Consider the following 144179-nt stretch of genomic DNA (forward strand, 5'->3'; position numbering starts at 1 on the left):
TCCAGTTTTGAACGGAAGATATTTCCTTTTTCACCATAGCCCTCTATGGGCTTCCAAATATCCCTTTGCAAATTCCACAAGAACAGCCTTAGCGAAAGGCTTCTTGAAGGGAAAGATGTATCTCTGTGAGATGAATTAGCAGAACACAGAGCAGTTTCTCAGAAAGCTTCTTTCCAGTTTTGAACGGAAGATATTTCCTTTTTCACCATAGCCCTCTATGGGCTTCCAAATATCCCTTTCCCTATTCCGCAAGAACAGCCTTAGCGAAAGGTTTCTTGAAGGGAAAGATGTAGCTCCGTGAGATGAATTAACAGAACACAGAGCAGTTTTTCAGAAAGCTTCTTTCCAGTTTTGAACGGAAGATATTTCCTTTTTCACCATAGCCCTCTATGGGATTCCAAATATCCCTTTGCCAGTTCCAGAAGAACAGCCTTAGCGAAAGGCTTCTTGAAGGGAAAGATGTAACTCTGTGAGATGAACTAACAGAACACAGAACAGTTTCTTAGAAAGCTTCTTTCCAGTTTTGAACGGAAGATATTTCCTTTTTCACCATAGCCCACTATGGGTTTCCAAATATCACTTTGCAAATTCCACAAGAACAGCCTTAGCGAAAGGCTTCTTGAAGGGAAAGATGTAGCTCTGTGAGGTGAATTAACAGAACACAGAGCAGTTTCTCAGAAAGCTTCTTTCCAATTTTGAACGGAAGATATTTCCTTTTTCACCATAGCCCTCTATGGGCTTCCAAATATCCCTTTGCCAGTTCCGCAAGAACAGCCTTAGCTTAAGGCTTCTTGAAGAGAAAGATGTAACTCTGTGAGATAAATTCAGAGAAAACAGAGCAGTTTCTCAGGAAGCTTCTTTCCAATTTTGAACGGAAGATATTTCCTTTTCACCCTAGCCCTCCATGGGCTTCCAAATATCCCTTTGCCAGTTCCACAAGAACAGCCTTACCGAAAGGATTCTTGAAGGGAAAGATGTAACTCTGTGAGATGAATTCAGAGAACACAGAGCAGTTTCTCAGAAAGCTACTTTCCAGTTTTGAACGTAAGATATTTCCTTTTTCACCATAGCCCTCTATGGGCTTCCAAATATCCCTTTGCCAGTTCCAGAAGAACAGCTTTAGCGAAAGGCTTCTTGAAGGGAAATATGTAACTCTGTGAGATGAATTCAGAGAACACAGAGAAGTTTCTCAGAAAGCTTCTTTCCAGTTTTGAACGGAAGATATTTCCTTTTTCACCATAGCCCTCAATGGGTTTCCAAATATCCCTTTGCCAGTTCCACAAGAACAGCCTTAGCGAAAGGCTTCTTGACGGGAAAGATGTAACTCTGTGAGGTGAACTAACAGAACACAGAGCAGTTTCTCAGAAAGCTTCTTTCCAGTTTTGAACGGAAGATAATTCCTTTTTCACCATAGCCCTCTAAGGGCTTCCAAATATCCCTTTGCCAGTTACACAAGAACAGCCTTAGCGAAAGGCTTCTTGAAGGGAAAGATGTAACACTGTGAGATGAACTAACAGAACACAGAACAGTTTCTCAGAAAGCTTCTTTCCAGTTTTGAACGGAAGATATTTCTTTTTTCACCATAGCCCTCTATGGGCTTCCAAATATCACTTTCCCATTTCCACAAGAACAGCCTTAGCGAAAGGCTTCTTGAAGGGAAAGATGTAGCTCTGTGAGATGAATTAACAGAATACAGAGCAGTTTCTCAGAAAGCTTCTTTCCTGTTTTGAACGGAAGATATTTCCTTTTTCACCATAGCCCTCTATGGGCTTCCAAATATCCCTTTGCCAGTTCCATAAGAAGAGCCTTAGCGAAAGGCGTCTTGAAGGGAAAGATGTAACTCTGTGAGATGAATTCAGAGAACATAGAGCAGTTTCTCAGAAAGCTTCTTTCCAGTTTTGAAGGGAAGATATTTCCTTTTTCACCATAGCCCTCTATGGGCTTCCAAATATCCCTTTGCCAATTCCACAAGAACAGCCTTAGCGAAAGGCTTCTTGAACGGAAAGATGTATCTCTGTGAGATGAATTAACAGAACACAGAGCAGTTTCTCAGAAAGCATCTTTCCATTTTTGAACGGAAGATATTTCCTTTTTCACCACAGCCCTCTATGGGCTTCCAAATATCCCTTTGCCAATTCCACAGGAACAGCCTTAGCGAAAGGCTTCTTGAAGGGAAAGATGTAAATCTGTGCGATGAATTAACAGAACTCAGAACAGTTTCTCAGAAAGCTTCTTTCCAGTTTTGAACGGAAGATATTTCCTTTTTCACCATAGCCCTCTAGGGGCTTCCAAATATCACTTTGCCATTTCCACAAGAACAGCCTTAGCGAAAGGCTTCTTGAAGGGAAAGATGTAACTCTGTGAGATGAATTCAGAGAACACAGAGCAGTTTCTCAGAAAGCTTCTTTCCAATTTTGAACGGAAGATATTTCCTTTTCACTAGAGCCCTCTATGGGCTTCCAAATATCCCTTTGCCAGTTCCACAAGAACAGCCTTAGCGAAAGGCTTCTTGAAGGGAAAGATGTAACTCTGTGAGATGAATTCAGAGAACACAGAGCAGTTTCTCAGAAAGCTACTTTCCAGTTTTGAACGGAAGATATTTCCTTTTTCACCATAGCCCTCTATGGGCTTCCAAATATCACACTGCCAATTCCACAAGAACAGCGTTATCGAAAGGCTTCTTGAAGGGAAAGATGTAACTCTGTGAGATGAATTCAGAGAACACAGAGCAGGTTCTCAGAAAGCTTCTTTCTAGTTTTGAACGGAAGATATTTCCTTTTTCACCATAGTCCTCTAGGGGCTTCCAAATATCCCTTTGCCAATTCCACAAGAACAGCCTTAGCGAAAGGCTTCTTGAAGGGAAAGATGTAACTCTGTGAGATGAATTCAGAGAACACAGAGCAGTTTCTCAGAAAGCTTCTTTCCAGTTTTGAACGGAAGATATTTCCTTTTTCACCATAGCCCTCTATGGGCTTCCAAATATCCCTTTGCCAATTCCACAAGAACAGCCTTAGCGAAAGGCTTCTTGAAAGATGTAACTCTGTGAGATGAATTAACAGAACACAGAGCAGTTTCTCAGAAAGCATCTTTCCTGTTTTGAACGGAAGATATTTCCTTTTTCACCATAGCCCTCTAAGGGCTTCCAAATATCCCTTTGCCAATTCCACAGGAACAGCCTTAGCGAAAGGCTTCTTGAAGGGAAAGATGTAACTCTGTGAGATGAATTCAGAGAACACAGAGCAGTTTCTCAGAAAGCTACTTTCCAGTTTTGAACGGAAGATATTTCCTTTTTCACCATAGCCCTCTATGGGCTTCCAAATATCACACTGCCAATTCCACAAGAACAGCGTTATCGAAAGGCTTCTTGAAGGGAAAGATGTAACTCTGTGAGATGAATTCAGAGAACACAGAGCAGGTTCTCAGAAAGCTTCTTTCTAGTTTTGAACGGAAGATATTTCCTTTTTCACCATAGTCCTCTAGGGGCTTCCAAATATCCCTTTGCCAATTCCACAAGAACAGCCTTAGCGAAAGGCTTCTTGAAGGGAAAGATGTAACTCTGTGAGATGAATTCAGAGAACACAGAGCAGTTTCTCAGAAAGCTTCTTTCCAGTTTTGAACGGAAGACATTTCCTTTTTCACCATAGCCCTCTATGGGCTTCCAAATGTCCCTTTGCCAATTCCACAAGAACAGCCTTAGCGAACGGCTTCTTGAAGGGAAAGATGTAACTCTGTGAGATGAATTAACAGAACACAGAGCAGTTGCTCAGAAAGCTTCTTTCCAGTTTTGAACGGAAGATATCTCCTTTTTCACCGTAGCCCTCTAAGGGCTTCCAAATATCCCTTTGCCAATTCCACAAGAACAGCCTTAGCGAAAGGCTTCTTGAAGGGAAAGATGTAACTCTGTGAGATGAATTAACAGAACACAGAACATTTTCTCAGAATGCTTCTTTCCAGTTTTGAACGGAAGATGTTTCCTTTTTCACCATAGCCCTCTATGGGTTTCCAAATATCCCTTTGCCAATTCCACAAGAACAGCCTTAGCGAAAGGCTTCTTGAAGGGAAAGATGTAACTCTGTGAGATGAATTCAGAGAACACAGAGCAGTTTCTCAGAAAGCTTCTTTCCAGTTTTGAACGGAAGATATTTCCTTTTTCACCATAGCCCTCTATGGGCTTCCAAATATCCCTTTGCAAATTCCACAAGAACAGCCTTAGCGAAAGGCTTCTTGAAGGGAAAGATGTATCTCTGTGAGATGAATTAACAGAACACAGAGCAGTTTCTCAGAAAGCTTCTTTCCAGTTTTAAACGGAAGATATTTCCTTTTTCACCATAGCGCTCTATGGGCTTCCAAATATCCCTTTCCCTATTCCGCAAGAACAGCCTTAGCGAAAGGTTTCTTGAAGGGAAAGATGTAGCTCGGTGAGATGAATTAACAGAACACAGAGCAGTTTTTCAGAAAGCTTCTTTCCAGTTTTGAACGGAAGATATTTCCTTTTTCACCATAGCCCTCTATGGGATTCCAAATATCCCTTTGCCAGTTCCAGAAGAACAGCCTTAGCGAAAGGCTTCTTGAAGGGAAAGATGTAACTCTGTGAGATGAACTAACAGAACACAGAACAGTTTCTTAGAAAGCTTCTTTCCAATTTTGAACGGAAGATATTTCCTTTTTCACCATAGCCCACTATGGGTTTCCAAATATCACTTTGCAAATTCCACAAGAACAGCCTTAGCGAAAGGCTTCTTGAAGGGAAAGATGTAGCTCTCTGAGGTGAATTAACAGAACACAGAGCAGTTTCTCAGAAAGCTTCTTTCCAATTTTGAACGGAAGATATTTCCTTTTCACCCTAGCCCTCTATGGGCTTCCAAATATCCCTTTGCCAGTTCCACAAGAACAGCCTTAGCGAAAGGCTTCTTGAAGGGAAAGATGTAACTCTGTGAGATGAATGAACAGAACACAGAGCAGTTGCTCAGAAAGCTACTTTCCAGTTTTGAACGGAAGATATTTCCTTTTTCACCATAGCCCTCTATGGGCTTCCAAATATCCCTTTGCCAGTTCCAGAAGAACAGCCTTAGCGAAAGGCTTCATGAAGGGAAATATGTAACTCTGTGAGATGAATTCAGAGAACACAGAGCAGTTTCTCAGAAAGTTTCTTTCAATTTTTGGACGGAAGATATTTCCTTTTTCTCCATTGCCCTCTATGGGCTTCCAAATATCCCTTTGCCAGTTCCACAAGAACAGCCTTAGCGAAAGGCTTCTTGAAGGGAAAGATGTAACTCTGTGAGATGAACTATCAAAACACAGAGTAGTTTCTCAGAAAGCTTCTTTCCAGTTTTGAACGGAAGATATTTCCTTTTTCACCATAGCCCTCTATGGGCTTCCAAATATCCCTTTACCAATTCCAGAAGAACAGCCTTAGGAAAGGCTTCTTGAAGGAAAAGATGTAGCTCTGTGAGATGAATTAACAGAACACAGAGCAGTTTCTCAGAATGCTTCTTTCCAGTTTTGAACGGAAGATATTTCCTTTTTCACCATAGCCCTCTATGGGTTTCCAAATATCCCTTTGAAAATTCCACAAGAAAAACCTTAGCGAAAGGCTTCTTGAAGGGAAAGATGTAACTCTGTGAGATGAATTAACAGAACACGGAACAGTTTCTCAGAAAGCTTCTTTCCAGTTTTGAACGGAAGATATTTCCTTTTTCACAATAGCCCTCTAAGGGCTTCCATATATCACTTTCCCATTTCCACAAGACCAGCCTTAGCGAAAGGCTTCTTGAAGTGAAAGATGTAGCTCTGTGAGATGAATTAACAGAACACAGAGCAGTTTCTCAGAAAGCTTCCTTCCAGTTTTGAACGGAAGATATTTCCTTTTCACCATAGCCCTCTATGGGCTTTCAAATATCCCTTTGCCAGTTCCACAAGAACAGCCTTAGCGAAGGGCTTCTTGAACAGAAAGATGTAACTCTGTGAGATGAATTCAGAGAACGCAGAGCAGTTTCTCAGAAAGCTTCTTTCAGTTTTGAATGGATGATACTTCCTTTTTCACCATAGCCCTCTATGAGCTTCGAAATATCCCTTTGCCATTTCCACAAGAACAGCCTTAGCGAAAGGCTTCTTGGAGGGAAAGATGTAACTCTGTGAGATGAATTCAGAGAACACAGAGCAGTTTCTCAGAAAGCTTCTTTCCAGTTTTGAACGGAAGATATTTCCTTTTTCACCATAGCCCTCTAAGGGCTTCCAAATATCCCTTTGCTAATTCCACAAGAAGAGCCTTACCAAAAGGCTTCTTGAAGTGAAAGATGTAACTCTGTGAGATGAACTAACAGAACACAGAACAGTTTCTCAGAAAGCTTCTTTCCGGTTTGAAAGGAAGGTATTCCCTTTTTCACCATAGCCCTCTAAGGGCTTACAAATATCCCTTTGCTAATTCCACAAGAACAGCCTTACCCAAAGGCTTCTTGAAGGGAAAGATGTAACTCTGTGAGATGAACTAACAGAACACAGAACAGTTTCTCAGAAAGCTTCTTGCCAGTTTTGAACGGAAGATATTTCCTTTTTCACCATAGCCCTCTATGTGCTTCCAAATATCACTTTGCCAATTTCACAAGAAAAGCCTTAGCGAAAGGCTTCTTGACGGGAAAGATGTAGCTGTGTGATATGAATTAACAGAACACAGAGCAGTTTCTCAGAAAGCTTTTTTCCAGTTTGAACGGAAGATATTTCCTTTTTCACCATAGCCCTCTATGGGCTTCCAAATATACCTTTGCCATTTCCACAAGAACAGCCTTAGGAAAGGTTTCTTGAAGGAAAAGATGTAACTCTGTGAGATGAATTAACAGAACACAGAGCAGTTTCTCAGAATGCTTCTTTCCAGTTGTGAACGGAATATATTTCCTTTTTCACCATAGCCCTCTATGGTCTTCCAAATATTCCTTTGCCAATTCCACAAGAACAGCCTTAGCGAAAGGCTTCTTAAAGGGAAAGATGTAACTCTGTGAGATGAATTCAGAGAACACAGAGCAGTTTCTCAGAAAGCTTCTTTCTAGTTTTGAAGGGAAGATATTTCCTTTTTCACCATAGCCCTCTATGGGCTTCCAAATATCCCTTTGCCAATTCCACAGGAACAGCCTTAGCGAAAGGCTTCTTGAACGGAAAGATGTATCTCTGTGAGCTGAATTAACAGAACACATAGCAGTTTCTCAGAAAGCTTCTTTCCATTTTTGAACGGAAGATATTTCCTTTTTCACCACAGCCCTCTATGGGCTTCCAAATATCCCTTTGCCAATTCCACAGGAACAGCCTTAGCGAAAGGCTTCTTGAAGGGAAAGATGTAAATCTGTGCGATGAATTAACAGAACACAGAACAGCTTCTCAGAAAGCTTCTTTCCAGTTTTGAACGGAAGATATTTCCTTTTTCACCATAGCCCTCTATGGGCTTCCAAATATCCCTTTGCCAGTTCCACAAGAACAGCCTTAGCGAAAGGCTTCTTGAAGGGAAAGATGTAACTATGTGAGATGAACTAACAGAACACAGAACAGTTTCTTAGAAAGCTTCTTTCCAGTTTTGAACGGAAGCTATTTCCTTTTTCACCATAGCCCACTATGGGTTTCCAAATATCACTTTGCAAATTCCACAAGAACAGCCTTAGCGAAAGGCTTCTTGAAGGGAAAGATGTAACTCTGTGAGATGAATTCAGAGAACACAGAGCAGTTTCTCAGAAAGCTTCTTTCCAGTTTTGAACGGAAGACATTTCCTTTTTCACCATTGCCCTCTATGGGCTTCCAAATATCCCTTTGCCAGTTCCACAAGAACAGCCTTAGCGAAAGGCTTCTTGAAGGGAAAGATGTAACTCTGTGAGATGAACTATCAAAACACAGAGTAGTTTCTCAGAAAGCTTCTTTCCAGTTTTGAACGGAAGATATTTCCTTTTTCACCATAGCCCTCTATGGGCTTCCAAATATCCCTTTACCAATTCCAGAAGAACAGCCTTAGGAAAGGCTTCTTGAAGGAAAAGATGTAGCTCTGTGAGATGAATTAACAGAACACAGAGCAGTTTCTCAGAATGCTTCTTTCCAGTTTTGAACGGAAGATATTTCCTTTTTCACCATAGCCCTCTATGGGTTTCCAAATATCCCTTTGAAAATTCCACAAGAAAAACCTTAGCGAAAGGCTTCTTGAAGGGAAAGATGTAACTCTGTGAGATGAATTAACAGAACACAGAACAGTTTCTCAGAAAGCTTCTTTCCAGTTTTGAACGGAAGATATTTCCTTTTTCACAGTAGCCCTCTAAGGGCTTCCATATATCACTTTCCCATTTCCACAAGACCAGCCTTAGCGAAAGGCTTCTTGAAGTGAAAGATGTAGCTCTGTGAGATGTATTAACAGAACACAGAGCAGTTTCTCAGAAAGCTTCCTTCCAGTTTTGAACGGAAGATATTTCCTTTTCACCATAGCCCTCTATGGGCTTTCAAATATCCCTTTGCCAGTTCCACAAGAACAGCCTTAGCGAAGGGCTTCTTGAACAGAAAGATGTAACTCTGTGAGATGAATTCAGAGAACGCAGAGCAGTTTCTCAGAAAGCTTCTTTCAGTTTTGAATGGATGATACTTCCTTTTTCACCATAGCCCTCTATGAGCTTCGAAATATCCCTTTGCCATTTCCACAAGAACAGCCTTAGCGAAAGGCTTCTTGGAGGGAAAGATGTAACTCTGTGAGATGAATTCAGAGAACACAGAGCAGTTTCTCAGAAAGCTTCTTTCCAGTTTTGAACGGAAGATATTTCCTTTTTCACCATAGCCCTCTAAGGGCTCCCAAATATCCCTTTGCTAATTCCACAAGAAGAGCCTTACCAAAAGGCTTCTTGAAGTGAAAGATGTAACTCTGTGAGATGAACTAACAGAACACAGAACAGTTTCTCAGAAAGCTTCTTTCCGGTTTGAAAGGAAGGTATTCCCTTTTTCACCATAGCCCTCTAAGGGCTTACAAATATCCCTTTGCTAATTCCACAAGAACAGCCTTACCCAAAGGCTTCTTGAAGGGAAAGATGTAACTCTGTGAGATGAACTAACAGAACACAGAACAGTTTGTCAGAAAGCTTCTTGCCAGTTTTGAACGGAAGATATTTCCTTTTTCACCATAGCCCTCTATGTGCTTCCAAATATCACTTTGCCAATTTCACAAGAAAAGCCTTAGCGAAAGGCTTCTTGACGGGAAAGATGTAGCTGTGTGATATGAATTAACAGAACACAGAGTAGTTTCTCAGAAAGCTTTTTTCCAGTTTGAACGGAAGATATTTCCTTTTTCACCATAGCCCTCTATGGGCTTCCAAATATACCTTTGCCATTTCCACAAGAACAGCCTTAGGAAAGGTTTCTTGAAGGAAAAGATGTAACTCTGTGAGATGAATTAACAGAACACAGAGCAGTTTCTCAGAATGCTTCTTTCCAGTTGTGAACGGAATATATTTCCTTTTTCACCATAGCCCTCTATGGTCTTCCAAATATTCCTTTGCCAATTCCACAAGAACAGCCTTAGCGAAAGGCTTCTTGAAGGGAAAGATGTAACTCTGTGAGATGAATTCAGAGAACACAGAGCAGTTTCTCAGAAAGCTTCTTTCTAGTTTTGAAGGGAAGATATTTCCTTTTTCACCATAGCCCTCTATGGGCTTCCAAATATCCCTTTGCCAATTCCACAGGAACAGCCTTAGCGAAAGGCTTCTTGAACGGAAAGATGTATCTCTGTGAGCTGAATTAACAGAACACATAGCAGTTTCTCAGAAAGCTTCTTTCCATTTTTGAACGGAAGATATTTCCTTTTTCACCACAGCCCTCTATGGGCTTCCAAATATCCCTTTGCCAATTCCACAGGAACAGCCTTAGCGAAAGGCTTCTTGAAGGGAAAGATGTAAATCTGTGCGATGAATTAACAGAACACAGAACAGCTTCTCAGAAAGCTTCTTTCCAGTTTTGAACGGAAGATATTTCTTTTTTCACCATAGCCCTCTATGGGCTTCCAAATATCACTTTGCCATTTCCATAAGAACAGCCTTAGCGAAAGGATTCTTGTAGGGAATGATGTAACTCTGTGAGATAAATTCAGAAAACACTGAGCAGATTCTCAGAAAGCTTCTTTCCAGTTTTGAACTGAAGATATTTCCTTTTTCACCATAGCCCTCTATGGGCTTCGAAATATCCCTTTGCCAGTTCCACAAGAACAGCCTTAGCGAAAGGCTTCTTGAAGGGAAAGATGTAACTATGTGAGATGAACTAACAGAACACAGAACAGTTTCTTAGAAAGCTTCTTTCCAGTTTTGAACGGAAGCTATTTCCTTTTTCACCATAGCCCACTATGGGTTTCCAAATATCACTTTGCAAATTCCACAAGAACAGCCTTAGCGAAAGGCTTCTTGAAGGGAAAGATGTAGCTCTGTGAGGTGAATTTACAGAACACAGAGCAGTTTCTCAGAAAGCTTCTTTCCAATTTTGAACGGAAGATATTTCCTTTTTCACCATAGCCCTCTATGGGCTTCCAAATATCCCTTTGCCAGTTCCACAAGAACAGCCTTAGCGAATGGCTTCTTGAAGGGAAAGATGTAACTCTGTGAGATAAATTCAGAGAAAACAGAGCAGTTTCTCAGGAAGCTTCTTTCCAATTTTGAACGGAAGATATTTCCTTTTCACCCTAGCCCTCCATGGGCTTCCAAATATCCCTTTGCCAGTTCCACAAGAACAGCCTTACCGAAAGGCTTCTTGAAGGGAAAGATGTAACTCTGTGAGATGAATTCAGAGAACACAGAGCAGTTTCTCAGAAAGCTACTTTCCAGTTTTGAACGAAGATATTTCCTTTTTCACCATAGCCCTCTATGGGCTTCCAAATATCCCTTTGCCAGTTCCAGAAGAACAGCTTTAGCGAAAGGCTTCTTGAAGGGAAATATGTAACTCTGTGAGATGAATTCAGAGAACACAGAGAAGTTTCTCAGAAAGCTTCTTTCCAGTTTTGAACGGAAGATATTTCCTTTTTCACCATAGCCCTCAATGGGTTTCCAAATATCCCTTTGCCAGTTCCACAAGAACAGCCTTAGCGAAAGGCTTCTTGACGGGAAAGATGTAACTCTTTGAGGTGAACTAACAGAACACAGAGCAGTTTCTCAGAAAGTTTCTTTCCAGTTTTGAACGGAAGATAATTCCTTTTTCACCATAGCCATCTAAGGGCTTCCAAATATCCCTTTGCCAGTTACACAAGAACAGCCTTAGCGAAAGGCTTCTTGAAGGGAAAGATGTAACACTGTGAGATGAACTAACAGAACACAGAACAGTTTCTCAGAAAGCTTCTTTCCAGTTTTGAACGGAAGATATTTCCTTTTTCACCATAGCCCTCTATGGGCTTCAAAATATCCCTTTGGCAGTTCCACAAGAAGAGCCTTAGCGAAAGGCGTCTTGAAGGGAAAGATGTAACTCTGTGAGATGAATTCAGAGAACAAAGAGCAGTTTCTCAGAAAGCTTCTTTCCAGTTTTGAAGGGAAGATATTTCCTTTTTCACCATAGCCCTCTATGGGCTTCCAAATATCCCTTTGCCAATTCCACAAGAACAGCCTTAGCGAAAGGCTTCTTGAACGGAAAGATGTATCTCTGTGAGATGAATTAACAGAACACAGAGCAGTTTCTCAGAAAGCATCTTTCCATTTTTGAACGGAAGATATTTCCTTTTTCACAACAGCCCTCTATGGGCTTCCAAATATCCCTTTGCCAATTCCACAGGAACACCCTTAGCGAAAGGCTTCTTGAAGGGAAAGATGTAACTCTGTGAGATGAACTAACAGAACACAGGGCAGTTACTCAGAAAGCTTCTTTCCAGTTTTGAACGGAAGATATTTCCTTTTTCACCATAGCCCTCTATGTGCTTCCAAATATCACTTTGCCAATATCACAAGAACAGCCTTAGCGAAAGGCTTCTTGAAGGGAAAGATGTAGCTCTGTGAGATGAATTAACAGAACACAGAGCAGTTTCTCAGAAAGCTTCTTTCCACTTTTGAACGGGAGATATTTCCTTTTTCACCATAGCCCTCTATGGGCTTCAAAATATCCCTTTGCCAATATCACAAAAACAGCCATAGCGAAAGGCTTCTTGAAGGGAAAGATGTAACTCTGTGAGATGAATTCAGAGAACACAGAGCAGTTTCTCAGAAAGCTTCTTTACAGTTTAGAACGGGAGATATTTCCTTTTTCATCATAGCCCTCTATGGGCTTCCAAATATCCCTTTGCCAATTGCACAAGTACAGCGTTAGCGAAAGGTTTCTTGAAGGGAAAGATGTAACTGTGTCAGATGAATTCAGAGAACACTGAGCAGATTCTCAGAAAGCTTCTTTCCATTTTTGGACGGAAGATATTTCCTTTTTCTCCATTGCCCTCTAAGGGCGTCGAAATATCCCTTTGCCAGTTCCAGAAGAACAGCCTTAGCGAAAGGCTTCTAGAAGGGAAAGACGTAACTCTGTGAGATGAACTAACAAAACACAGAGTAGTTTCTCAGAAAGCTTCTTTCCAGTTTTGAACGGAAGATATTTCCTTTTTCACCATAGCCCTCTATGGGCTTCCAAATATCCCTTTGCCAATTCCACAAGAACAGCCTTAGGCAAGGCTTCTTGAAGGAAAAGATGTAACTCTGTGAGATGAATTAACAGAACACAGAGCAGTTTCTCAGAATGCTTCTTTCCAGTTTTGAACGGAAGATATTTCCTTTTTCACCATAGCCCTCTATGGGTTTCCAAATATCCCTTTGAAAATTCCATAAGAAAAGTCTTAGCGAAAGGCTTCTTGAAGGGAAAGATGTAACTCTGTGAGATGAATTAACAGAACAAAGAGCAGTTTCTCAGAAAGCTTCTTTCCAGTTTTGAACGGAAGATATTTCCTTTTTCACCATAGCCCTCTATGGGCTTCCAAATATCCCTTTGCCAATTCCACAAGAACAGCCTTAGCGAAAGGCTTCTTGAAGGGAAAGATGTAACTCTGTGAGATGAATTAACAGAACACCGAGCAGTTTCTCAGAAAGCTTCTTTCCAGTTTTGAACGGAAGATATTTCATTTTTCACCATAGCCCTCTCTGGGCTTCCAAATATCACTTTTCCCTTTCACCAAGAACATCCTTAGCGAAAGGCTTCTTGAAGGGAAAGATGTTGCTCTGTGAGATGAATGAACAGAACACAGAGGAGTTTCCCAGAAAGCTTCTTCCAAGTTTTGAACGGATGATATTTCCTTTTTCACCATAGCCATCTATGAGCTTCGAAATATCCCTTTGCGAGTTCCACAAGAACAGCCTTAGCGAAAGGCTTCTTGAAGGGAAAGATGTATCTCTGTGAGATGAATTCGGAGAACACAGAGCAGTTTCTCAGAAAGCTTCTTTCCAGTTTTGAAGGGAAGATATTTCCTTTTTCACCATAGCCCTCTATGGGCTTCCAAATATCCCTTTGCCAATTCCACAAGAACAGCCTTAGCGAAAGGCTTCTTGAACGGAAAGATGTATCTCTGTGAGATGAATTAACAGAACACAGAGCAGTTTCTCAGAAAGCTTCTTTCCACTTTTGAACGGAAGATATTTCCTTTTTCACCACAGCCCTCTAGGGGCTTCCAAATATCCCTTTGCCAATTCCACAAGAACAGCCTTAGCGAAAGGCTTCTTGAAGGGAAAGATGTAACTCTGTGCCATGAATTAACAGAACACAGAACAGTTTCTCAGAAAGCTTCTTTCCAGTTTTAAATGGAAGATATTTCCTTTTTCACCATAGCCCTCTATGGGCTTCCAAATATCACTTTGCCAATTCCACAAGAACAGCCTTAGCGAAAGGCTTCTTGAAGGGAAAGATGTAGCTCTGTGAGATGAATTCAGAGAACACAGAGCAGTTTCTCAGAAAGCTTCTTTCCAGTTTTGAACGGAAGATATTTCCTTTTTCACCATAGCCCTCTATGGGCTTCCAAATATCCCTTTGCCAGTTCCACAAGAACAGCCTTAGCGAAAGGCTTCTTGAAGGGAAAGATGCAACTGTGTGAGATGAATTCAGAGAACCCAGAGCAGTTTCTCAGAAAGCTTCTTTCCAGTTTTGAACGGAAGATATTTCCTTTTTCACCATAGCCCTCTAAGGGCTTACTAATATCCTTTGCCAGTTCTACAAGAACAGCCTTAGCGAAAGGCTTCTTGAAGGGAAAGATGTAACACTGTGAGATGAACTAACAGAACACAGAACAGTTTCTCAGAAAGCTTCTTTCCAGTTTTGAACGGAAGATAATTCCTTTTTCACCATAGCCCTCTATGGGCTTCCAAATATCACTTTGCCATTTCCACAAGAACAGCCTTAGCGAAAGGCTTCTTGAAGTGAAAGATGTAGCTCTGTGAGATGATTTATCAGAACACAGAGCAGTTTCTCAGAAAGCTTCTTTCAAGTTTTGAACGGAAGATATTTCCTTTTTCACCATAGCCCTCTATGGGCTTCCAAATATCCCTTTGCCAATTCCACAAGAACAGCCTTAGCGAAAGGCTTCTTGAAGGGAAAGACGTAACTCTGTGAGATGAATTCAGAGAACACAGAGCAGTTTCTCAGAAAGCTTCTTTCCAGTTTTGAACGGAAGATATTTCCTTTTTCACCATAGCCCTCTATGGGCTTCCAAATATCACTTTGCCAATTCCACAAGAACAGCCTTAGCGAAAGGCTTCTTGAAGGGAAAGATGTAACTCGGTAAGATGAATTTAGAGAACACAGAGCTGTTTCTCAGAAAGCTTCTTTCCAGTTTTGAACGGAAGATATTTCCTTTTTCACCATAGCCCTCTATGGGCTTACAAATATCCCTTTGTCAGTTCCACAAGTACAGCCTTAGCGAAAGGCTTCTTGACGGGAAAGATGTAACTCTGTGAGATGAATTCAGAGAACACAGAGCAGATTCTCAGAAAGCTTCTTTCCAGTTCTGAACGGAAGATATTTCCTTTTTTACCATAGCCCTCTATGGGTTTCCAAATATCCCTTTGCCAGTTCCACAACAACAGCCTTAGCGAAAGGCTTCTTGAACGGAAAGATGTAACTCTGTTAGAAGAATTCAGAGAACACAGAGCAGTTTCTCAGAAAGCTTCTTTCCAGTTTTGAACGGAAGATATTTCCTTTTTCACCATAGCCCTCTATTGGCTTCCAAATATGCCTTTGCCAATTCCACAAGAAGAGCCTTAGCGAAAGGCTTCTTGAAGGGAAAGATGTAGCTCTGTGAGATGAATTAACAGAACACAGAGCAGTTTCTCAGAAAGCTTCTTTCCAGTTTTGAACGGAAGTTATTTCCTTTTTCACCATAGCCCTCTATGGGCTTCCAAATATCCCTTTGCCAATTCCACAAGAACAGCCTTAGCGAAAGGCTTCTTCAAGGGAAAGATGTAACTCTGTGAGATGAAGTCAGAGAACACAGAGCAGTTTCTCAGAAAGCTTCTTTCCAGTGTTGAACGGAAGATATTTCCTTTTTCAACTTAGCCCTCTATGGGCTTCCAAATATCCCTTTGCCAGTTCCACAAGGACAGCCTTACCGAAAGGCTTCTTGAAGGGAAAGATGTAACTCTGTGAGATGAACTAACAGAACACAGAGCAGTTTCTCAGAAAGCTTCTTTCCAGTTTTGAACGGAAGATATTTCCTTTTTCACCTTAGCCCTCTATGGGCTTCCAAATATCCCTTTGCCAGTTCCAGAAGAACAGCCTTAGCGAAAGTCTTATTGAAGGGAAAGATGTAACTCTGTGAGATGAATTCAGAGAGCACAGAGCAGTTTCTCAGAAAGCTTCTTTCCAATTTTGAACGGAAGATATTTCCTTTTTCACCAGAGCCGCCTATGTGTTTCCAAATATCCCTTTGCCAGTTCCACAAGAACAGCCTTAGCGAAAGGCTTCTTGAAGGGAAAGATGTAACTCTGTTAGAAGAATTCAGAGAACACAGAGCAGTTTCTCAGAAAGCTTCTTTTCAGTTTTGAACGGAAGATATTTCCTTTTTCACCATAGCCCTCTATGGGCTTCAAAATATCCCTTTGCCAATTCCACAAGAACAGCCTTAGCGAAAGGCTTCTTGAAGGGAAAGATGTAACTCTGTGAGATGAATTAACAGAACACCGAGCAGTTTCTCAGAAAGATTCTTTCCAGTTTTGAACGGAAGATATTTCCTTTTTCACCGTAGCCCTCTATGGGCTTCCAAATATCACTTTGCCAATTCCACAAGAACAGCCTTAGCGAAAGGCTTCTTGAAGGGAAAGATGTAACTCTGTGAGATGAATTAACAGAACACAGAATATTTTCTCAGAAAGCTTCTTTCCAGTTTTGAACGCAATATATTTCCTTTTTCACCATAGCCCTCTATGGGCTTCCAAATATCCCTTTGCCAATTCCACAAGAACAGCCGTAGCGACAGGCTTGAAGGGAAAGATGTAGCTCTGTGAGATGAATTCAGACAACAAAGAGCAGTTTCTCAGAAAGCTTCTTTCCAGTTTTGAACGGAAGATATTTCCTTTTTCACCATAGCCCTCTAAGGGCTTCCAAATATCCCTTTGCCAATTCCACAAGAACAGCCTTAGCGAAAGGCCTCCTGAAGGGAAAGATGTAACTCTGTGAGATGAATTCAGAGAACACAGAGCAGTTTCTCAGAAAGCTTCTTTCCAATTTTGAACGGAAGATATTTCCTTTTCACCCTAGCCCTCTATGGGCTTCCAAATATCCCTTTGCCAGTTCCACAAGAACAGCCTTAGCGAAAGGCTTCTTGAAGGGAAAGATGTAACTCTGTGAGATGAATTCAGAGAACACAGAGCAGTTTCTCAGAAAGCTACTTTCCAGTTTTGAACGGAAGATATTTCCTTTTTCACCATAGTCCTCTATGGGCTTCCAAATATCACTCTGCCAATTCCACAAGAACAGCGTTAGCGAAAGGCTTCTTGAAGGGAAAGATGTGACTCTGTGAGATGAATTCAGAGAACACAGAGCAGTTTCTCAGAAAGCTTCTTTCCAGTTTTGAACGGAAGATATTTCCTTTTCACCCTAGCCCTCTATGGGCTTCCAAATATCAATTTGCCAGTTCCAGAAGAACAGCCTTAGCGAAAGGCTCCTTGAAGGGAAAGATGTAACGCTGTGCGATGAATTAACAGAACACAGAGCAGTTTCTCAGAAAGCTTCTTTCCTGTTTTGAACGGAAGATATTTCCTTTTTCACCATAGCCCTCTATGGGCTTCCAAATATCCCTTTCCCAATTCCACAAGAACAGCCTTAGCGAAAGGCTTCTTGAAGGGAAAGATGTAACTCTGTGAGATGAATTCAGAGAACACAGAGCAGTTTCTCAGAAAGCTTCTTTCCAGTTTTGAACGGAAGATATTTCCTTTTTCACCATAGCCCTCTATGGGCTTCCAAATATCCCTTTGCCAATTCCACAAGAACAGCCTTAGCGAAAGGCTTCTTGAAGGGAAAGATGTAACTCTGTGAGATGAATTAACAGAACACAGAGCAGTTTCTCAGAAAGCTTCTTTCCAGTTTTGAACGGAAGATATTTTCTTTTTCACCGTAGCCCTCTATGGGCTTCCAAATATCACTTTGCCAATTCCACAAGAACAGCAGTAGCGAAAGACTTCTTGAAGGGAAAGATGTAGCTCTGTGAGATGAATTAACAGAACACAGAGCAGTTTCTCAGAAAGCTTCTTTCCAGTTTTGAACGGAAGATATTTCCTTTTTCACCATAGCCCTCTATGGGCTTCCAAATATCCCTTTGCCAATTCCACAAGAACAGCCTTGGCGAAAGGCTTCTTGAAGGGCAAGATGTAACTCCGTGGGATGAACTAACAGAACACAGAGCAGTTTCTCAGAAAGCTTCTTTCCAGTTTTGACGGAAGTTATTTCCTTTTTCAGCATAGCCCTCTATGGGCTTCCAAATATCCCTTTGCCAATTCCACAAGAACAGCCTTAGCGAAAGGCTTCTTCAAGGGAAAGATGTAACTCTGTGAGATGAATTCAGAGAACACAGAGCAGTTTCTCAGAAAGCTTCTTTCCAGTTTTGAACGGAAGATATTTCCTTTTTCACCATAGCCCTCTATGGGCTTACAAATATCCTTTTGCCAGTTCCACAAGAACAGCCTTAGCGAAAGGCTTCTTGAAGGGAAAGATGTAACTCTGTGAGATGAATTCAGAGAACACAGAGCAGTTTCTCAGAAATCTTCTTTCCAGTTTTGAACGGAAGATATTTCGTTTTTCACCGTAGCCCTCTATGGGCTTCCAAATATCCCTTTGCCAATTCCACAAGAACAGCCTTAGCGAAAGGCTTCTTGAAGGGAAAGATGTAACTCTGTGAGATGAATTCAGAAAACACAGAGCAGGTTCTCAGAAACATTCTTTCCAGTTTTGAACGGAAGATATTTCCTTTTTCACTATAGCCCTCTATGGGCTTCCAAATATCCCTTTGCCAGTTCCAGAAGAACAGCCTTAGCGAAAGTCTTATTGAAGGGTAAGATGTAACTCTGTGAGATGTATTCAGAGAACACAGAGCAGTTTCTCAGAAAGCTTCTTTCCAGTTTTGAACGGAAGATATTTCTTTTTCACCATAGCCCTCTATGGGTTTCCAAATATCCCTTTGCCAGTTCCACAAGAACAGCCTTAGCGAAAGGCTTCTTGAAGGGAAAGATGTAACTCTGTGAGAAGAATTCAGAGAACACAGAACAGTTTCTCAGAAAGCTTCTTTCCAGTTTTGAACGGAAGATATTTCCTTTTTCACCATAGCCTTCTATGGGCTTCCAAATATCCCTTTGCCAATTCCACAAGAACAGCCTTAGCGAAAGGCTTCTTGAAGGGAAAGATGTAACTCTGTGAGATGAATTAACAGAACACAGAGCAGTTTCTCAGAAAGATTCTTTCCAGTTTTGAACGGAAGATATTTCCTTTTTCACCGTAGCCCTCTATGGGCTTCCAAATATCACTTTGCCAATTCCACAAGAACAGTCTTAGCGAAAGGCTTCTTGAAGGGAAAGATGTAACTCTGTGAGATGAATTAACAGAACACAGAACATTTTCTCAAAAGCTTCTTTCCAGTTTTGAACGGAAGATATTTCCTTTTTCACCATAGCCCTCTAAGGGCTTCCAAATATCCCTTTGCCAATTCCACAAGAACAGCCTTAGCGAAAGGCCTCTTGAAGGGAAAGATATAACTCTGTGAGATGAATTCAGAGAACACAGAGCAGTTTCTCAGAAAGCTTCTTTCCAATTTTGAACGGAAGATATTTCCTTTTCACCCTAGCCCTCTATGGGCTTCCAAATATCCCTTTGCCAGTGCCACAAGAACAGCCTTAGCGAAAGGCTTCTTGAAGGGAAAGATGTAACTCTGTGAGATGAATTCACAGAACACAGAGCAGTTTCTCAGAAAGCTACTTTCCAGTTTTGAACGGAAGATATTTCCTTTTTCACCATAGTCCTCTATGGGCTTCCAAATATCACTCTGCCAATTCCACAAGAACAGCGTTAGCGAAAGGCTTCTTGAAGGGAAAGATGTGACTCTGTGAGATGAATTCAGAGAACACAGAGCAGTTTCTCAGAAAGCTTCTTTCCAGTTTTGAACGGAAGATATTTCCTTTTTCACCATAGCCCTCTAAGGGCTTCCAAATATCCCTTTGCCAATTCCACAAGAACAGCCTTAGCGAAAGGCCTCTTGAAGGGAAAGATATAACTCTGTGAGATGAATTCAGAGAACACAGAGCAGTTTCTCAGAAAGCTTCTTTCCAATTTTGAACGGAAGATATTTCCTTTTCACCCTAGCCCTCTATGGGCTTCCAAATATCCCTTTGCCAGTGCCACAAGAACAGCCTTAGCGAAAGGCTTCTTGAAGGGAAAGATGTAACTCTGTGAGATGAATTAACAGAACACAGAGCAGTTTCTCAGAAAGATTCTTTCCAGTTTTGAACGGAAGATATTTCCTTTTTCACCGTAGCCCTCTATGGGCTTCCAAATATCACTTTGCCAATTCCACAAGAACAGCCTTAGCGAAAGGCTTCTTGAAGGGAAAGATGTAACTCTGTGAGATGAATTAACAGAACACAGAACATTTTCTCAAAAGCTTCTTTCCAGTTTTGAACGGAAGATATTTCCTTTTTCACCATAGCCCTCTAAGGGCTTCCAAATATCCCTTTGCCAATTCCACAAGAACAGCCTTAGCGAAAGGCCTCTTGAAGGGAAAGATATAACTCTGTGAGATGAATTCAGAGAACACAGAGCAGTTTCTCAGAAAGCTTCTTTCCAATTTTGAACGGAAGATATTTCCTTTTCACCCTAGCCCTCTATGGGCTTCCAAATATCCCTTTGCCAGTGCCACAAGAACAGCCTTAGCGAAAGGCTTCTTGAAGGGAAAGATGTAACTCTGTGAGATGAATTCACAGAACACAGAGCAGTTTCTCAGAAAGCTACTTTCCAGTTTTGAACGGAAGATATTTCCTTTTTCACCATAGTCCTCTATGGGCTTCCAAATATCACTCTGCCAATTCCACAAGAACAGCGTTAGCGAAAGGCTTCTTGAAGGGAAAGATGTGACTCTGTGAGATGAATTCAGAGAACACAGAGCAGTTTCTCAGAAAGCTTCTTTCCAGTTTTGAACGGAAGATATTTCCGTTTTCACCATAGCCCTCTAAGGGCTTCCAAATATCCCTTTGCCAATTCCACAAGAATAGCCTTAGCGAAAGGCTTCTTGAAGGGAAAGATGTAACTCTGTGAGATGAATTTAGAGAAAACAGAGCAGTTTCTCAGAAAGCTTCTTTCCAATTTTGAACGGAAGATATTTCCTTTTCACCCTAGCCCTCTGTGGGCTTCCAAATATCCCTTTGCCAGTTCCACAAGAACAGCCTTAGCGAAAGGCTTCTTGAAGGGAAAGATGTAACTCTGTGCGATGAATTAACAGAACACAGAGCAGTTTCTCAGAAAGCTTCTTTCCTGTTTTGAACGGAAGATATTTCCTTTTTCACCATAGAACTCTAAGGGTTTCCAAATATCCCTTTCCCAATTCCACAAGAACAGCCTTAGCGAAAGGCTTCTTGAAGGGAAAGATGTTACTCTGTGAGATGAATTCAGAGAACACAGGGCAGTTTCTCAGAAAGCTTCTTTCCAGTTTTGAACAGAAGATATTTCCTTTTTCACCGTAGCCCTCTATGGGCTTCCAAATATCACTTTGCCAATTCCACAAGAACAGCCTTAGCGAAAGGCTTCTTGAAGGGAAAGATGTAACTCTGTGAGATGAATTAACAGAACACAGAACATTTTCTCAGAAAGCTTCTTTCCAGTTTTGAACGGAAGATATTTCCTTTTTCACCATAGCCATCTATGGGCTTCCAAATATCACTTTGCCAATTCCACAAGAACAGCAGTAGCGAAAGGCTTCTTGAAGGGCAAGATGTAACTCCGTGAGATGAACTAAAAGAACACAGAGCAGTTTCTCAGAAAGCTTCTTTCCAGTTTTGAACGCTAGTTATTTCCTTTTTCAGCATAGCCCTCTATGGTCTTCCAAATATCCCTTTGCCAATTCCAGAAGAACAGCCTTGGCGAAAGGCTTCTTCAAGGGAAAGATGTAACTCTGTGAGATGAATTCAGAGAACACAGAGCAGTTTCTCAGAAAGCTTCTTTCCAGATTTGAACGGAAGATATTTCCTTTTTCACAATAGCCCTCTATGGGCTTCCAAATATCCCTTTGCCAATTCCACAAGAACAGCGTTAGCGAAAGGCTTCTTGAAGGGAAAGATGTAACTCTGTGAGATGAATTAACAGAACACAGAGCAGTTTCTCAGAAAGATTCTTTCCAGTTTTGAACGGAAGATATTTCCTTTTTCACCGTAGCCCTCTATGGGCTTCCAAATATCACTTTGCCAATTCCAGAAGAACAGCCTTAGCGAAAGGCTTCTTGAAGGGAAAGATGTAACTCTGTGAGATGAATTAACAGAACACAGATCATTTTCTCAAAAGATTCTTTCCAGTTTTGAACGGAAGATATTTCCTTTTTCACCATAGCCCTCTATGGGCTTCCAAATATCCATTTGCCAATTCCACAAGAACAGCCTTGGCGAAAGGCTTCTTGATGGGAAAGATTTAACTCTGTGAGATGAACTAACAGAACACAGAGCCGTTTCTCAGAAAGCTTCTTTCCAGTTTTTAACGTAAGTTATTTCCTTTTTCAGCATAGCCCTCTAGGGGCTTCCAAATATCCCTTTGCCAATTCCACAAGAACAGCCTTGGCGAAAGGCTTCTTGAAGGGTAAGATGTAACTCTGTGAGATGAATTCAGACAACAAAGAGTAGTTTCTCAGAAAGCTTCTTTCCAGTTTTGAACGGAAGATATTTCCTTTTCACCCTAGCCCTCTATGGGCTTCCAAATATCCCTTTGCCAGTTCCTCAAGAACAGCCTTAGCGAAAGGCTTCTTGAAGGGAAAGATGTAACTCTGTGAGATGAATTCAGAGAACACAGAGCAGTTTCTCAGAAAGCTTCTTTCCAGTTTTGAACGGAAGATATTTCCTTTTTCACCATAGCCCTCTATGGGCTTCCAAATATCCCTCTGCCAATTCCACAAGAACAGCCTTAGCAAAGGCTTCTGGAAGGGAAAGATGTATCTCTCTGAGATGAATTAACAGAACGCAGAGCAGTTTCTCAGAAAGCTTCTTTCCAGTTTTGAACGGAAGATATTTCCTTTTTCACCATATCCCTCTATGGGCTTCCAAATATCACTTTGCCAATTCCACAAGAACAGCAGTAGCGAAAGGCTTCTTGAAGGGAAAGATGTAGCTCTGTGAGATGAATTAACAGAACACAGAGCAGTTTCTCAGAAAGCTACTTTCCAGTTTTGAACGGAAGATATTTCCTTTTTCACCATAGTCCTCTATGGACTTCCAAATATCACTCTGCCAATTCCACAAGAACAGCGTTAGCGAAAGGCTTCTTGAAGGGAAAGATGTAACTCTGTGAGATGAATTCAGAGAACACAGAGCAGTTTCACAGAAAGCTTCTTTCCAGTTTTGAACGGAAGATATTTCCTTTTTCACCATAGCCCTCTATGGGCTTCCAAATATCCCTTTGCCAATTCCACAAGAACAGCCTTAGCGAAAGGCTTCTTGTAGGGAAAGATGTAACTCTGTGAGATGAATTAACAGAACACAGAGCAGTTTCTCAGAAAGCTTCTTTCCAGTTTTGAACGGAAGATATTTTCTTTTTCACCGTAGCCCTCTATGGGCTTCCAAATATCACTTTGCCAATTCCACAAGAACAGCAGTAGCGAAAGGCTTCTTGAAGGGAAAGATGTAGCTCTGTGAGATGAATTAACAGAACACAGAGCAGTTTCTCAGAAAGCTTCTTTCCAGTTTTGAACGGAAGATATTTCCTTTTTCACCATAGAACTCTATGGGCTTCCAAATATCCCTTTGCCAATTCCACAAGAACAGCCTTGGCGAAAGGCTTCTTGAAGGGCAAGATGTAACTCCGTGGGATGAACTAACAGAACACAGAGCAGTTTCTCAGAAAGCTTCTTTCCAGTTTTGAACGGAAGTTATTTCCTTTTCAGCATAGCCCTCTATGGGCTTCCAAATATCCCTTTGCCAATTCCACAAGAACAGCCTTAGCGAAAGGCTTCTTCAAGGGAAAGATGTAACTCTGTGAGATGAATTCAGAGAACACAGAGCAGTTTCTCAGAAAGCTTCTTTCCAGTTTTGAACGGAAGATATTTCCTTTTTCACCATAGCCCTCTATGGGCTTACAAATATCCCTTTGCCAGTTCCACAAGAACAGCCTTAGCGAAAGGCTTCTTGAAGGGAAAGATGTAACTCTGTGAGATGAATTCAGAGAACACAGAGCAGTTTCTCAGAAAGCTTCTTTCCAGTTTTGAACGGAAGATATTTCGTTTTTCACCGTAGCCCTCTAAGGGCTTCCAAATATCCCTTTGCCAATTCCACAAGAACAGCCTTAGCGAAAGGCTTCTTGAAGGGAAAGATGTAACTCTGTGAGATGAATTCAGAAAACACAGAGCAGGTTCTCAGAAACATTCTTTCCAGTTTTGAACGGAAGATATTTCCTTTTTCACTATAGCCCTCTATGGGCTTCCAAATATCCCTTTGCCAGTTCCAGAAGAACAGCCTTAGCGAAAGTCTTATTGAAGGGTAAGATGTAACTCTGTGAGATGTATTCAGAGAACACAGAGCAGTTTCTCAGAAAGCTTCTTTCCAGTTTTGAACGGAAGATATTTCCTTTTTCACCATAGCCCTCTATGGGTTTCCAAATATCCCTTTGCCAGTTCCACAAGAACAGCCTTAGCGAAAGGCTTCTTGAAGGGAAAGATGTAACTCTGTGAGAAGAATTCAGAGAACACAGAACAGTTTCTCAGAAAGCTTCTTTCCAGTTTTGAACGGAAGATATTTCCTTTTTCACCATAGCCTTCTATGGGCTTCCAAATATCCCTTTGCCAATTCCACAAGAACAGCCTTAGCGAAAGGCTTCTTGAAGGGAAAGATGTAACTCTGTGAGATGAATTAACAGAACACAGAGCAGTTTCTCAGAAAGATTCTTTCCAGTTTTGAACGGAAGATATTTCCTTTTTCACCGTAGCCCTCTATGGGCTTCCAAATATCACTTTGCCAATTCCACAAGAACAGCCTTAGCGAAAGGCTTCTTGAAGGGAAAGATGTAACTCTGTGAGATGAATTAACAGAACACAGAACATTTTCTCAAAAGCTTCTTTCCAGTTTTGAACGGAAGATATTTCCTTTTTCACCATAGCCCTCTAAGGGCTTCCAAATATCCCTTTGCCAATTCCACAAGAACAGCCTTAGCGAAAGGCCTCTTGAAGGGAAAGATATAACTCTGTGAGATGAATTCAGAGAACACAGAGCAGTTTCTCAGAAAGCTTCTTTCCAATTTTGAACGGAAGATATTTCCTTTTCACCCTAGCCCTTTATGGGCTTCCAAATATCCCTTTGCCAGTGCCACAAGAACAGCCTTAGCGAAAGGCTTCTTGAAGGGAAAGATGTAACTCTGTGAGATGAATTCACAGAACACAGAGCAGTTTCTCAGAAAGCTTCTTTCCAGTTTTGAACGGAAGATATTTCCTTTTTCACCATAGTCCTCTATGGGCTTCCAAATATCACTCTGCCAATTCCACAAGAACAGCGTTAGCGAAAGGCTTCTTGAAGGGAAAGATGTGACTCTGTGAGATGAATTCAGAGAACACAGAGCAGTTTCTCAGAAAGCTTCTTTCCAGTTTTGAACGGAAGATATTTCCTTTTTCACCATAGCCCTCTAAGGGCTTCCAAATATCCCTTTGCCAATTCCACAAGAATAGCCTTAGCGAAAGGCTTCTTGAAGGGAAAGATGTAACTCTGTGAGATGAATTCAGAGAAAACAGAGCAGTTTCTCAGAAAGCTTCTTTCCAATTTTGAACGGAAGATATTTCCTTTTCACCCTAGCCCTCTGTGGGCTTCCAAATATCCCTTTGCCAGTTCCACAAGAACAGCCTTAGCGAAAGGCTTCTTGAAGGGAAAGATGTAACTCTGTGCGATGAATTAACAGAACACAGAGCAGTTTCTCAGAAAGCTTCTTTCCTGTTTTGAACGGAAGATATTTCCTTTTTCACCATAGAACTCTAAGGGTTTCCAAATATCCCTTTCCCAATTCCACAAGAACAGCCTTAGCGAAAGGCTTCTTGAAGGGAAAGATGTTACTCTGTGAGATGAATTCAGAGAACACAGGGCAGTTTCTCAGAAAGCTTCTTTCCAGTTTTGAACAGAAGATATTTCCTTTTTCACCGTAGCCCTCTATGGGCTTCCAAATATCACTTTGCCAATTCCACAAGAACAGCCTTAGCGAAAGGCTTCTTGAAGGGAAAGATGTAACTCTGTGAGATGAATTAACAGAACACAGAACATTTTCTCAGAAAGCTTCTTTCCAGTTTTGAACGGAAGATATTTCCTTTTTCACCATAGCCCTCTATGGGCTTCCAAATATCACTTTGCCAATTCCACAAGAACAGCAGTAGCGAAAGGCTTCTTGAAGGGAAAGATGTAGCTCTGTGAGATGAATTAACAGAACACAGAGCAGTTTCTCAGAAAGCTTCTTTCCAGTTTTGAACGGAAGATATTTCCTTTTTCACCATAGCCCTCTATGGGCTTCCAAATATCCCTTTGCCAATTCCACAAGAACAGCCTTGGCGAAAGGCTTCTTGAAGGGCAAGATGTAACTCCGTGAGATGAACTAAAAGAACACAGAGCAGTTTCTCAGAAAGCTTCTTTCCAGTTTTGAACGCTAGTTATTTCCTTTTTCAGCATAGCCCTCTATGGTCTTCCAAATATCCCTTTGCCAATTCCAGAAGAACAGCCTTGGCGAAAGGCTTCTTCAAGGGAAAGATGTAACTCTGTGAGATGAATTCAGAGAACACAGAGCAGTTTCTCAGAAAGCTTCTTTCCAGATTTGAACGGAAGATATTTCCTTTTTCACCATAGCCCTCTATGGGCTTCCAAATATCCCTTTGCCAATTCCACAAGAACAGCGTTAGCGAAAGGCTTCTTGAAGGGAAAGATGTAACTCTGTGAGATGAATTAACAGAACACAGAGCAGTTTCTCAGAAAGATTCTTTCCAGTTTTGAACGGAAGATATTTCCTTTTTCACCGTAGCCCTCTATGGGCTTCCAAATATCACTTTGCCAATTCCAGAAGAACAGCCTTAGCGAAAGGCTTCTTGAAGGGAAAGATGTAACTCTGTGAGATGAATTAACAGAACACAGAACATTTTCTCAAAAGATTCTTTCCAGTTTTGAACGGAAGATATTTCCTTTTTCACCATAGCCCTCTATGGGCTTCCAAATATCCATTTGCCAATTCCACAAGAACAGCCTTGGCGAAAGGCTTCTTGATGGGAAAGATTTAACTCTGTGAGATGAACTAACAGAACACAGAGCAGTTTCTCAGAAAGCTTCTTTCCAGTTTTTAACGTAAGTTATTTCCTTTTTCAGCATAGCCCTCTATGGGCTTCCAAATATCCCTTTGCCAATTCCACAAAAACAGCCTTGGCGAAAGGCTTCTTAAAGGGAAAGATGTAACTCTGTGAGATGAATTCAGACAACAAAGAGTAGTTTCTCAGAAAGATTCTTTCCAGTTTTGAACGGAAGATATTTCCTTTTTCACCATAGCCCTCTAAGGGCTTCCAAATATCCCTTTGCCAATTCCACAACAACAGCCTTAGCGAAAGGCCTCTTGAAGGGAAAGATGTAACTCTGTGAGATGAATTCAGAGAACACAGAGCAGTTTCTCAGAAAGCTTCTTTCCAATTTTGAACGGAAGATATTTCCTTTTCACCCTAGCCCTCTATGGGCTTCCAAATATCCCTTTGCCAGTTCCTCAAGAACAGCCTTAGCGAAAGGCTTCTTGAAGGGAAAGATGTAACTCTGTGAGATGAATTCAGAGAACACAGAGCAGTTTCTCAGAAAGCTTCTTTCCAGTTTTGAACGGAAGATATTTCCTTTTTCACCATAGCCCTCTAATAGCTTCCAAATATCCCTCTGCCAATTCCACAAGAACAGCCTTAGCAAAGGCTTCTGGAAGGGAAAGATGTATCTCACTGAGATGAATTAACAGAACGCAGAGCAGTTTCTCAGAAAGCTTCTTTCCAGTTTTGAATGGAAGATATTTCCTTTTTCACCATATCCCTCTATGGGCTTCCAAATATCACTTTGCCAATTCCACAAGAACAGCAGTAGCGAAAGGCTTCTTGAAGGGAAAGATGTAGCTCTGTGAGATGAATTAACAGAACACAGAGCAGTTTCTCAGAAAGCTACTTTCCAGTTTTGAACGGAAGATATTTCCTTTTTCACCATAGTCCTCTATGGACTTCCAAATATCACTCTGCCAATTCCACAAGAACAGCGTTAGCGAAAGGCTTCTTGAAGGGAAAGATGTCACTCTGTGAGATGAATTCGGAGAACACGTAGCAGTTTCTCAGAAAGCTTCTTTCCAGTTTTGAACGGAAGATATTTCCTTTTTCACCATAGCCCTCTAAGGGCTTCCAAATATTCCTTTGCCAATTCCACAAGAACAGCCTTAGCGAAAGGCTTCTTGAAGGGAAAGATGTAACTCTGTGAGATGAATTCAGAGAAAACAGAGCAGTTTCTCAGAAAGTTTCTTTCCTATTTTGAACGGAAGATATTTCCTTTTCACCCTAGCCCTCTGTGGGCTTCCAAATATCCCTTTGCCAGTTCCACAAGAACAGCCTTAGCGAAAGGCTTCTTGAAGGGAAAGATGTAACTCTGTGCGATGAATTAACAGAACACAGAGCAGTTTCTCAGAAAGCTTCTTTCCTGTTTTGAACGGAAGATATTTCCTTTTCCACCATAGAACTCTAAGGGCTTCCAAATATCCCTTTCCCAATTCCACAAGAACAGCCTTAGCGAAAGGCTTCTTGAAGGGAAAGATGTAACACTGTGAGATGAATTAACAGAACACAGAGCAGTTTCTCAGAAACCTTCTTTCCTGTTTTCAACGGAAATATTTTCTTTTTCACCGTAGCCCTCTATGGGCTTCCAAATATCACTTTGCCAATTCCACAAGAACAGCCTTAGCGAAAGGCTTCTTGAAGGGAAAGATGTAACTCTGTGAGATGAATTAACAGAACACAGAGCAGTTTCTCAGAAAGATTCTTTCCAGTTTTGAACGGAAGATATTTCCTTTTTCACCGTAGCCCTCTATGGGCTTCCAAATATCACTTTGCCAATTCCAGAAGAACAGCCTTAGCGAAAGGCTTCTTGAAGGGAAAGATGTAACTCTGTGAGATGAATTAACAGAACACAGAACATTTTCTCAAAAGATTCTTTCCAGTTTTGAACGGAAGATATTTCCTTTTTCACCATAGCCCTCTATGGGCTTCCAAATATCCATTTGCCAATTCCACAAGAACAGCCTTGGCGAAAGGCTTCTTGATGGGAAAGATTTAACTCTGTGAGATGAACTAACAGAACACAGAGCAGTTTCTCAGAAAGCTTCTTTCCAGTTTTTAACGTAAGTTATTTCCTTTTTCAGCATAGCCCTCTATGGGCTTCCAAATATCCCTTTGCCAATTCCACAAGAACAGCCTTGGCGAAAGGCTTCTTAAAGGGAAAGATGTAACTCTGTGAGATGAATTCAGACAACAAAGAGTAGTTTCTCAGAAAGATTCTTTCCAGTTTTGAACGGAAGATATTTCCTTTTTCACCATAGCCCTCTAAGGGCTTCCAAATATCCCTTTGCCAATTCCACAAGAACAGCCTTAGCGAAAGGCCTCTTGAAGGGAAAGATGTAACTCTGTGAGATGAATTCAGAGAACACAGAGCAGTTTCTCAGAAAGCTTCTTTCCAATTTTGAACGGAAGATATTTCCTTTTCACCCTAGCCCTCTATGGGCTTCCAAATATCCCTTTGCCAGTTCCTCAAGAACAGCCTTAGCGAAAGGCTTCTTGAAGGGAAAGATGTAACTCTGTGAGATGAATTCAGAGAACACAGAGCAGTTTCTCAGAAAGCTTCTTTCCAGTTTTGAACGGAAGATATTTCCTTTTTCACGATAGCCCTCTATGGGCTTCCAAATATCCCTCTGCCAATTCCACAAGAACAGCCTTAGCAAAGGCTTCTGGAAGGGAAAGATGTATCTCTCTGAGATGAATTAACAGAACGCAGAGCAGTTTCTCAGAAAGCTTCTTTCCAGTTTTGAACGGAAGATATTTCCTTTTTCACCATATCCCTCTATGGGCTTCCAAATATCACTTTGCCAATTCCACAAGAACAGCAGTAGCGAAAGGCTTCTTGAAGGGAAAGATGTAGCTCTGTGAGATGAATTAACAGAACACAGAGCAGTTTCTCAGAAAGCTGCTTTCCAGTTTTGAACGGAAGATATTTCCTTTTTCACCATAGTCCTCTATGGACTTCCAAATATCACTCTGCCAATTCCACAAGAACAGCGTTAGCGAAAGGCTTCTTGAAGGGAAAGATGTCACTCTGTGAGATGAATTCGGAGAACACGTAGCAGTTTCTCAGAAAGCTTCTTTCCAGTTTTGAACGGAAGATATTTCCTTTTTCACCATAGCCCTCTAAGGGCTTCCAAATATCCCTTTGCCAATTCCACAAGAACAGCCTTAGCGAAAGGCTTCTTGAAGGGAAAGATGTAACTCTGTGAGATGAATTCAGAGAAAACAGAGCAGTTTCTCAGAAAGTTTCTTTCCTATTTTGAACGGAAGATATTTCCTTTTCACCCTAGCCCTCTGTGGGCTTCCAAATATCCCTTTGCCAGTTCCACAAGAACAGCCTTAGCGAAAGGCTTCTTGAAGAGAAAGATGTAACTCTGTGCGATGAATTAACAGAACACAGAGCAGTTTCTCAGAAAGCTTCTTTCCTGTTTTGAACGGAAGATATTTCCTTTTCCACCATAGAACTCTAAGGGCTTCCAAATATCCCTTTCCCAATTCCACAAGAACAGCCTTAGCGAAAGGCTTCTTGAAGGGAAAGATGTAACACTGTGAGATGAATTAACAGAACACAGAGCAGTTTCTCAGAAACCTTCTTTCCTGTTTTCAACGGAAATATTTTCTTTTTCACCGTAGCCCTCTATGGGCTTCCAAATATCACTTTGGCAATTCCACAAGAACAGCCTTAGCGAAAGGCTTCTTGAAGGGAAAGATGTAACTCTGTGAGATGAATTAACAGAACACAGAACATTTTCTCAGAAAGCTTCTTTCCAGTTTTGAACGGAAGATATTTCCTTTTTCACCATAGCCCTCTATGGGCTTCCAAATATCACTTTGCCAATTCCACAAGAACAGCCTTAGCGAAAGGCTTCTTGAAGGGAAAGATGTAACTCTGTGAGATGAATTAACAGAACACAGAACATTTTCTCAGAAAGCTTCTTTCCAGTTTTGAACGGAAGATATTTCCTTTTTCACCATAGCCCTCTATGGGTTTCCAAATATCACTTTGCCAATTCCACAAGAACAGCAGTAGCGAAAGGCTTCTTGAAGGGAAAGATGTAGCTCTGTGAGATGAATTAACAGAACACAGGGCAGTTTCTCAGAAAGCTTCTTTCCAGTTTTGAACGGAAGATATTTCCTTTTTCACCATAGCCCTCTATGGGCTTCCAAATATCCCTTTGCCAATTCCACAAGAACAGCCTTGGCGAAAGGCTTCTTGAAGGGCAAGATGTAACTCCGTGAGATGAACTAAAAGAACACAGAGCAGTTTCTCAGAAAGCTTCTTTCCAGTTTTGAACGCAAGTTATTTCCTTTTTCAGCATAGCCCTCTATGGTCTTCCAAATATCCCTTTGCCAATTCCAGAAGAGCAGCCTTGGCGAAAGGCTTCTTCAAGGGAAAGATGTAACTCTGTGAGATGAATTCAGAGAACACAGAGCAGTTTCTCAGAAAGCTTCTTTCCAGAATTGAACGGAAGATATTTCCTTTTTCACAATAGCCCTCTATGGGCTTCCAAATATCCCTTTGCCAATTTCACAAGAACAGCGTTAGCGAAAGGCTTCTTGAAGGGAAAGATGTAACTCTGTGAGATGAATTAACAGAACACAGAGCAGTTTCTCAGAAAGCTTCTTTCCAGTTTTGAACGGAAGATATTTCCTTTTTCACCATAGCCCTCTATGGGCTTCCAAATATCAATTTGCCAATTCCACAAGAACAGCCTTATCAAAAGGCTTCTTGAAGGGAAAGATGTATCTCTCTGAGATGAATTAACAGAACGCAGAGCAGTTTCTCAGAAAGCTTCTTTCCAGTTTTGAACGGAAGATATTTCCTTTTTCACCATAGCCCTCTATGGGCTTCCAAATATCCCTTTGCCAATTCCGCAAGAACAGCCTTAGCGAAAGGCATCTTGAAGGTAAAGATGTAGCTCTGTGAGATGAATTAACAGAACACAGAGCAGTTTCTCAGAAAGCTTCTTTCCAGTTTTGAAAGGAAGATATTTCCTTTTTCACCATAGCCCTCTATGGGCTTCCAAATATCCCTTTACCAGTTCCAGAAGAACAGCCTTAGCGAAAGGCTTCTTGAAGGGAAAGATGTAACTCTGTGAGATGAATTCAGAGAACACAGAGCAGTTTCTCAGAAATCTTCTTTCCAATTTTGAACGGAAGATATTTCCTTTTCACCCTAGCCCTCTATGGGCTTCCAAATATCCCTTTGCCAGTTCCACAAGAACAGCCTTAGCGAAAGGCTTCTTGAAGGGAAAGACGAAACTCTGTGAGATGAATTCAGAGAACACAGAGCAGTTTCTCAGAAAGCTTCTTTCCAGTTTTGAACGGAAGATATTTCTTTTTTCACCATAGCCCTCTATGGGCTTCCAAATATCCCTTTGCGAATTCCACGAGAACAGCCTTAGCGAAAGGCTTCTTCAAGGGAAAGATGTAACTCTGTGAGTTGAATTAACAGAACACAGAGCAGTTTCTCAGAAAGCTTCTTTCCAGTTTTGAACGGAAGATATTTCCTTTTTCACCATAGCCCTCTATGGGCTTCCAAATATCCCTTTGCCAATTCCACAAGAACAACCTTAGCGAAAGGCTTCATGAAGGGAAAGATGTAACACTGTGAGATGAATTCAGAGAACACAGAGCAGTTTCTCAGAAAGCTTCTTTCCAATTTTCAACGGAAGATATTTCCTTTTCACCCTAGCCCTCTATGGGCTTCCAAATATCCCTTTGCCAATTCCACAAGAACAGCCTTAGCGAATGGCTTCTTGAAGGGAAAGATGTAACTCTGTGAGATGATTTCAGAGAAAACAGAGCAGTTTCTCAGAAAGCTTCTTTCCAATTTTGAACGGAAGATATTTCCTTTTCACCCTAGCCCTCTGTGGGCTTCCAAATATCCCTTTGCCAGTTCCACAAGAACAGCCTTAGCGAAAATCTTCTTGAAGGGAAAGATGTAACTCTGTGCAATGAATTAACAGAACACAGAGCAGTTTCTCAGAAAGCTTCTTTCCTGTTTTGAACGGAAGATATTTCCTTTTTCACCATAGAACTCTAAGGGCTTCCAAATATCCCTTTGCCAATTCCACAAGAACAGCCTTAGCGAAAGGCTTCTTGAAGGGAAAGATGTAACTCTGTGAGATGAATTAACAGAACACAGAGCAGTTTCTCAGAAACCTTCTTTCCTGTTTTCAACGGAAGATATTTTCTTTTTCACCGTAGCCCTCTATGGGCTTCAAATATCACTTTGCCAATTCCACAAGAACAGCCTTAGCGAATGGCTTCTTGAAGGGAAAGATGTAACTCTGTGAGATGAATTAACAGAACACAGAACAGTTTCTCAGAAAGCTTCTTTCCAGTTTTGAACGGAAGATATTTCCTTTTTCACCATAGCCCTCTATGGGCTTCCAAATATCACTTTGCCAATTCCACAAGAACAGCAGTAGCGAAAGGCTTCTTGAAGGGAAAGATGTAGCTTTGTGAGATGAATTAACAGAACACAGAGCAGTTTCTCAGAAAGCTTCTTTCCATTTTTGAACGGAAGATATTTCCTTTTTCACCATAGCCCTCTATGGGCTTCCAAATATCCCTTTGCCAGTTCCACAAGAACAGCCTTGGCGAAAGGCTTCTTGAAGGGCAAGATGTAACTCCGTGAGATGAACTAACAGAACACAGAGCACTTTCTCAGAAAGCTTCTTTCCAGTTTTGAACGGAAGTTATTTCCTTTTTCAGCATAGCCCTCTATGGGCTTCCAAATATCCCTTTGCCAATTCCACAAGAACAGCCTTAGCGAAAGGCTTCTTCAAGGGAAAGATGTAACTCTATGAGATGAATTCAGAGAACACAGAGCAGTTTCTCAGAAAGCTTCTTTCCACTTTTGAACGGAAGATATTTCCTTTTTCACCATAGCCCTCTATGGGCTTCCAAATATCCCTTTGCCATTTCCACAAGAACAGCCTTAGGAAAGGCTTCTTGAAGGAAAAGATGTAACTCTGTGAGATGAATTAACGGAACACAGAGCAGTTTCTCAGAATGCTTCTTTCCAGTTGTGAACGGAATATATTTCCTTTTTCACCATAGCCCTCTATGGTCTTCCAAATATTCCTTTGCCAATTCCACAAGAACAGCCTTAGCGAAAGGCTTCTTGAAGGGAAAGATGTAACTCTGTGAGATGAATTCGGAGAACACAGAGCAGTTTCTCAGAAAGCTTCTTTCCAGTTTTGAACGGAAGATATTTCCTTTTTCACCATAGCCCTCTATGGGCTTCCAAATATCCCTTTCCCAATTCCGCAAGAACAGCCTTAGCGAATGGCTTCTTGAAGGGAAAGATGTAGCTCTGTGAGATGAATTAACAGAACACAGAGCAGTTTCTCAGAAAGCTTCTTTCCAGTTTTCAAGGGAAGATATTTCCTTTTTCACCATAGCCCTCTATGGGCTTCCAAATATCCCTTTGCCAGTTCCACAAGAAGAGCCTTAGTGAAAGGCTTCTTGAAGGGAAAGATGTAACTCTGTGAGATGAATTCAGAGAACACAGAGCGGTTTCTCAGAAAGCTTCTTTCTAGTTTTGAAGGGAAGATATTTCCTTTTTCACCTTAGCCCTCTATGGGCTTCCAAATATCCCTTTGCCAATTCCACAGGAACAGCCTTAGCGAAAGGCTTCTTGAACGGAAAGATGTATCTCTGTGAGCTGCATTAACAGAACACAGAGCAGTTTCTCAGAAAGCTTCTTTCCATTTTTGAACGGAAGATATTTCCTTTTTCACCACAGCCCTCTATGGGCTTCCAAATATCCCTTTGCCAATTCCACAGGAACAGCCTTAGCGAAAGGCTTCTTGAAGGGAAAGATGTAAATCTGTGCGATGAATTAACAGAACACAGAACAGCTTCTCAGAAAGCTTCTTTCCAGTTTTGAACGGAAGATATTTCCTTTTTCACCATAGCCCTCTATGGGCTTCCAAATATCACTTTGCCATTTCCACAAGAACAGCCTTAGCGAAAGGATTCTTGTAGGGAAAGATGTAACTCTGTGAGATAAATTCAGAGAACACTGAGCAGATTCTCAGAAAGCTTCTTTCCAGTTTTGAACGGAAGATATTTCCTTTTTCACCATAGCCCTCTATGGGCTTCGAAATATCCCTTTGCCAGTTCCACAAGAACAGCCTTAGCGAAAGGCTTCTTGAAGGGAAAGATGTAACTCTGTGAGATGAACTAACAGAACACAGAACAGTTTCTTAGAAAGCTTCTTTCCAGTTTTGAACGGAAGCTATTTCCTTTTTCACCATAGCCCACTATGAGTTTCCAAATATCACTTTGCAAATTCCACAAGAACAGCCTTAGCGAAAGGCTTCTTGAAGGGAAAGATGTAGCTCTGTGAGGTGAATTAACAGAACACAGAGCAGTTTCTCAGAAAGCTTCTTTCCAATTTTGAACGGAAGATATTTCCTTTTTCACCATAGTCCTCTATGGGCTTCCAAATATCCCTTTGCCAGTTCCGCAAGAACAGCCTTAGCGAAAGGCTTCTTGAAGAGAAAGATGTAACTCTGTGAGATAAATTCAGAGAAAACAGAGCAGTTTCTCAGGAAGCTTCTTTCCAATTTTGAACGGAAGATATTTCCTTTTCACCCTAGCCCTCCATGGGCTTCCAAATATCCCTTTGCCAGTTCCACAAGAACAGCCTTACCGAAAGGATTCTTGAAGGGAAAGATGTAACTCTGTGAGATGAATTCAGAGAACACAGAGCAGTTTCTCAGAAAGCTACTTTCCAGTTTTGAACGTAAGATATTTCCTTTTTCACCATAGCCCTCTATGGGCTTCCAAATATCCCTTTGCCAGTTCCAGAAGAACAGCTTTAGCGAAAGGCTTCTTGAAGGGAAATATGTAACTCTGTGAGATGAATTCAGAGAACACAGAGAAGTTTCTCAGAAAGCTTCTTTCCAGTTTTGAACGGAAGATATTTCCTTTTTCACCATAGCCCTCAATGGGTTTCCAAATATCCCTTTGCCAGTTCCACAAGAACAGCCTTAGCGAAAGGCTTCTTGACGGGAAAGATGGAACTCTGTGAGGTGAACTAACAGAACACAGAGCAGTTTCTCAGAAAGCTTCTTTCCAGTTTTGAACGGAAGATAATTCCTTTTTCACCATAGCCCTCTAAGGGCTTCCAAATATCCCTTTGCCAGTTACACAAGAACAGCCTTAGCGAAAGGCTTCTTGAAGGGAAAGATGTAACACTGTGAGATGAACTAACAGAACACAGAACAGTTTCTCAGAAAGCTTCTTTCCACTTTTGAACGGAAGATATTTCCTTTTTCACCATAGCCCTCTATGGGCTTCCAAATATCACTTTCCCATTTCCACAAGAACAGCCTTAGCGAAAGGCTTCTTGAAGGGAAAGATGTAGCTCTGTGAGATGAATTAACAGAACACAGAGCAGTTTCTCAGAAAGCTTCTTTCCAATTTTGAACGGAAGATATTTCCTTTTCACCCTAGCCCTCTATGGGCTTCCAAATATCCCTTTGCCAGTGCCACAAGAACAGCCTTAGCGAAAGGCTTCTTGAAGGGAAAGATGTAACTCTGTGAGATGAATTCACAGAACACAGAGCAGTTTCTCAGAAAGCTACTTTCCAGTTTTGAACGGAAGATATTTCCTTTTTCACCATAGTCCTCTATGGGCTTCCAAATATCACTCTGCCAATTCCACAAGAACAGCGTTAGCGAAAGGCTTCTTGAAGGGAAAGATGTGACTCTGTGAGATGAATTCAGAGAACACAGAGCAGTTTCTCAGAAAGCTTCTTTCCAGTTTTGAACGGAAGATATTTCCGTTTTCACCATAGCCCTCTAAGGGCTTCCAAATATCCCTTTGCCAATTCCACAAGAATAGCCTTAGCGAAAGGCTTCTTGAAGGGAAAGATGTAACTCTGTGAGATGAATTTAGAGAAAACAGAGCAGTTTCTCAGAAAGCTTCTTTCCAATTTTGAACGGAAGATATTTCCTTTTCACCCTAGCCCTCTGTGGGCTTCCAAATATCCCTTTGCCAGTTCCACAAGAACAGCCTTAGCGAAAGGCTTCTTGAAGGGAAAGATGTAACTCTGTGCGATGAATTAACAGAACACAGAGCAGTTTCTCAGAAAGCTTCTTTCCTGTTTTGAACGGAAGATATTTCCTTTTTCACCATAGAACTCTAAGGGTTTCCAAATATCCCTTTCCCAATTCCACAAGAACAGCCTTAGCGAAAGGCTTCTTGAAGGGAAAGATGTTACTCTGTGAGATGAATTCAGAGAACACAGGGCAGTTTCTCAGAAAGCTTCTTTCCAGTTTGGAACAGAAGATATTTCCTTTTTCACCGTAGCCCTCTATGGGCTTCCAAATATCACTTTGCCAATTCCACAAGAACAGCCTTAGCGAAAGGCTTCTTGAAGGGAAAGATGTAACTCTGTGAGATGAATTAACAGAACACAGAACATTTTCTCAGAAAGCTTCTTTCCAGTTTTGAACGGAAGATATTTCCTTTTTCACCATAGCCCTCTATGGGCTTCCAAATATCACTTTGCCAATTCCACAAGAACAGCAGTAGCGAAAGGCTTCTTGAAGGGCAAGATGTAACTCCGTGAGATGAACTAAAAGAACACAGAGCAGTTTCTCAGAAAGCTTCTTTCCAGTTTTGAACGCTAGTTATTTCCTTTTTCAGCATAGCCCTCTATGGTCTTCCAAATATCCCTTTGCCAATTCCAGAAGAACAGCCTTGGCGAAAGGCTTCTTCAAGGGAAAGATGTAACTCTGTGAGATGAATTCAGAGAACACAGAGCAGTTTCTCAGAAAGCTTCTTTCCAGATTTGAACGGAAGATATTTCCTTTTTCACAATAGCCCTCTATGGGCTTCCAAATATCCCTTTGCCAATTCCACAAGAACAGCGTTAGCGAAAGGCTTCTTGAAGGGAAAGATGTAACTCTGTGAGATGAATTAACAGAACACAGAGCAGTTTCTCAGAAAGATTCTTTACAGTTTTGAACGGAAGATATTTCCTTTTTCACCGTAGCCCTCTATGGGCTTCCAAATATCACTTTGCCAATTCCAGAAGAACAGCCTTAGCGAAAGGCTTCTTGAAGGGAAAGATGTAACTCTGTGAGATGAATTAACAGAACACAGATCATTTTCTCAAAAGATTCTTTCCAGTTTTGAACGGAAGATATTTCCTTTTTCACCATAGCCCTCTATGGGCTTCCAAATATCCATTTGCCAATTCCACAAGAACAGCCTTGGCGAAAGGCTTCTTGATGGGAAAGATTTAACTCTGTGAGATGAACTAACAGAACACAGAGCAGTTTCTCAGAAAGCTTCTTTCCAGTTTTTAACGTAAGTTATTTCCTTTTTCAGCATAGCCCTCTAGGGGCTTCCAAATATCCCTTTGCCAATTCCACAAGAACAGCCTTGGCGAAAGGCTTCTTGAAGGGTAAGATGTAACTCTGTGAGATGAATTCAGACAACAAAGAGTAGTTTCTCAGAAAGCTTCTTTCCAGTTTTGAACGGAAGATATTTCCTTTTCACCCTAGCCCTCTATGGGCTTCCAAATATCCCTTTGCCAGTTCCTCAAGAACAGCCTTAGCGAAAGGCTTCTTGAAGGGAAAGATGTAACTCTGTGAGATGAATTCAGAGAACACAGAGCAGTTTCTCAGAAAGCTTCTTTCCAGTTTTGAACGGAAGATATTTCCTTTTTCACCATAGCCCTCTATGGGCTTCCAAATATCCCTCTGCCAATTCCACAAGAACAGCCTTAGCAAAGGCTTCTGGAAGGGAAAGATGTATCTCTCTGAGATGAATTAACAGAACGCAGAGCAGTTTCTCAGAAAGCTTCTTTCCAGTTTTGAACGGAAGATATTTCCTTTTTCACCATATCCCTCTATGGGCTTCCAAATATCACTTTGCCAATTCCACAAGAACAGCAGTAGCGAAAGGCTTCTTGAAGGGAAAGATGTAGCTCTGTGAGATGAATTAACAGAACACAGAGCAGTTTCTCAGAAAGCTACTTTCCAGTTTTGAACGGAAGATATTTCCTTTTTCACCATAGTCCTCTATGGACTTCCAAATATCACTCTGCCAATTCCACAAGAACAGCGTTAGCGAAAGGCTTCTTGAAGGGAAAGATGTAACTCTGTGAGATGAATTCAGAGAACACAGAGCAGTTTCACAGAAAGCTTCTTTCCAGTTTTGAACGGAAGATATTTCCTTTTTCACCATAGCCCTCTATGGGCTTCCAAATATCCCTTTGCCAATTCCACAAGAACAGCCTTAGCGAAAGGCTTCTTGAAGGGAAAGATGTAACTCTGTGAGATGAATTAACAGAACACAGAGCAGTTTCTCAGAAAGCTTCTTTCCAGTTTTGAACGGAAGATATTTTCTTTTTCACCGTAGCCCTCTATGGGCTTCCAAATATCACTTTGCCAATTCCACAAGAACAGCAGTAGCGAAAGGCTTCTTGAAGGGAAAGATGTAGCTCTGTGAGATGAATTAACAGAACACAGAGCAGTTTCTCAGAAAGCTTCTTTCCAGTTTTGAACGGAAGATATTTCCTTTTTCACCATAGAACTCTATGGGCTTCCAAATATCCCTTTGCCAATTCCACAAGAACAGCCTTGGCGAAAGGCTTCTTGAAGGGCAAGATGTAACTCCGTGGGATGAACTAACAGAACACAGAGCAGTTTCTCAGAAAGCTTCTTTCCAGTTTTGAACGGAAGTTATTTCCTTTTCAGCATAGCCCTCTATGGGCTTCCAAATATCCCTTTGCCAATTCCACAAGAACAGCCTTAGCGAAAGGCTTCTTCAAGGGAAAGATGTAACTCTGTGAGATGAATTCAGAGAACACAGAGCAGTTTCTCAGAAAGCTTCTTTCCAGTTTTGAACGGAAGATATTTCCTTTTTCACCATAGCCCTCTATGGGCTTACAAATATCCCTTTGCCAGTTCCACAAGAACAGCCTTAGCGAAAGGCTTCTTGAAGGGAAAGATGTAACTCTGTGAGATGAATTCAGAGAACACAGAGCAGTTTCTCAGAAAGCTTCTTTCCAGTTTTGAACGGAAGATATTTCGTTTTTCACCGTAGCCCTCTAAGGGCTTCCAAATATCCCTTTGCCAATTCCACAAGAACAGCCTTAGCGAAAGGCTTCTTGAAGGGAAAGATGTAACTCTGTGAGATGAATTCAGAAAACACAGAGCAGGTTCTCAGAAACATTCTTTCCAGTTTTGAACGGAAGATATTTCCTTTTTCACTATAGCCCTCTATGGGCTTCCAAATATCCCTTTGCCAGTTCCAGAAGAACAGCCTTAGCGAAAGTCTTATTGAAGGGTAAGATGTAACTCTGTGAGATGTATTCAGAGAACACAGAGCAGTTTCTCAGAAAGCTTCTTTCCAGTTTTGAACGGAAGATATTTCCTTTTTCACCATAGCCCTCTATGGGTTTCCAAATATCCCTTTGCCAGTTCCACAAGAACAGCCTTAGCGAAAGGCTTCTTGAAGGGAAAGATGTAACTCTGTGAGAAGAATTCAGAGAACACAGAACAGTTTCTCAGAAAGCTTCTTTCCAGTTTTGAACGGAAGATATTTCCTTTTTCACCATAGCCTTCTATGGGCTTCCAAATATCCCTTTGCCAATTCCACAAGAACAGCCTTAGCGAAAGGCTTCTTGAAGGGAAAGATGTAACTCTGTGAGATGAATTAACAGAACACAGAGCAGTTTCTCAGAAAGATTCTTTCCAGTTTTGAACGGAAGATATTTCCTTTTTCACCGTAGCCCTCTATGGGCTTCCAAATATCACTTTGCCAATTCCACAAGAACAGCCTTAGCGAAAGGCTTCTTGAAGGGAAAGATGTAACTCTGTGAGATGAATTAACAGAACACAGAACATTTTCTCAAAAGCTTCTTTCCAGTTTTGAACGGAAGATATTTCCTTTTTCACCATAGCCCTCTAAGGGCTTCCAAATATCCCTTTGCCAATTCCACAAGAACAGCCTTAGCGAAAGGCCTCTTGAAGGGAAAGATATAACTCTGTGAGATGAATTCAGAGAACACAGAGCAGTTTCTCAGAAAGCTTCTTTCCAATTTTGAACGGAAGATATTTCCTTTTCACCCTAGCCCTCTATGGGCTTCCAAATATCCCTTTGCCAGTGCCACAAGAACAGCCTTAGCGAAAGGCTTCTTGAAGGGAAAGATGTAACTCTGTGAGATGATTTCACAGAACACAGAGCAGTTTCTCAGAAAGCTTCTTTCCAGTTTTGAACGGAAGATATTTCCTTTTTCACCATAGTCCTCTATGGGCTTCCAAATATCACTCTGCCAATTCCACAAGAACAGCGTTAGCGAAAGGCTTCTTGAAGGGAAAGATGTGACTCTGTGAGATGAATTCAGAGAACACAGAGCAGTTTCTCAGAAAGCTTCTTTCCAGTTTTGAACGGAAGATATTTCCTTTTTCACCATAGCCCTCTAAGGGCTTCCAAATATCCCTTTGCCAATTCCACAAGAATAGCCTTAGCGAAAGGCTTCTTGAAGGGAAAGATGTAACTCTGTGAGATGAATTCAGAGAAAACAGAGCAGTTTCTCAGAAAGCTTCTTTCCAATTTTGAACGGAAGATATTTCCTTTTCACCCTAGCCCTCTGTGGGCTTCCAAATATCCCTTTGCCAGTTCCACAAGAACAGCCTTAGCGAAAGGCTTCTTGAAGGGAAAGATGTAACTCTGTGCGATGAATTAACAGAACACAGAGCAGTTTCTCAGAAAGCTTCTTTCCTGTTTTGAACGGAAGATATTTCCTTTTTCACCATAGAACTCTAAGGGTTTCCAAATATCCCTTTCCCAATTCCACAAGAACAGCCTTAGCGAAAGGCTTCTTGAAGGGAAAGATGTTACTCTGTGAGATGAATTCAGAGAACACAGGGCAGTTTCTCAGAAAGCTTCTTTCCAGTTTTGAACAGAAGATATTTCCTTTTTCACCGTAGCCCTCTATGGGCTTCCAAATATCACTTTGCCAATTCCACAAGAACAGCCTTAGCGAAAGGCTTCTTGAAGGGAAAGATGTAACTCTGTGAGATGAATTAACAGAACACAGAACATTTTCTCAGAAAGCTTCTTTCCAGTTTTGAACGGAAGATATTTCCTTTTTCACCATAGCCCTCTATGGGCTTCCAAATATCACTTTGCCAATTCCACAAGAACAGCAGTAGCGAAAGGCTTCTTGAAGGGAAAGATGTAGCTCTGTGAGATGAATTAACAGAACACAGAGCAGTTTCTCAGAAAGCTTCTTTCCAGTTTTGAACGGAAGATATTTCCTTTTTCACCATAGCCCTCTATGGGCTTCCAAATATCCCTTTGCCAATTCCACAAGAACAGCCTTGGCGAAAGGCTTCTTGAAGGGCAAGATGTAACTCCGTGAGATGAACTAAAAGAACACAGAGCAGTTTCTCAGAAAGCTTCTTTCCAGTTTTGAACGCTAGTTATTTCCTTTTTCAGCATAGCCCTCTATGGTCTTCCAAATATCCCTTTGCCAATTCCAGAAGAACAGCCTTGGCGAAAGGCTTCTTCAAGGGAAAGATGTAACTCTGTGAGATGAATTCAGAGAACACAGAGCAGTTTCTCAGAAAGCTTCTTTCCAGATTTGAACGGAAGATATTTCCTTTTTCACCATAGCCCTCTATGGGCTTCCAAATATCCCTTTGCCAATTCCACAAGAACAGCGTTAGCGAAAGGCTTCTTGAAGGGAAAGATGTAACTCTGTGAGATGAATTAACAGAACACAGAGCAGTTTCTCAGAAAGATTCTTTCCAGTTTTGAACGGAAGATATTTCCTTTTTCACCGTAGCCCTCTATGGGCTTCCAAATATCACTTTGCCAATTCCAGAAGAACAGCCTTAGCGAAAGGCTTCTTGAAGGGAAAGATGTAACTCTGTGAGATGAATTAACAGAACACAGAACATTTTCTCAAAAGATTCTTTCCAGTTTTGAACGGAAGATATTTCCTTTTTCACCATAGCCCTCTATGGGCTTCCAAATATCCATTTGCCAATTCCACAAGAACAGCCTTGGCGAAAGGCTTCTTGATGGGAAAGATTTAACTCTGTGAGATGAACTAACAGAACACAGAGCAGTTTCTCAGAAAGCTTCTTTCCAGTTTTTAACGTAAGTTATTTCCTTTTTCAGCATAGCCCTCTATGGGCTTCCAAATATCCCTTTGCCAATTCCACAAAAACAGCCTTGGCGAAAGGCTTCTTAAAGGGAAAGATGTAACTCTGTGAGATGAATTCAGACAACAAAGAGTAGTTTCTCAGAAAGATTCTTTCCAGTTTTGAACGGAAGATATTTCCTTTTTCACCATAGCCCTCTAAGGGCTTCCAAATATCCCTTTGCCAATTCCACAAGAACAGCCTTAGCGAAAGGCCTCTTGAAGGGAAAGATGTAACTCTGTGAGATGAATTCAGAGAACACAGAGCAGTTTCTCAGAAAGCTTCTTTCCAATTTTGAACGGAAGATATTTCCTTTTCACCCTAGCCCTCTATGGGCTTCCAAATATCCCTTTGCCAGTTCCTCAAGAACAGCCTTAGCGAAAGGCTTCTTGAAGGGAAAGATGTAACTCTGTGAGATGAATTCAGAGAACACAGAGCAGTTTCTCAGAAAGCTTCTTTCCAGTTTTGAACGGAAGATATTTCCTTTTTCACCATAGCCCTCTAATAGCTTCCAAATATCCCTCTGCCAATTCCACAAGAACAGCCTTAGCAAAGGCTTCTGGAAGGGAAAGATGTATCTCACTGAGATGAATTAACAGAACGCAGAGCAGTTTCTCAGAAAGCTTCTTTCCAGTTTTGAACGGAAGATATTTCCTTTTTCACCATATCCTTCTATGGGCTTCCAAATATCACTTTGCCAATTCCACAAGAACAGCAGTAGCGAAAGGCTTCTTGAAGGGAAAGATGTAGCTCTGTGAGATGAATTAACAGAACACAGAGCAGTTTCTCAGAAAGCTACTTTCCAGTTTTGAACGGAAGATATTTCCTTTTTCACCATAGTCCTCTATGGACTTCCAAATATCACTCTGCCAATTCCACAAGAACAGCGTTAGCGAAAGGCTTCTTGAAGGGAAAGATGTCACTCTGTGAGATGAATTCGGAGAACACGTAGCAGTTTCTCAGAAAGCTTCTTTCCAGTTTTGAACGGAAGATATTTCCTTTTTCACCATAGCCCTCTAAGGGCTTCCAAATATTCCTTTGCCAATTCCACAAGAACAGCCTTAGCGAAAGGCTTCTTGAAGGGAAAGATGTAACTCTGTGAGATGAATTCAGAGAAAACAGAGCAGTTTCTCAGAAAGTTTCTTTCCTATTTTGAACGGAAGATATTTCCTTTTCACCCTAGCCCTCTGTGGGCTTCCAAATATCCCTTTGCCAGTTCCACAAGAACAGCCTTAGCGAAAGGCTTCTTGAAGGGAAAGATGTAACTCTGTGCGATGAATTAACAGAACACAGAGCAGTTTCTCAGAAAGCTTCTTTCCTGTTTTGAACGGAAGATATTTCCTTTTCCACCATAGAACTCTAAGGGCTTCCAAATATCCCTTTCCCAATTCCACAAGAACAGCCTTAGCGAAAGGCTTCTTGAAGGGAAAGATGTAACACTGTGAGATGAATTAACAGAACACAGAGCAGTTTCTCAGAAACCTTCTTTCCTGTTTTCAACGGAAATATTTTCTTTTTCACCGCAGCCCTCTATGGGCTTCCAAATATCACTTTGCCAATTCCACAAGAACAGCCTTAGCGAAAGGCTTCTTGAAGGGAAAGATGTAACTCTGTGAGATGAATTAACAGAACACAGAGCAGTTTCTCAGAAAGATTCTTTCCAGTTTTGAACGGAAGATATTTCCTTTTTCACCGTAGCCCTCTATGGGCTTCCAAATATCACTTTGCCAATTCCAGAAGAACAGCCTTAGCGAAAGGCTTCTTGAAGGGAAAGATGTAACTCTGTGAGATGAATTAACAGAACACAGAACATTTTCTCAAAAGATTCTTTCCAGTTTTGAACGGAAGATATTTCCTTTTTCACCATAGCCCTCTATGGGCTTCCAAATATCCATTTGCCAATTCCACAAGAACAGCCTTGGCGAAAGGCTTCTTGATGGGAAAGATTTAACTCTGTGAGATGAACTAACAGAACACAGAGCAGTTTCTCAGAAAGCTTCTTTCCAGTTTTTAACGTAAGTTATTTCCTTTTTCAGCATAGCCCTCTATGGGCTTCCAAATATCCCTTTGCCAATTCCACAAGAACAGCCTTGGCGAAAGGCTTCTTAAAGGGAAAGATGTAACTCTGTGAGATGAATTCAGACAACAAAGAGTAGTTTCTCAGAAAGATTCTTTCCAGTTTTGAACGGAAGATATTTCCTTTTTCACCATAGCCCTCTAAGGGCTTCCAAATATCCCTTTGCCAATTCCACAAGAACAGCCTTAGCGAAAGGCCTCTTGAAGGGAAAGATGTAACTCTGTGAGATGAATTCAGAGAACACAGAGCAGTTTCTCAGAAAGCTTCTTTCCAATTTTGAACGGAAGATATTTCCTTTTCACCCTAGCCCTCTATGGGCTTCCAAATATCCCTTTGCCAGTTCCTCAAGAACAGCCTTAGCGAAAGGCTTCTTGAAGGGAAAGATGTAACTCTGTGAGATGAATTCAGAGAACACAGAGCAGTTTCTCAGAAAGCTTCTTTCCAGTTTTGAACGGAAGATATTTCCTTTTTCACCATAGCCCTCTATGGGCTTCCAAATATCCCTCTGCCAATTCCACAAGAACAGCCTTAGCAAAGGCTTCTGGAAGGGAAAGATGTATCTCTCTGAGATGAATTAACAGAACGCAGAGCAGTTTCTCAGAAAGCTTCTTTCCAGTTTTGAACGGAAGATATTTCCTTTTTCACCATATCCCTCTATGGGCTTCCAAATATCACTTTGCCAATTCCACAAGAACAGCAGTAGCGAAAGGCTTCTTGAAGGGAAAGATGTAGCTCTGTGAGATGAATTAACAGAACACAGAGCAGTTTCTCAGAAAGCTACTTTCCAGTTTTGAACGGAAGATATTTCCTTTTTCACCATAGTCCTCTATGGACTTCCAAATATCACTCTGCCAATTCCACAAGAACAGCGTTAGCGAAAGGCTTCTTGAAGGGAAAGATGTCACTCTGTGAGATGAATTCGGAGAACACGTAGCAGTTTCTCAGAAAGCTTCTTTCCAGTTTTGAACGGAAGATATTTCCTTTTTCACCATAGCCCTCTAAGGGCTTCCAAATATCCCTTTGCCAATTCCACAAGAACAGCCTTAGCGAAAGGCTTCTTGAAGGGAAAGATGTAACTCTGTGAGATGAATTCAGAGAAAACAGAGCAGTTTCTCAGAAAGTTTCTTTCCTATTTTGAACGGAAGATATTTCCTTTTCACCCTAGCCCTCTGTGGGCTTCCAAATATCCCTTTGCCAGTTCCACAAGAACAGCCTTAGCGAAAGGCTTCTTGAAGAGAAAGATGTAACTCTGTGCGATGAATTAACAGAACACAGAGCAGTTTCTAAGAAAGCTTCTTTCCTGTTTTGAACGGAAGATATTTCCTTTTCCACCATAGAACTCTAAGGGCTTCCAAATATCCCTTTCCCAATTCCACAAGAACAGCCTTAGCGAAAGGCTTCTTGAAGGGAAAGATGTAACACTGTGAGATGAATTAACAGAACACAGAGCAGTTTCTCAGAAACCTTCTTTCCTGTTTTCAACGGAAATATTTTCTTTTTCACCGTAGCCCTCTATGGGCTTCCAAATATCACTTTGGCAATTCCACAAGAACAGCCTTAGCGAAAGGCTTCTTGAAGGGAAAGATGTAACTCTGTGAGATGAATTAACAGAACACAGAACATTTTCTCAGAAAGCTTCTTTCCAGTTTTGAACGGAAGATATTTCCTTTTTCACCATAGCCCTCTATGGGCTTCCAAATATCACTTTGCCAATTCCACAAGAACAGCCTTAGCGAAAGGCTTCTTGAAGGGAAAGATGTAACTCTGTGAGATGAATTAACAGAACACAGAACATTTTCTCAGAAAGCTTCTTTCCAGTTTTGAACGGAAGATATTTCCTTTTTCACCATAGCCCTCTATGGGCTTCCAAATATCACTTTGCCAATTCCACAAGAACAGCAGTAGCGAAAGGCTTCTTGAAGGGAAAGATGTAGCTCTGTGAGATGAATTAACAGAACACAGGGCAGTTTCTCAGAAAGCTTCTTTCCAGTTTTGAACGGAAGATATTTCCTTTTTCACCATAGCCCTCTATGGGCTTCCAAATATCCCTTTGCCAATTCCACAAGAACAGCCTTGGCGAAAGGCTTCTTGAAGGGCAAGATGTAACTCCGTGAGATGAACTAAAAGAACACAGAGCAGTTTCTCAGAAAGCTTCTTTCCAGTTTTGAACGCAAGTTATTTCCTTTTTCAGCATAGCCCTCTATGGTCTTCCAAATATCCCTTTGCCAATTCCAGAAGAGCAGCCTTGGCGAAAGGCTTCTTCAAGGGAAAGATGTAACTCTGTGAGATGAATTCAGAGAACACAGAGCAGTTTCTCAGAAAGCTTCTTTCCAGAATTGAACGGAAGATATTTCCTTTTTCACAATAGCCCTCTATGGGCTTCCAAATATCCCTTTGCCAATTTCACAAGAACAGCGTTAGCGAAAGGCTTCTTGAAGGGAAAGATGTAACTCTGTGAGATGAATTAACAGAACACAGAGCAGTTTCTCAGAAAGATTCTTTCCAGTTTTGAACGGAAGATATTTCCTTTTTCACCGTAGCCCTCTACGGGCTTCCAAATATCACTTTGCCAATTCCAGAAGAACAGCCTTAGCGAAAGGCTTCTTGAAGGGAAAGATGTAACTCTGTGAGATGAATTAACAGAACACAGAACATTTTCTCAAAAGATTCTTTCCAGTTTTGAACGGAAGATATTTCCTTTTTCACCATAGCCCTCTATGGGCTTCCAAATATCCATTTGCCAATTCCACAAGAACAGCCTTGGCGAAAGGCTTCTTGATGGGAAAGATTTAACTCTGTGAGATGAACTAACAGAACACAGAGCAGTTTCTCAGAAAGCTTCTTTCCAGTTTTTAACGTAAGTTATTTCCTTTTTCAGCATAGCCCTCTATGGGCTTCCAAATATCCGTTTGCCAATTCCACAAGAACAGCCTTGGCGAAAGGCTTCTTGAAGGGAAAGATGTAACTCTGTGAGATGAATTCAGACAACAAAGAGTAGTTTCTCAGAAAGCTTCTTTCCAGTTTTGAACGGAAGATATTTCCTTTTTCACCATAGCCCTCTAAGGGCTTCCAAATATCCCTTTGCCAATTCCACAAGAACAGCCTTAGCGAAAGGCCTCTTGAAGGGAAAGATGTAACTCTGTGAGATGAATTCAGAGAACACAGAGCACTTTCTCAGAAAGCTTCTTTCCAGTTTTGAACGGAAGATATTTCCTTTTTCACCATAGCCCTCTATGGGCTTCCAAATATTCCTTTGCCAATTCCGCAAGAACAGCCTTAGCGAAAGGCATCTTGAAGGTAAAGATGTAGCTCTGTGAGATGAATTAACAGAACACAGAGCAGTTTCTCAGAAAGCTTCTTTCCAGTTTTGAAAGGAAGATATTTCCTTTTTCACCATAGCCCTCTATGGGCTTCCAAATATCCCTTTACCAGTTCCAGAAGAACAGCCTTAGCGAAAGGCTTCATGAAGGGAAAGATGTAACTCTGTGAGATGAATTCAGAGAACACAGAGCAGTTTCACAGAAAGATTCTTTCCAGTTTTGAAAGGAAGATATTTCCTTTTTCACCATAGCCCTCTATGGGTTTCCAAATATCCCTTTGCCAGTTCTACAAGAACAGCCTTAGCGAAAGGCTTCATGTAGGAAAAATGTAACTCTGTGAGATGAACTAACAGAACACAGAGCAGTTTCTCAGAAAGCTTCTTTCCAGTTTTGAACGCAAGATATTTCCTTTTCCACCATAGCTCTCTATGGGCTTCCAATTATCCCTTTGCCAATTCCACAAGAACAGCCTTAGCGAAAGGCTTCTTGAAGGGAAAGATGTAACTCTGTGAGATGAACTCAGAGAACACAGAGCAGTTTCTCAGAAACATTCTTTCCAGTTTTGAACGGAAGATATTTCCTTTTTCACCATAGCACTCTATGGGCTTCCAAATATCCCTTTGCCAATACCACAAGAAGAGCCTTAGCGAAAGGCTTCTTGAAGGGAAAGATGTAACTCTGTGAGATGAACTAACAGAACACAGAGCAGTTTCTCAGAAAGCTTCTTTCCAGTTTTGAACGGAAGATATTTCCCTTTTCACCATAGCCCTCTATGGGCTTCAAAATATCCCTTTGCCAATTCCAAAAGAACAGCCTTAGCAAAAGGCTTCTTGAAGGGAAAGATGTAACTCTGTGAGATGAATTCAGAGAACACAGAGCAGTTTCTCAGAAATCTTCTTTCAAATTTTGAACGGAAGATATTTCCTTTTCACCCTAGCCCTCTATGGGCTTCCAAATATCACTTTGCCAGTTCCACAAGAACAGCCTTAGCGAAAGGCTTCTTGAAGGGAAAGACGAAACTCTGTGAGATGAATTCAGAGAACACAGAGCAGTTTCTCAGAAAGCTTCTTTCCAGTTTTGAACGGAAGATATTTCTTTTTTCACCATAGCCCTCTATGGGCTTCCAAATATCCCTTTGCGAATTCCACGAGAACAGCCTTAGCGAAAGGCTTCTTCAAGGGAAAGATGTAACTCTGTGAGTTGAATTAACAGAACACAGAGCAGTTTCTCAGAAAGCTTCTTTCCAGTTTTGAACGGAAGATATTTCCTTTTTCACCATAGCCCTCTATGGGCTTCCAAATATCCCTTTGCCAATTCCACAAGAACAACCTTAGCGAAAGGCTTCATGCAGGGAAAGATGTAACTCTGTGAGATGAATTCAGAGAACACAGAGCAGTTTCTCAGCAAGCTTCTTTCCAATTTTGAACGGAAGATATTTCCTTTTCACCCTAGCCCTCTATGGGCTTCCAAATATCCCTTTGCCAATTCCACAAGAACAGCCTTAGCGAAAGGCTTCTTGAAGGGAAAGATGTAACTCTGTGAGATGAATTCAGAGAAAACAGAGCAGTTTCTCAGAAAGCATCTTTCCAATTTTGAACGGAAGATATTTCCTTTTCACCCTAGCCCTCTGTGGGCTTCCAAATATCCCTTTGCCAGTTCCACAAGAAAAGCCTTAGCGAAAGGCTTCTTGAAGGGAAAGATGTAACTCTGTGCGATGAATTAACAGAACACAGAGCAGTTTCTCAGAAAGCTTCTTTCCTGTTTTGAACGGAAGATATTTCCTTTTTCACCATAGAACTCTAAGGGCTTCCAAATATCCCTTTGCCAATTCCACAAGAACAGCCTTAGCGAAAGGCTTCTTGAAGGGAAAGATGTAACTCTGTGAGATGAATTAACAGAACACAGAGCAGTTTCTCAGAAACCTTCTTTCCTGTTTTCAACGGAAGATATTTTCTTTTTCACCGTAGCCCTCTATGGGCTTCCAAATATCACTTTGCCAATTCCACAAGAACAGCCTTAGCGAAAGGCTTCTTGAAGGGAAAGATGTAACTCTGTGAGATGAATTAACAGAACACAGAACATTTTCTCAGAAAGCTTCTTTCCAGTTTTGAACGGAAGATATTTCCTTTTTCACCATAGCCCTCTATGGGCTTCCAAATATCACTTTGCCAATTCCACAAGAACAGCAGTAGCGAAAGGCTTCTTGAAGGGAAAGATGTAGCTTTGTGAGATGAATTAACAGAACACAGAGCAGTTTCTCAGAAGGCTTCTTTCCATTTTTGAACGGAAGATATTTCCTTTTTCACCATAGCCCTCTATGGGCTTCCAAATATCCCTTTGCCAATTCCACAAGAACAGCCTTGGCGAAAGGCTTCTTGAAGGGCAAGATGTAACTCCGTGAGATGAACTAACAGAACACAGAGCAGTTTCTCAGAAAGCTTCTTTCCACTTTTGAACGGAAGATATTTCCTTTTTAACCATAGCCCTCTATGGGCTTCCAAATATCCCTTTGGCAGCTCCAGAAGAACAGCTTTAGCGAAAGGCTTCTTGAAGGGAAAGATGTAACTCTGTGAGATGAATTCAGAGAACACAGAGCAGTTTCTCAGAAAGCTTCTTTCCAGTTTTGAACGGAAGATATTTCCTTTTTCACCATAGCCCTCTATGGGCTTCCAAATATCAATTTGCCAATTCCACAAGAACAGCCTTATCAAAAGGCTTCTTGAAGGGAAAGATGTATCTCTCTGAGATGAATTAACAGAACGCAGAGCAGTTTCTCAGAAAGCTTCTTTCCAGTTTTGAACGGAAGATATTTCCTTTTTCACCATAGCCCTCTATGGGCTTCCAAATATCCCTTTGCCAATTCCGCAAGAACAGCCTTAGCGAAAGGCATCTTGAAGGTAAAGATGTAGCTCTGTGAGATGAATTAACAGAACACAGAGCAGTTTCTCAGAAAGCTTCTTTCCAGTTTTGAAAGGAAGATATTTCCTTTTTCACCATAGCCCTCTATGGGCTTCCAAATATCCCTTTACCAGTTCCAGAAGAACAGCCTTAGCGAAAGGCTTCTTGAAGGGAAAGATGTAACTCTGTGAGATGAATTCAGAGAACACAGAGCAGTTTCTCAGAAATCTTCTTTCCAATTTTGAACGGAAGATATTTCCTTTTCACCCTAGCCCTCTATGGGCTTCCAAATATCCCTTTGCCAGTTCCACAAGAACAGCCTTAGCGAAAGGCTTCTTGAAGGGAAAGACGAAACTCTGTGAGATGAATTCAGAGAACACAGAGCAGTTTCTCAGAAAGCTTCTTTCCAGTTTTGAACGGAAGATATTTCTTTTTTCACCATAGCCCTCTATGGGCTTCCAAATATCCCTTTGCGAATTCCTCGAGAACAGCCTTAGCGAAAGGCTTCTTCAAGGGAAAGATGTAACTCTGTGAGTTGAATTAACAGAACACAGAGCAGTTTCTCAGAAAGCTTCTTTCCAGTTTTGAACGGAAGATATTTCCTTTTTCACCATAGCCCTCTATGGGCTTCCAAATATCCCTTTGCCAATTCCACAAGAACAACCTTAGCGAAAGGCTTCATGAAGGGAAAGATGTAACTCTGTGAGATGAATTCAGAGAACACAGAGCAGTTTCTCAGAAAGCTTCTTTCCAATTTTCAACGGAAGATATTTCCTTTTCACCCTAGCCCTCTATGGGCTTCCAAATATCCCTTTGCCAATTCCACAAGAACAGCCTTAGCGAATGGCTTCTTGAAGGGAAAGATGTAACTCTGTGAGATGATTTCAGAGAAAACAGAACAGTTTCTCAGAAAGCTTCTTTCCAATTTTGAACGGAAGATATTTCCTTTTCACCCTAGCCCTCTGTGGGCTTCCAAATATCCCTTTGCCAGTTCCACAAGAACAGCCTTAGCGAAAATCTTCTTGAAGGGAAAGATGTAACTCTGTGCAATGAATTAACAGAACACAGAGCAGTTTCTCAGAAAGCTTCTTTCCTGTTTTGAACGGAAGATATTTCCTTTTTCACCATAGAACTCTAAGGGCTTCCAAATATCCCTTTGCCAATTCCACAAGAACAGCCTTAGCGAAAGGCTTCTTGAAGGGAAAGATGTAACTCTGTGAGATGAATTAACAGAACACAGAGCAGTTTCTCAGAAACCTTCTTTCCTGTTTTCAACGGAAGATATTTTCTTTTTCACCGTAGCCCTCTATGGGCTTCCAAATATCACTTTGCCAATTCCACAAGAACAGCCTTAGCGAATGGCTTCTTGAAGGGAAAGATGTAACTCTGTGAGATGAATTAACAGAACACAGAACAGTTTCTCAGAAAGCTTCTTTCCAGTTTTGAACGGAAGATATTTCCTTTTTCACCATAGCCCTCTATGGGCTTCCAAATATCACTTTGCCAATTCCACAAGAACAGCAGTAGCGAAAGGCTTCTTGAAGGGAAAGATGTAGCTTTGTGAGATGAATTAACAGAACACAGAGCAGTTTCTCAGAAAGCTTCTTTCCATTTTTGAACGGAAGATATTTCCTTTTTCACCATAGCCCTCTATGGGCTTCCAAATATCCCTTTGCCAGTTCCACAAGAACAGCCTTGGCGAAAGGCTTCTTGAAGGGCAAGATGTAACTCCGTGAGATGAACTAACAGAACACAGAGCACTTTCTCAGAAAGCTTCTTTCCAGTTTTGAACGGAAGTTATTTCCTTTTTCAGCATAGCCCTCTATGGGCTTCCAAATATCCCTTTGCCAATTCCACAAGAACAGCCTTAGCGAAAGGCTTCTTCAAGGGAAAGATGTAACTCTGTGAGATGAATTCAGAGAACACAGAGCAGTTTCTCAGAAAGCTTCTTTCCACTTTTGAACGGAAGATATTTCCTTTTTCACCATAGCCCTCTATGGGCTTCCAAATATCCCTTTGCCATTTCCACAAGAACAGCCTTAGGAAAGGCTTCTTGAAGGAAAAGATGTAACTCTGTGAGATGAATTAACGGAACACAGAGCAGTTTCTCAGAATGCTTCTTTCCAGTTTTGAACGGAATATATTTCCTTGTTCACCATAGCCCTCTATGGTCTTCCAAATATTCCTTTGCCAATTCCACAAGAACAGCCTTAGCGAAAGGCTTCTTGAAGGGAAAGATGTAACTCTGTGAGATGAATTCGGAGAACACAGAGCAGTTTCTCAGAAAGCTTCTTTCCAGTTTTGAACGGAAGATATTTCCTTTTTCACCATAGCCCTCTATGGGCTTCCAAATATCCCTTTCCCAATTCCGCAAGAACAGAATTAGCGAATGGCTTCTTGAAGGGAAAGATGTAGCTCTGTGAGATGAATTAACAGAACACAGAGCAGTTTCTCAGAAAGCTTCTTTCCAGTTTTCAAGGGAAGATATTTCCTTTTTCACCATAGCCCTCTATGGGCTTCCAAATATCCCTTTGCCAGTTCCACAAGAAGAGCCTTAGTGAAAGGCTTCTTGAAGGGAAAGATGTAACTCTGTGAGATGAATTCAGAGAACACAGAGCGGTTTCTCAGAAAGCTTCTTTCTAGTTTTGAAGGGAAGATATTTCCTTTTTCACCTTAGCCCTCTATGGGCTTCCAAATATCCCTTTGCCAATTCCACAGGAACAGCCTTAGCGAAAGGCTTCTTGAACGGAAAGATGTATCTCTGTGAGCTGCATTAACAGAACACAGAGCAGTTTCTCAGAAAGCTTCTTTCCATTTTTGAACGGAAGATATTTCCTTTTTCACCACAGCCCTCTATGGGCTTCCAAATATCCCTTTGCCAATTCCACAGGAACAGCCTTAGCGAAAGGCTTCTTGAAGGGAAAGATGTAAATCTGTGCGATGAATTAACAGAACACAGAACAGCTTCTCAGAAAGCTTCTTTCCAGTTTTGAACGGAAGATATTTCCTTTTTCACCATAGCCCTCTAAGGGCTTCCAAATATCACTTTGCCATTTCCACAAGAACAGCCTTAGCGAAAGGATTCTTGTAGGGAAAGATGTAACTCTGTGAGATAAATTCAGAGAACACTGAGCAGATTCTCAGAAAGCTTCTTTCCAGTTTTGAACGGAAGATATTTCCTTTTTCACCATAGCCCTCTATGGGCTTCGAAATATCCCTTTGCCAGTTCCACAAGAACAGCCTTAGCGAAAGGCTTCTTGAAGGGAAAGATGTAACTCTGTGAGATGAACTAACAGAACACAGAACAGTTTCTTAGAAAGCTTCTTTCCAGTTTTGAACGGAAGCTATTTCCTTTTTCACCATAGCCCACTATGAGTTTCCAAATATCACTTTGCAAATTCCACAAGAACAGCCTTAGCGAAAGGCTTCTTGAAGGGAAAGATGTAGCTCTGTGAGGTGAATTAACAGAACACAGAGCAGTTTCTCAGAAAGCTTCTTTCCAATTTTGAACGGAAGATATTTCCTTTTTCACCATAGTCCTCTATGGGCTTCCAAATATCCCTTTGCCAGTTCCGCAAGAACAGCCTTAGCGAAAGGCTTCTTGAAGAGAAAGATGTAACTCTGTGAGATAAATTCAGAGAAAACAGAGCAGTTTCTCAGGAAGCTTCTTTCCAATTTTGAACGGAAGATATTTCCTTTTCACCCTAGCCCTCCATGGGCTTCCAAATATCCCTTTGCCAGTTCCACAAGAACAGCCTTACCGAAAGGATTCTTGAAGGGAAAGATGTAACTCTGTGAGATGAATTCAGAGAACACAGAGCAGTTTCTCAGAAAGCTACTTTCCAGTTTTGAACGTAAGATATTTCCTTTTTCACCATAGCCCTCTATGGGCTTCCAAATATCCCTTTGCCAGTTCCAGAAGAACAGCTTTAGCGAAAGGCTTCTTGAAGGGAAATATGTAACTCTGTGAGATGAATTCAGAGAACACAGAGAAGTTTCTCAGAAAGCTTCTTTCCAGTTTTGAACGGAAGATATTTCCTTTTTCACCATAGCCCTCAATGGGTTTCCAAATATCCCTTTGCCAGTTCCACAAGAACAGCCTTAGCGAAAGGCTTCTTGACGGGAAAGATGTAACTCTGTGAGGTGAACTAACAGAACACAGAGCAGTTTCTCAGAAAGCTTCTTTCCAGTTTTGAACCGAAGATAATTCCTTTTTCACCATAGCCCTCTAAGGGCTTCCAAATATCCCTTTGCCAGTTACACAAGAACAGCCTTAGCGAAAGGCTTCTTGAAGGGAAAGATGTAACACTGTGAGATGAACTAACAGAACACAGAACAGTTTCTCAGAAAGCTTCTTTCCACTTTTGAACGGAAGATATTTCCTTTTTCACCATAGCCCTCTATGGGCTTCCAAATATCACTTTCCCATTTCCACAAGAACAGCCTTAGCGAAAGGCTTCTTGAAGGGAAAGATGTAGCTCTGTGAGATGAATTAACAGAACACAGAGCAGTTTCTCAGAAAGCTTCTTTCCAGTTTTGAACGGAAGATATTTCCTTTTTCACCATAGCCCTCTATGGGCTTCCAAATATCCCTTTGCCAGTTCCACAAGAACAGCCTTAGCGAAAGGCGTCTTGAAGGGAAAGATGTCACTCTGTGAGATGAATTCAGAGAACAAAGAGCAGTTTCTCAGAAAGCTTCTTTCCAGTTTTGAAGGGAAGATATTTCCTTTTTCACCATAGCCCTCTATGGGCTTCCAAATATCCCTTTGCCAATTCCACAAGAACAGCCTTAGCGAAAGGCTTCTTGAACGGAAAGATGTATCTCTGTGAGATGAATTAACAGAACACAGAGCAGTTTCTCAGAAAGCATCTTTCCATTTTTGAACGGAAGATATTTCCTTTTTCACCACAGCCCTCTATGGGCTTCCAAATATCCCTTTGCCAATTCCACAGGAACAGCCTTAGCGAAAGGCTTCTTGAAGGGAAAGATGTAAATCTGTGCGATGAATTAACAGAACACAGAACAGTTTCTCAGAAAGCTTCTTTCCAGTTTTGAACGGAAGATATTTCCTTTTTCACCATAGCCCTCTAGGGGCTTCCAAATATCACTTTGCCATTTCCACAAGAACAGCCTTAGCGAAAGGCTTCTTGAAGGGAAAGATGTAACTCTGTGAGATGAATTCAGAGAACACAGAGCAGTTTCTCAGAAAGCTTCTTTCCAATTTTGAAAGGAAGATATTTCCTTTTCACTATAGCCCTCTATGGGCTTCCAAATATCCCTTTGCCAGTTCCACAAGAACAGCCTTAGCGAAAGGCTTCTTGAAGGGAAAGATGTAACTCTGTGAGATGAATTCAGAGAACACAGAGCAGTTTCTCAGAAAGCTACTTTCCAGTTTTGAACGAAAGATATTTCCTTTTTCACCATAGCCCTCTATGGGCTTCCAAATATCACACTGCCAATTCCACAAGAACAGCGTTATCGAAAGGCTTCTTGAAGGGAAAGATGTAACTCTGTGAGATGAATTCAGAGAACACAGAGCAGGTTCTCAGAAAGCTTCTTTCCAGTTTTGAACGGAAGATATTTCCTTTTTCACCATAGTCCTCTAGGGGCTTCCAAATATCCCTTTGCCAATTCCGCAAGAACAGCCTTAGCGAAAGGCTTCTTGAAGGGAAAGATGTAACTCTGTGAGATGAATTCAGAGAACACAGAGCAGTTTCTCAGAAAGCTTCTTTCCAGTTTTGAACGGAAGATATTTCCTTTTTCACCATAGCCCTCTATGGGATTCCAAATATACCTTTGCGAATTCCAAGAGAACAGCCTTAGCGAAAGGCTTCTTGAAAGATGTAACTCTGTGAGATGAATTAACAGAACACAGAGCAGTTTCTCAGAAAGCTTCTTTCCTGTTTTGAACGGAAGATATTTCCTTTTTCACCATGGCCCTCTAAGGGCTTCCAAATATCCCTTTGCCAATTCCACAAGAACAGCCTTAGCGAAAGGCTTCTTGAAGGGAAAGATGTAACTCTGTGAGATGAATTCAGAGAACACAGAGCAGTTTCTCAGAAAGCTTCTTTCCAGTTTTGAACGGAAGACATTTCCTTTTTCACCATAGCCCTCTATGGGCTTCCAAATGTCCCTTTGCCAATTCCACAAGAACAGCCTTAGCGAACGGCTTCTTGAAGGGAAAGATGTAACTCTGTGAGATGAATTAACAGAACACAGAGCAGTTGCTCAGAAAGCTTCTTTCCAGTTTTGAACGGAAGATATCTCCTTTTTCACCGTAGCCCTCTAAGGGCTTCCAAATATCCCTTTGCCAATTCCACAAGAACAGACTTAGCGAAAGGCTTCTTGAAGGGAAAGATGTAACTCTGTGAGATGAATTAACAGAACACAGAACATTTTCTCAGAATGCTTCTTTCCAGTTTTGAACGGAAGACGTTTCCTTTTTCACCATAGCCCTCTTTGGGCTTCCAAATATCCCTTTGCCAATTCCACAAGAACAGCCTTAGCGAAAGGCTTCTTGAAGGGAAAGATGTAACTCTGTGAGATGAATTCAGAGAACACAGAGCAGTTTCTCAGAAAGCTTCTTTCCAGTTTTGAACGGAAGATATTTCCTTTTTCACCATAGCCCTCTATGGGCTTCCAAATATCCCTTTGCAAATTCCACAAGAACAGCCTTAGCGAAAGGCTTCTTGAAGGGAAAGATGTATCTCTGTGAGATGAATTAACAGAACACAGAGCAGTTTCTCAGAAAGCTTCTTTCCAGTTTTGAACGGAAGATATTTTCTTTTTCACCATAGCCCTCTATGGGCTTCCAAATATCCCTTTCCCTATTCCGCAAGAACAGCCTTATCGAAAGGTTTCTTGAAGGGAAAGATGTAGCTCCGTGAGATGAATTAACAGAACACAGAGCAGTTTTTCAGAAAGCTTCTTTCCAGTTTTGAACGGAAGATATTTCCTTTTTCACCATAGCCCTCTATGGGATTCCAAATATCCCTTTGCCAGTTCCAGAAGAACAGCCTTAGCGAAAGGCTTCTTGAAGGGAAAGATGTAACTCTGTGAGATAAACTAACAGAACACAGAACAGTTTCTTAGAAAGCTTCTTTCCAGTTTTGAACGGAAGATATTTCCTTTTTCACCATAGCCCACTATGGGTTTCCAAATATCACTTTGCAAATTCCACAAGAACAGCCTTAGCGAAAGGCTTCTTGAAGGGAAAGATGTAGCTCTGTGAGGTGAATTAACAGAACACAGAGCAGTTTCTCAGAAAGCTTCTTTCCAATTTTGAACGGAAGATATTTCCTTTTTCACCATAGCCCTCTATGGGCTTCCAAATATCCCTTTGCCAGTTCCGCAAGAACAGCCTTAGCGAAAGGCTTCTTGAAGAGAAAGATGTAACTCTGTGAGATAAATTCAGAGAAAACAGAGCAGTTTCTCAGGAAGCTTCTTTCCAATTTTGAACGGAAGATATTTCCTATTCACCCTAGCCCTCCATGGGCTTCCAAATATCCCTTAGCCAGTTCCACAAGGACAGCCTTACCGAAAGGCTTCTTGAAGGGAAAGATGTAACTCTATGAGATGAACTAACAGAACACAGAGCAGTTTCTCAGAAAGCTTCTTTCCAGTTTTGAACGGAAGATATTTCCTTTTTCACCTTAGCCCTCTATGGGCTTCCAAATATCCCTTTGCCAGTTCCAGAAGAACAGCCTTAGCGAAAGTCTTATTTAAGGGAAAGATGTAACTCTGTGAGATGAATTCAGAGAGCACAGAGCAGTTTCTCAGAAAGCTTCTTTCCAATTTTGAACGGAAGATATTTCCTTTTTCACCAGAGCCGCCTATGGGTTTCCAAATATCCCTTTGCCAGTTCCACAAGAACAGCCTTAGCGAAAGGCTTCTTGAAGGGAAAGATGTAACTCTGTTAGAAGAATTCAGAGAACACAGAGCAGTTTCTCAGAAAGCTTCTTTTCAGTTTTGAACGGAAGATATTTCCTTTTTCACCATAGCCCTCTATGGGCTTCAAAATATCCCTTTGCCAATTCCACAAGAACAGCCTTAGCGAAAGGCTTCTTGAAGGGAAAGATGTAACTCTGTGAGATGAATTAACAGAACACCGAGCAGTTTCTCAGAAAGACTCTTTCCAGTTTTGAACGGAAGATATTTCCTTTTTCACCGTAGCCCTCTATGGGCTTCCAAATATCACTTTGCCAATTCCACAAGAACAGCCTTAGCGAAAGGCTTTTTGAAGGGAAAGATGTAACTCTGTGAGATGAATTAACAGAACACAGAACATTTTCTCAGAAAGCTTCTTTCCAGTTTTGAACGGAATATATTTCCTTTTTCACCATAGCCCTCTATGGGCTTCCAAATATCCCTTTGCCAATTCCACAAGAACAGCCGTAGCGAAAGGCTTGAAGGGAAAGATGTAGCTCTGTGAGATGAATTCAGACAACAAAGAGCAGTTTCTCAGAAAGCTTCTTTCCAGTTTTGAACGGAAGATATTTCCTTTTTCACCATAGCCCTCTAAGGGCTTCCAAATATCCCTTTGCCAATTCCACAAGAACAGCCTTAGCGAAAGGCCTCTTGAAGGGAAAGATGTAACACTGTGAGATGAATTCAGAGAACACAGAGCAGTTTCTCAGAAAGCTTCTTTCCAATTTTGAACGGAAGATATTTCCTTTTCACCCTAGCCCTCTATGGGCTTCCAAATATCCCTTTGCCAGTTCCACAAGAACAGCCTTAGCGAAAGGCTTCTTGAATGGAAAGATGTAACTCTGTGAGATGAATTCAGAGAACACAGAGCAGTTTCTCAGAAAGCTACTTTCCAGTTTTGAACGGAAGATATTTCCTTTTTCACCATAGTCCTCTATGGGCTTCCAAATATCACTCTGCCAATTCCACAAGAACAGCGTTAGCGAAAGGCTTCTTGAAGGGAAAGATGTGACTCTGTGAGATGAATTCAGAGAACACAGAGCAGTTTCTCAGAAAGCTTCTTTCCAGTTTTGAACGGAAGATATTTCCTTTTCACCCTAGCCCTCTATGGGCTTCCAAATATCCCTTTGCCAGTTCCAGAAGAACAGCCTTAGCGAAAGGCTCCTTGAAGGGAAAGATGTAACTCTGTGCGATGAATTAACAGAACACAGAGCAGTTTCTCAGAAAGCTTCTTTCCTGTTTTGAACGGAAGATATTTCCTTTTTCACCATAGCCCTCTATGGGCTTCCAAATATCCCTTTCCCAATTCCACAAGAACAGCCTTAGCGAAAGGCTTCTTGAAGGGAAAGATGTAACTCTGTGAGATGAATTCAGAGAACACAGAGCAGTTTCTCAGAAAGCTTCTTTCCAGTTTTGAACGGAAGATATTTCCTTTTTCACCATAGCCCTCTATGGGCTTCCAAATATCCCTTTGCCAATTCCACAAGAACAGCCTTAGCGAAAGGCTTCTTGAAGGGAAAGATGTAACTCTGTGAGATGAATTAACAGAACACAGAGCAGTTTCTCAGAAAGCTTCTTTCCAGTTTTGAACGGAAGATATTTTCTTTTTCACCGTAGCCCTCTATGGGCTTCCAAATATCACTTTGCCAATTCCACAAGAACAGCAGTAGCGAAAGGCTTCTTGAAGGGAAAGATGTAGCTCTGTGAGATGAATTCACAGAACACAGAGCAGTTTCTCAGAAAGCTTCTTTCCAGTTTTGAACGGAAGATATTTCCTTTTTCACCATAGCCCTCTATGGGCTTCCAAATATCCCTTTGCCAATTCCACAAGAACAGCCTTGGCGAAAGGCTTCTTGAAGGGCAAGATGTAACTCCGTGGGATGAACTAACAGAACACAGAGCAGTTTCTCAGAAAGCTTCTTTCCAGTTTTGAACGGAAGTTATTTCCTTTTTCAGCATAGCCCTCTATGGGCTTCCAAATATCCCTTTGCCAATTCCACAAGAACAGCCTTAGCGAAAGGCTTCTTCAAGGGAACGATGTAACTCTGTGAGATGAATTCAGAGAACACAGAGCAGTTTCTCAGAAAGCTTCTTTCCAGTTTTGAACGGAAGATATTTCCTTTTTCACCATAGCCCTCTATGGGCTTACAAATATCCCTTTGCCAGTTCCACAAGAACAGCCTTAGCGAAAGGCTTCTTGAAGGGAAAGATGTAACTCTGTGAGATGAATTCAGAGAACACAGAGCAGTTTCTCAGAAAGCTTCTTTCCAGTTTTGAACGGAAGATATTTCGTTTTTCACCGTAGCCCTCTATGGGCTTCCAAATATCCCTTTGCCAATTCCACAAGAACAGCCTTAGCGAAAGGCTTCTTGAAGGGAAAGATGTAACTCTGTGAGATGAATTCAGAAAACACAGAGCAGGTTCTCAGAAACATTTTTTCCAGTTTTGAACGGAAGATATTTCCTTTTTCACTATAGCCCTCTATGGGCTTCCAAATATCCCTTTGCCAGTTCCAGAAGAACAGCCTTAGCGAAAGTCTTATTGAAGGGTAAGATGTAACTCTGTGAGATGTATTCAGAGAACACAGAGCAGTTTCTCAGAAAGCTTCTTTCCAGTTTTGAACGGAAGATATTTCCTTTTTCACCATAGCCCTCTATGGGTTTCCAAATATCCCTTTGCCAGTTCCACAAGAGCAGCCTTAGCGAAAGGCTTCTTGAAGGGAAAGATGTAACTCTGTGAGAAGAATTCAGAGAACACAGAACAGTTTCTCAGAAAGCTTCTTTCCAGTTTTGAACGGAAGATATTTCCTTTTTCACCATAGCCTTCTATGGGCTCCCAAATATCCCTTTGCCAATTCCACAAGAACAGCCTTAGCGAAAGGCTTCTTGAAGGGAAAGATGTAACACTGTGAGATGAATTAACAGAACACAGAGCAGTTTCTCAGAAAGATTCTTTCCAGTTTTGAACGGAAGATATTTCCTTTTTCACCGTAGCCCTCTATGGGCTTCCAAATATCACTTTGCCAATTCCACAAGAACAGCCTTAGCGAAAGGCTTCTTGAAGGGAAAGATGTAACTCTGTGAGATGAATTAACAGAACACAGAACATTTTCTCAAAAGCTTCTTTCCAGTTTTGAACGGAAGATATTTCCTTTTTCACCATAGCCCTCTAAGGGCTTCCAAATATCCCTTTGCCAATTCCACAAGAACAGCCTTAGCGAAAGGCCTCTTGAAGGGAAAGATATAACTCTGTGAGATGAATTCAGAGAACACAGAGCAGTTTCTCAGAAAGCTTCTTTCCAATTTTGAACGGAAGATATTTCCTTTTCACCCTAGCCCTCTATGGGCTTCCAAATATCCCTTTGCCAGTGCCACAAGAACAGCCTTAGCGAAAGGCTTCTTGAAGGGAAAGATGTAACTCTGTGAGATGAATTCACAGAACACAGAGCAGTTTCTCAGAAAGCTACTTTCCAGTTTTGAACGGAAGATATTTCCTTTTTCACCGTAGTCCTCTATGGGCTTCCAAATATCACTCTGCCAATTCCACAAGAACAGCGTTAGCGAAAGGTTCTTGAAGGGAAAGATGTGACTCTGTGAGATGAATTCAGAGAACACAGAGCAGTTTCTCAGAAAGCTTCTTTCCAGTTTTGAACGGAAGATATTTCCTTTTTCACCATAGCCCTCTAAGGGCTTCCAAATATCCCTTTGCCAATTCCACAAGAATAGCCTTAGCGAAAGGCTTCTTGAAGGGAAAGATGTAACTCTGTGAGATGAATTCAGAGAAAACAGAGCAGTTTCTCAGAAAGCTTCTTTCCAATTTTGAACGGAAGATATTTCCTTTTCACCCTAGCCCTCTGTGGGCTTCCAAATATCCCTTTGCCAGTTCCACAAGAACAGCCTTAGCGAAAGGCTTCTTGAAGGGAAAGATGTAACTCTGTGCGATGAATTAACAGAACACAGAGCAGTTTCTCAGAAAGCTTCTTTCCTGTTTTGAACGGAAGATATTTCCTTTTTCACCATAGAACTCTAAGGGTTTCCAAATATCCCTTTCCCAATTCCACAAGAACAGCCTTAGCGAAAGGCTTCTTGAAGGGAAAGATGTTACTCTGTGAGATGAATTCAGAGAACACAGGGCAGTTTCTCAGAAAGCTTCTTTCCAGTTTTGAACAGAAGATATTTCCTTTTTCACCGTAGCCCTCTATGGGCTTCCAAATATCACTTTGCCAATTCCACAAGAACAGCCTTAGCGAAAGGCTTCTTGAAGGGAAAGATGTAACTCTGTGAGATGAATTAACAGAACACAGAACATTTTCTCAGAAAGCTTCTTTCCAGTTTTGAACGGAAGATATTTCCTTTTTCACCATAGCCCTCTATGGGCTTCCAAATATCACTTTGCCAATTCCACAAGAACAGCAGTAGCGAAAGGCTTCTTGAAGGGAAAGATGTAGCTCTGTGAGATGAATTAACAGAACACAGAGCAGTTTCTCAGAAAGCTTCTTTCCAGTTTTGAACGAAAGATATTTCCTTTTTCACCATAGCCCTCTATGGGCTTCCAAATATCCCTTTGCCAATTCCACAAGAACAGCCTTGGCGAAAGGCTTCTTGAAGGGTAAGATGTAACTCCGTGGGATGAACTAACAGAACACAGAGCAGTTTCTCAGAAAGCTTCTTTCCAGTTTTGAACGGAAGTTATTTCCTTTTTCAGCATAGCCCTCTATGGGCTTCCAAATATCCCTTTGCCAATTCCACAAGAACAGCCTTAGGGAAAGGCTTCTTCAAGGGAAAGATGTAACTCTGTGAGATGAATTCAGAGAACACAGAGCAGTTTCTCAGAAAGCTTCTTTCCAGTTTTGAACGGAAGATATTTCCTTTTTCACCATAGCCCTCTATGGGCTTACAAATATCCCTTTGCCAGTTCCACAAGAACAGCCTTAGCGAAAGGCTTCTTGAAGGGAAAGATGTAACTCTGTGAGATGAATTCAGAGAACACAGAGCAGTTTCTCAGAAAGCTTCTTTCCAGTTTTGAACGGAAGATATTTCGTTTTTCACCGTAGCCCTCTATGGGCTTCCAAATATCCCTTTGCCAATTCCACAAGAACAGCCTTAGCGAAAGGCTTCTTGAAGGGAAAGATGTAACTCTGTGAGATGAATTCAGAAAACACAGAGCAGGTTCTCAGAAACATTTTTTCCAGTTTTGAACGGAAGATATTTCCTTTTTCACTATAGCCCTCTATGGGCTTCCAAATATCCCTTTGCCATTTCCAGAAGAACAGCCTTAGCGAAAGTCTTATTGAAGGGTAAGATGTAACTCTGTGAGATGTATTCACAGAACACAGAGCAGTTTCTCAGAAAGCTTCTTTCCAGTTTTGAACGGAAGATATTTCCTTTTTCACCATAGCCCTCTATGGGTTTCCAAATATCCCTTTGCCAGTTCCACAAGAACAGCCTTTGCGAAAGGCTTCTTGAAGGGAAAGATGTAACTCTGTGAGAAGAATTCAGAGAACACAGAACAGTTTCTCAGAAAGCTTCTTTCCAGTTTTGAACGGAAGATATTTCCTTTTTCACCATAGCCTTCTATGGGCTTCCAAATATCCCTTTGCCAATTCCAAAAGAACAGCCTTAGCGAAAGGCTTCTTGAAGGGAAAGATGTAACACTGTGAGATGAATTAACAGAACACAGAGCAGTTTCTCAGAAAGATTCTTTCCAGTTTTGAACGGAAGATATTTCCTTTTTCACCGTAGCCCTCTATGGGCTTCCAAATATCACTTTGCCAATTCCACAAGAACAGCCGTAGCGAAAGGCTTCTTGAAGGGAAAGATGTAACTCTGTGAGATGAATTAACAGAACACAGAACATTTTCTCAAAAGCTTCTTTCCAGTTTTGAACGGAAGATATTTCCTTTTTCACCATAGCCCTCTAAGGGCTTCCAAATATCCCTTTGCCAATTCCACAACAACAGCCTTAGCGAAAGGCCTCTTGAAGGGAAAGATATAACTCTGTGAGATGAATTCAGAGAACACAGAGCAGTTTCTCAGAAAGCTTCTTTCCAATTTTGAACGGAAGATATTTCCTTTTCACCCTAGCCCTCTATGGGCTTCCAAATATCCCTTTGCCAGTGCCACAAGAACAGCCTTAGCGAAAGGCTTCTTGAAGGGAAAGATGTAACTCTGTGAGATGAATTCACAGAACACAGAGCAGTTTCTCAGAAAGCTACTTTCCAGTTTTGAACGGAAGATATTTCCTTTTTCACCGTAGTCCTCTATGGGCTTCCAAATATCACTCTGCCAATTCCACAAGAACAGCGTTAGCGAAAGGCTTCTTGAAGGGAAAGATGTGACTCTGTGAGATGAATTCAGAGAACACAGAGCAGTTTCTCAGAAAGCTTCTTTCCAGTTTTGAACGGAAGATATTTCCTTTTTCACCATAGCCCTCTAAGGGCTTCCAAATATCCCTTTGCCAATTCCACAAGAATAGCCTTAGCGAAAGGCTTCTTGAAGGGAAAGATGTAACTCTGTGAGATGAATTCAGAGAAAACAGAGCAGTTTCTCAGAAAGCTTCTTTCCAATTTTGAACGGAAGATATTTCCTTTTCACCCTAGCCCGCTGTGGGCTTCCAAATATCCCTTTGCCAGTTCCACAAGAACAGCCTTAGCGAAAGGCTTCTTGAAGGGAAAGATGTAACTCTGTGCGATGAATTAACAGAACACAGAGCAGTTTCTCAGAAAGCTTCTTTCCTGTTTTGAACGGAAGATATTTCCTTTTTCACCATAGACCTCTATGGGCTTCCAAATATCCCTTTGCCAATTCCACAAGAACAGCCTTGGCGAAAGGCTTCTTGAAGGGGCAAGATGTAACTCCGTGAGATGAACTAAAAGAACACAGAGCAGTTTCTCAGAAAGCTTCTTTCCAGTTTTGAACGCAAGTTATTTCCTTTTTCAGCATAGCCCTCTATGGTCTTCCAAATATCCCTTTGCCAATTCCAGAAGAACAGCCTTGGCGAAAGGCTTCTTCAAGGGAAAGATGTAACTCTGTGAGATGAATTCAGAGAACACAGAGCAGTTTCTCAGAAAGCTTCTTTCCAGATTTGAACGGAAGATATTTCCTTTTTCACAATAGCCCTCTATGGGCTTCCAAATATCCCTTTGCCAATTCCACAAGAACAGCGTTAGCGAAAGGCTTCTTGAAGGGAAAGATGTAACTCTGTGAGATGAATTAACAGAACACAGAGCAGTTTCTCAGAAAGATTCTTTCCAGTTTTGAACGGAAGATATTTCCTTTTTCACCGTAGCCCTCTATGGGCTTCCAAATATCACTTTGCCAATTCCAGAAGAACAGCCTTAGCGAAAGGCTTCTTGAAGGGAAAGATGTAACTCTGTGAGATGAATTAACAGAACACAGAACATTTTCTCAAAAGATTCTTTCCAGTTTTGAACGGAAGATATTTCCTTTTTCACCATAGCCCTCTATGGGCTTCCAAATATCCATTTGCCAATTCCACAAGAACAGCCTTGGCGAAAGGCTTCTTGATGGGAAAGATTTAACTCTGTGAGATGAACTAACAGAACACAGAGCAGTTTCTCAGAAAGCTTCTTTCCAGTTTTTAACGTAAGTTATTTCCTTTTTCAGCATAGCCCTCTATGGGCTTCCAAATATCCCTTTGCCAATTCCACAAGAACAGCCTTGGCGAAAGGCTTCTTGAAGGGAAAGATGTAACTCTGTGAGATGAATTCAGACAACAAAGAGTAGTTTCTCAGAAAGCTTCTTTCCAGTTTTGAACGGAAGATATTTCCTTTTTCACCATAGCCCTCTAAGGGCTTCCAAATATCCCTTTGCCAATTCCACAAGAACAGCCTTAGCGAAAGGCCTCTTGAAGGGAAAGATGTAACTCTGTGAGATGAATTCAGAGAACACAGAGCAGTTTCTCAGAAAGCTTCTTTCCAATTTTGAACGGAAGATATTTCCTTTTCACCCTAGCCCTCTATGGGCTTGCAAATATCCTTTTGCCAGTTCCTCAAGAACAGCCTTAGCGAAAGGCTTCTTGAAGGGAAAGATGTAACTCTGTGAGATGAATTCAGAGAACACAGAGCAGTTTCTCAGAAAGCTTCTTTCCAGTTTTGAACGGAAGATATTTCCTTTTTCACCATAGCCCTCTATGGGCTTCCAAATATCCCTCTGCCAATTCCACAAGAACAGCCTTAGCAAAGGCTTCTGGAAGGGAAAGATGTATCTCTCTGAGATGAATTAACAGAACGCAGAGCAGTTTCTCAGAAAGCTTCTTTCCAGTTTTGAACGGAAGATATTTCCTTTTTCACCATATCCCTCTATGGGCTTCCAAATATCACTTTGCCAATTCCACAAGAACAGCCCTAGCGAAAGGCTTGAAGGGAAAGATGTAGCTCTGTGAGATGAATTCAGACAACAAAGAGCAGTTTCTCAGAAAACTTCTTTCCAGTTTTGAACGGAAGATATTTCCTTTTTCACCATAGCCCTCTAAGGGCTTCCAAATATCCCTTTGCCAATTCCACAAGAACAGCCTTAGCGAAAGGCCTCTTGAAGGGAAAGATGTAACACTGTGAGATGAATTCAGAGAACACAGAGCAGTTTCTCAGAAAGCTTCTTTCCAATTTTGAACGGAAGATATTTCCTTTTCACCCTAGCCCTCTATGGGCTTCCAAATATCCCTTTGCCAGTTCCACAAGAACAGCCTTAGCGAAAGGCTTCTTGAAGGGGAAGATGTAACTCTGTGAGATGAATTCAGAGAACACAGAGCAGTTTCTCAGAAAGCTACTTTCCAGTTTTGAACGGAAGATATTTCCTTTTTCACCATAGTCCTCTATGGGCTTCCAAATATCACTCTGCCAATTCCACAAGAACAGCGTTAGCGAAAGGCTTCTTGAAGGGAAAGATGTGACTCTGTGAGATGAATTCAGAGAACACAGAGCAGTTTCTCCGAAAGCTTCTTTCCAGTTTTGAACGGAAGATATTTCCTTTTCACCCTAGCCATCTATGGGCTTCCAAATATCCCTTTGCCAGTTCCAGAAGAACAGCCTTAGCGAAAGGCTCCTTGAAGGGAAAGATGTAACTCTGTGCGATGAATTAACAGAACACAGAGCAGTTTCTCAGAAAGCTTCTTTCCTGTTTTGAACGGAAGATATTTCCTTTTTCACCATAGCCCTCTATGGGCTTCCAAATATCCCTTTCCCAATTCCACAAGAACAGCCTTAGCGAATGGCTTCTTGAAGGGAAAGATGTAACTCTGTGAGATGAATTCAGAGAACACAGAGCAGTTTCTCAGAAAGCTTCTTTCCAGTTTTGAACGGAAGATATTTCCTTTTTCACCATGGCCCTCTATGGGCTTCCAAATATCCCTTTGCCAATTCCACAAGAACAGCCTTAGCGAAAGGCTTCTTGAAGGGAAAGATGTAACTCTGTGAGATGAATTAACAGAACATAGAGCAGTTTCTCAGAAAGCTTCTTTCCAGTTTTGAACGGAAGATATTTTCTTTTTCACAGTAGCCCTCTATGGGCTTCCAAATATCACTTTGCCAATTCCACAAGAACAGCAGTAGCGAAAGGCTTCTTGAAGGGAAAGATGTAGCTCTGTGAGATGAATTAACAGAACACAGAAGCAGTTTCTCAGAAAGCTTCTTTCCAGTTTTGAACGGAAGATATTTCCTTTTTCACCATAGCCCTCTATGGGCTTCCAAATATCCCTTTGCCAATTCCACAAGAACAGCCTTGGCGAAAGGCTTCTTGAAGGGCAAGATGTAACTCCGTGGGATGAACTAACAGAACACAGAGCAGTTTCTCAGAAAGCTTCTTTCCAGTTTTGAACGGAAGTTATTTCCTTTTTCAGCATAGCCCTCTATGGGCTTCCAAATATCCCTTTGCCAATTCCACAAGAACAGCCTTAGCGAAAGGCTTCTTCAAGGGAAAGATGTAACTCTCTGAGATGAATTCAGAGAACACAGAGCAGTTTCTCAGAAAGCTTCTTTCCAGTTTTGAACGGAAGATATTTCCTTTTTCACCATAGCCCTCTATGGGCTTACAAATATCCCTTTGCCAGTTCCACAAGAACAGCCTTAGCGAAAGGCTTCTTGAAGGGAAAGATGTAACTCTGTGAGATGAATTCAGAGAACACAGAGCAGTTTCTCAGAAAGCTTCTTTCCAGTTTTGAACGGAAGATATTTCGTTTTTCACCGTAGCCCTCTATGGGCTTCCAAATATCCCTTTGCCAATTCCACAAGAACAGCCTTAGCGAAAGGCTTCTTGAAGGGAAAGATGTAACTCTGTGAGATGAATTCAGAAAACACAGAGCAGGTTCTCAGAAACATTCTTTCCAGTTTTGAACGGAAGATATTTCCTTTTTCACTATAGCCCTCTATGGGCTTCCAAATATCCCTTTGCCAGTTCCAGAAGAACAGCCTTAGCGAAAGTCTCATTGAAGGGTAAGATGTAACTCTGTGTGATGTATTCAGAGAACACAGAGCAGTTTCTCAGAAAGCTTCTTTCCAGTTTTGAACGGAAGATATTTCCTTTTTCACCATAGCCCTCTATGGGTTTCCAAATATCCCTTTGCCAGTTCCACAAGAACAGCCTTAGCGAAAGGCTTCTTGAAGGGAAAGATGTAACTCTGTGAGAAGAATTCAGAGAACACAGAACAGTTTCTCAGAAAGCTTCTTTCCAGTTTTGAACGGAAGATATTTCCTTTTTCACCATAGCCTTCTATGGGCTTCCAAATATCCCTTTGCCAATTCCACAAGAACAGCCTTAGCGAAAGGCTTCTTGAAGGGAAAGATGTAACACTGTGAGATGAATTAACAGAACACAGAGCAGTTTCTCAGAAAGATTCTTTCCAGTTTTGAACGGAAGATATTTCCTTTTTCACCGTAGCCCTCTATGGGCTTCCAAATATCACTTTGCCAATTCCACAAGAACAGCCTTAGCGAAAGGCTTCTTGAAGGGAAAGATGTAACTCTGTGAGATGAATTAACAGAACACAGAACAGTTTCTCAAAAGCTTCTTTCCAGTTTTGAACGGAAGATATTTCCTTTTTCACCATAGCCCTCTAAGGGCTTCCAAATATCCCTTTGCCAATTCCACAAGAACAGCCTTAGCGAAAGGCCTCTTGAAGGGAAAGATATAACTCTGTGAGATGAATTCAGAGAACACAGAGCAGTTTCTCAGAAAGCTTCTTTCCAATTTTGAACGGAAGATATTTCCTTTTCACCCTAGCCCTCTATGGGCTTCCAAATATCCCTTTGCCAGTGCCACAAGAACAGCCTTAGCGAAAGGCTTCTTGAAGGGAAAGATGTAACTCTGTGAGATGAATTCACAGAACACAGAGCAGTTTCTCAGAAAGCTACTTTCCAGTTTTGAACGGAAGATATTTCCTTTTTCACCGTAGTCCTCTATGGGCTTCCAAATATCACTTTGCCAATTCCAGAAGAACAGCCTTAGCGAAAGGCTTCTTGAAGGGAAAGATGTAACTCTGTGAGATGAATTAACAGAACACAGAACATTTTCTCAAAAGATTCTTTCCAGTTTTGAACGGAAGATATTTCCTTTTTCACCATAGCCCTCTATGGGCTTCCAAATATCCATTTGCCAATTCCACAAGAACAGCCTTGGCGAAAGGCTTCTTGATGGGAAAGATTTAACTCTGTGAGATGAACTAACAGAACACAGAGCAGTTTCTCAGAAAGCTTCTTTCCAGTTTTTAACGTAAGTTATTTCCTTTTTCAGCATAGCCCTCTATGGGCTTCCAAATATCCCTTTGCCAATTCCACAAGAACAGCCTTGGCGAAAGGCTTCTTGAAGGGAAAGATGTAACTCTGTGAGATGAATTCAGACAACAAAGAGTAGTTTCTCAGAAAGCTTCTTTCCAGTTTTGAACGGAAGATATTTCCTTTTTCACCATAGCCCTCTAAGGGCTTCCAAATATCCCTTTGCCAATTCCACAAGAACAGCCTTAGCGAAAGGCCTCTTGAAGGGAAAGATGTAACTCTGTGAGATGAATTCAGAGAACACAGAGCAGTTTCTCAGAAAGCTTCTTTCCAATTTTGAACGGAAGATATTTCCTTTTCACCCTAGCCCTCTATGGGCTTGCAAATATCCTTTTGCCAGTTCCTCAAGAACAGCCTTAGCGAAAGGCTTCTTGAAGGGAAAGATGTAACTCTGTGAGATGAATTCAGAGAACACAGAGCAGTTTCTCAGAAAGATTCTTTCCTATTTTGAACGGAAGATATTTCCTTTTCACCCTAGCCCTCTGTGGGCTTCCAAATATCCCTTTGCCAGTTCCACAAGAACAGCCTTAGCGAAAGGCTTCTTGAAGGGAAAGATGTAACTCTGTGCGATGAATTAACAGAACACAGAGCAGTTTCTAAGAAAGCTTCTTTCCTGTTTTGAACGGAAGATATTTCCTTTTTCACCATAGAACTCTAAGGGCTTCCAAATATCCCTTTCCCAATTCCACAAGAACAGCCTTAGCGAAAGGCTTCTTGAAGGGAAAGATGTAACTCTGTGAGATGAATTAACAGAACACAGAGCAGTTTCTCAGAAACCTTCTTTCCTGTTTTCAACGGAAGATATTTTCTTTTTCACCGTAGCCCTCTATGGGCTTCCAAATATCACTTTGGCAATTCCACAAGAACAGCCTTAGCGAAAGGCTTCTTGAAGGGAAAGATGTAACTCTGTGAGATGAATTAACAGAACACAGAACATTTTCTCAGAAAGCTTCTTTCCAGTTTTGAACGGAAGATATTTCCTTTTTCACCATAGCCCTCTATGGGCTTCCAAATATCACTTTGCCAATTCCACAAGAACAGCCTTAGCGAAAGGCTTCTTGAAGGGAAAGATGTAACTCTGTGAGATGAATTAACAGAACACAGAACATTTTCTCAGAAAGCTTCTTTCCAGTTTTGAACGGAAGATATTTCCTTTTTCACCATAGCCCTCTATGGGCTTCCAAATATCACTTTGCCAATTCCACAAGAACAGCAGTAGCGAAAGGCTTCTTGAAGGGAAAGATGTAGCTCTGTGAGATGAATTAACAGAACACAGAGCAGTTTCTCAGAAAGCTTCTTTCCAGTTTTGAACGGAAGATATTTCCTTTTTCACCATAGCCCTCTATGGGCTTCCAAATATCCCTTTGCCAATTCCACAAGAACAGCCTTGGCGAAAGGCTTCTTGAAGGGCAAGATGTAACTCCGTGAGATGAACTAAAAGAACACAGAGCAGTTTCTCAGAAAGCTTCTTTCCAGTTTTGAACGCAAGTTATTTCCTTTTTCAGCATAGCCCTCTATGGTCTTCCAAATATCCCTTTGCCAATTCCAGAAGAACAGCCTTGGCGAAAGGCTTCTTCAAGGGAAAGATGTAACTCTGTGAGATGAATTCAGAGAACACAGAGCAGTTTCTCAGAAAGTTTCTTTCCAGAATTGAACGGAAGATATTTCCTTTTTCACAATAGCCCTCTATGGGCTTCCAAATATCCCTTTGCCAATTTCACAAGAACAGCGTTAGCGAAAGGCTTCTTGAAGGGAAAGATGTAACTCTGTGAGATGAATTAACAGAACACAAAGCAGTTTCTCAGAAAGATTCTTTCCAGTTTTGAACGGAAGATATTTCCTTTTTCACCGTAGCACTCTATGGGCCTCCAAATATCACTTTGACAATTCCAGAAGAACAGCCTTAGCGAAAGGCTTCTTGAAGGGAGAGATGTAACTCTGTGAGATGAATTAACAGAACACAGAACATTTTCTCAAAAGATTCTTTCCAGTTTTGAACGGAAGATATTTCCTTTTTCACCATAGCCCTCTATGGGCTTCCAAATATCCATTTGCCAATTCCACAAGAACAGCCTTGGCGAAAGGCTTCTTGATGGGAAAGATTTAACTCTGTGAGATGAACTAACAGAACACAGAGCAGTTTCTCAGAAAGCTTCTTTCCAGTTTTTAACGTAAGTTATTTCCTTTTTCAGCATAGCCCTCTATGGGCTTCCAAATATCCCTTTGCCAATTCCACAAGAACAGCCTTGGCGAAAGGCTTCTTGAAGGGAAAGATGTAACTCTGTGAGATGAATTCAGACAACAAAGAGTAGTTTCTCAGAAAGCTTCTTTCCAGTTTTGAACGGAAGATATTTCCTTTTTCACCATAGCCCTCTAAGGGCTTCCAAATATCCCTTTGCCAATTCCACAAGAACAGCCTTAGCGAAAGGCCTCTTGAAGGGAAAGATGTAACTCTTTGAGATGAATTCAGAGAACACAGAGCAGTTTCTCAGAAAGCTTCTTTCCAATTTTGAACGGAAGATATTTCCTTTTCACCCTAGCCCTCTATGGGCTTCCAAATATCCCTTTACCAGTTCCTCAAGAACAGCCTTAGCGAAAGGCTTCTTGAAGGGAAAGATGTAACTCTGTGAGATGAATTCAGAGACACAGAGCAGTTTCTCAGAAAGCTTCTTTCCAGTTTTGAACGGAAGATATTTCCTTTTTCACCATAGCCCTCTATGGGCTTCCAAATATCCCTCTGCCAATTCCACAAGAACAGCCTTAGAAAAGGCTTCTGGAAGGGAAAGATGTATCTCTCTGAGATGAATTAACAGAACGCAGAGCAGTTTCTCAGAAAGCTTCTTTCCAGTTTTGAACGGAAGATATTTCCTTTTTCACCATAGCCCTCTATGGGCTTCCAAATATCACTTTGCCAATTCCACAAGAACAGCAGTAGCGAAAGGCTTCTTGAAGGGAAAGATGTAGCTCTGTGAGATGAATTAACAGAACACAGAGCAGTTTCTCAGAAAGCTACTTTCCAGTTTTGAACGGAAGATATTTCCTTTTTCACCATAGTCCTCTATGGGCTTCCAAATATCACTCTGCCAATTCCACAAGAACAGCGTTAGCGAAAGGCTTCTTGAAGGGAAAGATGTCACTCTGTGAGATGAATTCAGAGAACACGTAGCAGTTTCTCAGAAAGCTTCTTTCCAGTTTTGAACGGAAGATATTTCCTTTTTCACCATAGCCCTCTAAGGGCTTCCAAACATCCCTTTGCCAATTCCACAAGAACAGCCTTAGCGAAAGGCTTCTTGAAGGGAAAGATGTAACTCTGTGAGATGAATTCAGAGAAAACAGAGCAGTTTCTCAGAAAGCTTCTTTCCTATTTTGAACGGAAGATATTTCCTTTTCACCCTAGCCCTCTGTGGGCTTCCAAATATCCCTTTGCCAGTTCCACAAGAACAGCCTTAGCGAAAGGCTTCTTGAAGGGAAAGATGTAACTCTGTGCGATGAATTAACAGAACACAGAGCAGTTTCTCAGAAAGCTTCTTTCCTGTTTTGAACGGAAGATATTTCCTTTTTCATCATAGAACTCTAAGGGCTTCCAAATATCCCTTTCCCAATTCCACAAGAACAGCCGTAGCGAAAGGCTTCTTGAAGGGAAAGATGTAACTCTGTGAGATGAATTAACAGAACACAGAGCAGTTTCTCAGAAACCTTCTTTCCTCTTTTAAACGGAAGATATTTTCTTTTTCACCGTAGCCCTCTATGGGCTTCCAAATATCACTTTGGCAATTCCACAAGAACAGCCTTAGCGAAAGGCTTCTTGAAGGGAAAGATGTAACTCTGTGAGATGAATTAACAGAACACAGAACATTTTCTCAGAAAGCTTCTTTCCAGTTTTGAACGGAAGATATTTCCTTTTTCACCATAGCCCTCTATGGGCTTCCAAATATCACTTTGCCAATTCCACAAGAACAGCAGTAGCGAAAGGCTTCTTGAAGGGAAAGATGTAGCTTTGTGAGATGAATTAACAGAACACAGAGCAGTTTCTCAGAAAGCTTCTTTCCAGTTTTGAACGGAAGATATTTCCTTTTTCACCATAGCCCTCTATGGGCTTCCAAATATCCCTTTGCCAATTCCACAAGAACAGCCTTGGCGAAAGGCTTCTTGAAGGGCAAGATGTAACTCCGTGAGATGAACTAAGAGAACACAGAGCAGTTTCTCAGAAAGCTTCTTTCCAGTTTTGAACGGAAGTTATTTCCTTTTTCAGCATAGCCCTCTATGGGCTTCCAAATATCCCTTTGCCAATTCCACAAGAACAGCCTTAGCGAAAGGCTTCTTCAAGGGAAAGATGTAACTCTGTGAGATGAATTCAGAGAACACAGAGCAGTTTCTCAGAAAGCTTCTTTCCAGTTTTGAACGGAAGATATTTCCTTTTTCACCATAGCCCTATATGGGCTTCCAAATGTCCCTTTGACAGCTCCAGAAGAACAGCTTTAGCGAAAGGCTTCTTGAAGGGAAAGATGTAACTCTGTGAGATGAATTCAGAGAACACAGAGCAGTTTCTCAGAAAGCTTCTTTCCAGTTTTGAACGGAAGATATTTCCTTTTCCACCATAGCTCTCTATGGGCTTCCAATTATCCCTTTGCCAATTCCACAAGAACAGCCTTAGCGAAAGGCTTCTTGAAGGGAAAGATGTAACTCTGTGAGATGAACTCAGAGAACACAGAGCAGTTTCTCAGAAACATTCTTTCCAGTTTTGAACGGAAGATATTTCCTTTTTCACCATAGCACTCTATGGGCTTCCAAATATCCCTTTGCCAATACCACAAGAACAGCCTTAGCGAAAGGCTTCTTGAAGGGAAAGATGTAACTCTGTGAGATGAACTAACAGAACACAGAGCAGTTTCTCAGAAAGCTTCTTTCCAGTTTTGAACGGAAGATATTTCCCTTTTCACCATAGCCCTAGATGGGCTTCAAAATATCCCTTTGCCAATTCCAAAAGAACAGCCTTAGCAAAAGGCTTCTTGAAGGGAAAGATGTAACTCTGTGAGATGAATTCAGAGAACACAGAGCAGTTTCTCAGAAATCTTCTTTCCAATTTTGAACGGAAGATATTTCCTTTTCACCCTAGCCCTCTATGGGCTTCCAAATATCCCTTTGCCAGTTCCACAAGAACAGCCTTAGCCAAAGGCTTCTTGAAGGGAAAGACGAAACTCTGTGAGATGAATTCAGAGAACACAGAGCAGTTTCTCAGAAAGCTTCTTTCCAGTTTTGAACGGAAGATATTTCTTTTTTCACCATAGCCCTCTATGGGCTTCCAAATATCCCTTTGCGAATTCCACGAGAACAGCCTTAGCGAAAGGCTTCTTCAAGGGAAAGATGTAACTCTGTGAGTTGAATTAACAGAACACAGAGCAGTTTCTCAGAAAGCTTCTTTCCAGTTTTGAACGGAATATATTTCCTTTTTCACCATAGCCCTCTATGGGCTTCCAAATATCCCTTTGCCAATTCCACAAGAACAACCTTAGCGAAAGGCTTCATGAAGGGAAAGATGTAACTCTGTGAGATGAATTCAGAGAACACAGAGCAGTTTCTCAGAAAGCTTCTTTCCAATTTTGAACGGAAGATATTTCCTTTTCACCCTAGCCCTCTATGGGCTTCCAAATATCCCTTTGCCAATTCCACAAGAACAGCCTTAGCGAAAGGCTTCTTGAAGGGAAAGATGTAACTCTGTGAGATGAATTCAGAGAAAACAGAGCAGTTTCTCAGAAAGCATCTTTCCAATTTTGAACGGAAGATATTTCCTTTTCACCCTAGCCCTCTGTGGGCTTCCAAATATCCCTTTGCCAGTTCCACAAGAACAGCCTTAGCGAAAGGCTTCTTCAAGGGAAAGATGTAACTCTGTGAGTTGAATTAACAGAACACAGAGCAGTTTCTCAGAAAGCTTCTTTCCAGTTTTGAACGGAAGATATTTCCTTTTTCACCATAGCCCTCTATGGGCTTCCAAATATCCCTTTGCCAATTCCACAAGAACAACCTTAGCGAAAGGCTTCATGAAGGGAAAGATGTAACTCTGTGAGATGAATTCAGAGAACACAGAGCAGTTTCTCAGAAAGCTTCTTTCCAATTTTGAACGGAAGATATTTCCTTTTCACCCTAGCCCTCTAGGGGCTTCCAAATATCCCTTTGCCAATTCCACAAGAACAGCCTTAGCGAAAGGCTTCTTGAAGGGAAAGATGTAACTCTGTGAGATGAATTCAGAGAAAACAGAGCAGTTTCTCAGAAAGCATCTTTCCAATTTTGAACGGAAGATATTTCCTTTTCACCCTAGCCCTCTGTGGGCTTCCAAATATCCCTTTGCCAGTTCCACAAGAACAGCCTTAGCGAAAGGCTTCTTGAAGGGAAAGATGTAACTCTGTGCGATGAATTAACAGAACACAGAGCAGTTTCTCAGAAAGCTTCTTTCCTGTTTTGAACGGAAGATATTTCCTTTTTCACCATAGAACTCTAAGGGCTTCCAAATATCCCTTTGCCAATTCCACAAGAACAGCCTTAGCGAAAGGCTTCTTGAAGGGAAAGATGTAACTCTGTGAGATGAATTAACAGAACACAGAGCAGTTTCTCAGAAAGCTTCTTTCCAGTTTTGAACGGAAGATATTTCGTTTTTCACCGTAGCCCTCTATGGGCTTCCAAATATCCCTTTGCCAATTCCACAAGAACAGCCTTAGCGAAAGGCTTCTTGAAGGGAAAGATGTAACTCTGTGAGATGAATTCAGAAAACACAGAGCAGGTTCTCAGAAACATTTTTTCCAGTTTTGAACGGAAGATATTTCCTTTTTCACTATAGCCCTCTATGGGCTTCCAAATATCCCTTTGCCATTTCCAGAAGAACAGCCTTAGCGAAAGTCTTATTGAAGGGTAAGATGTAACTCTGTGAGATGTATTCAGAGAACACAGAGCAGTTTCTCAGAAAGCTTCTTTCCAGTTTTGAACGGAAGATATTTCCTTTTTCACCATAGCCCTCTATGGGTTTCCAAATATCCCTTTGCCAGTTCCACAAGAACAGCCTTAGCGAAAGGCTTCTGGAAGGGAAAGATGTAACTTTGTGAGAAGAATTCAGAGAACACAGAACAGTTTCTCAGAAAGCTTCTTTCCAGTTTTGAACGGAAGATATTTCCTTTTTCACCATAGCCTTCTATGGGCTTCCAAATATCCCTTTGCCAATTCCAAAAGAACAGCCTTAGCGAAAGGCTTCTTGAAGGGAAAGATGTAACACTGTGAGATGAATTAACAGAACACAGAGCAGTTTCTCAGAAAGATTCTTTCCAGTTTTGAACGGAAGATATTTCCTTTTTCACCGTAGCCCTCTATGGGCTTCCAAATATCACTTTGCCAATTCCACAAGAACAGCCGTAGCGAAAGGCTTCTTGAAGGGAAAGATGTAACTCTGTGAGATGAATTAACAGAACACAGAACATTTTCTCAAAAGCTTCTTTCCAGTTTTGAACGGAAGATATTTCCTTTTTCACCATAGCCCTCTAAGGGCTTCCAAATATCCCTTTGCCAATTCCACAACAACAGCCTTAGCGAAAGGCCTCTTGAAGGGAAAGATATAACTCTGTGAGATGAATTCAGAGAACACAGAGCAGTTTCTCAGAAAGCTTCTTTCCAATTTTGAACGGAAGATATTTCCTTTTCACCCTAGCCCTCTATGGGCTTCAAAATATCCCTTTGCCAGTGCCACAAGAACAGCCTTAGCGAAAGGCTTCTTGAAGGGAAAGATGTAACTCTGTGAGATGAATTCACAGAACACAGAGCAGTTTCTCAGAAAGCTACTTTCCAGTTTTGAACGGAAGATATTTCCTTTTTCACCGTAGTCCTCTATGGGCTTCCAAATATCACTCTGCCAATTCCACAAGAACAGCGTTAGCGAAAGGCTTCTTGAAGGGAAAGATGTGACTCTGTGAGATGAATTCAGAGAACACAGAGCAGTTTCTCAGAAAGCTTCTTTCCAGTTTTGAACGGAAGATATTTCCTTTTTCACCATAGCCCTCTAAGGGCTTCCAAATATCCCTTTGCCAATTCCACAAGAATAGCCTTAGCGAAAGGCTTCTTGAAGGGAAAGATGTAACTCTGTGAGATGAATTCAGAGAAAACAGAGCAGTTTCTCAGAAAGCTTCTTTCCAATTTTGAACGGAAGATATTTCCTTTTCACCCTAGCCCTCTGTGGGCTTCCAAATATCCCTTTGCCAGTTCCACAAGAACAGCCTTAGCGAAAGGCTTCTTGAAGGGAAAGATGTAACTCTGTGCGATGAATTAACAGAACACAGAGCAGTTTCTCAGAAAGCTTCTTTCCTGTTTTGAACGGAAGATATTTCCTTTTTCACCATAGAACTCTAAGGGTTTCCAAATATCCCTTTCCCAATTCCACAAGAACAGCCTTAGCGAAAGGCTTCTTGAAGGGAAAGATGTTACTCTGTGAGATGAATTCAGAGAACACAGGGCAGTTTCTCAGAAAGCTTCTTTCCAGTTTTGAACAGAAGATATTTCCTTTTTCACCGTAGCCCACAATGGGCTTCCAAATATCACTTTGCCAATTCCACAAGAACAGCCTTAGCGAAAGGCTTCTTGAAGGGAAAGATGTAACTCTGTGAGATGAATTAACAGAACAGAGAACATTTTCTCAGAAAGCTTCTTTCCAGTTTTGAACGGAAGATATTTCCTTTTTCACCATAGCCCTCTATGGGCTTCCAAATATCACTTTGCCAATTCCACAAGAACAGCAGTAGCGAAAGGCTTCTTGAAGGGAAAGATGTAGCTCTGTGAGATGAATTAACAGAACACAGAGTAGTTTCTCAGAAAGCTTCTTTCCAGTTTTGAACGGAAGATATTTCCTTTTTCACCAGAGCCGCCTATGGGTTTCCAAATATCCCTTTGCCAGTTCCACAAGAACAGCCTTAGCGAAAGGCTTCTTGAAGGGAAAGATGTAACTCTGTTAGAAGAATTCAGAGAACACAGAGCAGTTTCTCAGAAAGCTTCTTTTCAGTTTTGAACGGAAGATATTTCCTTTTTCACCATAGCCCTCTATGGGCTTCAAAATATCCCTTTGCCAATTCCACAAGAACAGCCTTAGCGAAAGGCTTCTTGAAGGGAAAGATGTAACTCTGTGAGATGAATTAACAGAACACCGAGCAGTTTCTCAGAAAGATTCTTTCCAGTTTTGAACGGAAGATATTTCCTTTTTCACCGTAGCCCTCTATGGGCTTCCAAATATCACTTTGCCAATTCCACAAGAACAGCCTTAGCGAAAGGCTTCTTGAAGGGAAAGATGTAACTCTGTGAGATGAATTAACAGAACACAGAACATTTTCTCAGAAAGCTTCTTTCCAGTTTTGAACGGAATATATTTCCTTTTTCACCATAGCCCTCTATGGGCTTCCAAATATCCCTTTGCCAATTCCACAAGAACAGCCGTAGCGAAAGGCTTGAAGGGAAAGATGTAGCTCTGTGAGATGAATTCAGACAACAAAGAGCAGTTTCTCAGAAAGCTTCTTTCCAGTTTTGAACGGAAGATATTTCCTTTTTCACCATAGCCCTCTAAGGGCTTCCAAATATCCCTTTGCCAATTCCACAAGAACAGCCTTAGCGAAAGGCTTCTTGAAGGGAAAGATGTAACTCTGTGAGATGAATTCAGAAAACACAGAGCAGGTTCTCAGAAACATTCTTTCCAGTTTTGAACGGAAGATATTTCCTTTTTCACTATAGCCCTCTATGGGCTTCCAAATATCCCTTTGCCAGTTCCAGAAGAACAGCCTTAGCGAAAGTCTCATTGAAGGGTAAGATGTAACTCTGTGAGATGTATTCAGAGAACACAGAGCAGTTTCTCAGAAAGCTTCTTTCCAGTTTTGAACGGAAGATATTTCCTTTTTCACCATAGCCCTCTATGGGTTTCCAAATATCCCTTTGCCAGTTCCACAAGAACAGCCTTAGCGAAAGGCTTCTTGAAGGGAAAGATGTAACTCTGTGAGAAGAATTCAGAGAACACAGAACAGTTTCTCAGAAAGCTTCTTTCCAGTTTTGAACGGAAGATATTTCCTTTTTCACCATAGCCTTCTATGGGCTTCCAAATATCCCTTTGCCAATTCCACAAGAACAGCCTTAGCGAAAGGCTTCTTGAAGGGAAAGATGTAACACTGTGAGATGAATTAACAGAACACAGAGCAGTTTCTCAGAAAGATTCTTTCCAGTTTTGAACGGAAGATATTTCCTTTTTCACCGTAGCCCTCTATGGGCTTCCAAATATCACTTTGCCAATTCCACAAGAACAGCCTTAGCGAAAGGCTTCTTGAAGGGAAAGATGTAACTCTGTGAGATGAATTAACAGAACACAGAACATTTTCTCAAAAGCTTCTTTCCAGTTTTGAACGGAAGATATTTCCTTTTTCACCATAGCCCTCTAAGGGCTTCCAAATATCCCTTTGCCAATTCCACAAGAACAGCCTTAGCGAAAGGCCTCTTGAAGGGAAAGATATAACTCTGTGAGATGAATTCAGAGAACACAGAGCAGTTTCTCAGAAAGCTTCTTTCCAATTTTGAACGGAAGATATTTCCTTTTCACCCTAGCCCTCTATGGGCTTCCAAATATCCCTTTGCCAGTGCCACAAGAACAGCCTTAGCGAAAGGCTTCTTGAAGGGAAAGATGTAACTCTGTGAGATGAATTCACAGAACACAGAGCAGTTTCTCAGAAAGCTACTTTCCAGTTTTGAACGGAAGATATTTCCTTTTTCACCGTAGTCCTCTATGGGCTTCCAAATATCACTCTGCCAATTCCACAAGAACAGCGTTAGCGAAAGGCTTCTTGAAGGGAAAGATGTGACTCTGTGAGATGAATTCAGAGAACACAGAGCAGTTTCTCAGAAAGCTTCTTTCCAGTTTTGAACGGAAGATATTTCCTTTTTCACCATAGCCCTCTAAGGGCTTCCAAATATCCCTTTGCCAATTCCACAAGAATAGCCTTAGCGAAAGGCTTCTTGAAGGGAAAGATGTAACTCTGTGAGATGAATTCAGAGAAAACAGAGCAGTTTCTCAGAAAGCTTCTTTCCAATTTTGAACGGAAGATATTTCCTTTTCACCCTAGCCCTCTGTGGGCTTCCAAATATCCCTTTGCCAGTTCCACAAGAACAGCCTTAGCGAAAGGCTTCTTGAAGGGAAAGATGTAACTCTGTGCGATGAATTAACAGAACACAGAGCAGTTTCTCAGAAAGCTTCTTTCATGTTTTGAACGGAAGATATTTCCTTTTTCACCATAGAACTCTAAGGGTTTCCAAATATACCTTTCCCAATTCCACAAGAGCAGCCTTAGCGAAAGGCTTCTTGAAGGGAAAGATGTTACTCTGTGAGATGAATTCAGAGAACACAGGGCAGTTTCTCAGAAAGCTTCTTTCCAGTTTTGAACAGAAGATATTTCCTTTTTCACCGTAGCCCTCTATGGGCTTCCAAATATCACTTTGCCAATTCCACAAGAACAGCCTTAGCGAAAGGCTTCTTGAAGGGAAAGATGTAACTCTGTGAGATGAATTAACAGAACACAGAACATTTTCTCAGAAAGCTTCTTTCCAGTTTTGAACGGAAGATATTTCCTTTTTCACCATAGCCCTCTATGGGCTTCCAAATATCACTTTGCCAATTCCACAAGAACAGCAGTAGCGAAAGGCTTCTTGAAGGGAAAGATGTAGCTCTGTGAGATGAATTAACAGAACACAGAGCAGTTTCTCAGAAAGCTTCTTTCCAGTTTTGAACGGAAGATATTTCCTTTTTCACCATAGCCCTCTATGGGCTTCCAAATATCCCTTTGCCAATTCCACAAGAACAGCCTTGGCGAAAGGCTTCTTGAAGGGCAAGATGTAACTCCGTGAGATGAACTAAAAGAACACAGAGCAGTTTCTCAGAAAGCTTCTTTCCAGTTTTGAACGCAAGTTATTTCCTTTTTCAGCATAGCCCTCTATGGTCTTCCAAATATCCCTTTGCCAATTCCAGAAGAACAGCCTTGGCGAAAGGCTTCTTCAAGGGAAAGATGTAACTCTGTGAGATGAATTCAGAGAACACAGAGCAGTTTCTCAGAAAGCTTCTTTCCAGATTTGAACGGAAGATATTTCCTTTTTCACAATAGCCCTCTATGGGCTTCCAAATATCCCTTTGCCAATTCCACAAGAACAGCGTTAGCGAAAGGCTTCTTGAAGGGAAAGATGTAACTCTGTGAGATGAATTAACAGAACACAGAGCAGTTTCTCAGAAAGATTCTTTCCAGTTTTGAACGGAAGATATTTCCTTTTTCACCGTAGCCCTCTATGGGCTTCCAAATATCACTTTGCCAATTCCAGAAGAACAGCCTTAGCGAAAGGCTTCTTGAAGGGAAAGATGTAACTCTGTGAGATGAATTAACAGAACACAGAACATTTTCTCAAAAGATTCTTTCCAGTTTTGAACGGAAGATATTTCCTTTTTCACCATAGCCCTCTATGGGCTTCCAAATATCCATTTGCCAATTCCACAAGAACAGCCTTGGCGAAAGGCTTCTTGATGGGAAAGATTTAACTCTGTGAGATGAACTAACAGAACACAGAGCAGTTTCTCAGAAAGCTTCTTTCCAGTTTTTAACGTAAGTTATTTCCTTTTTCAGCATAGCCCTCTATGGGCTTCCAAATATCCCTTTGCCAATTCCACAAGAACAGCCTTGGCGAAAGGCTTCTTGAAGGGAAAGATGTAACTCTGTGAGATGAATTCAGACAACAAAGAGTAGTTTCTCAGAAAGCTTCTTTCCAGTTTTGAACGGAAGATATTTCCTTTTTCACCATAGCCCTCTAAGGGCTTCCAAATATCCCTTTGCCAATTCCACAAGAACAGCCTTAGCGAAAGGCCTCTTGAAGGGAAAGATGTAACTCTGTGAGATGAATTCAGAGAACACAGAGCAGTTTCTCAGAAAGCTTCTTTCCAATTTTGAACGGAAGATATTTCCTTTTCACCCTAGCCCTCTATGGGCTTGCAAATATCCTTTTGCCAGTTCCTCAAGAACAGCCTTAGCGAAAGGCTTCTTGAAGGGAAAGATGTAACTCTGTGAGATGAATTCAGAGAACACAGAGCAGTTTCTCAGAAAGCTTCTTTCCAGTTTTGAACGGAAGATATTTCCTTTTTCACCATAGCCCTCTATGGGCTTCCAAATATCCCTCTGCCAATTCCACAAGAACAGCCTTAGCAAAGGCTTCTGGAAGGGAAAGATGTATCTCTCTGAGATGAATTAACAGAACGCAGAGCAGTTTCTCAGAAAGCTTCTTTCCAGTTTTGAACGGAAGATATTTCCTTTTTCACCATATCCCTCTATGGGCTTCCAAATATCACTTTGCCAATTCCACAAGAACAGCAGTAGCGAAAGGCTTCTTGAAGGGAAAGATGTAGCTCTGTGAGATGAATTAACAGAACACAGAGCAGTTTCTCAGAAAGCTACTTTCCAGTTTTGAACGGAAGATATTTCCTATTTCACCATAGTCCTCTATGGGCTTCCAAATATCACTCTGCCAATTCCACAAGAACAGCGTTAGCGAAAGGCTTCTTGAAGGGAAAGATGTCACTCTGTGAGATGAATTCAGAGAACACGTAGCAGTTTCTCAGAAAGCTTCTTTCCAGTTTTGAACGGAAGATATTTCCTTTTTCACCATAGCCCTCTAAGGGCTTCCAAATATCCCTTTGCCAATTCCACAAGAACAGCCTTAGCGAAAGGCTTCTTGAAGGGAAAGATGTAACTCTGTGAGATGAATTCAGAGAAAACAGAGCAGTTTCTCAGAAAGATTCTTTCCTATTTTGAACGGAAGATATTTCCTTTTCACCCTAGCCCTCTGTGGGCTTCCAAATATCCCTTTGCCAGTTCCACAAGAACAGCCTTAGCGAAAGGCTTCTTGAAGGGAAAGATGTAACTCTGTGAGATGAATTCAGAGAACACAGAGCAGTTTCTCAGAAAGCTTCTTTCCTGTTTTGAACGGAAGATATTTCCTTTTTCACCATAGAACTCTAAGGGCTTCCAAATATCCCTTTCCCAATTCCACAAGAACAGCCTTAGCGAAAGGCTTCTTGAAGGGAAAGATGTAACTCTGTGAGATGAATTAACAGAACACAGAGCAGTTTCTCAGAAACCTTCTTTCCTGTTTTCAACGGAAGATATTTTCTTTTTCACCGTAGCCCTCTATGGGCTTCCAAATATCACTTTGGCAATTCCACAAGAACAGCCTTAGCGAAAGGCTTCTTGAAGGGAAAGATGTAACTCTGTGAGATGAATTAACAGAACACAGAACATTTTCTCAGAAAGCTTCTTTCCAGTTTTGAACGGAAGATATTTCCTTTTTCACCATAGCCCTCTATGGGCTTCCAAATATCACTTTGCCAATTCCACAAGAACAGCCTTAGCGAAAGGCTTCTTGAAGGGAAAGATGTAACTCTGTGAGATGAATTAACAGAACACAGAACATTTTCTCAGAAAGCTTCTTTCCAGTTTTGAACGGAAGATATTTCCTTTTTCACCATAGCCCTCTATGGGCTTCCAAATATCACTTTGCCAATTCCACAAGAACAGCAGTAGCGAAAGGCTTCTTGAAGGGAAAGATGTAGCTCTGTGAGATGAATTAACAGAACACAGAGCAGTTTCTCAGAAAGCTTCTTTCCAGTTTTGAACGGAAGATATTTCCTTTTTCACCATAGCCCTCTATGGGCTTCCAAATATCCCTTTGCCAATTCCACAAGAACAGCCTTGGCGAAAGGCTTCTTGAAGGGCAAGATGTAACTCCGTGAGATGAACTAAAAGAACACAGAGCAGTTTCTCAGAAAGCTTCTTTCCAGTTTTGAACGCAAGTTATTTCCTTTTTCAGCATAGCCCTCTATGGTCTTCCAAATATCCCTTTGCCAATTCCAGAAGAACAGCCTTGGCGAAAGGCTTCTTCAAGGGAAAGATGTAACTCTGTGAGATGAATTCAGAGAACACAGAGCAGTTTCTCAGAAAGTTTCTTTCCAGAATTGAACGGAAGATATTTCCTTTTTCACAATAGCCCTCTATGGGCTTCCAAATATCCCTTTGCCAATTTCACAAGAACAGCGTTAGCGAAAGGCTTCTTGAAGGGAAAGATGTAACTCTGTGAGATGAATTAACAGAACACAAAGCAGTTTCTCAGAAAGATTCTTTCCAGTTTTGAACGGAAGATATTTCCTTTTTCACCGTAGCCCTCTATGGGCTTCCAAATATCACTTTGACAATTCCAGAAGAACAGCCTTAGCGAAAGGCTTCTTGAAGGGAGAGATGTAACTCTGTGAGATGAATTAACAGAACACAGAACATTTTCTCAAAAGATTCTTTCCAGTTTTGAACGGAAGATATTTCCTTTTTCACCATAGCCCTCTATGGGCTTCCAAATATCCATTTGCCAATTCCACAAGAACAGCCTTGGCGAAAGGCTTCTTGATGGGAAAGATTTAACTCTGTGAGATGAACTAACAGAACACAGAGCAGTTTCTCAGAAAGCTTCTTTCCAGTTTTTAACGTAAGTTATTTCCTTTTTCAGCATAGCCCTCTATGGGCTTCCAAATATCCCTTTGCCAATTCCACAAGAACAGCCTTGGCGAAAGGCTTCTTGAAGGGAAAGATGTAACTCTGTGAGATGAATTCAGACAACAAAGAGTAGTTTCTCAGAAAGCTTCTTTCCAGTTTTGAACGGAAGATATTTCCTTTTTCACCATAGCCCTCTAAGGGCTTCCAAATATCCCTTTGCCAATTCCACAAGAACAGCCTTAGCGAAAGGCCTCTTGAAGGGAAAGATGTAACTCTTTGAGATGAATTCAGAGAACACAGAGCAGTTTCTCAGAAAGCTTCTTTCCAATTTTGAACGGAAGATATTTCCTTTTCACCCTAGCCCTCTATGGGCTTCCAAATATCCCTTTACCAGTTCCTCAAGAACAGCCTTAGCGAAAGGCTTCTTGAAGGGAAAGATGTAACTCTGTGAGATGAATTCAGAGACACAGAGCAGTTTCTCAGAAAGCTTCTTTCCAGTTTTGAACGGAAGATATTTCCTTTTTCACCATAGCCCTCTATGGGCTTCCAAATATCCCTCTGCCAATTCCACAAGAACAGCCTTAGAAAAGGCTTCTGGAAGGGAAAGATGTATCTCTCTGAGATGAATTAACAGAACGCAGAGCAGTTTCTCAGAAAGCTTCTTTCCAGTTTTGAACGGAAGATATTTCCTTTTTCACCATAGCCCTCTATGGGCTTCCAAATATCACTTTGCCAATTCCACAAGAACAGCAGTAGCGAAAGGCTTCTTGAAGGGAAAGATGTAGCTCTGTGAGATGAATTAACAGAACACAGAGCAGTTTCTCAGAAAGCTACTTTCCAGTTTTGAACGGAAGATATTTCCTTTTTCACCATAGTCCTCTATGGGCTTCCAAATATCACTCTGCCAATTCCACAAGAACAGCGTTAGCGAAAGGCTTCTTGAAGGGAAAGATGTCACTCTGTGAGATGAATTCAGAGAACACGTAGCAGTTTCTCAGAAAGCTTCTTTCCAGTTTTGAACGGAAGATATTTCCTTTTTCACCATAGCCCTCTAAGGGCTTCCAAACATCCCTTTGCCAATTCCACAAGAACAGCCTTAGCGAAAGGCTTCTTGAAGGGAAAGATGTAACTCTGTGAGATGAATTCAGAGAAAACAGAGCAGTTTCTCAGAAAGCTTCTTTCCTATTTTGAACGGAAGATATTTCCTTTTCACCCTAGCCCTCTGTGGGCTTCCAAATATCCCTTTGCCAGTTCCACAAGAACAGCCTTAGCGAAAGGCTTCTTGAAGGGAAAGATGTAACTCTGTGCGATGAATTAACAGAACACAGAGCAGTTTCTCAGAAAGCTTCTTTCCTGTTTTGAACGGAAGATATTTCCTTTTTCATCATAGAACTCTAAGGGCTTCCAAATATCCCTTTCCCAATTCCACAAGAACAGCCGTAGCGAAAGGCTTCTTGAAGGGAAAGATGTAACTCTGTGAGATGAATTAACAGAACACAGAGCAGTTTCTCAGAAACCTTCTTTCCTCTTTTAAACGGAAGATATTTTCTTTTTCACCGTAGCCCTCTATGGGCTTCCAAATATCACTTTGGCAATTCCACAAGAACAGCCTTAGCGAAAGGCTTCTTGAAGGGAAAGATGTAACTCTGTGAGATGAATTAACAGAACACAGAACATTTTCTCAGAAAGCTTCTTTCCAGTTTTGAACGGAAGATATTTCCTTTTTCACCATAGCCCTCTATGGGCTTCCAAATATCACTTTGCCAATTCCACAAGAACAGCAGTAGCGAAAGGCTTCTTGAAGGGAAAGATGTAGCTTTGTGAGATGAATTAACAGAACACAGAGCAGTTTCTCAGAAAGCTTCTTTCCAGTTTTGAACGGAAGATATTTCCTTTTTCACCATAGCCCTCTATGGGCTTCCAAATATCCCTTTGCCAATTCCACAAGAACAGCCTTGGCGAAAGGCTTCTTGAAGGGCAAGATGTAACTCCGTGAGATGAACTAAGAGAACACAGAGCAGTTTCTCAGAAAGCTTCTTTCCAGTTTTGAACGGAAGTTATTTCCTTTTTCAGCATAGCCCTCTATGGGCTTCCAAATATCCCTTTGCCAATTCCACAAGAACAGCCTTAGCGAAAGGCTTCTTCAAGGGAAAGATGTAACTCTGTGAGATGAATTCAGAGAACACAGAGCAGTTTCTCAGAAAGCTTCTTTCCAGTTTTGAACGGAAGATATTTCCTTTTTCACCATAGCCCTATATGGGCTTCCAAATGTCCCTTTGACAGCTCCAGAAGAACAGCTTTAGCGAAAGGCTTCTTGAAGGGAAAGATGTAACTCTGTGAGATGAATTCAGAGAACACAGAGCAGTTTCTCAGAAAGCTTCTTTCCAGTTTTGAACGGAAGATATTTCCTTTTCCACCATAGCTCTCTATGGGCTTCCAATTATCCCTTTGCCAATTCCACAAGAACAGCCTTAGCGAAAGGCTTCTTGAAGGGAAAGATGTAACTCTGTGAGATGAACTCAGAGAACACAGAGCAGTTTCTCAGAAACATTCTTTCCAGTTTTGAACGGAAGATATTTCCTTTTTCACCATAGCACTCTATGGGCTTCCAAATATCCCTTTGCCAATACCACAAGAACAGCCTTAGCGAAAGGCTTCTTGAAGGGAAAGATGTAACTCTGTGAGATGAACTAACAGAACACAGAGCAGTTTCTCAGAAAGCTTCTTTCCAGTTTTGAACGGAAGATATTTCCCTTTTCACCATAGCCCTAGATGGGCTTCAAAATATCCCTTTGCCAATTCCAAAAGAACAGCCTTAGCAAAAGGCTTCTTGAAGGGAAAGATGTAACTCTGTGAGATGAATTCAGAGAACACAGAGCAGTTTCTCAGAAAGCTTCTTTCCAGTTTTGAACGGAAGATATTTCCTTTTCACCCTAGCCCTCTATGGGCTTCCAAATATCCCTTTACCAGTTCCTCAAGAACAGCCTTAGCGAAAGGCTTCTTGAAGGGAAAGATGTAACTCTGTGAGATGAATTCAGAGACACAGAGCAGTTTCTCAGAAAGCTTCTTTCCAGTTTTGAACGGAAGATATTTCCTTTTTCACCATAGCCCTCTATGGGCTTCCAAATATCCCTCTGCCAATTCCACAAGAACAGCCTTAGAAAAGGCTTCTGGAAGGGAAAGATGTATCTCTCTGAGATGAATTAACAGAACGCAGAGCAGTTTCTCAGAAAGCTTCTTTCCAGTTTTGAACGGAAGATATTTCCTTTTTCACCATAGCCCTCTATGGGCTTCCAAATATCACTTTGCCAATTCCAAAAGAACAGCAGTAGCGAAAGGCTTCTTGAAGGGAAAGATGTAGCTCTGTGAGATGAATTAACAGAACACAGAGCAGTTTCTCAGAAAGCTACTTTCCAGTTTTGAACGGAAGATATTTCCTTTTTCACCATAGTCCTCTATGGGCTTCCAAATATCACTCTGCCAATTCCACAAGAACAGCGTTAGCGAAAGGCTTCTTGAAGGGAAAGATGTCACTCTGTGAGATGAATTCAGAGAACACGTAGCAGTTTCTCAGAAAGCTTCTTTCCAGTTTTGAACGGAAGATATTTCCTTTTTCACCATAGCCCTCTAAGGGCTTCCAAACATCCCTTTGCCAATTCCACAAGAACAGCCTTAGCGAAAGGCTTCTTGAAGGGAAAGATGTAACTCTGTGAGATGAATTCAGAGAACACAGAGCAGTTTCTCAGAAATCTTCTTTCCAATTTTGAACGGAAGATATTTCCTTTTCACCCTAGCCCTCTATGGGCTTCCAAATATCCCTTTGCCAGTTCCACAAGAACAGCCTTAGCGAAAGGCTTCTTGAAGGGAAAGACGAAACTCTGTGAGATGAATTCAGAGAACACAGAGCAGTTTCTCAGAAAGCTTCTTTCCAGTTTTGAACGGAAGATATTTCTTTTTTCACCATAGCCCTCTATGGGCTTCCAAATATCCCTTTGCGAATTCCACGAGAACAGCCTTAGCGAAAGGCTTCTTCAAGGGAAAGATGTAACTCTGTGAGTTGAATTAACAGAACACAGAGCAGTTTCTCAGAAAGCTTCTTTCCAGTTTTGAACGGAATATATTTCCTTTTTCACCATAGCCCTCTATGGGCTTCCAAATATCCCTTTGCCAATTCCACAAGAACAACCTTAGCGAAAGGCTTCATGAAGGGAAAGATGTAACTCTGTGAGATGAATTCAGAGAACACAGAGCAGTTTCTCAGAAAGCTTCTTTCCAATTTTGAACGGAAGATATTTCCTTTTCACCCTAGCCCTCTATGGGCTTCCAAATATCCCTTTGCCAATTCCACAAGAACAGCCTTAGCGAAAGGCTTCTTGAAGGGAAAGATGTAACTCTGTGAGATGAATTCAGAGAAAACAGAGCAGTTTCTCAGAAAGCATCTTTCCAATTTTGAACGGAAGATATTTCCTTTTCACCCTAGCCCTCTGTGGGCTTCCAAATATCCCTTTGCCAGTTCCACAAGAACAGCCTTAGCGAAAGGCTTCTTCAAGGGAAAGATGTAACTCTGTGAGTTGAATTAACAGAACACAGAGCAGTTTCTCAGAAAGCTTCTTTCCAGTTTTGAACGGAAGATATTTCCTTTTTCACCATAGCCCTCTATGGGCTTCCAAATATCCCTTTGCCAATTCCACAAGAACAACCTTAGCGAAAGGCTTCATGAAGGGAAAGATGTAACTCTGTGAGATGAATTCAGAGAACACAGAGCAGTTTCTCAGAAAGCTTCTTTCCAATTTTGAACGGAAGATATTTCCTTTTCACCCTAGCCCTCTAGGGGCTTCCAAATATCCCTTTGCCAATTCCACAAGAACAGCCTTAGCGAAAGGCTTCTTGAAGGGAAAGATGTAACTCTGTGAGATGAATTCAGAGAAAACAGAGCAGTTTCTCAGAAAGCATCTTTCCAATTTTGAACGGAAGATATTTCCTTTTCACCCTAGCCCTCTGTGGGCTTCCAAATATCCCTTTGCCAGTTCCACAAGAACAGCCTTAGCGAAAGGCTTCTTGAAGGGAAAGATGTAACTCTGTGCGATGAATTAACAGAACACAGAGCAGTTTCTCAGAAAGCTTCTTTCCTGTTTTGAACGGAAGATATTTCCTTTTTCACCATAGAACTCTAAGGGCTTCCAAATATCCCTTTGCCAATTCCACAAGAACAGCCTTAGCGAAAGGCTTCTTGAAGGGAAAGATGTAACTCTGTGAGATGAATTAACAGAACACAGAGCAGTTTCTCAGAAACCTTCTTTCCTGTTTTCAACGGAAGATATTTTCTTTTTCACCGTAGCCCTCTATGGGCTTCCAAATATCACTTTGCCAATTCCACAAGAACAGCCTTAGCGAAAGGCTTCTTGAAGGGAAAGATGTAACTCTGTGAGATGAATTAACAGAACACAGAACATTTTCTCAGAAAGCTTCTTTCCAGTTTTGAACGGAAGATATTTCCTTTTTCACCATAGCCCTCTATGGGCTTCCAAATATCACTTTGCCAATTCCACAAGAACAGCAGTAGCGAAAGGCTTCTTGAAGGGAAAGATGTAGCTTTGTGAGATGAATTAACAGAACACAGAGCAGTTTCTCAGAAGGCTTCTTTCCATTTTTGAACGGAAGATATTTCCTTTTTCACCATAGCCCTCTATGGGCTTCCAAATATCCCTTTGCCAATTCCACAAGAACAGCCTTGGCGAAAGGCTTCTTGAAGGGCAAGATGTAACTCCGTGAGATGAACTAACAGAACACAGAGCAGTTTCTCAGAAAGCTTCTTTCCAGTTTTGAACGGAAGTTATTTCCTTTTTCAGCATAGCCCTCTATGGGCTTCCAAATATCCCTTTGACAGCTCCAGAAGAACAGCTTTAGCGAAAGGCTTCTTGAAGGGAAAGATGTAGCTCTGTGAGATGAATTCAGAGAACACAGAGCAGTTTCTCAGAAAGCTTCTTTCCAGTTTTGAACGGAAGATATTTCCTTTTTCACCATAGCCCTCTATGGGCTTCCAAATATCCCTTTGCCAATTCCACAAGAACAGCCTTATCGAAAGGCTTCTTGAAGGGAAAGATGTAACTCTGTGAGATGAATTAACAGAACACAGAGCAGTTTCTCAGAAAGATTCTTTCCAGTTTTGAACGGAAGATATTTCCTTTTTCACCGTAGCCCTCTATGGGCTTCCAAATATCACTTTGCCAATTCCAGAAGAACAGCCTTAGCGAAAGGCTTCTTGAAGGGAAAGATGTAACTCTGTGAGATGAATTAACAGAACACAGAACATTTTCTCAAAAGATTCTTTCCAGTTTTGAACGGAAGATATTTCCTTTCTCACCATAGCCCTCTATGGGCTTCCAAATATCCATTTGCCAATTCCACAAGAACAGCCTTGGCGAAAGGCTTCTTGATGGGAAAGATTTAACTCTGTGAGATGAACTAACAGAACACAGAGCAGTTTCTCAGAAAGCTTCTTTCCAGTTTTTAACGTAAGTTATTTCCTTTTTCAGCATAGCCCTCTATGGGCTTCCAAATATCCCTTTGCCAATTCCACAAGAACAGCCTTGGCGAAAGGCTTCTTGAAGGGAAAGATGTAACTCTGTGAGATGAATTCAGACAACAAAGAGTAGTTTCTCAGAAAGCTTCTTTCCAGTTTTGAACGGAAGATATTTCCTTTTTCACCATAGCCCTCTAAGGGCTTCCAAATATCCCTTTGCCAATTCCACAAGAACAGCCTTAGCGAAAGGCCTCTTGAAGGGAAAGATGTAACTCTGTGAGATGAATTCAGAGAACACAGAGCAGTTTCTCAGAAAGCTTCCTTCCAATTTTGAACGGAAGATATTTCCTTTTCACCCTAGCCCTCTATGGGCTTCCAAATATCCCTCTGCCAGTTCCACAAGAACAGCCTTAGCAAAGGCTTCTGGAAGGGAAAGATGTATCTCTCTGAGATGAATTAACAGAACGCAGAGCAGTTTCTCAGAAAGCTTCTTTCCAGTTTTGAACGGAAGATATTTCCTTTTTCACCATATCCCTCTATGGGCTTCCAAATATCACTTTGCCAATTCCACAAGAACAGCAGTAGCGAAAGGCTTCTTGAAGGGAAAGATGTAGCTCTGTGAGATGAATTAACAGAACACAGAGCAGTTTCTCAGAAAGCTACTTTCCAGTTTTGAACGGAAGATATTTCCTATTTCACCATAGTCCTCTATGGGCTTCCAAATATCACTCTGCCAATTCCACAAGAACAGCGTTAGCGAAAGGCTTCTTGAAGGGAAAGATGTCACTCTGTGAGATGAATTCAGAGAACACGTAGCAGTTTCTCAGAAAGCTTCTTTCCAGTTTTGAACGGAAGATATTTCCTTTTTCACCATAGCCCTCTAAGGGCTTCCAAATATCCCTTTGCCAATTCCACAAGAACAGCCTTAGCGAAAGGCTTCTTGAAGGGAAAGATGTAACTCTGTGAGATGAATTCAGAGAAAACAGAGCAGTTTCTCAGAAAGATTCTTTCCTATTTTGAACGGAAGATATTTCCTTTTCACCCTAGCCCTCTGTGGGCTTCCAAATATCCCTTTGCCAGTTCCACAAGAACAGCCTTAGCGAAAGGCTTCTTGAAGGGAAAGATGTAACTCTGTGCGATGAATTAACAGAACACAGAGCAGTTTCTCAGAAAGCTTCTTTCCTGTTTTGAACGGAAGAAATTTCCTTTTTCACCATAGAACTCTAAGGGCTTCCAAATATCCCTTTCCCAATTCCACAAGAACAGCCTTAGCGAAAGGCTTCTTGAAGGGAAAGATGTAACTCTGTGAGATGAATTAACAGAACACAGAGCAGTTTCTCAGAAACCTTCTTTCCTGTTTTCAACGGAAGATATTTTCTTTTTCACCGTAGCCCTCTATGGGCTTCCAAATATCACTTTGGCAATTCCACAAGAACAGCCTTAGCGAAAGGCTTCTTGAAGGGAAAGATGTAACTCTGTGAGATGAATTAACAGAACACAGAACATTTTCTCAGAAAGCTTCTTTCCAGTTTTGAACGGAAGATATTTCCTTTTTCACCGTAGCCCTCTATGGGCTTCCAAATATCACTTTGCCAATTCCACAAGAACAGCCTTAGCGAAAGGCTTCTTGAAGGGAAAGATGTAACTCTGTGAGATGAATTAACAGAACACAGAACATTTTCTCAGAAAGCTTCTTTCCAGTTTTGAACGGAAGATATTTCCTTTTTCACCATAGCCCTCTATGGGCTTCCAAATATCACTTTGCCAATTCCACAAGAACAGCAGTAGCGAAAGGCTTCTTGAAGGGAAAGATGTAGCTCTGTGAGATGAATTAACAGAACACAGAGCAGTTTCTCAGAAAGCTTCTTTCCAGTTTTGAACGGAAGATATTTCCTTTTTCACCATAGCCCTCTATGGGCTTCCAAATATCCCTTTGCCAATTCCACAAGAACAGCCTTGGCGAAAGGCTTCTTGAAGGGCAAGATGTAACTCCGTGAGATGAACTAAAAGAACACAGAGCAGTTTCTCAGAAAGCTTCTTTCCAGTTTTGAACGCAAGTTATTTCCTTTTTCAGCATAGCCCTCTATGGTCTTCCAAATATCCCTTTGCCAATTCCAGAAGAACAGCCTTGGCGAAAGGCTTCTTCAAGGGAAAGATGTAACTCTGTGAGATGAATTCAGAGAACACAGAGCAGTTTCTCAGAAAGTTTCTTTCCAGAATTGAACGGAAGATATTTCCTTTTTCACAATAGCCCTCTATGGGCTTCCAAATATCCCTTTGCCAATTTCACAAGAACAGCGTTAGCGAAAGGCTTCTTGAAGGGAAAGATGTAACTCTGTGAGATGAATTAACAGAACACAAAGCAGTTTCTCAGAAAGATTCTTTCCAGTTTTGAACGGAAGATATTTCCTTTTTCACCGTAGCCCTCTATGGGCTTCCAAATATCACTTTGACAATTCCAGAAGAACAGCCTTAGCGAAAGGCTTCTTGAAGGGAGAGATGTAACTCTGTGAGATGAATTAACAGAACACAGAACATTTTCTCAAAAGATTCTTTCCAGTTTTGAACGGAAGATATTTCCTTTTTCACCATAGCCCTCTATGGGCTTCCAAATATCCATTTGCCAATTCCACAAGAACAGCCTTGGCGAAAGGCTTCTTGATGGGAAAGATTTAACTCTGTGAGATGAACTAACAGAACACAGAGCAGTTTCTCAGAAAGCTTCTTTCCAGTTTTTAACGTAAGTTATTTCCTTTTTCAGCATAGCCCTCTATGGGCTTCCAAATATCCCTTTGCCAATTCCACAAGAACAGCCTTGGCGAAAGGCTTCTTGAAGGGAAAGATGTAACTCTGTGAGATGAATTCAGACAACAAAGAGTAGTTTCTCAGAAAGCTTCTTTCCAGTTTTGAACGGAAGATATTTCCTTTTTCACCATAGCCCTCTAAGGGCTTCCAAATATCCCTTTGCCAATTCCACAAGAACAGCCTTAGCGAAAGGCCTCTTGAAGGGAAAGATGTAACTCTTTGAGATGAATTCAGAGAACACAGAGCAGTTTCTCAGAAAGCTTCTTTCCAATTTTGAACGGAAGATATTTCCTTTTCACCCTAGCCCTCTATGGGCTTCCAAATATCCCTTTACCAGTTCCTCAAGAACAGCCTTAGCGAAAGGCTTCTTGAAGGGAAAGATGTAACTCTGTGAGATGAATTCAGAGACACAGAGCAGTTTCTCAGAAATCTTCTTTCCAGTTTTGAACGGAAGATATTTCCTTTTTCACCATAGCCCTCTATGGGCTTCCAAATATCCCTCTGCCAATTCCACAAGAACAGCCTTAGAAAAGGCTTCTGGAAGGGAAAGATGTATCTCTCTGAGATGAATTAACAGAACGCAGAGCAGTTTCTCAGAAAGCTTCTTTCCAGTTTTGAACGGAAGATATTTCCTTTTTCACCATAGCCCTCTATGGGCTTCCAAATATCACTTTGCCAATTCCACAAGAACAGCAGTAGCGAAAGGCTTCTTGAAGGGAAAGATGTAGCTCTGTGAGATGAATTAACAGAACACAGAGCAGTTTCTCAGAAAGCTACTTTCCAGTTTTGAACGGAAGATATTTCCTTTTTCACCATAGTCCTCTATGGGCTTCCAAATATCACTCTGCCAATTCCACAAGAACAGCGTTAGCGAAAGGCTTCTTGAAGGGAAAGATGTCACTCTGTGAGATGAATTCAGAGAACACGTAGCAGTTTCTCAGAAAGCTTCTTTCCAGTTTTGAACGGAAGATATTTCCTTTTTCACCATAGCCCTCTAAGGGCTTCCAAACATCCCTTTGCCAATTCCACAAGAACAGCCTTAGCGAAAGGCTTCTTGAAGGGAAAGATGTAACTCTGTGAGATGAATTCAGAGAAAACAGAGCAGTTTCTCAGAAAGCTTCTTTCCTATTTTGAACGGAAGATATTTCCTTTTCACCCTAGCCCTCTGTGGGCTTCCAAATATCCCTTTGCCAGTTCCACAAGAACAGCCTTAGCGAAAGGCTTCTTGAAGGGAAAGATGTAACTCTGTGCGATGAATTAACAGAACACAGAGCAGTTTCTCAGAAAGCTTCTTTCCTGTTTTGAACGGAAGATATTTCCTTTTTCATCATAGAACTCTAAGGGCTTCCAAATATCCCTTTCCCAATTCCACAAGAACAGCCGTAGCGAAAGGCTTCTTGAAGGGAAAGATGTAACTCTGTGAGATGAATTAACAGAACACAGAGCAGTTTCTCAGAAACCTTCTTTCCTCTTTTAAACGGAAGATATTTTCTTTTTCACCGTAGCCCTCTATGGGCTTCCAAATATCACTTTGGCAATTCCACAAGAACAGCCTTAGCGAAAGGCTTCTTGAAGGGAAAGATGTAACTCTGTGAGATGAATTAACAGAACACAGAACATTTTCTCAGAAAGCTTCTTTCCAGTTTTGAACGGAAGATATTTCCTTTTTCACCATAGCCCTCTATGGGCTTCCAAATATCACTTTGCCAATTCCACAAGAACAGCAGTAGCGAAAGGCTTCTTGAAGGGAAAGATGTAGCTTTGTGAGATGAATTAACAGAACACAGAGCAGTTTCTCAGAAAGCTTCTTTCCAGTTTTGAACGGAAGATATTTCCTTTTTCACCATAGCCCTCTATGGGCTTCCAAATATCCCTTTGCCAATTCCACAAGAACAGCCTTGGCGAAAGGCTTCTTGAAGGGCAAGATGTAACTCCGTGAGATGAACTAAGAGAACACAGAGCAGTTTCTCAGAAAGCTTCTTTCCAGTTTTGAACGGAAGTTATTTCCTTTTTCAGCATAGCCCTCTATGGGCTTCCAAATATCCCTTTGCCAATTCCACAAGAACAGCCTTAGCGAAAGGCTTCTTCAAGGGAAAGATGTAACTCTGTGAGATGAATTCAGAGAACACAGAGCAGTTTCTCAGAAAGCTTCTTTCCAGTTTTGAACGGAAGATATTTCCTTTTTCACCATAGCCCTCTATGGGCTTCCAAATATCACTTTGCCAATTCCACAAGAACAGCAGTAGCGAAAGGCTTCTTGAAGGGAAAGATGTAGCTTTGTGAGATGAATTAACAGAACACAGAGCAGTTTCTCAGAAAGCTTCTTTCCAGTTTTGAACGGAAGATATTTCCTTTTTCACCATAGCCCTCTATGGGCTTCCAAATATCCCTTTGCCAATTCCACAAGAACAGCCTTGGCGAAAGGCTTCTTGAAGGGCAAGATGTAACTCCGTGAGATGAACTAAGAGAACACAGAGCAGTTTCTCAGAAAGCTTCTTTCCAGTTTTGAACGGAAGTTATTTCCTTTTTCAGCATAGCCCTCTATGGGCTTCCAAATATCCCTTTGCCAATTCCACAAGAACAGCCTTAGCGAAAGGCTTCTTCAAGGGAAAGATGTAACTCTGTGAGATGAATTCAGAGAACACAGAGCAGTTTCTCAGAAAGCTTCTTTCCAGTTTTGAACGGAAGATATTTCCTTTTTCACCATAGCCCTATATGGGCTTCCAAATGTCCCTTTGACAGCTCCAGAAGAACAGCTTTAGCGAAAGGCTTCTTGAAGGGAAAGATGTAACTCTGTGAGATGAATTCAGAGAACACAGAGCAGTTTCTCAGAAAGCTTCTTTCCAGTTTTGAACGGAAGATATTTCCTTTTCCACCATAGCTCTCTATGGGCTTCCAATTATCCCTTTGCCAATTCCACAAGAACAGCCTTAGCGAAAGGCTTCTTGAAGGGAAAGATGTAACTCTGTGAGATGAACTCAGAGAACACAGAGCAGTTTCTCAGAAACATTCTTTCCAGTTTTGAACGGAAGATATTTCCTTTTTCACCATAGCACTCTATGGGCTTCCAAATATCCCTTTGCCAATACCACAAGAACAGCCTTAGCGAAAGGCTTCTTGAAGGGAAAGATGTAACTCTGTGAGATGAACTAACAGAACACAGAGCAGTTTCTCAGAAAGCTTCTTTCCAGTTTTGAACGGAAGATATTTCCCTTTTCACCATAGCCCTAGATGGGCTTCAAAATATCCCTTTGCCAATTCCAAAAGAACAGCCTTAGCAAAAGGCTTCTTGAAGGGAAAGATGTAACTCTGTGAGATGAATTCAGAGAACACAGAGCAGTTTCTCAGAAATCTTCTTTCCAATTTTGAACGGAAGATATTTCCTTTTCACCCTAGCCCTCTATGGGCTTCCAAATATCCCTTTGCCAGTTCCACAAGAACAGCCTTAGGGAAAGGCTTCTTGAAGGGAAAGACGAAACTCTGTGAGATGAATTCAGAGAACACAGAGCAGTTTCTCAGAAAGCTTCTTTCCAGTTTTGAACGGAAGATATTTCTTTTTTCACCATAGCCCTCTATGGGCTTCCAAATATCCCTTTGCGAATTCCACGAGAACAGCCTTAGCGAAAGGCTTCTTCAAGGGAAAGATGTAACTCTGTGAGTTGAATTAACAGAACACAGAGCAGTTTCTCAGAAAGCTTCTTTCCAGTTTTGAACGGAATATATTTCCTTTTTCACCATAGCCCTCTATGGGATTCCAAATATCCCTTTGCCAATTCCACAAGAACAACCTTAGCGAAAGGCTTCATGAAGGGAAAGATGTAACTCTGTGAGATGAATTCAGAGAACACAGAGCAGTTTCTCAGAAAGCTTCTTTCCAATTTTGAACGGAAGATATTTCCTTTTCACCCTAGCCCTCTATGGGCTTCCAAATATCCCTTTGCCAATTCCACAAGAACAGCCTTAGCGAAAGGCTTCTTGAAGGGAAAGATGTAACTCTGTGAGATGAATTCAGAGAAAACAGAGCAGTTTCTCAGAAAGCATCTTTCCAATTTTGAACGGAAGATATTTCCTTTTCACCCTAGCCCTCTGTGGGCTTCCAAATATCCCTTTGCCAGTTCCACAAGAACAGCCTTAGCGAAAGGCTTCTTCAAGGGAAAGATGTAACTCTGTGAGTTGAATTAACAGAACACAGAGCAGTTTCTCAGAAAGCTTCTTTCCAGTTTTGAACGGAAGATATTTCCTTTTTCACCATAGCCCTCTATGGGCTTCCAAATATCCCTTTGCCAATTCCACAAGAACAACCTTAGCGAAAGGCTTCATGAAGGGAAAGATGTAACTCTGTGAGATGAATTCAGAGAACACAGAGCAGTTTCTCAGAAAGCTTCTTTCCAATTTTGAACGGAAGATATTTCCTTTTCACCCTAGCCCTCTAGGGGCTTCCAAATATCCCTTTGCCAATTCCACAAGAACAGCCTTAGCGAAAGGCTTCTTGAAGGGAAAGATGTAACTCTGTGAGATGAATTCAGAGAAAACAGAGCACTTTCTCAGAAGCATCTTTCCAATTTTGAACGGAAGATATTTGCTTTTCACCCTAGCCCTCTGTGGGCTTCCAAATATCCCTTTGCCAGTTCCACAAGAACAGCCTTAGCGAAAGGCTTCTTGAAGGGAAAGATGTAACTCTGTGCGATGAATTAACAGAACACAGAGCAGTTTCTCAGAAAGCTTCTTTCCTGTTTTGAACGGAAGATATTTCCTTTTTCACCATAGAACTCTAAGGGCTTCCAAATATCCCTTTGCCAATTCCACAAGAACAGCCTTAGCGAAAGGCTTCTTGAAGGGAAAGATGTAACTCTGTGAGATGAATTAACAGAACACAGAGCAGTTTCTCAGAAACCTTCTTTCCTGTTTTCAACGGAAGATAATTTCTTTTTCACCGTAGCCCTCTATGGGCTTCCAAATATCACTTTGCCAATTCCACAAGAACAGCCTTAGCGAAAGGCTTCTTGAAGGGAAAGATGTAACTCTGTGAGATGAATTAACAGAACACAGAACATTTTCTCAGAAAGCTTCTTTCCAGTTTTGAACGGAAGATATTTCCTTTTTCACCATAGCCCTCTATGGGCTTCCAAATATCACTTTGCCAATTCCACAAGAACAGCAGTAGCGAAAGGCTTCTTGAAGGGAAAGATGTAGCTTTGTGAGATGAATTAACAGAACACAGAGCAGTTTCTCAGAAGGCTTCTTTCCATTTTTGAACGGAAGATATTTCCTTTTTCACCATAGCCCTCTATGGGCTTCCAAATATCCCTTTGCCAATTCCACAAGAACAGCCTTGGCGAAAGGCTTCTTGAAGGGCAAGATGTAACTCCGTGAGATGAACTAACAGAACACAGAGCAGTTTCTCAGAAAGCTTCTTTCCAGTTTTGAACGGAAGTTATTTCCTTTTTCAGCATAGCCCTCTATGGGCTTCCAAATATCCCTTTGACAATTCCACAAGAACAGCCTTAGCGAAAGGCTTCTTCAAGGGAAAGATGTAACTCTGTGAGATGAATTCAGAGAACACAGAGCAGTTTCTCAGAAAGCTTCTTTCCAATTTTGAACGGAAGATATTTCCTTTTTAACCATAGCCCTCTATGGGCTTCCAAATATCCCTTTGACAGCTCCAGAAGAACAGCTTTAGCGAAAGGCTTCTTGAAGGGAAAGATGTAACTCTGTGAGATGAATTCAGAGAACACAGAGCAGTTTCTCAGAAAGCTTCTTTCCAGTTTTGAACGGAAGATATTTCCTTTTTCACCATAGCCCTCTATGGGCTTCCAAATATCCCTTTGCCAATTCCACAAGAACAGCCTTATCGAAAGGCTTCTTGAAGGGAAAGATGTATCTCTCTGAGATGAATTAACAGAACGCAGAGCAGTTTCTCAGAAAGCTTCTTTCCAGTTTTGAACGGAAGATATTTCCTTTTTCACCATAGCCCTCTATGGGCTTCCAAATATCCCTTTGCCAATTCCGCAAGAACAGCCTTAGCGAAAGGCATCTTGAAGGTAAAGATGTAGCTCTGTGAGATGAATTAACAGAACACAGAGCAGTTTCTCAGAAAGCTTCTTTCCAGTTTTGAAAGGAAGATATTTCCTTTTTCACCATAGCCCTCTATGGGCTTCCAAATATCCCTTTACCAGTTCCAGAAGAACAGCCTTAGCGAAAGGCTTCTTGAAGGGAAAGATGTAACTCTGTGAGATGAATTCAGAGAACACAGAGCAGTTTCTCAGAAATCTTCTTTCCAATTTTGAACGGAAGATATTTCCTTTTCACCCTAGCCCTCTATGGGCTTCCAAATATCCCTTTGCCAGTTCCACAAGAACAGCCTTAGCGAAAGGCTTCTTGAAGGGAAAGACGAAACTCTGTGAGATGAATTCAGAGAACACAGAGCAGTTTCTCAGAAAGCTTCTTTCCAGTTTTGAACGGAAGATATTTCTTTTTTCACCATAGCCCTCTATGGGCTTCCAAATATCCCTTTGCGAATTCCACGAGAACAGCCTTAGCGAAAGGCTTCTTCAAGGGAAAGATGTAACTCTGTGAGTTGAATTAACAGAACACAGAGCAGTTTCTCAGAAAGCTTCTTTCCAGTTTTGAACGGAAGATATTTCCTTTTTCACCATAGCCCTCTATGGGCTTCCAAATATCCCTTTGCCAATTCCACAAGAACAACCTTAGCGAAAGGCTTCATGAAGGGAAAGATGTAACTCTGTGAGATGAATTCAGAGAACACAGAGCAGTTTCTCAGAAAGCTACTTTCCAGTTTTGAACGTAAGATATTTCCTTTTTCACCATAGCCCTCTATGGGCTTCCAAATATCCCTTTGCCAGTTCCAGAAGAACAGCTTTAGCGAAAGGCTTCTTGAAGGGAAATATGTAACTCTGTGAGATGAATTCAGAGAACACAGAGAAGTTTCTCAGAAAGCTTCTTTCCAGTTTTGAACGGAAGATATTTCCTTTTTCACCATAGCCCTCAATGGGTTTCCAAATATCCCTTTGCCAGTTCCACAAGAACAGCCTTAGCGAAAGGCTTCTTGACGGGAAAGATGTAACTCTGTGAGGTGAACTAACAGAACACAGAGCAGTTTCTCAGAAAGCTTCTTTCCAGTTTTGAACGGAAGATAATTCCTTTTTCACCATAGCCCTCTAAGGGCTTCCAAATATCCCTTTGCCAGTTACACAAGAACAGCCTTAGCGAAAGGCTTCTTGAAGGGAAAGATGTAACACTGTGAGATGAACTAACAGAACACAGAACAGTTTCTCAGAAAGCTTCGTTCCAGTTTTGAACGGAAGATATTTCCTTTTTCACCATAGCCCTCTATGGGCTTCCAAATATCACTTTCCCATTTCCACAAGAACAGCCTTAGCGAAAGGCTTCTTGAAGGGAAAGATGTAGCTCTGTGAGATGAATTAACAGAACACAGAGCAGTTTCTCAGAAAGCTTCTTTCCAGTTTTGAACGGAAGATATTTCCTTTTTCACCATAGCCCTCTATGGGCTTCCAAATATCCCTTTGCCAGTTCCACAAGAAGAGCCTTAGCGAAAGGCGTATTGAAGGGAAAGATGTAACTCTGTGAGATGAATTCAGAGAACAAAGAGCAGTTTCTCAGAAAGCTTCTTTCCAGTTTTGAAGGGAAGATATTTCCTTTTTCACCATAGCCCTCTATGGGCTTCCAAATATCCCTTTGCCAATTCCACAAGAACAGCCTTAGCGAAAGGCTTCTTGAACGGAAAGATGTATCTCTGTGAGATGAATTAACAGAACACAGAGCAGTTTCTCAGAAAGCATCTTTCCATTTTTGAACGGAAGATATTTCCTTTTTCACCACAGCCCTCTATGGGCTTCCAAATATCCCTTTGCCAATTCCACAGGAACAGCCTTAGCGAAAGGCTTCTTGAAGGGAAAGATGTAAATCTGTGCGATGAATTAACAGAACACAGAACAGTTTCTCAGAAAGCTTCTTTCCAGTTTTGAACGGAAGATATTTCCTTTTTCACCATAGCCCTCTAGGGGCTTCCAAATATCACTTTGCCATTTCCACAAGAACAGCCTTAGCGAAAGGCTTCTTGAAGGGAAAGATGTAACTCTGTGAGATGAATTCAGAGAACACAGAGCAGTTTCTCAGAAAGCTTCTTTCCAATTTTGAACGGAAGATATTTCCTTTTCACTATAGCCCTCTATGGGCTTCCAAATATCCCTTTGCCAGTTCCACAAGAACAGCCTTAGCGAAAGGCTTCTTGAAGGGAAAGATGTAACTCTGTGAGATGAATTCAGAGAACACAGAGCAGTTTCTCAGAAAGCTACTTTCCAGTTTTGAACGCAAGATATTTCCTTTTTCACCATAGCCCTCCATGGGCTTCCAAATATCACACTGCCAATTCCACAAGAACAGCGTTATCGAAGGGCTTCTTGAAGGGAAAGATGTAACTCTGTGAGATGAATTCAGAGAACACAGAGCAGGTTCTCAGAAAGCTTCTTTCTAGTTTTGAACGGAAGATATTTCCTTTTTCACCATAGCCCTCTATGGGATTCCAAATATACCTTTGCGAATTCCACGAGAACAGCCTTAGCGAAAGGCTTCTTGAAAGATGTAACTCTGTGAGATGAATTAACAGAACACAGAGCAGTTTCTCAGAAAGCTTCTTTCCTGTTTTGAACGGAAGATATTTCCTTTTTCACCATAGCCCTCTAAGGGCTTCCAAATATCCCTTTGCCAATTCCACAAGAACAGCCTTAGCGAAAGGCTTCTTGAAGGGAAAGATGTAACTCTGTGAGATGAATTCAGAGAACACAGAGCAGTTTCTCAGAAAGCTTCTTTCCAGTTTTGAACGGAAGACATTTCCTTTTTCACCATAGCCCTCTAGGGGCTTCCAAATGTCCCTTTGCGAATTCCACAAGAACAGCCTTAGCGAACGGCTTCTTGAAGGGAAAGATGTAACTCTGTGAGATGAATTCAGAGAACACAGAGCAGTTTCTCAGAAATCTTCTTTCCAATTTTGAACGGAAGATATTTCCTTTTCACCCTAGCCCTCCATGGGCTTCCAAATATCCCTTTGCCAGTTCCACAAGGACAGCCTTACCGAAAGGCTTCTTGAAGGGAAAGATGTAACTCTATGAGATGAACTAACAGAACACAGAGCAGTTTCTCAGAAAGCTTCTTTCCAGTTTTGAACGGAAGATATTTCCTTTTTCACCTTAGCCCTCTATGGGCTTCCAAATATCCCTTTGCCAGTTCCAGAAGAACAGCCTTAGCGAAAGTCTTATTGAAGGGAAAGATGTAACTCTGTGAGATGAATTCAGAGAGCACAGAGCAGTTTCTCAGAAAGCTTCTTTCCAATTTTGAACGGAAGATATTTCCTTTTTCACCAGAGCCGCCTATGGGTTTCCAAATATCCCTTTGCCAGTTCCACAAGAACAGCCTTAGCGAAAGGCTTCTTGAAGGGAAAGATGTAACTCTGTTAGAAGAATTCAGAGAACACAGAGCAGTTTCTCAGAAAGCTTCTTTTCAGTTTTGAACGGAAGATATTTCCTTTTTCACCATAGCCCTCTATGGGCTTCAAAATATCCCTTTGCCAATTCCACAAGAACAGCCTTAGCGAAAGGCTTCTTGAAGGGAAAGATGTAACTCTGTGAGATGAATTAACAGAACACCGAGCAGTTTCTCAGAAAGATTCTTTCCAGTTTTGAACGGAAGATATTTCCTTTTTCACCGTAGCCCTCTATGGGCTTCCAAATATCACTTTGCCAATTCCACAAGAACAGCCTTAGCGAAAGGCTTCTTGAAGGGAAAGATGTAACTCTGTGAGATGAATTAACAGAACACAGAACATTTTCTCAGAAAGCTTCTTTCCAGTTTTGAACGGAATATATTTCCTTTTTCACCATAGCCCTCTATGGGCTTCCAAATATCCCTTTGCCAATTCCACAAGAACAGCCGTAGCGAAAGGCTTGAAGGGAAAGATGTAGCTCTGTGAGATGAATTCAGACAACAAAGAGCAGTTTCTCAGAAAGCTTCTTTCCAGTTTTGAACGGAAGATATTTCCTTTTTCACCATAGCCCTCTAAGGGCTTCCAAATATCCCTTTGCCAATTCCACAAGAACAGCCTTAGCGAAAGGCCTCTTGAAGGGAAAGATGTAACAATGTGAGATGAATTCAGAGAACACAGAGCAGTTTCTCAGAAAGCTTCTTTCCAATTTTGAACGGAAGATATTTCCTTTTTACCCTAGCCCTCTATGGGCTTCCAAATATCCCTTTGCCAGTTCCACAAGAACAGCCTTAGCGAAAGGCTTCTTGAAGGGAAAGATGTAACTCTGTGAGATGAATTCAGAGAACACAGAGCAGTTTCTCAGAAAGCTACTTTCCAGTTTTGAACGGAAGATATTTCCTTTTTCACCATAGTCCTCTATGGGCTTCCAAATATCACTCTGCCAATTCCACAAGAACAGCGTTAGCGAAAGGCTTCTTGAAGGGAAAGATGTGACTCTGTGAGATGAATTCAGAGAACACAGAGCAGTTTCTCAGAAAGCTTCTTTCCAGTTTTGAACGGAAGATATTTCCTTTTCACCCTAGCCCTCTATGGGCTTCCAAATATCCCTTTGCCAGTTCCAGAAGAACAGCCTTAGCGAAAGGCTCCTTGAAGGGAAAGATGTAACTCTGTGCGATGAATTAACAGAACACAGAGCAGTTTCTCAGAAAGCTTCTTTCCTGTTTTGAACGGAAGATATTTCCTTTTTCACCATAGCCCTCTATGGGCTTCCAAATATCCCTTTCCCAATTCCACAAGAACAGCCTTAGCGTAAGGCTTCTTGAAGGGAAAGATGTAACTCTGTGAGATGAATTCAGAGAACACAGAGCAGTTTCTCAGAAAGCTTCTTTCCAGTTTTGAACGGAAGATATTTCCTTTTTCACCATAGCCCTCTATGGGCTTCCAAATATCCCTTTGCCAATTCCACAAGAACAGCCTTAGCGAAAGGCTTCTTGAAGGGAAAGATGTAACTCTGTGAGATGAATTAACAGAACACAGAGCAGTTTCTCAGAAAGCTTCTTTCCAGTTTTGAACGGAAGATATTTTCTTTTTCACCGTAGCCCTCTATGGGCTTCCAAATATCACTTTGCCAATTCCACAAGAACAGCAGTAGCGAAAGGCTTCTTGAAGGGAAAGATGTATCTCTGTGAGATGAATTAACAGAACACAGAGCAGTTTCTCAGAAAGCTTCTTTCCAGTTTTGAACGGAAGATATTTCCTTTTTCACCATAGCCCTCTATGGGCTTCCAAATATCCCTTTGCCAATTCCACAAGAACAGCCTTGGCGAAAGGCTTCTTGAAGGGCAAGATGTAACTCCGTGGGATGAACTAACAGAACACAGAGCAGTTTCTCAGAAAGCTTCTTTCCAGTTTTGAACGGAAGTTATTTCCTTTTTCAGCATAGCCCTCTATGGGCTTCCAAATATCCCTTTGCCAATTCCACAAGAACAGCCTTAGCGAAAGGCTTCTTGAAGGGAAAGATGTAACTCTGTGAGATGAATTCAGAGAACACAGAGCAGTTTCTCAGAAAGCTTCTTTCCAGTTTTGAACGGAAGATATTTCGTTTTTCACCGTAGCCCTCTATGGGCTTCCAAATATCCCTTTGCCAATTCCACAAGAACAGCCTTAGCGAAAGGCTTCTTGAAGGGAAAGATGTAACTCTGTGAGATGAATTCAGAAAACACAGAGCAGGTTCTCAGAAACATTCTTTCCAGTTTTGAACGGAAGATATTTCCTTTTTCACTATAGCCCTCTATGGGCTTCCAAATATCCCTTTGCCAGTTCCAGAAGAACAGCCTTAGCGAAAGTCTTATTGAAGGGTAAGATGTAACACTGTGAGATGTATTCAGAGAACACAGAGCAGTTTCTCAGAAAGCTTCTTTCCAGTTTTGAACGGAAGATATTTCCTTTTTCACCATAGCCCTCTATGGGTTTCCAAATATCCCTTTGCCAGTTACACAAGAACAGCCTTAGCGAAAGGCTTCTTGAAGGGAAAGATGTAACTCTGTGAGAAGAATTCAGAGAACACAGAACAGTTTCTCAGAAAGCTTCTTTCCAGTTTTGAACGGAAGATATTTCCTTTTTCACCATAGCCTTCTATGGGCTTCCAAATATCCCTTTGCCAATTCCACAAGAACAGCCTTAGCGAAAGGCTTCTTGAAGGGAAAGATGTAACACTGTGAGATGAATTAACAGAACACAGAGCAGTTTCTCAGAAAGATTCTTTCCAGTTTTGAACGGAAGATATTTCCTTTTTCACCGTAGCCCTCTATGGGCTTCCAAATATCACTTTGCCAATTCCACAAGAACAGCCTTAGCGAAAGGCTTCTTGAAGGGAAAGATGTAACTCTGTGAGATGAATTAACAGAACACAGAACATTTTCTCAAAAGCTTCTTTCCAGTTTTGAACGGAAGATATTTCCTTTTTCACCATAGCCCTCTAAGGGCTTCCAAATATCCCTTTGCCAATTCCACAAGAACAGCCTTAGCGAAAGGCCTCTTGAAGGGAAAGATATAACTCTGTGAGATGAATTCAGAGAACACAGAGCAGTTTCTCAGAAAGCTTCTTTCCAATTTTGAACGGAAGATATTTCCTTTTCACCCTAGCCCTCTATGGGCTTCCAAATATCCCTTTGCCAGTGCCACAAGAACAGCCTTAGCGAAAGGCTTCTTGAAGGGAAAGATGTAACTCGGTGAGATGAATTCACAGAACACAGAGCAGTTTCTCAGAAAGCTACTTTCCAGTTTTGAACGGAAGATATTTCCTTTTTCACCGTAGTCCTCTATGGGCTTCCAAATATCACTCTGCCAATTCCACAAGAACAGCGTTAGCGAAAGGCTTCTTGAAGGGAAAGATGTGACTCTGTGAGATGAATTCAGAGAACACAGAGCAGTTTCTCAGAAAGCTTCTTTCCAGTTTTGAACGGAAGATATTTCCTTTTTCACCATAGCCCTCTAAGGGCTTCCAAATATCCCTTTGCCAATTCCACAAGAATAGCCTTAGCGAAAGGCTTCTTGAAGGGAAAGATGTAACTCTGTGAGATGAATTCAGAGAAAACAGAGCAGTTTCTCAGAAAGCTTCTTTCCAATTTTGAACGGAAGATATTTCCTTTTCTCCCTAGCCCTCTGTGGGCTTCCAAATATCCCTTTGCCAGTTCCACAAGAACAGCCTTAGCGAAAGGCTTCTTGAAGGGAAAGATGTAACTCTGTGCGATGAATTAACAGAACACAGAGCAGTTTCTCAGAAAGCTTCTTTCCTGTTTTGAACGGAAGATATTTCCTTTTTCACCATAGAACTCTAAGGGTTTCCAAATATCCCTTTCCCAATTCCACAAGAACAGCCTTAGCGAAAGGCTTCTTGAAGGGAAAGATGTTACTCTGTGAGATGAATTCAGAGAACACAGGGCAGTTTCTCAGAAAGCTTCTTTCCAGTTTTGAACAGAAGATATTTCCTTTTTCACCGTAGCCCTCTATGGGCTTCCAAATATCACTTTGCCAATTCCACAAGAACAGCCTTAGCGAAAGGCTTCTTGAAGGGAAAGATGTAACTCTGTGAGATGAATTAACAGAACACAGAACATTTTCTCAGAAAGCTTCTTTCCAGTTTTGAACGGAAGATATTTCCTTTTTCACCTAGCCCTCTATGGGCTTCCAAATATCACTTTGCCAATTCCACAAGAACAGCAGTAGCGAAAGGCTTCTTGAAGGGAAAGATGTAGCTCTGTGAGATGAATTAACAGAACACAGAGCAGTTTCTCAGAAAGCTTCTTTCCAGTTTTGAACGGAAGATATTTCCTTTTTCACCATAGCCCTCTATGGGCTTCCAAATATCCCTTTGCCAATTCCACAAGAACAGCCTTGGCGAAAGGCTTCTTGAAGGGCAAGATGTAACTCCGTGAGATGAACTAAAAGAACACAGAGCAGTTTCTCAGAAAGCTTCTTTCCAGTTTTGAACGCAAGTTATTTCCTTTTTCAGCATAGCCCTCTATGGTCTTCCAAATATCCCTTTGCCAGTTCCAGAAGAACAGCCTTAGCGAAAGTCTTATTGAAGGGAAAGATGTAACTCTGTGAGATGAATTCAGAGAGCACAGCGCAGTTTCTCAGAAAGCTTCTTTCCAATTTTGAACGGAAGATATTTCCTTTTTCACCAGAGCCGCCTATGGGTTTCGAAATATCCCTTTGCCAGTTCCACAAGAACAGCCTTAGCGAAAGGCTTCTTGAAGGGAAAGATGTAACTCTGTTAGAAGAATTCAGAGAACACAGAGCAGTTTCTCAGAAAGCTTCTTTTCAGTTTTGAACGGAAGATATTTCCTTTTTCACCATAGCCCTCTATGGGCTTCAAAATATCCCTTTGCCAATTCCACAAGAACAGCCTTAGCGAAAGGCTTCTTGAAGGGAAAGATGTAACTCTGTGAGATGAATTAACAGAACACCGAGCAGTTTCTCAGAAAGATTCTTTCCAGTTTTGAACGGAAGATATTTCCTTTTTCACCGTAACCCTCTATGGGCTTCCAAATATCACTTTGCCAATTCCACAAGAACAGCCTTAGCGAAAGGCTTCTTGAAGGGAAAGATGTAACTCTGTGAGATGAATTAACAGAACACAGAACATTTTCTCAGAAAGCTTCTTTCCAGTTTTGAACGGAATATATTTCCTTTTTCACCATAGCCCTCTATGGGCTTCCAAATATCCCTTTGCCAATTCCACAAGAACAGCCGTAGCGAAAGGCTTGAAGGGAAAGATGTAGCTCTGTGAGATGAATTCAGACAACAAAGAGCAGTTTCTCAGAAAGCTTCTTTCCAGTTTTGAACGGAAGATATTTCCTTTTTCACCATAGCCCTCTAAGGGCTTCCAAATATCCCTTTGCCAATTCCACAAGAACAGCCTTAGCGAAAGGCCTCTTGAAGGGAAAGATGTAACACTGTGAGATGAATTCAGAGAACACAGAGCAGTTTCTCAGAAAGCTTCTTTCCAATTTTGAACGGAAGATATTTCCTTTTCACCCTAGCCCTCTATGGGCTTCCAAATATCCCTTTGCCAGTTCCACAAGAACAGCCTTAGCGAAAGGCTTCTTGAAGGGAAAGATGTAACTCTGTGAGATGAATTCAGAGAACACAGAGCAGTTTCTCAGAAAGCTACTTTCCAGTTTTGAACGGAAGATATTTCCTTTTTCACCATAGTCCTCTATGGGCTTCCAAATATCACTCTGCCAATTCCACAAGAACAGCGTTAGCGAAAGGCTTCTTGAAGGGAAACATGTGACTCTGTGAGATGAATTCAGAGAACACAGAGCAGTTTCTCAGAAAGCTTCTTTCCAGTTTTGAACGGAAGATATTTCCTTTTCACCCTAGCCCTCTATGGGCTTCCAAATATCCCTTTGCCAGTTCCAGAAGAACAGCCTTAGCGAACGGCTCCTTGAAGGGAAAGATGTAACTCTGTGCGATGAATTAACAGAACACAGAGCAGTTTCTCAGAAAGCTTCTTTCCTGTTTTGAACGGAAGATATTTCCTTTTTCACCATAGCCCTCTATGGGCTTCCAAATATCCCTTTCCCAATTCCACAAGAACAGCCTTAGCGAAAGGCTTCTTGAAGGGAAAGATGTAACTCTGTGAGTTGAATTCAGAGAACACAGAGCAGTTTCTCAGAAAGCTTCTTTCCAGTTTTGAACGGAAGATATTTCCTTTTTCACCATAGCCCTCTATGGGCTTCCAAATATCCCTTTGCCAATTCCACAAGAACAGCCTTAGCGAAAGGCTTCTTGAAGGGAAAGATGTAACTCTGTGAGATGAATTAACAGAACACAGAGCAGTTTCTCAGAAAGCTTCTTTCCAGTTTTGAACGGAAGATATTTTCTTTTTCACCGTAGCCCTCTATGGGCTTCCAAATATCACTTTGCCAATTCCACAAGAACAGCAGTAGCGAAAGGCTTCTTGAAGGGAAAGATGTAGCTCTGTGAGATGAATTAACAGAACACAGAGCAGTTTCTCAGAAAGCTTCTTTCCAGTTTTGAACGGAAGATATTTCCTTTTTCACCATAGCCCTCTATGGGCTTCCAAATATCCCTTTGCCAATTGCACAAGAACAGCCTTGGCGAAAGGCTTCTTGAAGGGCAAGATGTAACTCCGTGGGATGAACTAACAGAACACAGAGCAGTTTCTCAGAAAGCTTCTTTCCAGTTTTGAACGGAAGTTATCTCCTTTTTCAGCATAGCCCTCTATGGGCTTCCAAATATCCCTTTGCCAATTCCACAAGAACAGCCTTAGCGAAAGGCTTCTTCAAGGGAAAGATGTAACTCTGTGAGATGAATTCAGAGAACACAGAGCAGTTTCTCAGAAAGCTTCTTTCCAGTTTTGAACGGAAGATATTTCCTTTTTCACCATAGCCCTCTATGGGCTTACAAATATCCCTTTGCCAGTTCCACAAGAACAGCCTTAGCGAAAGGCTTCTTGAAGGGAAAGATGTAACTCTGTGAGATGAATTCAGAGAACACAGAGCAGTTTCTCAGAAAGCTTCTTTCCAGTTTTGAATGGAAGATATTTCGTTTTTCACCGTAGCCCTCTATGGGCTTCCAAATATCCCTTTGCCTATTCCACAAGAACAGCCTTAGCGAAAGGCTTCTTGAAGGGAAAGATGTAACTCTGTGAGATGAATTCAGAAAACACAGAGCAGGTTCTCAGAAACATTCTTTCCAGTTTTGAACGGAAGATATTTCCTTTTTCACTATAGCCCTCTATGGGCTTCCAAATATCCCTTTGCCAGTTCCAGAAGAACAGCCTTAGCGAAAGTCTTATTGAAGGGTAAGATGTAACTCTGTGAGATGTATTCAGAGAACACAGAGCAGTTTCTCAGAAAGCTTCTTTCCAGTTTTGAACGGAAGATATTTCCTTTTTCACCATAGCCCTCTATGGGTTTCCAAATATCCCTTTGCCAGTTCCACAAGAACAGCCTTAGCGAAAGGCTTCTTGAAGGGAAAGATGTAACTCTGTGAGAGGAATTCAGAGAACACAGAACAGTTTCTCAGAAAGCTTCTTTCCAGTTTTGAACGGAAGATATTTCCTTTTTCACCATAGCCTTCTATGGGCTTCCAAATATCCCTTTGCCAATTCCACAAGAACAGCCTTAGCGAAAGGCTTCTTGAAGGGAAAGATGTAACACTGTGAGATGAATTAACAGAACACAGAGCACTTTCTCAGAAAGATTCTTTCCAGTTTTGAACGGAAGATATTTCCTTTTTCACCGTAGCCCTCTATGGGCGTCCAAATATCACTTTGCCAATTCCACATGAACAGCCTTAGCGAAAGTCTTCTTGAAGGGAAAGATGTAACTCTGTGAGATGAATTAACAGAACACAGAACATTTTCTCAAAAGCTTCTTTCCAGTTTTGAACGGAAGATATTTCCTTTTTCACCATAGCCCTCTAAGGGCTTCCAAATATCCCTTTGCCAATTCCACAAGAACAGCCTTAGCGAAAGGCCTCTTGAAGGGAAAGATATAACTCTGTGAGATGAATTCAGAGAACACAGAGCAGTTTCTCAGAAAGCTTCTTTCCAATTTTGAACGGAAGATATTTCCTTTTCACCCTAGCCCTCTATGGGCTTCCAAATATCCCTTTGCCAGTGCCACAAGAACAGCCTTAGCGAAAGGCTTCTTGAAGGGAAAGATGTAACTCTGTGAGATGAATTCACAGAACACAGAGCAGTTTCTCAGAAAGCTACTTTCCAGTTTTGAACGGAAGATATTTCCTTTTTCACCGTAGTCCTCTATGGGCTTCCAAATATCACTCTGCCAATTCCACAAGAACAGCGTTAGCGAAAGGCTTCTTGAAGGGAAAGATGTGACTCTGTGAGATGAATTCAGAGAACACAGAGCAGTTTCTCAGAAAGCTTCTTTCCAGTTTTGAACGGAAGATATTTCCTTTTTCACCCTAGCCCTCTGTGGGCTTCCAAATATCCCTTTGCCAGTTCCACAAGAACAGCCTTAGCGAAAGGCTTCTTGAAGGGAAAGATGTAACTCTGTGCGATGAATTAACAGAACACAGAGCAGTTTCTCAGAAAGCTTCTTTCCTGTTTTGAACGGAAGATATTTCCTTTTTCACCATAGAACTCTAAGGGTTTCCAAATATCCCTTTCCCAATTCCACAAGAACAGCCTTAGCGAAAGGCTTCTTGAAGGGAAAGATGTTACTCTGTGAGATGAATTCAGAGAACACAGGGCAGTTTCTCAGAAAGCTTCTTTCCAGTTTTGAACAGAAGATATTTCCTTTTTCACCGTAGCCCTCTATGGGCTTCCAAATATCACTTTGCCAATTCCACAAGAACAGCCTTAGCGAAAGGCTTCTTGAAGGGAAAGATGTAACTCTGTGAGATGAATTAACAGAACACAGAACATTTTCTCAGAAAGCTTCTTTCCAGTTTTGAACGGAAGATATTTCCTTTTTCACCATAGCCCTCTATGGGCTTCCAAATATCACTTTGCCAATTCCACAAGAACAGCAGTAGCGAAAGGCTTCTTGAAGGGAAAGATGTAGCTCTGTGAGATGAATTAACAGAACACAGAGCAGTTTCTCAGAAAGCTTCTTTCCAGTTTTGAACGGAAGATATTTCCTTTTTCACCATAGCCCTCTATGGGCTTCCAAATATCCCTTTGCCAATTCCACAAGAACAGCCTTGGCGAAAGGTTTCTTGAAGGCCAAGATGTAACTCCGTGAGATGAACTAAAAGAACACAGAGCAGTTTCTCAGAAAGCTTCTTTCCAGTTTTGAACGCAAGTTATTTCCTTTTTCAGCATAGCCCTCTATGGTCTTCCAAATATCCCTTTGCCAATTCCAGAAGAACAGCCTTGGCGAAAGGCTTCTTCAAGGGAAAGATGTAACTCTGTGAGATGAATTCAGAGAACACAGAGCAGTTTCTCAGAAAGCTTCTTTCCAGATTTGAACGGAAGATATTTCCTTTTTCACAATAGCCCTCTATGGGCTTCCAAATATCCCTTTGCCAATTCCACAAGAACAGCGTTAGCGAAAGGCTTCTTGAAGGGAAAGATGTAACTCTGTGAGATGAATTAACAGAACACAGAGCAGTTTCTCAGAAAGATTCTTTCCAGTTTTGAACGGAAGATATTTCCTTTTTCACCGTAGCCCTCTATGGGCTTCCAAATATCACTTTGCCAATTCCAGAAGAACAGCCTTAGCGAAAGGCTTCTTGAAGGGAAAGATGTAACTCTGTGAGATGAATTAACAGAACACAGAACATTTTCTCAAAAGATTCTTTCCAGTTTTGAACGGAAGATATTTCCTTTTTCACCATAGCCCTCTATGGGCTTCCAAATATCCATTTGCCAATTCCACAAGAACAGCCTTGGCGAAAGGCTTCTTAATGGGAAAGATTTAACTCTGTGAGATGAACTAACAGAACACAGAGCAGTTTCTCAGAAAGCTTCTTTCCAGTTTTTAACGTAAGTTATTTCCTTTTTCAGCATAGCCCTCTATGGGCTTCCAAATATCCCTTTGCCAATTCCACAAGAACAGCCTTGGCGAAAGACTTCTTGAAGGGAAAGATGTAACTGTGTGAGATGAATTCAGACAACAAAGAGTAGTTTCTCAGAAAGCTTCTTTCCAGTTTTGAATGGAAGATATTTCCTTTTTCACCATAGCCCTCTAAGGGCTTCCAAATATCCCTTTGCCAATTCCACAAGAACAGCCTTAGCGAAAGGCCTCTTGAAGGGAAAGATGTAACTCTGTGAGATGAATTCAGAGAACACAGAGCAGTTTCTCAGAAAGCTTCTTTCCAATTTTGAACGGAAGATATTTCCTTTTCACCCTAGCCCTCTATGGGCTTCCAAATATCCCTTTACCAGTTCCTCAAGAACAGCCTTAGCGAAAGGCTTCTTGAAGGGAAAGATGTAACTCTGTGAGATGAATTCAGAGAACACAGAGCAGTTTCTCAGAAAGCTTCTTTCCAGTTTTGAACGGAAGATATTTCCTTTTTCACCATAGCCCTCTATGGGCTTCCAAATATCCCTCTGCCAATTCCACAAGAACAGCCTTAGCAAAGGCTTCTGGAAGGGAAAGATGTATCTCTCTGAGATGAATTAACAGAACGCAGAGCAGTTTCTCAGAAAGCTTCTTTCCAGTTTTGAACGGAAGATATTTCCTTTTTCACCATATCCCTCTATGGGCTTCCAAATATCACTTTGCCAATTCCACAAGAACAGCAGTAGCGAAAGGCTTCTTGAAGGGAAAGATGTAGCTCTGTGAGATGAATTAACAGAACACAGAGCAGTTTCTCAGAAAGCTACTTTCCAGTTTTGAACGGAAGATATTTCCTTTTTCACCATAGTCCTCTATGGGCTTCCAAATATCACTCTGCCAATTCCACAAGAACAGCGTTAGCGAAAGGCTTCTTGAAGGGAAAGATGTCACTCTGTGAGATGAATTCAGAGAACACGTAGCAGTTTCTCAGAAAGCTTCTTTCCAGTTTTGAACGGAAGATATTTCCTTTTTCACCATAGCCCTCTAAGGGCTTCCAAATATCCCTTTGCCAATTCCACAAGAACAGCCTTAGCGAAAGGCTTCTTGAAGGGAAAGATGTAACTCTGTGAGATGAATTCAGAGAAAACAGAGCAGTTTCTCAGAAAGTTTCTTTCCTATTTTGAACGGAAGATATTTCCTTTTCACCCTAGCCCTCTGTGGGCTTCCAAATATCCCTTTGCCAGTTCCACAAGAACAGCCTTAGCGAAAGGCTTCTTGAAGGGAAAGATGTAACTCTGTGCGATGAATTAACAGAACACAGAGCAGTTTCTCAGAAAGCTTCTTTCCTGTTTTGAACGGAAGATATTTCCTTTTTCACCATAGAACTCTAAGAGCTTCCCAATATCCCTTTCCCAATTCAACAAGAACAGCCTTAGCGAAAGGCTTCTTGAAGGGAAAGATGTAACTCTGTGAGATGAATTAACAGAACACAGAGCAGTTTCTCAGAAACCTTCTTTCCTGTTTTCAACGGAAGATATTTTCTTTTTCACCGTAGCCCTCTATGGGCTTCCAAATATCACTTTGGCAATTCCACAAGAACAGCCTTAGCGAAAGGCTTCTTGAAGGGAAAGATGTAACTCTGTGAGATGAATTAACAGAACACAGAACATTTTCTCAGAAAGCTTCTTTCCAGTTTTGAACGGAAGATATTTCCTTATTCACCATAGCCCTCTATGGGCTTCCAAATATCACTTTGCCAATTCCACAAGAACAGCCTTAGCGAAAGGCTTCTTGAAGGGAAAGATGTAACTCTGTGAGATGAATTAACAGAACACAGAACATTTTCTCAGAAAGCTTCTTTCCAGTTTTGAACGGAAGATATTTCCTTTTTCACCATAGCCCTCTATGGGCTTCCAAATATCACTTTGCCAATTCCACAAGAACAGCAGTAGCGAAAGGCTTCTTGAAGGGAAAGATGCAGCTCTGTGAGATGAATTAACAGAACACACAGCAGTTTCTCAGAAAGCTTCTTTCCAGTTTTGAACTGAAGATATTTCCTTTTTCACCATAGCCCTCTATGGGCTTCCAAATATCCCTTTGCCAATTCCACAAGAACAGCCTTGGCGAAAGGCTTCTTGAAGGGCAAGATGTAACTCCGTGAGATGAACTAAAAGAACACAGAGCAGTTTCTCAGAAAGCTTCTTTCCAGTTTTGAACGCAAGTTATTTCCTTTTTCAGCATAGCCCTCTATGGTCTTCCAAATATCCCTTTGCCAATTCCAGAAGAACAGCCTTGGCGAAAGGCTTCTTCAAGGGAAAGATGTAACTCTGTGAGATGAATTCAGAGAACACAGAGCAGTTTCTCAGAAAGTTTCTTTCCAGAATTGAACGGAAGATATTTCCTTTTTCACAATAGCCCTCTATGGGCTTCCAAATATCCCTTTGCCAATTTCACAAGAACAGCGTTAGCGAAAGGCTTCTTGAAGGGAAAGATGTAACTCTGTGAGATGAATTAACAGAACACAAAGCAGTTTCTCAGAAAGATTCTTTCCAGTTTTGAACGGAAGATATTTCCTTTTTCACCGTAGCCCTCTATTGGCTTCCAAATATCACTTTGCCAATTCCAGAAGAACAGCCTTAGCGAAAGGCTTCTTGAAGGGAAAGATGTAACTCTGTGAGATGAATTAACAGAACACAGAACATTTTCTCAAAAGATTCCTTCCAGTTTTGAACGGAAGATATTTCCTTTTTCACCATAGCCCTCTATGGGCTTCCAAATATCCATTTGCCAATTCCACAAGAACAGCCTTGGCGAAAGGCTTCTTGATGGGAAAGATTTAACTCTGTGAGATGAACTAACAGAACACAGAGCAGTTTCTCAGAAAGCTTCTTTCCAGTTTTTAACGTAAGTTATTTCCTTTTTCAGCATAGCCCTCTATGGGCTTCCAAATATCCCTTTGCCAATTCCACAAGAACAGCCTTGGCGAAAGGCTTCTTGAAGGGAAAGATGTAACTCTGTGAGATGAATTCAGACAACAAAGAGTAGTTTCTCAGATAGCTTCTTTCCAGTTTTGAACGGAAGATATTTCCTTTTTCACCATAGCCCTCTAAGGGCTTCCAAACATCCCTTTGCCAATTCCACAAGAACAGCCTTAGCGAAAGGCCTCTTGAAGGGAAAGATGTAACTCTGTGAGATGAATTCAGAGAAAACAGAGCAGTTTCTCAGAAAGCTTCTTTCCTATTTTGAACGGAAGATATTTCCTTTTCACCCTAGCCCTCTGTGGGCTTCCAAATATCCCTTTGTCAGTTCCACAAGAACAGCCTTAGCGAAAGGCTTCTTGAAGGGAAAGATGTAACTCTGTGCGATGAATTAACAGAACACAGAGCAGTTTCTCAGAAAGCTTCTTTCCTGTTTTGAACGGAAGATATTTCCTTTTTCACCATAGAACTCTAAGGGCTTCCAAATATCCCTTTCCCAATTCCACAAGAACAGCCGTAGCGAAAGGCTTCTTGAAGGGAAAGATGTAACTCTGTGAGATGAATTAACAGAACACAGAGCAGTTTCTCAGAAACCTTCTTTCCTCTTTTCAACGGAAGATATTTTCTTTTTCACCGTAGCCCTCTATGGGCTTCCAAATATCACTTTGGCAATTCCACAAGAACAGCCTTAGCGAAAGGCTTCTTGAAGGGAAAGATGTAACTCTGTGAGATGAATTAACAGAACACAGAACATTTTCTCAGAAAGCTTCTTTCCAGTTTTGAACGGAAGATATTTCCTTTTTCACCATAGCCCTCTATGGGCTTCCAAATATCCCTTTGCCAATTCCACAAGAACAGCCTTAGCGAAAGGCTTCTTCAAGGGAAAGATGTAACTCTGTGAGATGAATTCAGAGAACACAGAGCAGTTTCTCAGAAAGCTTCTTTCCAGTTTTGAACGGAAGATATTTCCTTTTTCACCATAGCCCTATATGGGCTTCCAAATGTCCCTTTGACAGCTCCAGAAGAACAGCTTTAGCGAAAGGCTTCTTGAAGGGAAAGATGTAACTCTGTGAGATGAATTCAGAGAACACAGAGCAGTTTCTCAGAAAGCTTCTTTCCAGTTTTGAACGGAAGATATTTCCTTTTTCACCATAGCCCTCTATGGGCTTCCAAATATCCCTTTGCCAATTCCACAAGAACAGCCTTAGCAAAAGGCTTCTTGAAGGGAAAGATGTATCTCTCTGAGATGAATTAACAGAACGCAGAGCAGTTTCTCAGAAAGCTTCTTTCCAGTTTTGAACGGAAGATATTTCCTTTTTCACCATAGCCCTCTATGGGTTTCCAAATATCCCTTTGCCAGTTCTACAAGAACAGCCTTAGCGAAAGGCTTCATGTAGGAAAAATGTAACTCTGTGAGATGAACTAACAGAACACAGAGCAGTTTCTCAGAAAGCTTCTTTCCAGTTTTGAACGCAAGATATTTCCTTTTCCACCATAGCTCTCTATGGGCTTCCAATTATCCCTTTGCCAATTCCACAAGAACAGCCTTAGCAAAAGGCTTGTTGAAGGGAAAGATGTAACTCTGTGAGATGAACTCAGAGAACACAGAGCAGTTTCTCAGAAACATTCTTTCCAGTTTTGAACGGAAGATATTTCCTTTTTCACCATAGCACTCTATGGGCTTCCAAATATCCCTTTGCCAATACCACAAGAACAGCCTTAGCGAAAGGCTTCTTGAAGGGAAAGATGTAACTCTGTGAGATGAACTAACAGAACACAGAGCAGTTTCTCAGAAAGCTTCTTTCCAGTTTTGAACGGAAGATATTTCCCTTTTCACCATAGCCCTAGATGGGCTTCAAAATATCCCTTTGCCAATTCCAAAAGAACAGCCTTAGCAAAAGGCTTCTTGAAGGGAAAGATGTAACTCTGTGAGATGAATTCAGAGAACACAGAGCAGTTTCTCAGAAATCTTCTTTCCAATTTTGAACGGAAGATATTTCCTTTTCACCCTAGCCCTCTATGGGCTTCCAAATATCCCTTTGCCAGTTCCACAAGAACAGCCTTAGCGAAAGGCTTCTTGAAGGGAAAGGCGAAACTCTGTGAGATGAATTCAGAGAACACAGAGCAGTTTCTCAGAAAGCTTCTTTCCAGTTTTGAACGGAAGATATTTCTTTTTTCACCATAGCCCTCTATGGGCTTCCAAATATCCCTTTGCGAATTCCACGAGAACAGCCTTAGCGAAAGGCTTCTTCAAGGGAAAGATGTAACTCTGTGAGTTGAATTAACAGAACACAGAGCAGTTTCTCAGAAAGCTTCTTTCCAGTTTTGAACGGAAGATATTTCCTTTTTCACCATAGCCCTCTATGGGCTTCCAAATATCCCTTTGCCAATTCCACAAGAACAACCTTAGCGAAAGGCTTCATGAAGGGAAAGATGTAACTCTGTGAGATGAATTCAGAGAACACAGAGCAGTTTCTCAGAAAGCTTCTTTCCAATTTTGAACGGAAGATATTTCCTTTTCACCCTAGCCCTCTATGGGCTTCCAAATATCCCCTTGCCAATTCCACAAGAACAGCCTTAGCGAAAGGCTTCTTGAAGGGAAAGATGTAACTCTGTGAGATGAATTAACAGAACACAGAGCAGTTTCTCAGAAAGCATCTTTCCAATTTTGAACGGAAGATATTTCCTTTTCACCCTAGCCCTCTGTGGGCTTCCAAATATCCCTTTGCCAGTTCCACAAGAACAGCCTTAGCGAAAGGCTTCTTGAAGGGAAAGATGTAACTCTGTGAGATGAATTCAGAGAAAACAGAGCAGTTTCTCAGAAAGCATCTTTCCAATTTTGAACGGAAGATATTTCCTTTTCACCCTAGCCCTCTGTGGGCTTCCAAATATCCCTTTGCCAGTTCCACAAGAACAGCCTTAGCGAAAGGCTTCTTGAAGGGAAAGATGTAACTCTGTGCGATGAATTAACAGAACACAGAGCAGTTTCTCAGAAAGCTTCTTTCCTGTTTTGAACGGAAGATATTTCCTTTTTCACCATAGAACTCTAAGGGCTTCCAAATATCCCTTTGCCAATTCCACAAGAACAGCCTTAGCGAAAGGCTTCTTGAAGGGAAAGATGTAACTCTGTGAGATGAATTAACAGAACACAGAGCAGTTTCTCAGAAACCTTCTTTCCTGTTTTCAACGGAAGATATTTTCTTTTTCACCGTAGCCCTCTATGGGCTTCCAAATATCACTTTGCCAATTCCACAAGAACAGCCTTAGCGAAAGGCTTCTTGAAGGGAAAGATGTAACTCTGTGAGATGAATTAACAGAACACAGAACATTTTCTCAGAAAGCTTCTTTCCAGTTTTGAACTGAAGATATTTCCTTTTTCAGCATAGCCCTCTATGGGCTTCCAAATATCCCTTTGCCAATTCCACAAGAACAGCAGTAGCGAAAGGCTTCTTGAAGGGAAAGATGTAGCTTTGTGAGATGAATTAACAGAACACAGAGCAGTTTCTCAGAAGGCTTCTTTCCATTTTTGAACGGAAGATATTTCCTTTTTCACCATAGCCCTCTATGGGCTTCCAAATATCCCTTTGCCAATTCCACAAGAACAGCCTTGGCGAAAGGCTTCTTGAAGGGCAAGATGTAACTCCGTGAGATGAACTAACAGAACACAGAGCAGTTTCTCAGAAAGCTTCTTTCCAGTTTTGAACGGAAGTTATTTCCTTTTTCAGCATAGCCCTCTATGGGCTTCCAAATATCCCTTTGAGAATTCCACAAGAACAGCCTTAGCGAAAGGCTTCTTGAAGGGAAAGATGTAACTCTGTGAGATGAATTCAGAGAACACAGAGCAGTTTCTCAGAAAGCTTCTTTCCACTTTTGAACGGAAGATATTTCCTTTTTAACCATAGCCCTCTATGGGCTTCCAAATATCCCTTTGACAGCTCCAGAAGAACAGCTTTAGCGAAAGGCTTCTTGAAGGGAAAGATGTAACTCTGTGAGATGAATTCAGAGAACACAGAGCAGTTTCTCAGAAAGCTTCTTTCCAGTTTTGAACGGAAGATATTTCCTTTTTCACCATAGCCCTCTATGGGCTTCCAAATATCCCTTTGCCAATTCCACAAGAACAGCCTTATCAAAAGGCTTCTTGAAGGGAAAGATGTATCTCTCTGAGATGAATTAACAGAACGCAGAGCAGTTTCTCAGAAAGCTTCTTTCCAGTTTTGAACGGAAGATATTTCCTTTTTCACCATAGCCCTCTATGGGCTTCCAAATATCCCTTTGCCAATTCCGCAAGAACAGCCTTAGCGAAAGGCATCTTGAAGGTAAAGATGTAGCTCTGTGAGATGAATTAACAGAACACAGAGCAGTTTCTCAGAAAGCTTCTTTCCAGTTTTGAAAGGAAGATATTTCCTTTTTCACCATAGCCCTCTATGGGCTTCCAAATATCCCTTTACCAGTTCCAGAAGAACAGCCTTAGCGAAAGGCTTCTTGAAGGGAAAGATGTAACTCTGTGAGATGAATTCAGAGAACACAGAGCAGTTTCTCAGAAATCTTCTTTCCAATTTTGAACGGAAGATATTTCCTTTTCACCCTAGCCCTCTATGGGCTTCCAAATATCCCTTTGCCAGTTCCACAAGAACAGCCTTAGCGAAAGGCTTCTTGAAGGGAAAGATGTAACTCTGTGAGATGAATTCAGAGAACACAGAGCAGTTTCTCAGAAAGCTTCTTTCCAGTTTTGAACGGAAGATATTTCTTTTTTCACCATAGCACTCTATGGGCTTCCAAATATCCCTTTGCGAATTCCACGAGAACAGCCTTAGCGAAAGGCTTCTTCAAGGGAAAGATGTAACTCTGTGAGTTGAATTAACAGAACACAGAGCAGTTTCTCAGAAAGCTTCTTTCCAGTTTTGAACGGAAGACATTTCCTTTTTCACCATAGCCCTCTATGGGCTTCCAAATATCCCTTTGCCAATTCCACAAGAACAACCTTAGCGAAAGGCTTCATGAAGGGAAAGATGTAACTCTGTGAGATGAATTCAGAGAACACAGAGCAGTTTCTCAGAAAGCTTCTTTCCAGTTTTGAAAGGAATATATTTCCGTTTTCACCATAGCCCTCTATGGGCTTCCAAATATCCCTTTGCCAGTTCCACAAGAACAGCCTTGGCGAAAGGCTTCTTGAAGGGCAAGATGTAACTCCGTGAGATGAACTAACAGAACACAGAGCAGTTTCTCAGAAAGCTTCTTTCCAGTTTTGAACGGAAGTTATTTCCTTTTTCAGCATAGCCCTCTATGGGCTTCCAAATATCCCTTTGCCAATTCCACAAGAACAGCCTTAGCGAAAGGCTTCATGAAGGGAAAGATGTAACTCTGTGAGATGAATTCAGAGAACACAGAGCAGTTTCTCAGAAAGCTTCTTTCCACTTTTGAACGGAAGATATTTCCTTTTTCACCATAGCCCTCTATGGGCTTCCAAATATCCCTTTGCCATTTCCACAAGAACAGCCTTAGGAAAGGCTTCTTGAAGGAAAAGATGTAACTCTGGGAGATGAATTAACAGAACACAGAGCAGTTTCTCAGAATGCTTCTTTCCAGTTGTGAACGGAATATAATTCCTTTTTCACCATAGCCCTCTATGGTCTTCCAAATATTCCTTTGCCAATTCCACAAGAAGAGCCTTAGCGAAAGGCTTCTTGAAGGGAAAGATGTAACTCTGTGAGATGAATTCAGAGAACACAGAGCAGTTTCTCAGAAAGCTTCTTTCCAGTTTTGAACGGAAGATATTTCCTTTTTCACCATAGCCCTCTATGGGCTTCCAAATATCCCTTTCCCAATTCCGCAAGAACAGCCTTAGCGAATGGCTTCTTGAAGGGAAAGATGTAGCTCTGTGAGATGAATTAACACAACACAGAGCAGTTTCTCAGAAAGCTTCTTTCCAGTTTTCAAGGGAAGATATTTCCTTTTTCACCATAGCCCTCTATGGGCTTCCAAATATCCCTTTGCCAGTTCCACAAGAAGAGCCTTAGTGAAAGGCTTCTTGAAGGGAAATATGTAACTCTGTGAGATGAATTCAGAGAACACAGAGCAGTTTCTCAGAAAGCTTCTTTCTAGTTTTGAAGGGAAGATATTTCCTTTTTCACCTTAGCCCTCTATGGGCTTCCAAATATCCCTTTGCCAATTCCACAGGAACAGCCTTAGCGAAAGGCTTCTTGAACGGAAAGATGTATCTCTGTGAGCTGAATTAACAGAACACAGAGCAGTTTCTCAGAAAGCTTCTTTCCATTTTTGAACGGAAGATATTTCCTTTTTCACCACAGCCCTCTATGGGCTTCCAAATATCCCTTTGCCAATTCCACAGGAACAGCCTTAGCGAAAGGCTTCTTGAAGGGAAAGATGTAAATCTGTGCGATGAATTAACAGAACACAGAGCAGTTGCTCAGAAAGCTTCTTTCCAGTTTTGAACGGAAGATATCTCCTTTTTCACCGTAGCCCTCTAAGGGCTTCCAAATATCCCTTTGCCAATTCCACAAGAACAGCCTTAGCGAAAGGCTTCTTGAAGGGAAAGATGTAACTCTGTGAGATGAATTAACAGAACACAGATCATTTTCTCAGAATGCTTCTTTCCAGTTTTGAACGGAAGATGTTTCCTTTTTCACCATAGCCCTCTATGGGCTTCCAAATATCCCTTTGCCAATTCCACAAGAACAGCCTTAGCGAAAGGCTTCTTGAAGGGAAAGATGTAACTCTGTGAGATGCATTCAGAGAACACAGAGCAGTTTCTCAGAAAGCATCTTTCCATTTTTGAACGGAAGATATTTCCTTTTTCACCACAGCCCTCTATGGGCTTCCAAATATCCCTTTGCCAATTCCACAGGAACAGCCTTAGCGAAAGGCTTCTTGAAGGGAAAGATGTAAATCTGTGCGATGAATTAACAGAACACAGAACAGTTTCTCAGAAAGCTTCTTTCCAGTTTTGAACGGAAGATATTTCCTTTTTCACCAGAGCCCTCTAGGGGCTTCCAAATATCACTTTGCCATTTCCACAAGAACAGCCTTAGCGAAAGGCTTCTTGAAGGGAAAGATGTAACTCTGTGAGATGAATTCAGAGAACACAGAGCAGTTTCTCAGAAAGTTTCTTTCCAATTTTGAACGGAAGATATTTCCTTTTCACTAGAGCCCTCTATGGGCTTCCAAATATCCCTTTGCCAGTTCCACAAGAACAGCCTTAGCGAAAGGCTTCTTGAAGGGAAAGATGTAACTCTGTGAGATGAATTCAGAGAACACAGAGCAGTTTCTCAGAAAGCTACTTTCCAGTTTTGAACGGAAGATATTTCCTTTTTCACCATAGCCCTCTATGGGCTTCCAAATATCACACTGCCAATTCCACAAGAACAGCGTTATCGAAAGGCTTCTAGAAGGGAAAGATGTAACTCTGTGAGGTGAATTCAGAGAACACAGAGCAGGTTCTCAGAAAGCTTCTTTCCATTTTTGAACGGAAGATATTTCCTTTTTCACCATAGCCCTCTATGGGCTTCCAAATATCCCTTTGCCAGTTCCACAAGAACAGCCTTGGCGAAAGGCTTCTTGAAGGGCAAGATGTAACTCCGTGAGATGAACTAACAGAACACAGAGCAGTTTCTCAGAAAGCTTCTTTCCAGTTTTGAACGGAAGTTATTTCCTTTTTCAGCATAGCCCTCTATGGGCTTCCAAATATCCCTTTGCCAATTCCACAAGAACAGCCTTAGCGAAAGGCTTCTTCAAGGGAAAGATGTAACTCTGTGAGATGAATTCAGAGAACACAGAGCAGTTTCTCAGAAAGCTTCTTTCCACTTTTGAACGGAAGATATTTCCTTTTTCACCATAGCCCTCTATGGGCTTCCAAATATCCCTTTGCCATTTCCACAAGAACAGCCTTAGGAAAGGCTTCTTGAAGGAAAAGATGTAACGCTGTGAGATGAATTAACAGAACACAGAGCAGTTTCTCAGAATGCTTCTTTCCAGTTGTGAACGGAATATATTTCCTTTTTCACCATAGCCCTCTATGGTCTTCCAAATATTCCTTTGCCAATTCCACAAGAACAGCCTTAGCGAAAGGCTTCTTGAAGGGAAAGTTGTAACTCTGTGAGATGAATTCAGAGAACACAGAGCAGTTTCTCAGAAAGCTTCTTTCCAGTTTTGAACGGAAGATATTTCCTTTTTCACCATAGCCCTCTATGGGCTTCCAAATATCCCTTTGCCAATTCCACAAGAACAGCCTTAGCGAAAGACTTCTTGAAGGGAAAGATGTATCTCTGTGAGATGAATTAACAGAACACAGAGCAGTTTCTCAGAAAGCTTCTTTCCAGTTTTGAACGGAAGATATTTCCTTTTTCACCATAGCCCTCTATGGGCTTCCAAATATCCCTTTCCCAATTCCGCAAGAACAGCCTTAGCGAATGGCTTCATGAAGGGAAAGATGTAGCTCTGTGAGATGAATTAACACAACACAGAGCAGTTTCTCAGAAAGCTTCTTTCCAGTTTTCAAGGGAAGATATTTCCTTTTTCACCATAGCCCTCTATGGGCTTCCAAATATCCCTTTGCCAGTTCCACAAGAAGAACCTTAGTGAAAGGCTTCTTGAAGGGAAAGATGTAACTCTGTGAGATGAATTCAGAGAACACAGAGCAGTTTCTCAGAAAGCTTCTTTCTAGTTTTGAAGGGAAGATATTTCCTTTTTCACCTTAGCCCTCTATGGGCTTCCAAATATCCCTTTGCCAATTCCACAGGAACAGCCTTAGCGAAAGGCTTCTTGAACGGAAAGATGTATCTCTGTGAGCTGAATTAACAGAACACAGAGCAGTTTCTCAGAAAGCTTCTTTCCATTTTTGAACGGATGATATTTCCTTTTTCACCACAGCCCTCTATGGGCTTCCAAATATCCCTTTGCCAATTCCACAGGAACAGACTTAGCGAAAGGTTTCTTGAAGGGAAAGATGTAAATCTGTGCGATGAATTAACAGAACACAGAACAGCTTCTCAGAAAGCTTCTTTCCAGTTTTGAACGGAAGATATTTCCTTTTTCACCATAGCCCTCTATGGGCTTCCAAATATCACTTTGCCATTTCCACAAGAACAGCCTTAGCGAAAGGATTCTTGTAGGGAAAGATGTAACTCTGTGAGATAAATTCAGAGAACACTGAGCAGATTCTCAGAAAGCTTCTTTCCAGTTTTGAACGGAAGATATTTCCTTTTTCACCATAGCCCTCTATGGGCTTCCAAATATCCCTTTGCCAATTCCACAGGAACAGCCTTAGCGAAAGGCTTCTTGAAGGGAAAGATGTAAATCTGTGCGATGAATTAACAGAACACAGAACAGCTTCTCAGAAAGCTTCTTTCCAGTTTTGAACGGAAGATATCTCCTTTTTCACCGTAGCCCTCAAAGGGCTTCCAAATATCCCTTTGCCAATTCCACAAGAACAGCCTTAGCGAAAGGCTTCTTGAAGGGAAAGATGTAACTCTGTGAGATGAATTAACAGAACACAGAACATTTTCTCAGAATGCTTCTTTCCAGTTTTGAACGGAAGATGTTTCCTTTTTCACCATAGCCCTCTATGGGCTTCCAAATATCCCTTTGCCAATTTCACAAGAACAGCCTTAGCGAAAGGCTTCTTGAAGGGAAAGATGCAACTCTGTGAGATGAATTCAGAGAACACAGAGCAGTTTCTCAGAAAGCTTCTTTCCAGTTTTGAACGGAAGATGTTTCCTTTTTCACCATAGCCCTCTATGGGCTTCCAAATATCCCTTTGCCAATTTCACAAGAACAGCCTTAGCGAAAGGCTTCTTGAAGGGAAAGATGCAACTCTGTGAGATGAATTCAGAGAACACAGAGCAGTTTCTCAGAAAGCTTCTTTCCAGTTTTGAACGGAAGATATTTCCTTTTTCACCATAGCCCTCTATGGGCTTCCAAATATCCCTTTGCAAATTCCACAAGAACAGCCTTAGCGAAAGGCTTCTTGAAGGGAAAGATGTATCTCTGTGAGATGAATTAGCAGAACACAGAGCAGTTTCTCAGAAAGCTTCTTTCCAGTTTTGAACGGAAGATATTTCCTTTTTCACCATAGCCCTCTACGGGCTTCCAAATATCCCTTTCCCTATTCCGCAAGAACAGCCTTAGCGAAAGGTTTCTTGAAGGGAAAGATGTAGCTCCGTGAGATGAATTAACAGAACACAGAGCAGTTTTTCAGAAAGCTTCTTTCCAGTTTTGAACGGAAGATATTTCCTTTTTCACCATAGCCCTCTATGGGATTCCAAATATCCCTTTGCCAGTTCCAGAAGAACAGCCTTAGCGAAAGGCTTCTTGAAGGGAAAGATGTAACTCTGTGAGATGAACTAACAGAACACAGAACAGTTTCTTAGAAAGCTTCTTTCCAGTTTTGAACCGAAGATATTTCCTTTTTCACCATAGCCCACTATGGGTTTCCAAATATCACTTGGCAAATTCCACAAGAACAGCCTTAGCGAAAGGCTTCTTGAAGGGAAAGATGTAGCTCTGTGAGGTGAATTAACAGAACACAGAGCAGTTTCTCAGAAAGCTTCTTTCCAATTTTGAACAGAAGATATTTCCTTTTCACCCTAGCCCTCCATGGGCTTCCAAATATCCCTTTGCCAGTTCCACAAGAACAGCCTTACCGAAAGGATTCTTGAAGGGAAAGATGTAACTCTGTGAGATGAATTCAGAGAACAAAGAGCAGTTTCTCAGAAAGCTACTTTCCAGTTTTGAACGTAAGATATTTCCTTTTTCAGCATAGCCCTCTATGGGCTTCCAAATATCCCTTTGCCAGTTCCAGAAGAACAGCTTTAGCGAAAGGCTTCTTGAAGGGAAATATGTAACTCTGTGAGATGAATTCAGAGAACACAGAGAAGTTTCTCAGAAAGCTTCTTTCCAGTTTTGAACGGAAGATATTTCCTTTTTCACCATAGCCCTCTAAGGGCTTCCAAATATCCCTTTGCCAGTTACACAAGAACAGCCTTAGCGAAATGCTTCTTGAAGGGAAAGATGTAACACTGTGAGATGAACTAAGAGAACACAGAACAGTTTCTCAGAAAGCTTCTTTCCAGTTTTGAACGGAAGATATTTCCTTTTTCACCATAGCCCTCTATGGGCTTCCAAATATCACTTTCCCATTTCCACAAGAACAGCCTTAGCGAAAGGCTTCTTGAAGGGAAAGATGTAGCTCTGTGAGATGAATTAACAGAACACAGAGCAGTTTCTCAGAAAGCTTCTTTCCAGTTTTGAACGGAAGATATTTCCTTTTTCACCATAGCCCTCTATGGGCTTCCAAATATCCCTTTGCCCGTTCCACAAGAAGAGCCTTAGCGAAAGGCGTCTTGAAGGGAAAGATGTAACTCTGTGAGATGAATTCAGAGAACAAAGAGCAGTTTCTCAGAAAGCTTCTTTCCAGTTTTGAAGGGAAGATATTTCCTTTTTCACCATAGCCCTCTATGGGCTTCCAAATATCCCTTTGCCAATTCCACAAGAACAGCCTTAGCGAAAGGCTTCTTGAACGGAAAGATGTATCTCTGTGAGATGAATTAACAGAACACAGAGCAGTTTCTCAGAAAGCATCTTTCCATTTTTGAACGGAAGATATTTCCTTTTTCACCACAGCCCTCTATGGGCTTCCAAATATCCCTTTGCCAATTCCACAGGAACAGCCTTAGCGAAAGGCTTCTTGAAGGGAAAGATGTAAATCTGTGCGATGAATTAACAGAACACAGAACAGTTTCTCAGAAAGCTTCTTTCCAGTTTTGAACGGAAGATATTTCCTTTTTCACCAGAGCCCTCTAGGGGCTTCCAAATATCACTTTGCCATTTCCACAAGAACAGCCTTAGCGAAAGGCTTCTTGAAGGGAAAGATGTAACTCTGTGAGATGAATTCAGAGAACACAGAGCAGTTTCTCAGAAAGCTTCTTTCCAATTTTGAACGGAAGATATTTCCTTTTCACTAGAGCCCTCTATGGGCTTCCAAATATCCCTTTGCCAGTTCCACAATAACAGCCTTAGCGAAAGGCTTCTTGAAGGGAAAGATGTAACTCTGTGAGATGAATTCAGAGAACACAGAGCAGTTTCTCAGAAAGCTACTTTCCAGTTTTGAACGGAAGATATTTCCTTTTTCACCATAGCCCTCTATGGGCTTCCAAATATCACACTGCCAATTCCACAAGAACAGCGTTATCGAAAGTCTTCTTGAAGGCAAAGATGTAACTCTGTGAGATGAATTCAGAGAACACAGAGCAGGTTCTCAGAAAGCTTCTTTCTAGTTTTGAACGGAAGATATTTCCTTTTTCACCATAGTCCTCTAGGGGCTTCCAAATATCCCTTTGCCAATTCCACAAGAACAGCCTTAGCGAAAGGCTTCTTGAAGGGAAAGATGTAACTCTGTGAGATGAATTCAGAGAACACAGAGCAGTTTCTCAGAAAGCTTCTTTCCAGTTTTGAACGGAAGATATTTCCTTTTTCACCATAGCCCTCTATGGGATTCCAAATATACCTTTGCGAATTCCACGAGAACACCTTAGCGAAAGGCTTCTTGAAAGATGTAACTCTGTGAGATGAATTAACAGAACACAGAGCAGTTTCTCAGAAAGCTTCTTTCCTGTTTTGAACGGAAGATATTTCCTTTTTCACCATAGCCCTCTAAGGGCTTCCAAATATCCCTTTGCCAATTCCACAAGAACAGCGTTAGCGAAAGGCTTCTTGAAGGGAAAGATGTAACTCTGTGAGATGAATTCAGAGAACACAGAGCAGTTTCTCAGAAAGCTTCTTTCCAGTTTTGAACGGAAGACATTTCCTTTTTCACCATAGCCCTCTATGGGCTTCCAAATGTCCCTTTGCCAATTCCACAAGAACAGCCTTAGCGAACGGCTTCTTGAAGGGAAAGATGTAACTCTGTGAGATGAATTAACAGAACACAGAGCAGTTGCTCAGAAAGCTTCTTTCCAGTTTTGAACGGAAGATATCTCCTTTTTCACCGTAGCCCTCTAAGGGCTTCCAAATATCCCTTTGCCAATTCCACAAGAACAGCCTTAGCGAAAGGCTTCTTGAAGGGAAAGATGTAACTCTGTGAGATGAATTAACAGAACACAGAACATTTTCTCAGAATGCTTCTTTCCAGTTTTGAACGGAAGATGTTTCCTTTTTCACCATAGCCCTCTATGGGCTTCCAAATATCCCTTTGCCAATTCCACAAGAACAGCCTTAGCGAAAGGCTTCTTGAACGGAAAGATGTATCTCTGTGAGATGAATTAACAGAACACAGAGCAGTTTCTCAGAAAGCATCTTTCCATTTTTGAACGGAAGATATTTCCTTTTTCACCACAGCCCTCTATGGGCTTCCAAATATCCCTTTGCCAATACCACAGGAACAGCCTTAGCGAAAGGCTTCTTGAAGGGAAAGATGTAAATCTGTGCGATGAATTAACAGAACACAGAACAGTTTCTCAGAAAGCTTCTTTCCAGTTTTGAACGGAAGATATTTCCTTTTTCACCAGAGCCCCCTAGGGGCTTCCAAATATCACTTTGCCATTTCCACAAGAACAGCCTTAGCGAAAGGCTTCTTGAAGGGAAAGATGTAACTCTGTGAGATGAATTCAGAGAACACAGAGCAGTTTCTCAGAAAGCTTCTTTCCAATTTTGAACGGAAGATATTTCCTTTTCACTAGAGCCCTCTATGGGCTTCCAAATATCCCTTTGCCAGTTCCACAAGAACAGCCTTAGCGAAAGGCTTCTTGAAGGGAAAGATGTAACTCTGTGAGATGAATTCAGAGAACACAGAGCAGTTTCTCAGAAAGCTACTTTCCAGTTTTGAACGGAAGATATTTCCTTTTTCACCATAGCCCTCTATGGTCTTCCAAATATCACACTGCCAATTCCACAAGAACAGCGTTATCGAAAGGCTTCTTGAAGGGAAAGATGTAACTCTGTGAGATGAATTAACAGAACACAGAGCAGGTTCTCAGAAAGCTTCTTTCTAGTTTTGAACGGAAGATATTTCCTTTTTCACCATAGTCCTCTAGGGGCTTCCAAATATCCCTTTGCCAATTCCACAAGAACAGCCTTAGCGAAAGGCTTCTTGAAGGGAAAGATGTAACTCTGTGAGATGAATTCAGAGAACACAGAGCAGTTTCTCAGAAAGCTTCTTTCCAGTTTTGAACGGAAGATATTTCCTTTTTCACCATAGCCCTCTATGGGATTCCAAATATACCTTTGCGAATTCCACGAGAACAGCCTTAGCGAAAGGCTTCTTGAAAGATGTAACTCTGTGAGATGAATTAACAGAACACAGAGCAGTTTCTCAGAAAGCTTCTTTCCTGTTTTGAACGGAAGATATTTCCTTTTTCACCATAGCCCTCTAAGGGCTTCCAAATATCCCTTTGCCAATTCCACAAGAACAGCCTTAGCGAAAGGCTTCTTGAAGGGAAAGATGTAACTCTGTGAGATGAATTAACAGAACACAGAGCAGTTTCTCAGAAAGCTTCTTTCCAGTTTTGAACGGAAGACATTTCCTTTTTCACCATAGCCCTCTATGGGCTTCCAAATGTCCCCTTGCCAATTCCACAAGAACAGCCTTAGCGAACGGCTTCTTGAAGGGAAAGATGTAACTCTGTGAGATGAATTAACAGAACACAGAGCAGTTGCTCAGAAAGCTTCTTTCCAGTTTTGAACGGAAGATATCTCCTTTTTCACCGTAGCCCTCTAAGGGCTTCCAAATATCCCTTTGCCAATTCCACAAGAACAGCCTTAGCGAAAGGCTTCTTGAAGGGAAAGATGTAACTCTGTGAGATGAAGTAACAGAACACAGAACATTTTCTCAGAATGCTTCTTTCCAGTTTTGAACGGAAGATGTTTCCTTTTTCACCATAGCCCTCTATGGGCTTCCAAATATCCCTTTGCCAATTCCACAAGAACAGCCTTAGCGAAAGGCTTCTTGAACGGAAAGATGTATCTCTGTGAGATGAATTAACAGAACACAGAGCAGTTTCTCAGAAAGCATCTTTCCATTTTTGAACGGAAGATATTTCCTTTTTCACCACAGCCCTCTATGGGCTTCCAAATATCCCTTTGCCAATACCACAGGAACAGCCTTAGCGAAAGGCTTCTTGAAGGGAAAGATGTAAATCTGTGCGATGAATTAACAGAACACAGAACAGTTTCTCAGAAAGCTTCTTTCCAGTTTTGAACGGAAGATATTTCCTTTTTCACCAGAGCCCCCTAGGGGCTTCCAAATATCACTTTGCCATTTCCACAAGAACAGCCTTAGCGAAAGGCTTCTTGAAGGGAAAGATGTAACTCTGTGAGATGAATTCAGAGAACACAGAGCAGTTTCTCAGAAAGCTTCTTTCCAATTTTGAACGGAAGATATTTCCTTTTCACTAGAGCCCTCTATGGGCTTCCAAATATCCCTTTGCCAGTTCCACAAGAACAGCCTTAGCGAAAGGCTTCTTGAAGGGAAAGATGTAACTCTGTGAGATGAATTCAGAGAACACAGAGCAGTTTCTCAGAAAGCTACTTTCCAGTTTTGAACGGAAGATATTTCCTTTTTCACCGTAGCCCTCTATGGTCTTCCAAATATCACACTGCCAATTCCACAAGAACAGCGTTATCGAAAGGCTTCTTGAAGGGAAAGATGTAACTCTGTGAGATGAATTAACAGAACACAGAGCAGGTTCTCAGAAAGCTTCTTTCTAGTTTTGAACGGAAGATATTTCCTTTTTCACCATAGTCCTCTAGGGGCTTCCAAATATCCCTTTGCCAATTCCACAAGAACAGCCTTAGCGAAAGGCTTCTTGAAGGGAAAGATGTAACTCTGTGAGATGAATTCAGAGAACACAGAGCAGTTTCTCAGAAAGCTTCTTTCCAGTTTTGAACGGAAGATATTTCCTTTTTCACCATAGCCCTCTATGGGATTCCAAATATACCTTTGCGAATTCCACGAGAACAGCCTTAGCGAAAGGCTTCTTGAAAGATGTAACTCTGTGAGATGAATTAACAGAACACAGAGCAGTTTCTCAGAAAGCTTCTTTCCTGTTTTGAACGGAAGATATTTCCTTTTTCACCATAGCCCTCTAAGGGCTTCCAAATATCCCTTTGCCAATTCCACAAGAACAGCCTTAGCGAAAGGCTTCTTGAAGGGAAAGATGTAACTCTGTGAGATGAATTAACAGAACACAGAGCAGTTTCTCAGAAAGCTTCTTTCCAGTTTTGAACGGAAGACATTTCCTTTTTCACCATAGCCCTCTATGGGCTTCCAAATGTCCCTTTGCCAATTCCACAAGAACAGCCTTAGCGAACGGCTTCTTGAAGGGAAAGATGTAACTCTGTGAGATGAATTAACAGAACACAGAGCAGTTGCTCAGAAAGCTTCTTTCCAGTTTTGAACGGAAGATATCTCCTTTTTCACCGTAGCCCTCTAAGGGCTTCCAAATATCCCTTTGCCAATTCCACAAGAACAGCCTTAGCGAAAGGCTTCTTGAAGGGAAAGATGTAACTCTGTGAGATGAAGTAACAGAACACAGAACATTTTCTCACAATGCTTCTTTCCAGTTTTGAACGGAAGATGTTTCCTTTTTCACCATAGCCCTCTATGGGCTTCCAAATATCCCTTTGCCAATTCCACAAGAACAGCCTTAGCGAAAGGCTTCTTGAACGGAAAGATGTATCTCTGTGAGATGAATTAACAGAACACAGAGCAGTTTCTCAGAAAGCATCTTTCCATTTTTGAACGGAAGATATTTCCTTTTTCACCACAGCCCTCTATGGGCTTCCAAATATCCCTTTGCCAATTCCACAGGAACAGCCTTAGCGAAAGGCTTCTTGAAGGGAAAGATGTAAATCTGTGCGATGAATTAACAGAACACAGAACAGTTTCTCAGAAAGCTTCTTTCCAGTTTTGAACGGAAGATATTTCCTTTTTCACCATAGCCCTCTAGGGGCTTCCAAATATCACTTTGCCATTTCCACAAGAACAGCCTTAGCGAAAGGCTTCTTGAAGGGAAAGATGTAACTCTTTGAGATGAATTCAGAGAACACAGAGCAGTTTCTCAGAAAGCTTCTTCCCAATTTTGAACGGAAGATATTTCCTTTTCACTAGAGCCCTCTATGGGCTTCCAAATATCCCTTTGCCAGTTCCACAAGAACAGCCTTAGCGAAAGGCTTCTTGAAGGGAAAGATGTAACTCTGTGAGATGAATTCGGAGAACACAGAGCAGTTTCTCAGAAAGCTACTTTCCAGTTTTGAACGGAAGATATTTCCTTTTTCACCATAGCCCTCTATGGGCTTCCAAATATCACACTGCCAATTCCACAAGAACAGCGTTATCGAAAGGCTTCTTGAAGGGAAAGATGTAACTCTGTGAGATGAATTCAGAGAACACAGAGCAGGTTCTCAGAAAGCTTCTTTCCATTTTTGAACGGAAGATATTTCCTTTTTCACCATAGCCCTCTATGGGCTTCCAAATATCCCTTTGCCAGTTCCACAAGAACAGCCTTGGCGAAAGGCTTCTTGAAGGGCAAGATGTAACTCCGTGAGATGAACTAACAGAACACAGAGCAGTTTCTCAGAAAGCTTCTTTCCAGTTTTGAACGGAAGTTATTTCCTTTTTCAGCATAGCCCTCTATGGGCTTCCAAATATCCCTTTGCCAATTCCACAAGAACAGCCTTAGCGAAAGGCTTCTTCAAGGGAAAGATGTAACTCTGTGAGATGAATTCAGAGAACACAGAGCAGTTTCTCAGAAAGCTTCTTTCCACTTTTGAACGGAAGATATTTCCTTTTTCACCATAGCCCTCTATGGGCTTCCAAATATCCCTTTGCCATTTCCACAAGAACAGCCTTAGGAAATGCTTCTTGAAGGAAAAGATGTAACTCTGTGAGATGAATTAACAGAACACAGAGGAGTTTCTCAGAATGCTTCTTTCCAGTTGTGAACGGAATATATTTCCTTTTTCACCATAGCCCTCTATGGTCTTCCAAATATTCCTTTGCCAATTCCACAAGAACAGCCTTAGCGAAAGGCTTCTTGAAGGGAAAGATGTAACTCTGTGAGATGAATTCAGAGAACACAGAGCAGTTTCTCAGAAAGCTTCTTTCCAGTTTTGAACGGAAGATATTTCCTTTTTCACTATAGCCCTCTACGGGCTTCCAAATATCCCTTTCCCAATTCCGCAAGAACAGCCTTAGCGAATGGCTTCTTGAAGGGAAAGATGTAGCTCTGTGAGATGAATTAACACAACACAGAGCAGTTTCTCAGAAAGCTTCTTTCCAGTTTTCAAGGGAAGATATTTCCTTTTTCACCATAGCCCTCTATGGGCTTCCAAATATCCCTTTGCCAGTTCCACAAGAAGAGCCTTAGTGAAAGGCTTCTTGAAGGGAAAGATGTAACTCTGTGAGATGAATTCAGAGAACACAGAGCAGTTTCTCAGAAAGCTTCTTTCTAGTTTTGAAGGGAAGATATTTCCTTTTTCACCTTAGCATTCTATGGGCTTCCAAATATCCCTTTGCCAATTCCACAGGAACAGCCTTAGCGAAAGGCTTCTTGAACGGAAAGATGTATCTCTGTGAGCTGAATTAACAGAACACAGAGCAGTTTCTCAGAAAGCTTCTTTCCATTTTTGAACGGAAGATATTTCCTTTTTCACCACAGCCCTCTATGGGCTTCCAAATATCCCTTTGCCAATTCCACAGGAACAGCCTTAGCGAAAGGCTTCTTGAAGGGAAAGATGTAAATCTGTGCGATGAATTAACAGAACACAGAACAGCTTCTCAGAAAGCTTCTTTCCAGTTTTGAACGGAAGATATTTCCTTTTTCACCATAGCCCTCTATGGGCTTCCAAATATCACTTTGCCATTTCCACAAGAACAGCCTTAGCGAAAGGATTCTTGTAGGGAAAGATGTAACTCTGTGAGATAAATTCAGAGAACACTGAGCAGATTATCAGAAAGGTTCTTTCCAGTTTTGAACGGAAGATATTTCCTTTTTCACCATAGCCCTCTATGGGCTTCGAAATATCCCTTTGCCAGTTCCACAAGAACAGCCTTAGCGAAAGGCTTCTTGAAGGGAAAGATGTAACTCTGTGAGATGAACTAACAGAACACAGAACAGTTTCTCAGAAAGTTTCTTTCCAATTTTGAACGGAAGATATTTCCTTTTTCACCATAGCCCTCTATGGGATTCCAAATATACCTTTGCGAATTCCACGAGAACAGCCTTAGCGAAAGGCTTCTTGAAAGATGTAACTCTGTGAGATGAATTAACAGAACACAGAGCAGTTTCTCAGAAAGCTTCTTTCCTGTTTTGAACGGAAGATATTTCCTTTTTCACCATAGCCCTCTATGGGCTTCCAAATATCCCTTTGCCAGTTCCGCAAGAACAGCCTTAGCGAAAGGCTTCTTGAAGAGAAAGATGTAACTCTGTGAGATAAATTCAGAGAAAACAGAGCAGTTTCTCAGGAAGCTTCTTTCCAATTTTGAACGGAAGATATTTCCTTTTCACCCTAGCCCTCCATGGGCTTCCAAATATCCCTTTGCCAGTTCCACAAGAACAGCCTTACCGAAAGGATTCTTGAAGGGAAAGATGTAACTCTGTGAGATGAATTCAGAGAACACAGAGCAGTTTCTCAGAAAGCTACTTTCCAGTTTTGAACGGAAGATATTTCCTTTTTCACCATAGCCCTCAATGGGTTTCCAAATATCCCTTTGCCAGTTCCACAAGAACAGCCTTAGCGAAAGGCTTCTTGACGGGAAAGATGTAACTCTGTGAGGTGAACTAACAGAACACAGAGCAGTTTCTCAGAAAGCTTCTTTCCAGTTTTGAACGGAAGATATTTCCCTTTTCACCATAGCCCTCTATGGGCTTCCAAATATCCCTTTGCCAGTTCCACAAGAAGAGCCTTAGCGAAAGGCGTCTTGAAGGGAAAGATGTAACTCTGTGAGATGAATTCAGAGAACAAAGAGCAGTTTCTCAGAAAGCTTCTTTCCAGTTTTGAACGGAAGATATTTCCTTTTTCACCACAGCCCTCTATGGGCTTCCAAATATCCCTTTGCCAATTCCACAGGAACAGCCTTAGCGAAAGGCTTCTTGAAGGGAAAGATGTAAATCTGTGCGATGAATTAACAGAACACAGAACAGTTTCTCAGAAAGCTTCTTTCCAGTTTTGAACGGAAGATATTTCCTTTTTCACCATAGCCCTCTAGGGGCTTCCAAATATCCCTTTGCCATTTCCACAAGAACAGCCTTAGCGAAAGGCTTCTTGAAGGGAAAGATGTAACTCTGTGAGATGAATTAACAGAACACAGAGCATTTTCTCAGAATGCTTCTTTCCAGTTTTGAACGGAAGATGTTTCCTTTTTCACCATAGCCCTCTATGGGCTTCCAAATATCCCTTTGCCAATTCCACAAGAACAGCCTTAGCGAAAGGCTTCTTGAAGGGAAAGATGCAACTCTGTGAGATGAATTCAGAGAACACAGAGCAGTTTCTCAGAAAGCTTCTTTCCAGTTTTGAACGGAAGATATTTCCTTTTTCACCACAGCCCTCTATGGGCTTCCAAATATCCCTTGCAAATTCCACAGGAACAGCCTTAGCGAAAGGCTTCTTGAAGGGAAAGATGTATCTCTGTGAGATGAATTAACAGAACACAGAACAGCTTCTCAGAAAGCTTCTTTCCAGTTTTGAACGGAAGATATTTCCTTTTTCACCATAGCCCTCTACGGGCTTCCAAATATCCCTTTCCCTATTCCGCAAGAACAGCCTTAGCGAAAGGTTTCTTGAAGGGAAAGATGTAGCTCCGTGAGATGAATTAACAGAACACAGAGCAGTTTTTCAGAAAGCTTCTTTCCAGTTTTGAACGGAAGATATTTCCTTTTTCACCATAGCCCTCTATGGGATTCCAAATATCCCTTTGCCTGTTCCAGAAGAACAGCCTTAGCGAAAGGCTTCTTGAAGGGAAAGATGTAACTCTGTGAGATGAACTAACAGAACACAGAACAGTTTCTTAGAAAGCTTCTTTCCAGTTTTGAACCGAAGATATTTCCTTTTTCACCATAGCCCACTATGGGTTTCCAAATATCACTTTGCAAATTCCACAAGAACAGCCTTAGCGAAAGGCTTCTTGAAGGGAAAGATGTAGCTCTGTGAGGTGAATTAACAGAACACAGAGCAGTTTCTCAGAAAGCTTCTTTCCAATTTTGAACGGAAGATATTTCCTTTTCACCCTAGCCCTCCATGGGCTTCCAAATATCCCTTTGCCAGTTCCACAAGAACAGCCTTACCGAAAGGATTCTTGAAGGGAAAGATGTAACTCTGTGAGATGAATTCAGAGAACACAGAGCAGTTTCTCAGAAAGCTACTTTCCAGTTTTGAACGTAAGATATTTCCTTTTTCACCATAGCCCTCTATGGGCTTCCAAATATCCCTTTGCCAGTTCCAGAAGAACAGCTTTAGCGAAAGGCTTCTTGAAGGGAAATATGTAACTCTGTGAGATGAATTCAGAGAACACATAGAAGTTTCTCAGAAAGCTTCTTTCCAGTTTTGAACGGAAGATATTTCCTTTTTCACCATAGCCCTCTAAGGGCTTCCAAATATCCCTTTGCCAGTTACACAAGAACAGCCTTAGCGAAAGGCTTCTTGAAGGGAAAGATGTAACACTGTGAGATGAACTAACGGAACACAGAACAGTTTCTCAGAAAGCTTCTTTCCAGTTTTGAACGGAAGATATTTCCTCTTTCACCATAGCCCTCTATTGGCTTCCAAATATCACTTTCCCATTTCCACAAGAACAGCCTTAGCGAAAGGCTTCTTGAAGGGAAAGATGTAGCTCTGTGAGTTGAATTAACAGAACACAGAACAGTTTCTCAGAAAGCTTCTTTCCAGTTTTGAACGGAAGATATTTCCTTTTTCACCATAGCCCTCTATGGGCTTCCAAATATCCCTTTGCCATTTCCACAAGAAGAGCCTTAGCGAAAGGCGTCTTGAAGGGAAAGATGTAACTCTGTGAGATGAATTCAGAGAACACAGAGCAGTTTCTCAGAAAGTTTCTTTCCAATTTTGAACGGAAGATATTTCCTTTTCACTAGAGCCCTCTATGGGCTTCCAAATATCCCTTTGCCAGTTCCACAAGAACAGCCTTAGCGAAAGGCTTCTTAAAGGGAAAGATGTAACTCTGTGAGATGAATTCAGAGAACACAGAGCAGTTTCTCAGAAAGCTACTTTCCAGTTTTGAACGGAAGATATTTCCTTTTTCACCATAGCCCTCTATGGGCTTCCAAATATCACACTGCCAATTCCACAAGACCTGCGTTATCGAAAGGCTTCTAGAAGGGAAAGATGTAACTCTGTGAGATGAATTCAGAGAACACAGAGCAGGTTCTCAGAAAGCTTCTTTCCATTTTTGAACGGAAGATATTTCCTTTTTCACCATAGCCCTCTATGGGCTTCCAAATATCCCTTTGCCAGTTCCACAAGAACAGCCTTGGCGAAAGGCTTCTTGAAGGGCAAGATGTAACTCCGTGAGATGAACTAACAGAACACAGAGCAGTTTCTCAGAAAGCTTCTTTCCAGTTTTGAACGGAAGTTATTTCCTTTTTCAGCATAGCCCTCTATGGGCTTCCAAATATCCCTTTGCCAATTCCACAAGAACAGCCTTAGCGAAAGGCTTCTTCAAGGGAAAGATGTAACTCTGTGAGATGAATTCAGAGAACACAGAGCAGTTTCTCAGAAAGCTTCTTTCCACTTTTGAACGGAAGATATTTCCTTTTTCACCATAGCCCTCTATGGGCTTCCAAATATCCCTTTGCCATTTCCACAAGAACAGCCTTAGGAAAGGCTTCTTGAAGGAAAAGATGTAACTCTGTGAGATGAATTAACAGAACACAGAGCAGTTTCTCAGAATGCTTCTTTCCAGTTGTGAACGGAATATATTTCCTTTTTCACCATAGCCCTCTATGGTCTTCCAAATATTCCTTTGCCAATTCCACAAGAACAGCCTTAGCGAAAGGCTTCTTGAAGGGAAAGATGTAACTCTGTGAGATGAATTCAGAGAACACAGAGCAGTTTCTCAGAAAGCTTCTTTCCAGTTTTGAACGGAAGATATTTCCTTTTTCACCATAGCCCTCTATGGGCTTCCAAATATCCCTTTGCCAATTCCACAAGAACAGCCTTAGCGAAAGACTTCTTGAAGGGAAAGATGTATCTCTGTGAGATGAATTAACAGAACACAGAGCAGTTTCTCAGAAAGCTTCTTTCCAGTTTTGAACGGAAGATATTTCCTTTTTCACCATAGCCCTCTATGGGCTTCCAAATATCCCTTTCCCAATTCCGCAAGAACAGCCTTAGCGAATGGCTTCATGAAGGGAAAGATGTAGCTCTGTGAGATGAATTAACACAACACAGAGCAGTTTCTCAGAAAGCTTCTTTCCAGTTTTCAAGGGAAGATATTTCCTTTTTCACCATAGCCCTCTATGGGCTTCCAAATATCCCTTTGCCAGTTCCACAAGAAGAGCCTTAGTGAAAGGCTTCTTGAAGGGAAAGATGTAACTCTGTGAGATGAATTCAGAGAACACAGAGCAGTTTCTCAGAAAGCTTCTTTCTAGTTTTGAAGGGAAGATATTTCCTTTTTCACCTTAGCCCTCTATGGGCTTCCAAATATCCCTTTGCCAATTCCACAGGAACAGCCTTAGCGAAAGGCTTCTTGAACGGAAAGATGTATCTCTGTGAGCTGAATTAACAGAACACAGAGCAGTTTCTCAGAAAGCTTCTTTCCATTTTTGAACGGAAGATATTTCCTTTTTCACCACAGCCCTCTATGGGCTTCCAAATATCCCTTTGCCAATTCCACAGGAACAGCCTTAGCGAAAGGCTTCTTGAAGGGAAAGATGTAAATCTGTGCGATGAATTAACAGAACACAGAACAGCTTCTCAGAAAGCTTCTTTCCAGTTTTGAACGGAAGATATTTCCTTTTTCACCATAGCCCTCTATGGGCTTCCAAATATCACTTTGCCATTTCCACAAGAACAGCCTTAGCGAAAGGATTCTTGTAGGGAAAGATGTAACTCTGTGAGATAAATTCAGAGAACACTGAGCAGATTCTCAGAAAGCTTCTTTCCAGTTTTGAACGGAAGATATTTCCTTTTTCACCATAGCCCTCTATGGGCTTCCAAATATCCCTTTGCCAATTCCACAGGAACAGCCTTAGCGAAAGGCTTCTTGAAGGGAAAGATGTAAATCTGTGCGATGAATTAACAGAACACAGAACAGCTTCTCAGAAAGCTTCTTTCCAGTTTTGAACGGAAGATATCTCCTTTTTCACCGTAGCCCTCAAAGGGCTTCCAAATATCCCTTTGCCAATTCCACAAGAACAGCCTTAGCGAAAGGCTTCTTGAAGGGAAAGATGTAACTCTGTGAGATGAATTAACAGAACACAGAACATTTTCTCAGAATGCTTCTTTCCAGTTTTGAACGGAAGATGTTTCCTTTTTCACCATAGCCCTCTATGGGCTTCCAAATATCCCTTTGCCAATTTCACAAGAACAGCCTTAGCGAAAGGCTTCTTGAAGGGAAAGATGCAACTCTGTGAGATGAATTCAGAGAACACAGAGCAGTTTCTCAGAAAGCTTCTTTCCAGTTTTGAACGGAAGATATTTCCTTTTTCACCATAGCCCTCTATGGGCTTCCAAATATCCCTTTGCAAATTCCACAAGAACAGCCTTAGCGAAAGGCTTCTTGAAGGGAAAGATGTATCTCTGTGAGATGAATTAGCAGAACACAGAGCAGTTTCTCAGAAAGCTTCTTTCCAGTTTTGAACGGAAGATATTTCCTTTTTCACCATAGCCCTCTACGGGCTTCCAAATATCCCTTTCCCTATTCCGCAAGAACAGCCTTAGCGAAAGGTTTCTTGAAGGGAAAGATGTAGCTCCGTGAGATGAATTAACAGAACACAGAGCAGTTTTTCAGAAAGCTTCTTTCCAGTTTTGAACGGAAGATATTTCCTTTTTCACCATAGCCCTCTATGGGATTCCAAATATCCCTTTGCCAGTTCCAGAAGAACAGCCTTAGCGAAAGGCTTCTTGAAGGGAAAGATGTAACTCTGTGAGATGAACTAACAGAACACAGAACAGTTTCTTAGAAAGCTTCTTTCCAGTTTTGAACCGAAGATATTTCCTTTTTCACCATAGCCCACTATGGGTTTCCAAATATCACTTGGCAAATTCCACAAGAACAGCCTTAGCGAAAGGCTTCTTGAAGGGAAAGATGTAGCTCTGTGAGGTGAATTAACAGAACACAGAGCAGTTTCTCAGAAAGCTTCTTTCCAATTTTGAACAGAAGATATTTCCTTTTCACCCTAGCCCTCCATGGGCTTCCAAATATCCCTTTGCCAGTTCCACAAGAACAGCCTTACCGAAAGGATTCTTGAAGGGAAAGATGTAACTCTGTGAGATGAATTCAGAGAACACAGAGCAGTTTCTCAGAAAGCTACTTTCCAGTTTTGAACGTAAGATATTTCCTTTTTCACCATAGCCCTCTATGGGCTTCCAAATATCCCTTTGCCAGTTCCAGAAGAACAGCTTTAGCGAAAGGCTTCTTGAAGGGAA

The sequence above is a fragment of the Chlorocebus sabaeus genome, chromosome 6 (genome assembly GCF_047675955.1).
Source record: "Chlorocebus sabaeus isolate Y175 chromosome 6, mChlSab1.0.hap1, whole genome shotgun sequence".
Taxonomy (NCBI): domain Eukaryota; kingdom Metazoa; phylum Chordata; class Mammalia; order Primates; family Cercopithecidae; genus Chlorocebus; species Chlorocebus sabaeus.